The sequence below is a fragment of the Empidonax traillii genome, unplaced genomic scaffold (genome assembly GCF_003031625.1).
Source record: "Empidonax traillii isolate 1590-97213 ecotype Southwest subspecies unplaced genomic scaffold, ASM303162v1 scaffold338:size1951571, whole genome shotgun sequence".
NCBI classification, from domain to species: Eukaryota; Metazoa; Chordata; class Aves; order Passeriformes; family Tyrannidae; genus Empidonax; species Empidonax traillii.
In genome coordinates, this window is record NW_020955531.1 from 77660 (window position 1) to 215963 (window position 138304).

Consider the following 138304-nt stretch of genomic DNA (forward strand, 5'->3'; position numbering starts at 1 on the left):
CATTTAAGCAGTTTGCTCAAGCAGAACAGTGTCCCAGCGATGAAAATAGGGGGGAAATGAAGAAGGCAATGGGTCATGGCTAAAGGGTGATGGTGGGAAAGATTAACCTGTCAGTGGGGAGCTGTGAGAAGAATGGGGTTATGGCTGGACTGGGAGTTTCCAGCAGCAGTGAGAACTCTGACAGCATGGATGTCACATCAGTTACAGTTCAAAACTGATGGGGTGTAAAGTTGCCAGGGAGATTTAATAAAGGGAAGAAGTAACGTGAATGAATAGATAAAACACAGTAACCTTAATGTCTCCTCAGTCCTTGCTCTTTCATTTCTACTGAGGCTTCCTTGTTTATTCATCTTTCTGTATGTTTTCTTTTCTCTCTGGGGAAAAAGAAATTATCATCAAGCTCCTTGTGGTGGTTTCCTAAGGCAAAGCACAGACACCCTTCTTAGTGCCTGGCTTGCATTTGCCAGACCAGCACCCCCCGTTTGCCTTTCCCAGGTCCTCACCGCTCTGCTCTGCCCTCTGACTGCAGTGCCCTGTCTGAATTCAGTGCTGAGCTGCTACAAGGGCCAGAGACCTGCACTCAGAACCCCCCGTGGGGCTGAGCTGCTTTGTTCTGTTGTGTTTTGGGCTGGATGCAGAGAGGTGCTGGCTTGATTCATTACTGACTTAGGGGCTGCAGCTTGCCCTGCAAATGCCAGGGAACAGGCCACAGGGGAGGAAGCAGCAAACAGACAAACTGGCTGGTTTGTGTTTTCCTGTGCAGCACGAGCTCTTGGTGGGGGCTGTGCAAACCAGCCCCTGCAGTACAGTCTGTGAGGGGTTGAGCAGGTCTGTCCTGTTTGCACAGGGCAGGGAAACAACACAATGGTTCTGTTTCAGTGGAGATGGCACAGGTGCTTTTGTCACTCAAACCAAGCCCCCTTTGAAGGAGCTGTGTGGAGGGGCAGTAAATGTCACTGTCAGATGCAGAGGCAGCCGTTGCACAGGGCCTCCCCTGCCTGAGCTGGCACAGCTCTCGGAGCTGCCTCCCTTTGCCGTGCTGGCTGGGGATTGCATTCTTCTACTCCATGTTCTTTCTTCCAGGTCATTGATTTCCAAATCAGGCCAGAAGACAGCATGACCCTCTGTGCTGGAGCATCACTCCTGCTAGCTCTTTGTGCTCAGTGTGCTCTGTACCTCCTGCTCCAACTGCTCTGTTGCTCTTGCTGGCCCAGAAGGTCAGTCAGCAGTTGGGTCCAGGACTGAAGCTCAAAGTCTCAATGACGTTCTTGGTTTCCTGTTGACTGTTTCCTACTGTGACTTATCAGACTGTTAGACCTGATCTTCCTGTCTCGCTCAGTGTTGCTGAGACCTTATTCAAGCTTTGCTCTTTTAATAGCTTCCATCATTTTGTTTTGTTATTTAAAAAGCACCTTGGGGGGGATTTTTATTTTTTTTTCTTAATTACTGTTGTTATTGCCAGTGATTTATGCAGGGTTGGCTCGGGTCAGCCAGCCCTGGTGCCTGTTCTCCCTGGCTCCATTCAGTACCAGCTGTTCTCCAGCAGGAATCGAACAGCAGGTGGGGAGGGCAGGAGTCCTGCCAGCCCTGCAGCAAAGTTCAGGGAGGAGGGAGCAAGAGGCAGCAGCAGGGACACTCGGGTACCTCCACAGGCCTTGCTCAGCTCCAGCAGTTACCCAGCAGGGAGAAGTTTCTGTGAGCTCTCAGCTCCAGCACTTGGCTTCTGCTTGTCCTTTGCAGCCGTGAAAGTTACTCTTGAGACAGAGCAGGCTGGTGTTTGGCTCATATTTTTTAACAGCTATTCACTTGCTTTCATTTTGTGCAGTGGCAGGAGTTCCCTGGTCAGTACTGAGACATAACCAGTAATACCTGTTAGCTTAAACTGTAACTGGATTCTGCTGGACTCTTCCTTTAATGTTTTTGGCAAATATTCAAACCCCTTTTTCCTCTTCAGTCTTAAGCAGTCTCTCCCTGCTATAAATAATACACTTTCAGTGACTCTGTTCTAAAAAACATATGGAAAACTGCTTCCGAGCAGGATTGGCTGTGACCATGTCCATCAACAGGGCCATTTTGGCAACTTAACCAGATGACTCTTTAGGCAGATGGAGATAAAGCTTTCAGGAATACTGAGCATGGTTGTCCTCCATAGGAAACCAGACACTTCAGAAATGGTTTCCTCTTGATTCTGGGAAAGAATGCAGTTGTTGAAAGAAACCAAACTTCCAGCACGGAAGCTGAGGGCAGAACAGCCCAGCCTCTGGCCAGCTCGTGGGGACCTTGGCCAGGCACAGCGGCGGGGGCGGGTCTGTTCCGCCGGAGTTAAAAGCGAACCCCTCGGCAGGAGCTGCAGTTTGGGTTCGCTGAGCCACTGGAGCCAAGCACTGCTGCCATTGGCCTCCTGGACCTTTGCGCAGTCCCAGGATGTGGGAGCTACTGGTTACTGACTATTCCTTACAAGGGGTCTTCAGGAATTTCTGCCGGAGTTGCACCTACAGGAGCCGGTCCAATTCCACCGGGAAGCACGAGTGTGCAGGCAGCGTCCCGCTGTGGGCTCACATCTGGGACAGAGTGCGCAGGGACAAGGTTGGCCTTGCTTGCTTGTTCTGTTGCTGCTTGGGGTCTCTGCAGTGTGAAACTTTCCTCTGCTGGTTGTCTTTCTGTGGGGAAGGGTGTGGGGGCACTTGTCTCTGTAGCCGTCAGCAGCACTGGGCTGCTCTGCTGACGATCTGAAAGACTGTGACTATGAGTGTCTCAGATCTCCCAGAATTTCCTGCAGCTGCTGTTCCAGCATTTCTCTCACCTGCCAGAGCACTCTGTCCCTGCACAGGGATCTGTGAGAGGGGGGAGCTGTGCTGCAAAGGACCTCTGCTTGCCGAGGTTGTGTTTGCTGACAGCAGTAAACTCAAGGCAGAGGCTACTGCAGTTGCCTCCTCCTGGTCTTGCTGTGCCTCAGTGTTCCAAGCACTACAAAGCCGTCTCAGGAGGCACCAAATTCCCAGTTTGGCTGGTTCCGATTGCTTATCCAGTCCCAGTGCAGGCAGCTCTTTCCTCTCTTGCCAGTTTCCCTGGAGCTGGGTTCAGGTGTGTTTGGGCTCTCCCAGCCAGTGTTGGAATTGCTGGGTGATGTTTGAGCACTCGAGTCAGCCACTCCCTGGCCTCACAACTGTCCACTCGAGATCAAGCAAAGCTGAAAGTGAGAGATTGGAACTTGGTTCTGTTTGATGAATTCTTCCAGAGAATCAGGTGTTCTTCCTGCCTCCATTCTCGAGTAGAGATGAAAAGAAATAGGCAAGTTGAAGGAGGACAACTTTCCATGATTTCTGGGCTGATTTTCTCCATTTCTCCTCTGTCAGATCCTGACAGAAGTTTGGTTTGTTTGAAGTTACTTGCCTGTGTATGGATCACTTTGTATTTCTCTTCTTTGATCTCACTCCTAAGGTCATTATGTCTTTTGAATTCAGTCCTTCTTGGAAGCTGTTGGCTCTATTGGCTCCACAGCCAAGAGCTAGGAGGTTCTGCAGCCTGGGTTTTGGTTTCAGTGCAGTAATTTCACACTCACCCAACCTCACCTGTCTATAGAAAACTGCACTGGGAGACAATTTCTCTGTTTCAAATCAGAGTTATTTCAGAAATCTCTCCTCTCTTTCTCTGACTCCTGGCCCTGTGGGACAGGGTGATTTTGGCTGTCACTGTGCCTCTGTGTGTGCCACAGCCATGAGTGCAGTATCTCTGTGAAAATCAGGTTGTTGCCATTCAAACATTGACTGTGCTCACTGAGGTTGCCTTTGCTGTTGAGCAGACACTGCACACATGTTGCTGGATTTTCCATGTATGTGAGTCCTCCTCAGCCCTGCTTGGAGAACCACACAATATCTGAGCATCCCATTACCTGAAACAGGGAAAACCCTGCAGTGTGTTTTCCTATGGACAAGAAATAGCATGTTAAAAGGGATGGTGCTCTGCTCACTGGTTTCTCTGAAGTCTGTTCCCAGCTCACGGGTAACTTCTGTTTTTCAGCTGGACCCGCAGGCACTGCAGGACAAAGACTGGCAGCGCACGGTCATCTCAATGAACGGGGTAAGCGCAGCAAACAGAAATTAGCTCTGCTTCTGTACCTCCCATGGGCTTTATTTCTTTGCTCTTCATTGCAGCAAGGGAAAAAAAAAATTAAAAAATTTTAAAAATGCCATCTGATCTCTTTTGTTCAGGTTGAGGTGAAGCTGTCGGTGAAGTTCACCAGCCGGGAGTTCAGCCTCAAAAGGATGCCGTCCCGCAAACAGACCGGCGTGTTTGGGGTCAAGATCGCCATCGTCACCAAGTGAGCTCGGGGGTCACACCTCTCCCTGCTGCTTTTCAGAAAGGCAACTGGCCAGTGGGGTGCTCCTGCCTGTGCCCCCCGAGGGGTGTGGCAGTCCAGCCCCCTCCACTCGGGTAGCAGGCAGGGGAAAGAAGCAGTGTGCACACGGGCTGTGGAACCCAGGGTGTTTACTGACAGCTTGTTGCTCCTCTGAATTCCAGAAATCCCTCTTGCCCTCAACTCCTCTGTAGTTAGCTGACACGGTCACAAAGTTCCAGAGCCACTGAACAAGGATGTTTCCTTTCCATAATCAAAAATGTTCAAGGTCTTTGGATCCCGTTGTATTATTTTAACCCCTGATCTTTTGTTGTGAATCATTTGCCAGCAGAAACCTGTTTGTTCTGTTACAGGCTTTGGGAAGTGTGGTGTTTCCTCTCTATGGAATTGTATTAATTTGGAAGCAACAGAGTTGCTATGTATCTCAGGAATGTTTGGGAATCCTCTGATTACCTGGGCAGAGTCACAGGCTCTAGGGGCGCTGGGACTTGGCCAGAAGCTCAAGTGCTCAGGGAAGGCAGGCTGAGACAGTCAGAAAACTCTCTCCAGTTTCAAAGGCGTTTTTCAGCTCCGTCCTTGTTGCCTGCTCAGACTTCCCCCCACCCCATTTTCCAGAAGAGGTTTCACAGTGAAATGTTGGGGTGGTTTTAGCCAGCCTGGCTGGCTGGGGGAACAGGCACTGAGGGCCTGGGCTGTGCTGAACTCTTCTCTCTGGCTTTCTGAAGGAGAGAGAGGTCGAAGGTGCCTTACATAGTGCGGCAGTGCGTGGAGGAGATCGAGCGGCGCGGGATGGAGGAGGTGGGAATCTACCGAGTCTCCGGGGTTGCAACGGATATCCAGGCTCTGAAAGCTGCCTTTGATGTCAGTAAGTATTTGTGCCTGATGTTCTCCTTTGCTCTCTGAGAACCTGCCTGAGCTCTTTGTCAGGTGGCTCTGCTATTTTTAATCTTGTTCCCCAAGAAGCATTAAGAGGTAGAGATTCTCGCATGAGGAGAATAATTTTAACCCTGGCTGCATATTTTATTAATATTCTTCAGCTACTGATATAACTCCAGACATGCAACAGGATGGATCCTTGTTCCAAATCATGCTTTTGTTATTCTTCCCAGCAGACATGAACTGGTGGGTTTACCTGCTTTGCCAAATCTTTGGAAATGACAGGCACCTTTCTCAGGGGAAACGTCAGCAATCGGGAGTCATAATTTTCTCACTGTGATGAGGTCTCCAAATTAGTAGAAGTCCTTCAAATTAAGAATGTTTTGTGAAAGGAAGGCAGCAAAAAAAATATTCTAAGGCTGACTATGAGGGGTGTTTATGAAGCTGGGGTTGGGTAGTCACGGCTCCTGAGTTCTCTTCTTAACTCTGTCTAGACTGATGTGCACAGGCTGTAAAATGACATAATTTGACATTTGCAAAGCTTTCTTTGATCTTGAGCAGAAAAGGGCTCCCTACAGGTGCTGCATTTAAATCAATGGCCTATGTGTACCAAAAGGCACCCAAGATCAGGCAGGTGAAACAACTCTGAATTGCTGAGGTACAAAGAAAAAAGTGAAATTCTGCTTTACTTCCAGCCTCCACATGATGGTCCAAGAACTGCTCAAGCCACACTCCAGCTCCCTCTTTAGGCAAGCAGTTATGAGGCCTGTGCCAGTTGCCCAAATTCAACCTCCCTGAATTTTCCAGTCACTTCTTTAGTGAAATATTTTCCTTCTTGTATTTTCTTTTCAATCCCCCTAAGCTACCAAAACCTCTGATGAGTCTCCACGGGTGCAATAAGGGTCAAAGTCAGACCAAAAAACATCTTTTTTCATTTCTGTTAAATGCTGGTTTGCACTAAATTTCATGAAACCAGTGCTGGCTCTGCTGGTCGGTGTTTGTTTTAGGGAAAGGGGGTGGTTCTGTTGTTCCTGATTGTAACAAAAGTGAAATGTGAGCTCTGAATTGCTTTAGCTACGCTTGGTGGGGAGTTAGAGACCTCTGATTCCAGGCTGTTAGAGGCAGGGAATTGGAATAACAACTGTTGTCACTAACAAGAGTCGAAATGCATGTAAATACAGTCAAGCAGGGCTTGTTCAGACCAGGCACAGCCCAGCAACCTGAGAGGGTGAGGTTCTCTTGACTTGATGTAACGCCATTTGCAGTCATTTGTGCTGCACTTCTCAGTTGTCAGAAGGTGTCTCATTTAATCTGGGGAAACGTAAACAGGAAGACTCTCTCGGCTGTTTGGGCAAAGACAAAGCATAAACAGACCCAAAGCAAAGCAAAGAAGGGATGGAAGGCCAGCAGCTCCTTTACCCTGCCCCTGCTCTGCCCTCTTTCAGACAACAAGGACGTGTCAGTGATGATGAGCGAGATGGACGTCAATGCCATTGCGGGCACCCTCAAGCTGTACTTCCGCGAGCTGCCCGAGCCCCTGTTCACCGACGAGCTGTACCCCAACTTCGCCGAGGGCATCGGTGGGTAACAGCTGAGGGAACCCCTGAGGATGGAAACTCCTCAGGAGGAGGCTGCTCCTGAAGCAGCACAAACACGAATTGATAGTGTTGGACAGAAGCCTGAGCGAGCTGTGAGGGGAGCGGAACGGAGCTCAGAATGGAGCTCTGGAACGACATCCCATTCCCACGTGGCGGAGCGTGGGCGATGGCCCCGCTGGATTGCAGGCTGCAAAAACCCAGCTTTCTGAAGGATGGGTTCAGAACAGGATGCCCAGTAAGGCTTCCAGGGAAGCCCCCTCTGGAGGGGAAGGGGGGTGTACCCCATCTTACCTTGATGCAGGGGAAAGACATCCATGACTGAAGGTCTGAAAGCACTTGAACTGCTTGAGAGAAAAGGATTCTCTGTGCATCTGTGAAATAAAGGAAAGGGATGCTGTGGGATATTGATGTGCAACTCTGACCTTCCTTCCAGCCTATCCACAGTCCATCCAGGCCTATCCCTGTGGGCTGGTTTGGGAGCTGGCACAGTGGGACAGATCCTCACTCCCTGCCTGGGGTGATGTTTTGTTCTCTGTCTTGCAGCACTTTCAGATCCTATTGCAAAGGAAAGCTGTATGCTGAATTTGTTGCTGTCGCTTCCAGAACCCAACCTTGTGACATTCCTTTTCCTTTTGGACCATTTAAAAAGGTAATATGTGGTTCCTTGAGACTTGCATTTAATGTGTACAGCACTGTTATTTTGAAAAGAGGAGCCTTTTCCTTAAATTTGTGCTGAATCACACAAATGAAGAAGCATTTGCTGATCTGCTGTGAATGCTCATCAGATAACTATTGTCTCATACTCACTTAGTGAGGCAGTAAATCCTGAATTCCATTCCCGCTCATACTGAAAAAGGATTAGAACTGGAGGAAAGGGGTAACAAAAGAGTCAGGGCTTATCTTGTGCAAATGCAAATTCCTGCTGCAATGTCACTGCAAAACTGCACCTGCATCTGGGTCCAAAGGTCTGGAAAGGTTTTTGTCTAAGTCATGAAGCTTTGGCCATATTTCAGGTCTGGTGAGCCCTGTCTCAAAAGGTGTCTGAAATCCAATATGATCTGTTTTTAAAATAGATAGCACTTTGCCTAAATGCAGTTGTCAGTTCCTTGTTTAGTCAAGCCCTTCTGGCCTTGTTTGGGTCTTTGTAATATGGTTTCAACTGTGAAAAGGTATTTCCATGCATTTGATATTAATGCAGTAAGCTGGCTTAATACCTGCCTAATGTGTTGATGATTTGTGTTGATATGTTGAACATACCAGAGACTGTTCCTGGAGACATGAAAGATCATCTTGTGACTGAAGTTCTGGATTAAAATCCAGGAAATCTGGGTTTACTTGTGTTTCTGCTGCAGACTTTTGTGCCCTTGGGCAGATTTTTTAACCTTTGTGCCTCAGTTTCTCATTGGTAAAACTTGGGTATTTATGAAGCTCTACCTTTTGCTTTGTCTCCTCTCTCAGGGTTGCTGAGAGGGAAGGTGTTAACAAGATGTCCCTGCATAATCTTGCCACTGTCTTTGGACCAACACTGCTCAGACCTTCGGAGAAGGACAGTAAAATCCCTGCTAACCCAACCCAGCCCATCACAATGACTGACAGCTGGTCACTGGAAGTCATGTCCCAGGTAAGATCCTGAATGTGCCAGTGCCTCCTGTGAAGACACTTCCTGGGAAAGGCCTGGCCCAGCCACCCCACTGGGTTTTCATGGCAGTTTTTTTGAGAAACATAAAACAACTTCTGCCCTTACATGGGCATTTTAAACTGTTTGTAGAACTGTGTTTCTTCAGGCAGTTCAGTTTGCCTCTGTACAGACACAGCTTTTCATGAGGGAGTGTCTGTCTGTGCATCCTCTGTGTGCGTTTGTGCAAGGGAAGAGTTTTTGGGAAGGTGTCTCCCAGCACCGTCCTGGTGCCCTGGGATAAAAGGACCAACAGTGTTTCTGCAATGCTCCTCAGCACTTAAACCAACCAAATCCTCTGCTAAGTTCACATTTCTTTGGCCACTGCTGCCTGTGAAGGCGATGCAGAGGGCTGGAACACAAAGCCTGTGTTACTGGGTCAGGCTGGTTTGTGTGTTCTCCACTGAATACTGGCAGATTTTAGATCCAGTTTTTTCGGTGCACTGGAACACCAGCACCATTATTCCATCTTGAAAGCTGAAAAGGGTGTCTCTGAAGCACTGCAAGTTTTAGTATTTCTGCTGATGTTACACAGTGTATTAAAACAAATACACAACTGCTGCTTGCTCCCATGGGAGAGCCATAGGCGTGTCTGCCCGCCCTCCAACAGCGGGGATGAGAATGAGTGACCAGGGCTTTCTGACCTTGTTCTTTCTCTTTCCAGGTTCAAGTTCTTCTGTACTTCCTGCAGCTGGAGACCATCCCCACCCCGGACAGTAAGAGGCAAAGCATTCTCTTTTCCACAGAGGTGTAGGTGCCTGCGGTACCGACGGGACACAAAAAACTGCTCTTGGCAGGACTCTGCCACCCCTGAGAAAAAGCTGACTGGTGTTTCCTCAGACGTGACTGGCCTGTTCCTGTGCTGGGGAATTCGGGCCCTCAGTGCTTCTGCTGTTTGTGAACCAGACACAAGCTGGAGAAAAAGGAGAAAACCCTCTCCCCGTGCTGGTAGGACCAGAACTAAGCGGAGATGGAGCTGTGTGGAATCTCCACTAGAAGGAGCAATAGACACTCGAACAAATGTACCACGGAGTGTGGCCATTATTCTTGTTGGGAATGGGACAGAAGGTATTCCTCATTTTATGGATTTAATTTATCATAAAGAAACTTCAAGATTTCTACTGGACCACTTGATAGGACACCCCTTTTTGGGTGAGGGGGTGTTAAAGGATATATCACAACTGTGTCTTTAATAACTGCTGATTTTCAAGTACTGTTCTAGGCCACAAAAATAGCATTGCTTTGCAAGAGGAAGGAGAAGGGAAGGGTCTGGGATCTAAGATTCCCTCCTCAGAAATTCGAGTCTTGATTCAAATAGGGTTCTAAAGAAAACAGTTTTATGTACAACTAGAACTGTTTGGGGGCTGGGATTTTTTTGTGTTTGGGGTTTTTTTTTGTCTCACCCAGCCCTTCAGATGCAAATGCTTATACACCCCGGGGAAGGAGATGCCCTGCTCTTGCCTGTGTTGCACTTCTGATGGGTTTTTTGGGTTAAGGGAGACACATCCAATGAAGTTACACTATAAATAAATACAACAAATTAAAGAGAGGCAGGGAGGATAAGAGTCAGTGATTCCATTGGTTTTTTGCATGTAAAAGCAGGAGCAACGTTATCCAGGAAGGATTACTACATTCCTTAGACCCCACCAAACTCAATGAAAATTAATTGGGAAGACACTTAATTCCCAACACTCCAAAGAAAATATGTTATCACTGCAAAAGTAATTGAAGAATTTGTGGACAAAAAAAAAAAAAAAAAGAATGGCTCTCAGTTTGGCTGGCTGCTTACTCCAGACAGAACATCTTTTTTTTTTGATACTTGAATTTTTGGAGGCTTTGTAAGTTGCTTCTACAAGAGTCTTTTTCTGATAGATACAAACACTCTGAAAAATGTGTCAGAATGTACTTCATGGACAATCTAGCAAGTAGCATGCATTGTGGAGTCTCCAGAAATTCCAACCCTGTTTTAAATAAGAGCAGTGGAGAAATTTCTGTGGAACTCCATCCAGCAGTACAAAAGGTCTGGCCAAACACCAATTTTGTGTTTCCCTCCCTAAATCAGTTGAAGCCACAGGGGATCCAGAGGCAGAAAGGGCAGCAGTATTTGTGCAGGGAATTGAAACTGCAGAACCTGACTACTGGTATCCAGAGTGTTCTGGCTATGGAGCAGCTGTGCCAAACATCCCCAGGGGTGGGAGCGATGCTGCTTTCCGAAACTACTCCAGCCCCCACTTCCTACTCAGCTCTGCAGCATCTAGGTAGTGGCATCTGTCCATCACTGTCCTGGCAAGAAGAAAAGTACAGCTGGAAGACAAGGGAAGGACTCGGCACAAGAAGGAGAGGGAGGGACAGATTCGGAAAGATTGGTAGGGTCAGGTTGTGAACATCAATCGTGGGGAAACGCGACCCAGAAAGCAACCCCTTTGTGTGGAATTGCACATTTCCTGATGGGTGATCTGCAATCTCTCAGTTAAAAAAATAAATAGCAAAGGAGTGTTTCAAACAAATAGAAAGAAAAAAAATTAAAAGGGAACTGATTTTGTAGTCACTGTAATTCTGACTGCTGCATAATATTAGAAATTATTGTACTGTGAAGTTGCAAAATCAAAAAGGAACAAATATAAATTTCGATTTTGTGAGTATATCAATATTTTGCATGCTTTGTAAGGATTCTTATAGGAATTTAATATTGCTTAGTATCCCTCCCTCCTTAGGTCTGGGAGCAAACCTCTTTGTAATGTAATGTACAACTAGAAATTCCTTCTCTCTTGTGTGTTATTTCCACGACATTCCAACTTCTGAACCTGCAAAACAGAAAATGTGTCTGTAGTAGGAGGTGCTTTTTGGGGGAGGGAGGGAATGAAGGCAAGGAAACTTGAAGGCTTAAGATTTTGATTTTTTTTTAATTTTGATTTTCAGTTTTTGCCTGTTTGAAGGTAAAAATTAGTCACTATCCTGCCGAACATTGACTTGAGCCAAGTCGTGCAGAGCAGTAAAGCACACCCGAGTTTTGTTTCTCTGTTTTTGTTCTCCCTTTTCCCTGGTGCAATCCCACCACAGCAATCCTTGTACCACAGGCTGCACTCCTGCCAGCTCCCAGCTCGGGGGGGGATGGCCTTGAGGCAGAAGCACTGCTGATGACTTCATGGAAAAGGGGAAAAAAAAAACCCAAGCTACAGCTGGTGGCTGGGTGATAACCTTTTCCTTTGGTGTTTGGAATCTGTGGCTGCTCCTTGCAGTGTTGAAACTGGAAAGCAATACCATAATGACTGTGCCAATTTACTTTTGCCCAACTTTTTTATTTTTATTTATATAGGAAGTTAATTTTAATGTTGAATTACTGATCTATAGTATGTAACCACGAGAAAATGGCTTTTGCTTTGGTTACTGTGACAGGTTGTTGCTGTCAGTCTCTCATTACAATGCTCAGTTCTAATGTAACATTATCTAACATGCAGGCATGTGGATCAGGGAAAAATATGGTAATTTAACTTAACCCGTTAATTATTTCTGTTAAGTATGAATATGTTTTCCCCAAAGCTGGTAATTTTGGGCTGGAAGAGATAGTTCATCATATTGCTGATGATGCAATCAATGGACTGATTTGAAATACGAGAATTGATTTCTTGAATTTCCTTTAATTTTGCAATTAGGTTTTTTCAAATAGTCTTATGTTTTCAGAAATTTAAATATTTCCAAAAGGCTTTTATGTTCTTTTCCCTGGGGATGTTGGTTGGATTTTCTGGTTTGTTTGGGGGGAGTTTTATTGTGGGCTTTTTTTTTTTTTTTTACTTTATTTTTTAATAAGCCTTATCATACTTAAACAAAAAGGGAATTGCAAAACTTGGCTTTAGAGAAGGCCTTCTGATTTCTCCTCTTATATGTTCCCTTGTGAGTTGTGTCAGAAAACCAAACTCTTCCATTTTCTGTATCAAAAAAAGTACAATATAAACCACTCGAGCAAACTAGCAAAAAGTTACCCTTGAGGTGTGCACTGGGAGTTTCTGCTCTTTCAGTTTCTGGTGTATTGGAGAGACCTTTCTAGGAATGTCGCTTTCAGGAACAGGAATCTCAAACATTAAAATTTTCAGCTAAGGAAATCCAGGTGATCAGGAGAGTCTGTGTCTCTCCAAGTTTAAGGAGAGGAATAAGCATCAGCTTCCTGGCATTTAGAAAATGTTTTAAAATTTTCGTGGGGTTTTTTTAATACTGAGTAGGTTTTTAAATGAAATTTTAAAAAGTTAAGCGAAGGAAGGGGGAAAAGTTTTCCAAGGTGGACAAGAAATAACAGTTCCTAGCTCAGAGTCAGCTCCGTGTCTGTGTGTGCTTTGTATGGGAGGGGAGTGTTGGAAACCAAACTGCAACACGTGCATTCCAGTGCTGCTGGTGTTCCTTATTCTTGCACAATTTTAACAAGTTGAGGTAGTGGCTAAGCTATTTCAGGCTGTATTTTAATGCTGCTATTTTTCAGTGTCCCAGCTAAGGGCAGCCCCCAGCAGTGTGGTGCCTGTCCTTGCCGTGCCCACCGCCTGGAGCCGAACGGCCACTCGTGGAGTTGGCTGGAGGGGCAGGGTTTTTGCAGTTTATTCATTTTACTCGTTCAAAACTCTGTTTTGTGGTTGTTCATGGTGGTTTTCTAGGAGTTTATTTAAACAAATGTACTGTTCTTTAAAGCATAGGTGGATCTCCAGATTAGTTTGTCACCTGTGTAACACCAAAAGGCATCACAATGTGTTCATTTACCTTAACATGCCCTTCTGTCAAGTATTTATAAAATGTAAACTGACCAGTGTGGCTTTTAAAAATGTTTAAAATCTGATGGCAAAACCCCAGCTCTCTCCGATTCCTCACTGGGTAATCCTCTTGTTTCAGTGCTTGGTCACCTACTAGGATAACTTTATCAGACTGTCATTCTTCATATGGAAATTTTAGTATGAAATGGGAAATGTTTTTAAAAAAATCCTACCCTTTCTCTTTTTACTTTAATTCAAAATGACAGGGACTTGTAAAAGCAGAAGATCAGTACATTCATGCTGGATTTGGGGGGGGCCCTGCTTCTGTTCCTTGAAGAAGAAAAATCTGAAAGGGCAATTCCTAAGTAGATACGATCAAATTAATGAAATTCTTGTAGTCACTTGTTTATGCCCTCTTAAATTTGTAATCCAGGGTTTGTTTTTTTTCTTTTTAGACTAACATTGTCATTGTACTGTTAGTGAAAAATAAAGCTGGTACCATTCCCTTCCTTTAACACGGGGCCTGTGCAACTGAGGTACCAGAGCTTTGGGTTAATATTAGCAATGCTCCATTCTGAACTCTGAGTGAAATGTATGTTCATGTGTATTCTATGAATTTTGTAATTGAATAGAATTAAATACATGCATTGCCCTTAAAACCAACAGGAGATATAAAGGCAGCACTTACAGTTAATAGATTTTTCCGTAACAATCTTCAGGGAATAAAAGTAACACAAAGGAAAAGAGAAGCATAATTAGGAATCACTCAGGTCACATTGTCTGGGACTAGGAAGGAGTTCTCATTCTGAGCTACAGAAGGCAGCTCATGCCCCAGATAACTGAGCAAAGGCTGTGTGCCAGTAAATAAACATGAATATGGGAACGCCAGGAATTTAGCTACTGGAGCCTCCCAGTTCTGATGTGCTGCAGCCCCTCTTTCTTGGTACTGAACATTCACAGTTCAGTGCTAAGGAAGCCAAGGTTACCACTTGTTCTTTACGTTTTCCCCCCCCTGTGGCAAAGAGAAGTGAAAAGCTCATAGAACCACACAGGTGGACTACTGTTTGAGCTAAAAGTCCTGGGCTGCAAGGATAACATGCCACAACATGGTGCAATGATGAAATGGTTGGGGCAGTGGGACCAAAGCAAACCTGAGTATATATGTTGTCTTGATTCTCCTCCTTCCGTGACCATATCATTAGACTGCAGCCTTTCAGGTCAAGCAAATTCATAACTGCTCTTGCCAAGAATTAGAAAATTATAAAATGACCTAATTTCCCTCCACTGTTGATTCTCTTTGCGTTACTGCCTTATAGAGACATTGCTGGAGACCACTGGAAAACATGCAGGTGAACCATGTGATGGCTTTTCACATCATTTATTTGCTGCTGCCATGTTTCACCTTGCAGTAAAACAGACCCCTCCTTTTCCAAAAGAACCACTTCACATCATTCTGCACTGTAAGAACTACCACACAGGGAGGTTTAGTTCGTAGCAGAGCTACAGAGAAGAGCACTGGAGATAATTAAAGTATTTCCAGTCTTCTTGTGCAGAATGGACCAGGTACTGCTAAAGATCTGGGCTTACATAGGCCTGTGTTGTGAGCTAAGTAAGATTCTATTATTTACAGCTGTTCAAGCATATTTGGGAATTAATATGATTACAGAGTCCCCCCAAGCCTAGCAGGAGTGTTTGCTCTACTTCTTTGTCTTAATTGCAGTCATGTTCAAATTCTCACGTCAAAAATGGTTCATCAGAATAGAAAAAAATTGTATTTTCCGCTAGAGCTTTTGCCTGTGTAAGTGCTGCAGCCTTTTCCCCAGTGGAGGCACGTTCTGAGAGCCTGAGACATTCCACAGATGAACAGTTTCTCTAATCTGCAGAATGATTTATACCACACGGCATTTTATATCCCTATGGATGTACAAAAGGGCAGGATTGTGTACCAAACAGCTTCCTGCCTGGAAGGAGGATCCAGCAGCTTCCTGGAGATGACCCCATGGAGGGTCACAGCGGGTGGAGCGCAGCAGAGAGCAGTTGGCCTTGCTGCCGCTTGGATGCTTCCACCTCCCCTGGGGCACTTGGATGAGGCCCAGAAGGCAGTTTTGAGAGTTCCTTCTTGCTGCACCTAAATGAGTGATCAAATGCCCATCCAGAGCAGCTGAAACTTTCTCCGTTTTAGTCCCATTTCGGGAGAAATTTGCCAATTTGGGATTATGCAAATAGCTGAAAGCTGATCCATAACTAACACCTCTTTCATATATGGTAGGTGGTAATGTAAAAGCTGCCATAGCAGAAGGTCATTTCTCCACAGCAGCCTCTTCTACTCCCCTCCCTCCCACTCACAGCCCCAGAGAAATCTTGTCTTGGGTTTCACTCACACACAAAACTTGCAGAATCCTGGATAAAACTTAGCTATGCAGGGACTGATGTTTCAAGAGCTGGGATATCAGGACAAAAAAGTTATTACCAAGGTAGCAAAAAGAGGGTAATGAATTGTTGTGATGGATAAATTGGAGAAATATCGCAATGAAACAGTGAATTTAAAAATGATCTCACAGCAGGACACAAACGTTGTCCTTTCTGTGTCTGTCCAGCAAAAAAAATAAAACTCAGCCTTCTCTTACCTATGTAAGTTGTGTAGTTTGTTCTTATCTCTAGTATTATAAGTGTTTATAATCCGTGAAGAATTCCAAGGAAAGGAGTTAAGACTATTTATTTAAATATAAATACAATTAAATTATATAATTAGTGCTAAATTATCAAGTGTAGAAGACAAACAACTTGTTATTGTTTGGATAATTTGGGGTTTCATCAGAGGTAATACTGTTGGTATTGTTTCAAGCACTACCATGTTAGGGAGTCAGTTTTTGACATTTTATACTGCTGTTGCTAGTGCTTCAGTATCTCATAGTGCTCTGTTTAGGGAAAGAAAACCTAATCCAAATAGTTTAATACTGAAAGGTGTTGAAACTGTACTGCCAAACATCTCTCAGTTTAGGCCCAAAGAGAAGAGAAAAAGGAAAGGGAAAAAAAAGTGGGAAAAAATTGTCATTCTGGATTTTTTTTTTAAACTTTCTGAGAAAAGCAGTATGAAAAAGGGATCCAAAAACTGTATTTGGGGGAAAAAAAGTCTTAAGGCATTTGTAGCCTTTCTTTGTACACAATGTTAAATAAAATCTCCTGTATCTATGTTTGTCAGGTTCTTTTGGTCTTATTTAAATAAAAGTGGGCCTGTATTACACTGAATGTGTGAATTGCATTCAGCTGAGTTTGCTGGAGGTGGGGAATCTAACACTGCTGTGTCCAAGTGAAAGATTCTTGTTTTACAAGGTAAAAGCTGTATCACTTAAAATCTAGAGGTTGGTACAGGGTTATTGCTGAATTAAACTAAAACAACTATAATGTGTGGAAATAGTTTACATGTAAGGTAGAGAAGTAGCTGAGCAACCCAGTCCATGTTCAGATCTGTGTGAATCCTCTTGCAGGAGTTCTGCTTCAAAACCCAGCCCAGTCTCAGACCTTGCCAACTTTTCATTTGTGTGCAGAGCACTTGAACTGTAGTTATGTATTTGCTAAGAAATCAGCTCTGGCCTCCAGTTCTTCAAACACTGCATGAAAGTAGTGGGGTTTTGTAGGAATCAGTTTGGAAACTGAATCCGTTGTTTAAATCAAGTTTACTTGGTGCTTTATTTAAATATTGTTTAAATTATTAATGTAATTAATTAAAGTACATTTATGTTTTAATATAGTCCAAATTTAATACAGTATATAAACATTTCTATAATAAAAAGGTACCTGCTTGAAAGCTCTAGCCAGTTGCATTCAGTGTGGATCACAAGGATGACACAGCTCAGTGGCAATGCTGGAAGTGGATAAAATGCAGCTGAGTGCAGTGTCCAAAACTACACTGATTATCCTGCTTACCCCTGAACTGGGCAAAGGAGGGGAAACCCAATCACTGTTATCCATGCTTCCTACCAGTGGTGTATCTGTAAAATAGAAGATACTTTTCCAATAGCTTCAATGTGGAATTCTTCTGCTGAATGGTTCTCCCACCATCAGAAAGTGTACCCTTGTAGTGCATCCACATGGAACAGTCCCTGGGCGAGCCTGGAGGGGACCATGTGCTGTGCCAGGCACTCTGCTCATACAACCATGTTCCTACCGTGTCCAGCTCTCCTCTGACTGCCAGCCTGGTGCTTCTCAGCTGCTGCTTCTGGCTGCTTTTCCCTGCTTGAAGATCCAGGGCAAGCTATACTGCCACGGGCTCGAGGTGAACTGTGGTGTGCAGGCTTGTGCAAATCACCCAGGACACTCCTGCAGGATGTTCTGGCCCTGGAAGGAGAGAGAACGAACAAAACCCAAGGCTGGAGCAGGATGAGAAAGAACATGAGTGTATAGTACAGATGTTCTGTGCAAATTGCTCCACCTGAGCAGGTGTCTTTCCCTTTTCCAGGCAGTCCTGAGCCTGGACAGGCTGCCCTGGGGCAGGTGGTCCCCTGAGGCCCTGGGGGATACAGCTGTCAGTGGGAGGCAGCATCAGCACCAGCGGTACCTGCCCGACTCCAGAGACATTGTCTGCTCTTTGTTAGCAGCCTCCAGTTATGGAGATTCTGTAATCCTCTGGGGCAATCCAGAACATAACCACAACGAGAAAGTTTTCCTAGCAGACAGCTGAATCATTCTTGCACATGTTACAGCACAGAATGCTGAAATTTTATGCATTTTTTTCAGTGACCTTTAAGTTCCAGAACTAGGATCTGAGGCATATGCACTGTCAGTTAGCAGATTGTTCACTAATTCACTGAGCTGAACAACAACTGCTTCCTGCTGGAAAACAGAAAGCTGAATCCTTTGTGGGCTACCGTGAGAAATACATTGTACAAAACGAGTGCAGACGTTTTTCACGTCCCTAATACAGAAGTAATGCCACTGAAATGCTGTTTTTCAACTGATAAATATCTTGAAAAGTGATCTAAAGGTAAAAACACAGAACAACGTTTTGCTGAAGGTACCACGGATCAGAAAATCTAGTGGAATGACATTGGTGGCACTAAGAAAATAAACATCCGAAATATTAATTACGTATAAAGGAGCATTTTACTGTCAAACAAGTACCCTGTATCCGTGCAGCAGCCTTCCAGGGGAATCCCCACCAGGTAAGAACAGGTAGAATTGATAGAAATGGATGGGGAAGGACATCTCAATAAAATGACAGCCTTTGTAAGACATATAAACAGAAAAATTTTCCCACAGTGTAAATCAAACTCTGTTGTAACATCTGGCAGCATACATCCTCTCAGTTTTAAAAGGAATTCTGATTAAATATAGATGTCATTTACGTTGATTTACTTTGTTAATAATTAAACTTCACCAAAGATAACAAGGGGACTGTAAATCTTACTTGCCCTCGCCAATCTGTAGCCTATGAATTCCATATTCCTGTGAATTCTATTCCCATGAATTCTAGGAAGGAACATACCTCAAGGGAGAGGCTGCAACACAATCTTAGAGTGAAATGTTTCTTTTGCTAAAACAGCTGAGCTGCTGTTGGGAGAGAGGCTTTAACCCACAGTCTGGGCTAAACAGAGGGGAAACTTTCACAGGGGTATGTCAAATCAGCACATTTTCCTCATTACTGTGTTCATAGCTCTTCCCAGCCAATGCCTGTAAATACAAACTCTGCTGTACCTCCCACCACAGCGCCCACGCTGCAATTTGGGTTTATTAGCTGCAGTTGCTGGTTATTCATGACTAGTCAAACATCCTGCACACCGATGAGCCACAAAGCTCAGCTTGGTGTGTTTCAAAGGAGCTCAGGCTCTGAAAGCTTGTGTGCACACGCCGTTCTTGTAACCTAAGACAAAGCAATTCTCTACCGCGACGTTCTGCTTTTCTTCACAGTGGCTAGTGTGGGGCTATGTTTTGCATCTGTGCTGAACAAAGTGATGAAAATTAACGCTACCTCACTTAAACCATGACACACATTTAAACGTTTACTTCTCGCTTGGAGGAAAAGCTGCAATTATAAACCTGGACAGTAAGACACAGGTTTAGGAGACCCACCCGCCTTGAGAAGTCAGCGGAGCTGGGGAAGGGGCTGGAGCAGCAGGAGGGGCTGAGGGAGCTGGGGGGGGCTCAGCCTGGAGAAAAGGAGACTCAGGGGGGACCTTCTGGCTCTGCAGCTCCCTGACAGGAGCGGGGAGCCGGGTAAGCGTCGGGCTCTGCTCCCGGGTAACACCAGGACGAGGGGACATAGTCTTAAGCTGCGCCAGGGGAGGTTTAAGTTGGACATCAGGAGGAATTTCTTCACAGAAAGGGCCATTAGACATGGAACGGGCTGCCCGGGGAGGTGGTGGAGTCACCGTCCCTGGAGGCGTTTAAGGGAAGACTGGACACACTCAGTGCCATGGACTGGCTGACACGGCGGTGTGGGGCCACAGGTGGGCCCCGACGATCTCAGCGGTCATTTCGCCCCTCATCGACCCTCTAATTTCGTTATCCCGCCGTTCAGGTGCGAGGCGGCCCCGCCCGGCCCCACCCTGAGGGAGGGGCCGCCCCGCGCACGCGCCGCCCGTGGCCGCGCCCCCCCTCCCCTTTCCCCTCAGGGCCGCCGAGGGGAGGGGGGCGGTGCCGGCGCGTGCGCGGTGCGGGCAGGGGGCGGGGCCGAGGCGGAGGCGGGCGGAGGGGTCCCAGCCGCGCGCGCGCCCCTCCGCGCCCCCCCCTCCCCCGCCCGCCGGCCCGGCCCGCGCGGAGCCCCCGGAGCGGGGCCCGGAGCTGCGGGAAGGAGGCGGCGGCTGCCCCGGTAAGCGCCGAGCGCCGGCGGGCACAGCCCGACCCCTGCCCATCGGGGGGTCGCCCGCGGGCTCCGGCAGGGCCTGCGTGCCGCGCTCCGGCCGCAGCGCCCCTCACGGCCGCGGGGAGCCCCTCCGGGCCCCGGCTCCTCCTCCTCCTCATCGTCGCCCTTTCCCCCCCCGCCATCCTCCCCGAGGGGCCGCGCTGTCACCCCGCGGCGGTGACACCGCCCCACTCCCGCCTCGGGGGCCCCCCGCGCCTCGGGGGCCGCCCGCGGCATCCCCCGCCCGCCCCGCGCGTCCTCGCTGTCACCCATCTTGCGGCCGTGTCCCCGCGGGCGGGCACCGCTCCGCCGGCCCCGCTAGCCCTCCTTGCATCCCGCCTGAAATGTTTCTCTTTGCTGTGTCTGGGAGAGGGGTGGTGGGTGCGTGCGGGAGCTCCCCGAGGGGAAGGGCGTTCAGCACCTTTGTAGCGGGGTTTCGGTGCGGTTGGGAGCAGCACCTTTGTTTGGGTTCTGATCTCGTCTTGTCTGGAGCGCCGTTTTTTTTCTCTGCGTTTTTGTAGCTGGAAGGTCCTACAAGTTGAGTTTTGTGCCTGCTGTCTGCCTTTCTGTGCCTCGCGGTATTCCATCTTGCAAGGCTTTCGTGACCTCGTATTACCAGGGATGGGGAGGGAGGGCGGGTTCCTATAGCTGTGCCAAAATCAGTCACCAGCCTGCTCTGAGAGGTTCTGTGTCCTCAGAGACAAAACCAATGCAGTGCTGATGCTCAGCAAACTGCATCCTTCTCTCTACAGCAGCACCTCACCGTCTGTGATTGCAGAAAGTGTCTGTGCTAGGAGTTCTCTTGGAGCAGAAAATGTGTCATGTAAGTGGTTCCACTGGGTGAAAAGTGCTCTGAAGAGCCATAGGTTCTGTCGAAGGGCATAGTCTGTGCAAGCTCTGCTCCCCAAAAGCAAACATAAACCTTCTGGAGCTGCTTCCTGCTTCATTAACGGTATGGACTTTGGCTGCTGAAAGATAGGCAAACTAAAGCCAGTGGCTGCTTTTAACACTGTGGGTTACAGTATAGTGCTGCAGTAGCTCAGAATTACAGTTGCTGCTCTCTCTCCAGCCTGGTTGATTGTTGTTAGGTAGTTGCTAAGAAAAATGAAAAGAGAGGGTCATTGTAAACAGTCTGAGATTAAAACTGGGCAACTGAGACGGGTGTAGTCTCATGTTTCTTGTAACACTGCCACTTCAGTTTCAGTTAATGGAAAAATCAGGTTCTAGGCTGGTAAACTATGTGAAGTAAGAAAAGAAAACTTGATTTTTCAGATGTTTTTCTGTTGCTGAAGACACGTCTGTTTTATTTCTTTATTGAATACAGTACGTAATTGGGAACAAAATGTCTCTAACCTTTTTAACTTATTTTTCCACTTCTGTCAAATACAGGGGCATCTAGTTAAAATCTGCAGTCCACATTTTCCCAGTTACTTTATCTGCTGAATTTGAAGGGCTGTTTGTTGATGTGCATTTTAGTGTGATCGCTGGTAAAGATATGTCTTCTCTCTTTGGTTGTATGAGGGACTGTTGTATTAAAATCTGATGATGGTGGAACATCACAGTGGGAAAACCTCTGTGCAGGGATTTCCAGTTGTCATGGACTGTACTTTCTGTTGTGTTTTGCAGCTTGCCAGCTCTAGGATTTTCCTAGAGCAGTCTGTGGCCTCCCAGGCATCTGCCAAAGGTGTTTTCTGCATCGGGCTTGAGGAGAGGCTTGAGTTCAGGTTTCCCTTAATGGAGAGCGTGTCCATGGCAGCAAATCAAGGAAAACCTGGGGGTTAGGCTGAGGTCTGGCATGTGATCAGTCACATAGTTTTCATCATGGGCACTATTTAATCCACCTGGCATTTTCCTGAGCCATACCTGGGCATCATTTAAAGGTGGCAAATGAGAAGACATGGGACATGGCAAACCCTCTTTGGGTTGGGGAGAGGGGAAAGCGATTTTGGCTGTATAGTCACAACCCAAGCAGTGCAGGTTTGCCTCTGGGCTGGAGAACAATCTCTGACCTGTGCTGGTTACTAGTGCAGGAGGCAGCCAGGGAGTTACAGAAGTTCCTGTCTCAGCACGTGTTGGAATAGATATTTTTACGCTGCAAAGATTTCATTGTACAGGACAGATGAGGTGATGTACAGTGACCACTTTAGGTATGAATAAATATATACTTACAAGTAACATGTTGAGCGCAAACAAACTTGTGCCATTTTTGCTTTACTGTTAGTAGGGAAAATAAATTCTCAGAAGGTGAAGGCATGTGATGGAACCTCCTTAAGAGATCTTTCACTGACGAAATTCAGAAGTTCTTTTTTTCTTGCCTTGACCTTGTGACGTTGGAGCCTGTCTTGCCAACTAGGATGTAGTTCTAGAAGTGTCTGATGCTGCTAATGGGACTGAATCACTGTTGCTCATTGGGAAAAACAGCACAAGAAATGTTATGCTTGTACTTCCTGTCATAAAAAAATCACTCCATTTAGTCTTATTTTTAGTCTTTACTCTGAAAAAGGGAGGAGAAGCGGGTGTTAGGAGCTGTTTTATGCACTAATGGTCACCTTACGTGACTAGTCACAAGGAACGTATTACTTGTTTCTTTTGAGCTGATTCCAACTGAAGTGATCAGAGAAGCCACCATTTGGAGCCCTTAGCAGTAGTGCAGCCTGCAAGTAATCATAGGGTACTATCTTTTAACATATAAATAATTCATCAGTAGAGTTTTCACACATACATGCATGATTTTCTTTGGGAAAGAGGACTTGACTGTGAAGGCACTACGACTTTTGATCTTCATCCTTGTACGTGAATGTCTTGGGATACTTCAGTTTTGCTTTGTTGCAAAGCAGTGGCAGAATTAGTAGCTTCCCAAATTGCAGAAAAGAGGTGTACAAGAAGAAATTTTGAAGTTAGCTGAAAGGTGACTTTTTGAAGGGGTTCAATCTGCAGGGTTTCAGTGCCAAAAGACCAAAAAAAATTAGAACTAGCGATTTGTTGCATATTAAAGGGTTGTAAAGGCACTAAAGCAAAATTTCAGCAGATTTCCAACAAATTTTTACTGACCATTTAACATTTAGTATTTAAATAGTATGGAAAAAAAAAGGTAGCATTGAAGTACTGGAGTGATGTGCTTGATGACATCAGCCTAAAAGTATTTGTATTTTTCTGATGCTAAAAAGATTTGCCTGACTTTGGTGACTTGGCTGATGCAGGACTCATGTTCCACACAGGTACATGCAGTGAGTAATGATTTCCTGTGGGATACACTTTTGGGGAGGTGGGTGGAAAGCGTGACCAAGAGGCTGTCGTTCTTGCCACTCCATCTGAGTTCTTCTTAAGACATTTCTGTATATGTTCTTAATTAAAAGCACACGGTGGTTTTGGCAGATGGAGGCTTCTTGGAACTTTGGCTACAGAGTTCCCTTGCTGTGTGAGAGTTCACTGTTCATCACTAAAATGTTGGCTATCCTTGTATTAACAAGTCTTAACTGACATGGACACGTTTATAAGAATGATCTGTTAGAGTTTAATTTTCTCTCTTTAGCCATAGGATTTAAAAAAAAAAAATTTATGATTTTTTACTGAGTTGCCAAGTAGTACTGAGCCTAAAGTTTCTTTTATTTAGCAAGGTAAATGACACTGAGATTTGCTAATGGGTGCGCCTTTTAAGTAGCATCTGTTATGCAGTGAACTATCTTTCTGTCTTTGTAAACAACAATCCTGACTGTTTGAATTTGCTCCTCCCTAAAAAGTAACCAGCACTGTAAATCTTTCTGATTATATACCTGTAAAAAATAAATAGTATCTGTCTAGGGAAGAAAATTCCAGTAAGTCTATAAGTAATTGACGTGAGTGTTGTGAGTAAAGGATACCTGAAGGGAAAAAAGTACTTCAGTATGGACTTTTTTAATAGGAAGACTACCTTTTAGTGGAGGGAAAACTATTCCAAGACTTCAGCCAAACATCAAAGGCTCACCAGGAAACCTGGAGATGTAAGAGCTCCTCAAAGAAATACTTTAAAAGTGTTTCACAATGGATGGTGCTAAAGAGTTAGTTAGGCACTTGGTATTCCGTGGGGATATCAGCACATCAGCAGCCACATCAGTTAGGGATGCCTTACTGGGCTTTAGTGCTTTCCCAGGCTCCATCCTATGCTGAGTCCAGCATTGCTCCAACAGCCCAACTGTCCAGGGAAACAGCAGCTCCATGAACTGGTTAGTTATTCACCCTTTTCTGGAAGGCTTGGAATAAAATTGTAGAAGACAGACAGTGTCTTACCCTTTGTCCTGGGGGAGAAAAAAAAAATTGTCAGCAGATGGGAATCTCTCCAGCCTGTCCCAAGGACTATTCTCCTGTATGACTCAAATGTCTGTCCTTGGGCTTCCACACTGGGGCAGGTAAAAGCTCCTCCCTTGGTGATACCAGGGTATTTAGGAATGATTTGCATGTGGCTCTGTCTCTTCTCTGTCTGCCAAGGCTGGTGGATTTTAAACTAAGTAATAAGCGTGCTGTTGACAGGTCTTGGAGTTGAGGAAAGGTGGGTCAGAGCACGGAATTCATACCCATAGATATCCAGTTTTCAGACCCCTCAGCACCCTGGGGTATCATGTGTTGGTTGCTTAAAAATAACAGAGTTCATCTGTGTCTCATGCCAGGGGATAGTGTGGCTCAGGAAGGAGTGGTGGGTGGTGGGTAAGAGGTTCATTCAAAGCGGGGCTGTTGCTGAGTGTCCAATAGCCTGAAACCGAATTCAAACGAATTTGGGGCTTCACTGTCTCTGAAAGGATGAGACTTCCTTCTTGTTCCCAGTTCCCAGTCCCGCTGCTTCCTTTGCATAGTATCTAGCAATTAGAAGTGAGTCAGATCAGTCCTGATCTGACTGAAAGACCAACTCATCAGAAATGAGCTGTGATCTCTAGAATGGGAAGAAGGGAGAGGACCGAGGAAGGGCTGGGACTGCCTCTTTTGGTGGCAGGGTACAATTAAATTATTTTCATGACTGGCTTAAGCAATCCCCAGCAGGCACTTCCCTTCCCCAGCCTTAGCAAGACTGACTTGTGGATGGGCCATTCCCATTCATGCTGTTCTCTTGGTGCAGCTGAGCCCAGGGTGGTCCATCCTGGGGCTGGGAATCCCAGAGCTATAAGCACCTGAGGCCTGGGAAGGTCCTCAGGGGATGCATCTCTTTATGCTTCTCCTGTCCTTTGTTTTTTTTTGTTTCAATGCCTTCAAGAATGTTGCCAGACCAGGTTGGTGGTGGAGTGGACATAGTGAGCACCCAGTCACCCCCCTGGCTCCAGAAATCCAGGCAGTAGAAAGTCCTCCAATTGACATATGTTGGTCAACTGCTGGTAAGATTTGTCACTGTAACCATCCTGGTATCAGGATCTGGGGTGTTTGGATTTTGCACGAGCTGAAGATCTGATGCAGTGTTTTGGATGAACATGAGACCCAGTCAGAGTTCTTCACTAATCTTACAGGTTTTACCTGTAATACCCATGTGCTGGGAGCCGCTGGCCTGGCTCCTGAAACACCACATTGCACGTCCTTTCTCTGTCCCCCTCTCCACCATGGCAGCCACCTGCCTTTCTGCTCCCTGGGAACTTGTTGCAGCAGAAGCCTTTGCTGCAGTTGTTGATACCAGAGTTCAGCTGACCGCATTTTCAATGGACCAAAGGGAAAAGGCCACCACTGGTGACGTCCTCTAGGCAGCACTTCTGGGAACAGCTGTGCTCCAGAGAATGCATTGCAATGAAGTGTTACGTGCTGAGCAGGTCCCTTTGGGATGGAGGGAAGGGAAGCTGCTGTGTTAGTCCTACACCTTTGCTTGTGCTCTTCTGCCAAGTCCCCTGGTCTTAAAATTGACATGGCTGGTTTTGAAAGTACTTCCCTGCCAGTGCAAGGAGGATTGCCATGTGTGCAGTGGACTTTGGTTGAGGAATACTTAAGGTTATAGGACACTAAATACACCTTTGTAACTGGAGAGCTATTGATTTTTGTAACGACACTTGCTTGGAACATGCTTGGAATTACAGTTAACAGCACTTCCTGTTAACGTGGTTAACTGACCAACTATCACCTTTTTAGACTGCTGGGTTTTGTAGTTAAAGCTGGCCAGTCCTTTGGCTGGGAAGTTTGGTGTGTCAAGATGTCTTTTTTTCCCCAGAAAACCTACAGTGTCAGTGTAAGAGTTGGTTGTGTTTTAATGGAATATTAACCTAAGGGTTTTACAGACAAGGCTGATGTTTCTGCTACGTTTGTTTAAGCACGTAAAATCTGACATAGAGGTGCAATTGCTCTCCAGGAAATAGGTGTATATTGCCTCATCTGATAGTGCATGGCTTAAAATTTGGATGCAGATGTGAAATTTAACAAAAGGAGTGAAAAATGATGGTGTTATCAACACTGATGAAACAGGCCTATTTAATAGTGATGTGGATGGTATTCTGGTCTGTAGTGTGAGCAGCCAGAGTTAATGGGCATTCTACAGGTACTGATGCTATGTAGAATATTTTTTAATCACATTTATGATGAATACCAGGAAGGTAGAGTTTCACCTGGTCTATTCCTCCATTGTTCAAAACTGTGATTAAAAAGAACAGTCTTCTGAAGGTGCAGTCATTGTAGAAGCTTGTGCTGAGACTGAGTTATGGACAGGGCTCCCCTTGCTTATGGAACAGTCTCCCTGTGCTGGTTGATGAACAGTTGTTTTTTCTTTCCTTGGCAGTGGTTTGAAAAAGCAGTTGTTTGAAGTAGGAGCTCGAAAACAAGACTTCATAATTTAATTTTGTTATGAAAAGGCTTTTAGAGCACAGTTTGTGAATTTGGGGGTTCTTCTGTAAGCGTTCCTGTCACTTGTCTGGAATGTTAAGTATTGCAACGGCCACACATTGCTCGCAGCAGTTGCAGCTCTGAAGTTTTCTCCAAAGAAGGAGTAGAGAAATTTAGGTGTATAACGGCCAGTTCTTGCCCAAAGCTCTGGTCTCTCCAGTTTAAAAAAGGCCTGGTCTCTCTCCTGTTTAAAAGAGAAGTAACAGTAGCAAATGTGGCTTGAAAACAGTGGGTAGATAACATGATTTCAGCGCAGAATTCCTATTTTTGTAATTCCACAACTTGTGATGGGAAACTGTACAAGCTCTTTTGAATTTTTAAGACAGAGAGTAAAAGGCAGGCCTTTCCTCTCTAAATAACAACCTGCAGCTGTTCCAGAGGTGCAGCCCCCGTGTGCTGCACGTAAGTTGTGCTGCAGCTCACAGTTGTGTGGAGATGTGTTTTGTGGCAGACACTGCCCACGCTGGCACAGAGATCCAGCCCACCTGGTGCTCTGGGTCTGGCTGCAGCTGTGGGCAGATGCCTTAGGGAAAAAACCCCAAACCAAAGTCTTCCCACCCACCCTGACTGCTTTCCCACCCTGCAATTAGTTTTGGCTCAGAGGGGTTTCTGAGCCCTTTGTGCTCAGCTATTTGGCATCCATTAGGGAATTTCTCTACCTCGTTCATGTCCAGCCTCTCCCTCCCCTCGCACTTCATGCAGCCACAGCATTTTCTCAGTCTGCATTAAAAATACAGCTCACTTTTTTTATTTTGAACCTGGCTCTTGAGTTCATTTGTTGGTCCTTAGCTTTAGTACTGGAAGGGATGATTAACAGCCACTCCCAGTCTGCCTTCTCGATGCCATTGCAGATTTGATAAGCTTCTGTCATATTCCCTGGGAGATGTCTCATGGGAGCCATCACACATACCTTTGGTCCAGCAAGGGGCAATAATATCATTTTCAGATCTATAAGAAAACTTTTTTTTTTTTTTTTTTGAGGTTGAGAGACCAAAACTGCACATGGCAATTAAAGTGTGGGTCGATGGGCAAAAAAATTGATTTGTTGAGTGTGATATTTCTGGTTTATGGTTCATTGTCAGTTCGTTTCTGCAATAATTCCTGTACTGATAGTTTAATGAAGCTGTGAATCAAAACACTGAAGTCTTGCTGAGCAATACTGAGAATGTTGAGAGCACATTTATGTTTGAGCTGAGGTTGCTTTTCCCCAGGAGATAGATTGCACTGTGTTTACCTATATTTAGTTTTATTTGCTGTTTATATTGCCCAGTTGGTCTCATAAGGGTCTTCTGTGATTCCGTGCTCTTTCCTGTTGTTCTTGGTATCTTAAATGACCCGCTACCATCAGTACCCTTTTAAGTCTGTAAAACTGATGTCTTGATCTTCAGCACTAAAAGAAATGCACTGTTTGCTCTGGGCTTCTGCAATCCAGTGGTTAATATGTTATGTTTTTGGAATTATTGAGCAAGAGATATCATAGTAGAGTGTTGTGCTCTACTATGCTTCAGCTTGCAGGCTGAAAGTTTTATAACTGTAGAGAACTCTGTCTCTTACCATGTGGCTCATTTCATATCCCAGATATTAAGTTTTTGGTGGCCATTCTGTCTTGTCTGCAGAGACTCGAGGAACTTCTGAATTTGTGTTTTCCAGGGGGTTGAAGAGGCTGTATTTTGTAATCTTTTCTTCACTTTTCTGCCTTTTGGGACTGTATTAGTGACCTAAAAACGTCATTCCCTAATTATTTGGGGAAAGTTGTCAGCCTGAATATATCAAACCCGAAGAATTTGTACAAACAGGGAGTGAAAGTGTAACGACTCCATTGTTCTGTATGTGAGTATTTCTGTTTTTCTCTGTAATTCGGGTATTTGATTTTTCAGAAGTGCTCAGTATCATCAGATTTAAGGGATCACTTGTTTCTATTTTTCTGGGCCTCTTAAAGAGATAATTCCAAGGTGATAATTTTCTTAACAATTCATAATTTTTGGTAGGTAAAACTGCCTAATGCCTCTTGATATCTTGTATTTTCAACCAAAGGCAAAAAATGCTTTTGGTGTTTAACCCCCTCTCTTGCCTTCCAGGGCATGGGAAACTGTTCTTTGTACTCTTGTAACTGAGCCTTACTTTTGTGACAGCAATATTAGCATAAACAAGTCTAGTAAATAATGGATGAGATTAAAATAATCACAGTAAGAAATCATCCCCTCCCTGCCCTACTTCAGTGCCCAGGGTTGTAAAGAGCAACGCCGAAAGCTCTGCGTGCTGGCTGGGTGGATGTATCATATCAGTTTACAGTCACAAGCAGAGCTGTGCTATTGGGCAAAACACTTTTAAATTACTATTTATGCAGTTGTTTTTTGCAGCTGGTATAAAATGCAGGGCTGGTTTCGCATCCTGCTCAGAGCAGGGAGAGCACCCTCCGGAGCGAGGTCCTGCCGGCCCCTGGACTATGTGTGCTGTGGAAAGAGAAACGGCTGGGAAAGGATACAGGTTAGAGGGAGCAGTTACATTTGAGCTCAGGAATGCAGTCTTTCTATCTGATGTTTGGGGATTGTTTTGGCTTTTTCCCATTCTGATTAATTTTGTAGTTGATGCCGTTGTGCTGGCATTAGTCAAATGTTTCCCAGTAATGTCTTGTGGCTGTTGATAGATGAGTATTTTGTTTAGCAGTGTGATATGAGGGACCCGCAAAAGTCACTCGACTGTCTAATGCAGTTACAACTCTGACACTGCAACCTTTTAGTTAAGCTTCTTTTACTCTTCTACTTCTTTTACTTTGCTCATTTTCTTCTGATTTTTTTGTAAATTTTTGTTTTGTTTTGGATTTATTTTCCTTCTTTTTCTTCTTTTTGAGGTGAGAGGAAGTGTGTGTAAAGGGAAAGGAAGTCTTCAGTAATTCCTTCTTTCTCCCTGGGGCAAAACATAAACTACAGTTTTATATGCACTACTTTCTTTTTACAACAATAGTGAAATAAAGTTTTAGTTCTCATTGGAATTGTTAGTGCTCTGTGTTATTCTTCAGAAAACTTCCTTTGGCTAGAAAGCATTTTATTTCTTGTTTTAAGATTTATTGTTAGGCAGAGACAAGATTATTGCTGATTCCTAATACTGGGTCTTCCTAAGCACAACAGTAGTCTTTATCTGCCATACCTGCCTTTTGAGGAACTGGGTGAAATAGGGCTCTTTCCACTTCCAATCTAACAATATGGATGTTTTCTCTTTTTTTTCCTTTCTGCAGAAGGCAGGAGGGGAAAAGTTGGCACAGAGAGGTCATAAATTCACTTTAGGAGTCTTAGTGAACAGCTGCTTTTAAAACCTGTAATGCTAATTAATGTCTTGTCATTATTTTAAGTTGTGTGACCCATTTGTATGGTTTCTAAACTATAATTGCACATCTTGTTTCAGTAGGAAAGTAGCTACTAGAGCTTATTTTCTCTGGAAAAAAAACCAGGAATAGTGGTAGCTAACCCTGCTTGTCCTCTATGTATCCTTAAAATTTCGGGAAAGGGTTTTCTACCTTTGAGTTTCAGTAAATCAAGCCCAGTGTTTTTCAGTGTTGAATGTGTGGATATTTTAAAGTCATGCTGTGATGAAACATGAGGATTATCCTTGGCTTACATTATTGAGTTTCAGTTGTTTACATCACTGTGCTCTGCAGTTGCTGTTGAACCAAAACTGGGGCACGTTTTCAGGAAAGCTTCTGAAAAAGCGTTTTTAAGAGATTCATTATGGATGAGAAACTTTTCAGTTCCCACAGTCTTGTCCCTGCTGACCCCTGTGATAGTTTGATAAGAGCATAAATGGTTTGTGCTGTAAAAGCCATCGTTAGCCTGCACTTCTTTTGGGCTGGACATCCCGTGGGTTCTGTTACTGTCTCACTGGCTGTAACCAGCACATCCCAAATGTGTTTACTGTGCATGCAGAGATCCTCTGTGCTGTGTCTGGCGTGCTTTGAGGTGCGTCAGCCTCAATGGATGTGCTCTGCAGGCTTGATAAATGGCTCTTGCAAGTGGCCACAGCTGGATGTCTCCATGCCAGCTGCAGTCACTCCTCTGTGCAGATTACCGGGCTCTTCCCAACTGTCTCATATCACTGCTAGTCCCCTGCCCTTCCTTGGAGCACTGATCTGCTCACTCTGAGAGCTGCCACAAAGCTATGGGTCTGATTTACTGGGTTTATTGGAAGTGTGTAGTTTTGATTTGGGGTAATTTCTCCAATGCACTCACTTCACTGCAAAGGCATTTGATTATTTCTCAGGCATGCTGTGGGCAACTTTAGCTGTGCCTGTAGAACATCAAAATTCCATTCAGTGGTAATGGGGCCAGTTTTACTAAACTTTATCCTCTTTGGTCTCCTCAGTTTTAGTTTTCAATTGAATAAGATCAAAAGCACAACAAAGTGGTTTGACTTGTAAACATGAAAAGGGCAAGAAATGTAAGTGGGGCAACAGTCCTACCTGTAAACATGAACATCTGCTTCTGGAATCAAGTAGGCAGTACCTTGTACCACTTCATATTATGTGTGTATAGCAAACATATTGCCTTCATGGGGCTTTTCTGGTTTGGGTTTTGGTTTTCTTAGGAGTGTATCATTTCAAATTATCTCCCTGTTATTTAATGTGCTGTGAAGGCATTCTGATTACTATGAGCCATATGGCAGGACTGGTGCATTTTTGACATTCTGATGATGAAACTGCAACAGCAAACAGAGTTTTCTCTATCTGTTCACACAGGCTTTCAGGGCTAAAGGGAAGCTGGAAGCTATAAACAAATATTTTCAGCGTCTTAAAATGAAACTTCCTGTTGCTTCTGTTTATCAGCACTTGGGGATCTGAGGAGGCAAAACTCCTGGAGCTTTCCTGACTTTTGTCAAAGCCAGAATTGAAATATGCTTGTGTGCAGCTGAGGTGATGGGGAGGGAGGAGTGTGTGTGAGGGTATGTGTTAATTTTTTTGGCTGAATTAGTACTTCTGATCGCTGTGGTGCTGTGTCGGGTGTCTCGTGCGTGCAGTCATCAGTCTGCTTCTCATGCCTTTGAAATGCTTCTGTTTTTAGGAGATGGAAACAACTAGATGTGTTTCATGCTTCTAATCAGCTGCAGGATGTTGGGCTCAGATAAACCTGATCACTTATTTCCACCTGGATTCTGTAAGGCTGAAAGGGGAGGGGAAGTTTCATCTCTTAATCTTCCATGCTGTGTCTTCTGACTCAGGGGAGGTGAAGAAAACAGCTGCCAATTGCAAAGAGGGAAGAAGATCCTGGAGTGTCAGGTCTTTCTGGTAGTCAGGGCTTCAAATTATGGCAGTTCTTCTGCCAGTCCACTCTTTCTTAGGTCGTCTTCCAGAATTAGCAGTAATGGTGATAACTGCAGTGTTTGGGTCTGCTGTGGCTAATCCTGGTTTGGGTAAAGTCAGCTTTGTTTTCTGGACTCTTCTCTGTGTGCTCCTGGGTGGAATGACAGTACTGGCAGTTTCCCGCTGTTGGATAAAACATGAAAGGAAGGCAAAGCTGCAGGAGTGTCCTGCCTGCCGGCTGTGGAACCCAGTAGGGCTACTTCTGGTTTCTTCTCAGGGATAACACTTGTAATCACATGACTCCTGTTAAGTTTTGTAACATTCCATGTGTTTATTAATGTGATTTTTAATAAGAAATTGTTTCATGGAATCTGAATTTTTCAACTTTTTTGATTATTTTTTTTTTTTTTTTACAGAAAACTTTTTAATATTTTTATAGCCTCTGAGGCTGCTGTTACTCTCTCAGCACCGTGGTTATCAGAGCTGGTGGTAATCTTTTCTCAGACCCAGTGTTGTTGGTAGTCAGGCTGTTGTCTGAATCCTCCCACGGTGTTTTCCTCCCCGCAGTCAGAAATACAGATCGTTGCTCCCTAATAAGCCTCTGTCTCTGGCTAACGAGTGAACTCGGCAACATGGGTCACTTAGAAAATATCCTCGGTTCAGTGCCATCTGTGGAACAAGAACTAAAAAAAAAATAATTATAATTTGGAGTGGAGCTGTAGGAAGTGCTTAGTCCTTGGTAAAAATTCCTTTTAAAAAAAGGCAGAAACCATTGGTCAGTCACATGCGTTCTGTTTGGCTCTAATTTGTAGGCTTTGCTACTCTTCTGGACTTCTGGTCTTAAATAGAGCATTATAGAGCAATAAAAGAAAAAAAAAAGGACATGGCTTTTCATCTGTATTTTGTATTTAAAATGTCTTTCTTTCTGCTTGTAGATTTGTTTGTAAATGCATCATAAACAGACAGCCCAGAATGAAGAAAGCAAGCAGGAGTATTGGCTCAGTGCCCAAAGTGCCTGGAGTAAATAAAACTCAAACAACTGAAAAAGCCAAACCAGAAAACGGCTCCTCAGTGTCTGCAGTAACAAAACTCTCCAAAACTGGGACATCGGCATCTCTTTTGAAGGTAATAACCGGTAGAACATTCTGATTATTTATATTTTTTTGCAATAGAACTTCAAAAAGGGTAGAATTTCCAGGCACGTCTTTTAGTGCAGTTTAGGCTCGAGGCTTGTTGGGGGGGTAGCTGAAGGGAATCTGGATAGTTACACAGCACTGGGCAGGGTGATAGGATCTGGTGTGTCATTTGTGCTCTATTTTGGAGCAATATTCTGTGCAGAACTTGGCTGTTCTGCAGAAGGGGCAGAGTGGAAGTTGGGTTCTGATGGATGTTTATTAATAGTGTCGTGTTCTGCCTGAATGGTGTGTCAGTGACTAATGGGATTTGATAAGAGTTATTTACTAATTCTGAAAAAAGAACTAAGGGGATATCTAACATGAGAACCTTTTGGTATCAGTGAGCCGTGTCAGGGCAGCGCAGCTGAATTCTTCTGGCTGTTTTGGCCTTTGCTTTGTGTGAAGGACTCAGCTTGAGCTGAATTTTCACAAGTTGGTTCTTGCCCCCAGAACAAGTTCAAAGGTAGAGGTTTTCTCATGTATTAGCAAAACAGGGCAGTGGATGTCAGAGCATCTGGTTTTCAACAAACAAGGAGAATCAGACGTACTGAGGTGTGCTGGTGTGGAGCGTTCACCTGGGAGCAGCCACAGCTGGGCTGGCTGGATGGCGTGAGCCTGCCTGCTCTGCCTCCTTTTCCTGGCATGGACACAGGGCTGCATCCAGCTCCTTTTCCTCTCTGCAGCCCGGTGTGCAGTGCTGTGCTGGGCTGCTGCTCTCCTGGAGCAAAAGAGCAGGACAAGGAGCTGGGACCTGACCCACCGTCACTGGCACACAGGAAAGCAGGGAGGCCATTTAAATACCTGGCAAATAAAGACCTAAAATTAATGAAATGGTGTCTCTCTAACAGCTCTGCAGGATCACTGAAGTCAGAAAGTGTGCTCCCTTTCTCTTCTTTATTTTCTTTTATGGAAGAATGGTTAATACTCTTGCTGATGAACTGGCAAACCAGGTTTCGGTGAGGTTTCCTCCCAGTGCCCCTCCTTTCTTCCATCACTCAACGTATCTTGCAGTTTTCTTAACTTTAAATAATCTTTTGATGCTTGTTGACACTACTTACTTTATATTTTTGGAAACTTCTCATAGAATATGGAAACAAAAGTCCTTTGTAGTTTACTTATCAAGTTTCTTATGTCATACCTCTCAGGGAGATAAAGGAGGAGGATGATCTAACACTAAACATATTTGACCCAGTATGCTTTCACAATTTTACTTATATTAGTAACACTTCTGGCTATGTTTGGGTGTGGGATTAGAATTTGACAACTGTATGGTCGAGGCACAATGAAAATTTTTCTCTTAATTACTAAGACTTATCTCAGGTTTATGTTTCAGCCAGACTTACTCATACAGTTGGATGCCTTTTACTTGTTAAGCTGCTGTTGTGCCAACTGTGTGACTTCATACTAATGATGAATCTTATCTTTTTTGAGTGTTCCATACTTGTATAACTGAGTTAATTGTTTCTGGTGGGTTGTTTTTTTTTTTTAGATTACTGGTACTGACAAATCACATTTATAATTACTGACTTGAAAGAAGTCTCAATAAAAGTCATATTATTTTTCAAATAATTTTTTGTATAGTTTTATATTTGATATTGTTGATGAAACATTTTGCGCATTGTTTTCCTCATTGTGGTTGTAGGATATTCTCTTAGAGCTGGTGAATTGGCGTGTGTTCTGAATTTCACTTCATATTACATGCCCCCCAAAAAAGCTGGCATTAAATAACTTAAATTGCAACAGCTTACTGATTAATTCAGTCCTTTGAGTTGGATATTGAATGACAGGCCACTGTTAAGGAGTAGAAGTACTCACTTGTAGTACTGTAACAACCTTAGTTCGGTCAGCAATAATGTTGCAAAATTGAAAATTATTGTGTAGTTATAGTATCCCCTTTGTGACACAACTGCGGTCAAACCTTCAGCTTTGGGTGGGCTTCTTTCACTGCACGTTGTTCCACAGATTTGTCCCTTTTTGTGGAGCTGTCACCGCGTGTGGACAATGGAAGCACAGGAAGAAACTGAGACCCACCCCTGTGTGCGCTGGGCCTGCACCAGGCTCTGTTGTCCGGCTCCTTCCGAGTGCCCTTGCTCAGTTCCTTCGCTGGAGTTTTTTGTCCCCACTCTGCCCGGGACTTGTGCAAATGTCCAACCCCCCCCCCCACACACACATTATTTCAGTGCAGTGTTAACTGCCAACCGCTTCTGGTTTTTAATCTGTCAAAAAGTACCCTACAAATAACGCGTTCTTATTTTTAAGTTCATTATTTTTCGACTTCTTCGGCTAATGAGCTTGTGATCCTGCCCACACTCCCAGCTGTAATTAGAAAGCAGCTGTACTTCAGAAGAATTGCAAAATCCAGTGTCCCTGAAAAGCCAGGACTTGGAGACCAGTATTTGAATATTAAAAATGAGAATGGGTTTCCAGTATTCATGTGTCTAGGCTTCTATTCTGTTTGCAAAATGCAGTGGCTTAATTACAGATTGTTGTGAAGTTTGATGTTTGAAAAACTCAAATGCAGCAACAGAAATCATCAAAGAAAATCCTAGGTTGGAATAATTATATCTATAAAGGGATTTGAATGAGGCACAGTAAATAGGATATACATACTGAGAAACAAAGATGAAGTGAATTGTAGAGGCAATTATTCAAGTTTCGTTGCACTGCAAGTTGTGAGGGGGAAAACAGAATATGAATTGTATAATTGTAAAGTGGTTTTTTATGTGGAAAATCAAAATAGGTCTGGACGAGCATTTCTAATTATGATGTTTTCTAATTTTTCATATTTTATTGTAGGAGTTTTAATGCTAAACAGGATGGCACAGTTTTCAGTAAATGGGAAAAAGCTGTTTAATAAACATACAGCATTAATTTTGTTTCAACTGAAAAGATAGGCTGCAAAAATACTTTGATTTTAAAAGTCAAGAACAGTTACTATTGTGGAGCATTAAGGAGAGAGCTGCTGGTTTGTAATTTTTCCAAAGCTTTGCTAAATAGTTTCCTTTGCCAAGAGTATAGTGTTACGGCTTTGAGAAAGTGTTTACTAATTGGCTGCAGAGGAGACAGTGCCTTCCAACCTACACCAGAAATAGTTTATGGGTAAGTCAGAAAAAGAATGGCTGTCTTAAATTCCTTTGTTCAGCAAGGACTGGAGATGACTAATGTCTGAAAGTGTGTATTTTACGTAGGTTTTTTTTTGTTTTTTTTTTTTATTTCAAGCTGAGTCACATCTTGACCTATTTGGCTTGATAACATGTACTTGTACTATAAGTGTCTAAAAGCTTAATCTAATTTCCCCCCCCTTTCAACAGGGTAGAAATGCTGACAGTTAATAGTCCATTTGAACTATCACGTTGGCAGATTCAGCAGCGAAACAGAAAATGACTGTTCTGTGCCTTTTTGTAATGCCTCCGTTTAGGTGACAGCTGCAACACAAGGTTGTTTGCCCCCTCCCTGCCCCGTGCCCCCAAAATTAGCTTAGATTAGGTACAAAATCTGATTAGGTCCCAGGCTGACAGGGGATTGCTGTACCCGAGTAGTTTGTGCTCAGCCCACCCTCCCCACAGGGACAGGGTGGGCTCTGTGGGTTTTGCAGCCCTCCAACATTTTTCTTTCTTGTTGGTGCTTCCGCTGCCTCTGCTGTTCGCGTGGCTGTGACAGGGCAGCCCAAGGAGCTGATGTGGCTCCTGGGAGGAAGGAGCCCTTTGGAAAGCCTTGTTTGCACAGCACAGTGTGGATGGAGCACATGGAGAGCAGCAGGACAGAACAACAGTGGCTTTTTCATAGCAGAAAACAAGCTTAGATGTACACCAGACCAGATCGTCAGAGAAATGTGTTTTCTCCCAGCCTTTTATAAAACTTTTTTGAAGGTTATACCATTTCAGGATTCAATAAAAGCGTTCTTATCCTAGAAGATTTTTACCCCTACAAATATATGTTTCTGTCTGTAAATTTTCTGTGTTTCTGTCAACTGCATGCAGAGCAAATGTGTTCTCTTCCTGAGCTCCCTTTTGTTTTGCAGCTGCTCTTCTTTGTAAATGGCACAGATCCCATCCATGCCCTTTCCACAGTGTTGTGATGAATGTTCCTAAATGTTCTGAAATTTGCACTTGCAAAAAGAGACTAGAACAGAGTGACATGCAACTACTTTTTTTAATTAAGCAAGTGTACCTTCATTCTTAATGTAGAGATTTGTAATGTCTGGCATATAGTTTTTATCTGTGGGAGCTGGAAGTTATAAACCTGCAGAATTGGAAAGTCATGATGTAAAACAACTGGTTAATTCCTAAGCACCAGCTTTTAGCTTGGATGGTGGATGAGAGTTATGGATGTGTTATGCAGCTGCATAATACAGCTACTCAAGGAATGCTACTAACACAGCTGTTTTCTTTTAATTTTCTTGCCCATATAACGGGAAAAATGTTGAGCATATTTTGATTGTTTCACCATGTGAAAAACTGCATTTTAAAGAGCATAACGTCTGCCAATTAATGCTCAAGAGCTTAGTATTTTTAGAGTTTGCTTTATTGTGAAAGATGTATGCTCTGTTTGGGAGTCTGGTTGTTGAGAATCCTGGGCTTACTGCTCTGTCACATTCCGGGCAGCTCTGGTGGCTCAGTATTTCAGTAACGATCATATGAGGTGAGACAAAAAGTCCATTAACCAAATATGCCTTCTCTGAGAGTGTCTAGCAAAGAGCATGAGAACAAGGCAGGATATATGGTGAGGAGTGGCTTTTCTGAATACTGTTCTTATTTCTAGCAATTTGTAGCGTAGTATTTTGAGCTAAAAAAGGTATTTTGCTAATGTTGGATTGATTTTTGTTGTTCTTTGATTTGAGCTTTTTGTTGCGAACTTATCCACCAGAAAACATTTCACCATATTCTATGGACATTATACTAACTTCCTAATATTTGATGGTTTAATTATCTGCGAATTGCCTTCATTTTTATGCATAAGCAAACTTTCAGTCAAAATTGAGAAGCTTTACACTATGTTGTGTTACTGTGCTTTAATTCTCTTTTTACCTCCTTGTTATTAAGAATTAAGAATTTTGCCTGAGAGAGAGAAGTCTCCGTTTCTATGGTCACTCATATGTGCAGTTATACTTTTCAACATTCTTGCCCAGACACATGACTAGTCAAATATGTACTTTTTAAACTGATGGAATCTTTAACAGAAGAACTGTTGGCTGGGCAGACTCCTCAGTCAGCTCCCTTAAAGCTGCTTCTTCCCTTTCTTTCAGACTAAGAGTAACGATGACCTCTTAGCGGGGATGGCTGGCGGTGGTGGAGTGACAATGACCAATGGTGTCAAGGCCAAGAAGAACACTTGTGTATCAACAGCATCTTCAGCTCCAGGGACAGCCATGAACAGTCTGGAAAATAAACCCAAAACTATTGCAGGTAAATGGATATATGGATCCTTAAAGATAGTAGTTGGAGTGGCTTTTTAATATCATATAATGTATCGAGGGTGCAGGCTGCCTAATGAAGTGGTCAGGAATGCCATGGTCAAATCACACAACTTCTGTGTTCTTTTCCTGTTTTTAAGGATGTAATTGCTTTTCTGGACAGTGTTTCTTTTAATTTTTTGAGAACTGATTATGCAACTACTATGTAAAACTAGAGAATATAATTCATTTAGAGAATCAGATTTGTCTGAAAAAAATCCATGACACAAGCACTAAATCTTCAAGATCATTTGTTACAGTAAACATTTTGGACACTTGGTATTGCTTTGTAGAAATAAAGTAAGAGAGCTTTCAGAAAATGTTCAGAAAAGTGAAATTATTTGGTGTGTTATCAGTGTAGATGGAAATGTGACTTGCCTTTTATTGCTGTGTTTTGGATTCAGAAACGCTGAATTCAGTAGAGCTGTAAAGCATCTGGACATAAAGTAGTAATAATCTGTCCTCATCTTTATGCAATGAGGAAGTACAGAAAACGTTAACTTTCATTTTGGGAAATCATAACATTCATCACTTCAAAGCTTTCATTCAGATCTAGTGAAAAGAGAGACAATTTTGAACTCGTAGGATAGCACTGCTGCAGTTTTTGCACAGTTTATCAGAAGCTGTTGAAGACAGAAAACAAGAAACTTGAAGATATTAAACTTCAAGGTCTAACTCATTTTCAGTTAAAATCTAACTGCCCTGGTTCATGCTTAATGTTATGTGAATGTTTACTGTAAATGTGTTCTGTGAAATGTGTTTACTACTGAGATTCAGAAAACGAACCACTGTATTGCTGGTAGAAAACACCCAGTGTTCTATGACAGGCACTGAATGTTGAATTCATTTTCCTCACTTTCAAAACACGTACAGGTTCCAGTTCCACAGCTAAGCGTAGCACTTCATCTGGAAATAAAGAGTCAAGCTCTTCCCGAGAGAGAATCCGCGATCGTTCCCGTTTGAGCCAGAGCAAAAAGCTGCCTCTGGCGGGACAGGGTGCCAGCGACGCCGTCCTGGCCAAGCGCTCGCGCAGCCGCACCAACCCCGAGTCGGACATTCGCATGAGCAAGTCCAAATCAGACAATCAAATCAGCGACAAAGCTGCGTTGGAAGCGAAGGTGAACGATCTCCTGACGTTGGCGAAAACTAAAGATGTGGAAATCTTGCACCTGAGAAATGAACTAAGGGATATGAGGGCTCAGCTGGGACTCCACGAAGATCCGCTTGAAGGTGATGAAAAATCTGAAGAAAAAGAGGCCATTGTTGTCCATCAGCCGACTGATGTGGAGTCTACACTGCTGCAGTTACAGGAACAAAACACTGCCATCCGAGAAGAGCTCAACCAGCTGAAGAATGAGAATCGAATGTTAAAAGACAGACTGAATGCACTGGGCTTTTCTTTGGAGCAAAGGCTGGATAACTCTGAAAAACTCTTTGGCTACCAGTCTTTGAGTCCAGAGATGACAGCTGGCAACCACAGCGATGGTGGTGGCACTCTGACGTCTTCAGTGGAAGGTTCTGCTCCTGGGTCAATGGAAGACTTGTTAAGTCAGGATGAAAACACTCTGATGGACAACCAACACAGTAATTCCATGGATAATTTAGACAGCGAGTGCAGTGAAGTTTATCAGCCACTGACATCAAGTGATGATGCTTTGGATGCTCCGTCATCTTCAGAGTCTGAAGGAGTACCAAGTATAGAAAGATCTAGGAAGGGAAGCAGTGGCAATGCAAGTGAAGTGTCCGTAGCTTGTCTGACAGAACGGATACATCAGATGGAAGAGAACCAACACAGTACAGCCGAAGAGCTCCAAGCCACGCTTCAAGAGCTTGCAGATTTGCAACAAATAACACAAGAGCTGAACAGCGAGAACGAAAGGCTTGGAGAGGAAAAAGTAATCCTTATGGAATCTTTGTGCCAGCAGAGTGACAAGTTAGAACACTTCAGCCGTCAGATCGAGTATTTCCGCTCCCTTTTAGACGAGCACCACATTTCGTACGTGATCGATGAGGACATGAAAAGCGGTCGCTACATGGAGCTGGAGCAGCGTTACATGGACCTGGCAGAGAACGCCCGCTTCGAGCGAGAGCAGCTGCTGGGTGTCCAGCAGCACTTGAGCAACACTTTGAAGATGGCAGAACAAGACAACAAGGAGGCCCAAGAGATGATAGGGGCGTTAAAGGAACGGAATCACCACATGGAACGGATTATTGAGTCGGAGCAGAAAAGCAAGACAGCGCTGGCGTCTACCCTGGAGGAGTACAAAGCCACGGTGGCCAGCGACCAGATCGAGGTGAACAGGCTGAAGGCTCAGTTAGAGCACGAAAAGCAGAAAGTGGCTGAGTTGTATTCAATACACAACTCTGGAGATAAATCAGACATACAGGATCTGCTGGAGAGCGTCAGGCTGGACAAAGAGAAAGCAGAGGCCTTGGCCAGCGGTCTGCAGGAGGAGCTGGCACACACCCGCAACGACGCCAATCGACTGCAGGATGCCATTGCTAAGGTAGGTGGTGTTGGAAACGCTGTTGTGTTCCAACATCCCATGTACAACTTGGCCCATTATTGGCCACTGTAGTTCTTTGAGAAGTAAAGGATTCATTACGAGGGTAATTGGATTGCGGTAGCGTTAGGACTGATTACTTTCAACTTCTGTGATGAAAATGATGGCGGGCTTTTAAAAAATTTTACATGGATACCTTGAGCTACAGGGTAACTATTGTGTTACTTTTTAAAAATACATAGCCAAACTGAAACAGTATTTAAGATACTGTGCTAACTTATGCTTAAATTGCTGCCTTCTGTAAGAGTTTCGAGGAATTAGTGCCAAACTGGTGGGAGAGGGATGCCCCTGAGAAAGTACTGGGAATCAGTTTGAAGGGATAACCCAACTGTTGATGATTTGAAGGACCTTTCACAGGTATTGAGAGAATATTTTGAAGCTTCAGTATGCTCAAGTTGGTTCAGTTAACTGAGAATAAACTAGTGATAAATAAAGAAAAGTGTCTTCTTTCTCCAGTCAAGGAATTGCTAATTTTGAGGTAGACTGAGATTTTACTGCATTTAATTTTATTTCCTGAATACATATTTTAGTTTTAATTAAAAAAAGAAATCAAAACATATTGATATGCTTTTAAGCTATTATTGTTAGATATGGCAAATGCATGTAGTTTTTTTACTAATGATCCATCCAGGAGCAGCTTATGTGCTGAATGGGTTTTGGATTGAAATGCATATTTCTAGTTCTAGACCAGCTGTTTTGCCTCAAATATAACTAGTTTATGCAGTAGGCATGTCTAGTAAAAACTGTAATTTAATATAAAAACTAGAATCATAACATTTATTTAATAACTTTAAGTATGCATTAAAGGTGTATCTTCCTGATGAGACAATTTATGCCAATTAATGTCTGGACTTTGCTGTATTAGCAGCAAAACAACATGCTAGTCATGATCATGAGCCCGTCAGAATCAACCTTAATTTGGGATGAAAAAATAATAAAATAATTTTCATAATTAAAGCTGGAGAGTGCTATTAAAATAAAAACCACTGAAACAGGTGATTTAAAAGCAGGGAATTTTTTCTATTAAACTTGGTGCCTGCCTGTGCTGACCCACCCTAAGCCACGACCTAATTTCTCTTTGTTTTTCTGACACCCTGTTTTTGCTGTTGGGTTCATATTCCTGTGCCTCTGATCCCAGCTTGTTACTTAGGTTACAGTTTTATGAGGCAGGATAAAAAAGCCTCTCCCCCTGCTCCTGAAAGAGAGAAGGCAACCACCTCTTCCCTTCCTTATTCTGTTTGGTTTTTTTGTTTCAATTCACATAGTTTGTAGGACTCCTCTGAGAACTGCTTCACCTCACTGACACACCTCACATACAGATGTGAAACCTGCTGCTTGGTCAAGGGAATCCATCATCACACAGGCCCAGCCAGCACTAAACCTGATGCCCAGAAGAGAGCAGGCTCTTTCTTTTTTGGCAAGAGAGAGAAAGGGTGAAGAGTTCCCCCCCCTACCCCATCCCTTTTCCATGGCAGCCCCGTGTTAAACCGGATCAGCTGCTGTGAAACCGCAGCCTGGGGACGATGGTGGTGGTGCCTCACCTGGGTGCAGGGCACTGCTGTTGGAGCAGCTGGGGAATAAAAAACTTCGGCTCAGGAAAATAGTTGCACTAGAACAATACACAGGTAAAGGCTTGCACTTCTCCCCTACCTTTCTGTTTTCAGGAATACACTATAAGCATGGCAGCTACGAAAACTAAAAGTGTGGTTTATATGGAACTGTTTTAGTTATGGTAAGATGATACATTCTTCTTCAGGTTGAAGATGAATACAGAGTGTTCCAAGAAGAAGCCAAGAAACAAATTGAAGATCTTAATGTGACTCTAGAAAAGCTTCGGACAGAACTGGACGAGAAAGAGACCGAGAGAAGTGACATGAAAGAAACTATCTTTGAGTTGGAGGATGAAGTAGAGCAGCATCGGGCTGTGAAGCTTCATGACAATCTCATCATATCTGATTTGGAGAGTAAGTATGGGGAGTTTCTCTTGAGAGAAATGATAATTTAAGAAAAGCTGAAGTGGAACACTGTAATATTGAAAATATTTTCACTTGTCTTTTTTATGTCTGAATTCAAGTCAGACCAGGTTTTGCAAGAATTCTTACACACTAGGGGAAAAAATCAAGTTGGCTTTGCTTTTCCAGTCCCAGTTGGTGTGGGAATGAAAACCTGTGAATTGAGAACAAATACGAAATCTGCTAATACTGTTTTCAAGTTGTTTTTCAAAGTAGAAAAACATGTAATTACAGACTTAATGATAGAGTGCTCCTGGGTTTTGGAGACTGCATGATTGATTTAGGGTTTTGGAGTTGTTTTTCAAGCGGGTTTTCCCTTTCAAGTTCCCAAGTATTAGGAGTTACCAGGTAGCTTGAGAATGTGTATAATAATGATTTTTCCCAGTTAAGAAAGGCATTTTTAGTGGAGAAATGAGGGGATGGAGGCTCTGGAAGTGTCAAATGTGGGCTGCCTTGGCAGTATGGGTGTTCTGGAGATATGTGTATCTCTTTCTGTGTATTCTTGCTCAAGTTCTAAAACTGATCCGTGACCCTAAAAATTAATATGACGACCTTCAAGCAAGTTAGAGTAAAATTTCCTCTCTTGACTCTTGCCACTGTACAAGAAATACTTGGGACTTATAATGAAATCCATGTTTACTCTCTACTTGTCTAGCTCTCTGTGCCTTAGTTCCCTCTCTGATCTCGAAGACCTGCTCAGACATTCCTACCCCAGGCTGGAATTCTGCAATTAGTCCCCATCTAAATAAGAACTTGTGCAACTGTACCCTGGCAAGCTGTATTTGCACAGTAATAATTTGTAATTTGCCACTTACCGAATTCAAATATCTGCTCACCTTCCATGTTATTCAAAGATGAAACAAGATAGCAAAAAACCCAAAGCATGATTCCTTTTAACAACAAGGGAAACATTCATAGAAGGGGTTTTAAATTGGTCCGCTATCAAGTAAAATTAAGCAAGCTAAATTGTTCATTCAACTAAAGCTGGTATCTTCAGACTTGTGGCTGTGAGCATTGTTTCCCTTAGCAACCCTTCTTTTATCTTGAAAGGCAATCACTGTTTCTCTTTACAAAATTGTTTTTTTGTTATGCATTTTTTCCTCTCTCTGTGCTAAAATACAGACATCTACTTGGGAGCAGAAGCTCAGGCACCTGGTCAGCAGCTCTTTCTTGGTTCCTGAAGTTGTTTTGTAGCAAACGCTCAAAAAGGTTGAACACTTTTCTACTGGTATTTTTTTATCCCTTAGCTGAAATGCATTCATAAGGGAGCAGCACTGTAGTCAAGTAAATATTTAGGTATGTGCATATTAATACCCACTTACAAGGCAGCTTTTAAGTTTGAGAGACTTTTGCTTTGGGGCTGTAAGACAGCTATAAGTCAGTTATTTCACTTAAAATGGCAAAAATTCAGGCAGACAAACCTCTGCCAGGGCAGAGATTTTCAACAACGACAACAAAAAAATCTCAACAATATTTGTTATTCGTTGCTCTTGAAATAGTTTGGAAAATTCGACTGTACCAGCCGAATTTTGTGATCCTGTAGGGGGAAGCAGGCGGTGTCTTGTTCTATGCAGGAAGGAGAGTGGCATCTAGTGGTGGTACGAGGGGATGGCACCCGAGGAATTGAAAAAGTATTTGAAAATGCATTTGAAAAAATATCTGTTTTCTGACCACTTGAAAACTCTGTTCATGGGTTCACAATTAAACACAGTGTGAGCGTTTTTTCACTGCAGCCTCTGAGCAGTGGCAGCAGAAAACAGCAGTATGGAAAACCCGGGACTTGGAGGTAGTACCTTTAAAACACAGAAAAACATTGAAAACATTTAAAAGATGGAATTCTAATGATTAAAGTGACAGAGAAGCATATCTTGGTAGTAGTAAGTTCTCTTACACTGCTCAGACTTTTGACCAGTTCTGGTATTCTGTCAGCCAAATTTATAATGCCTCTGCTTTTAAATGTGGAGTTTCTTGTAGTTTTAGGTATTATAAAACAGTAGCTAGAAGAATGATGTTTTTTTTCAGCCTAAATAACCAAGTGTAATAATAAAAACATCAAGGTTTTCTTTAGTGAGCTTTTACTTTAGATTTTAAAATGTGAAGAATTATAACCCACCCTTTAAGGAGGCAGTTTGCCTAATGGCAGAGTTACCGGGTGAATCAAAGTGACAGCAAGACAACTGAAAAATGACAAGTGGTAAGTGATGGAAAATTATCACTTAAAGAATTCAAAAAAGACAGACTTTACACTTAGGAAAAAGATGCTTCACAGATGAGGTGGTGAGTGTTCATTCAGTTAATGGTTAACCAACACAAATAGTAATGTAGGAACAGGAGATTCTCCAGCACTGGCACTTAGGGAATGCTTCACTGTGGGCTTCTCAAACACCAGCAAGAGGCACAATGGACCTGGAATGGAACATTTTTCACAGTAATCTGAGGATTGGTCTGTCACGTTTTAGCTGTCGATATGTCTACCTGCAGAAAATGCAATCTCTTGGATTTGGACAGGAGGATGCAAATTGCACTGATTAAAACCAGTGTGTTCCTGACACCCATCCAGACGTAGGAACTGCAGGACGTGGCAGCCGAGCTCGTTACTGTTGGGAATCAGGAGTTTTAAGCACAGTGTTTCTGTATTGTATCTAAAAAGCCCAAGAAATATTAAAATAACCTGTGTGTTTTATACCCTCCCCAGTGCACTGAGCTGAAAGAAGCTGTGGTGGTGTGGAGGTGGGCACTGGGAGGCACTGGGCAGGCAGTGGGGCGGGCAGACCCTGCACTAGATGGCGCGGTGCCTCTGGCTTTCCTTCTGCCTTCCCCAAAACTTCTGTGTAGTCAGGTAGCCCAGCTGTCACATTAGTCATCCTCAGTGACTAAGGGGGAAAAAGAAACCTATTATTCTTCCAAGAAGTTAATAAGAGTTTGTGGGGGAATTTTTTTGTTTTGGAGAACTTTGCCTCCTGATGTGCAGAAAATGGGTATTTGTAGGTTTGCTTACCAGTTGTCAGATGCTTCTTCTGAGGCCTGAAAATAATTGTTGCCTGTTCTCTTGGCACAAGGTACATCTGCTAAGCGTGTAGGTTCTCCTAGTCTAACTATTTAAGTCAGTAAATTTTTAGGACAAGGGTAGGTGAGCAAGAGGGTTGATGTATCTAAAGTTCAGTGAATAAGTAGTTCTTTTTTGGAGCTGACAGCATTAGTTTTTAATTCTGCTCATTTGAAAAGGATCTTGACAGCAGTTATGAAATGAAATGTTTGGATTACCATATTTAGGCCTTTTCTAACATAGTGTTGGAAAAGTCATTTGGTCATTCATTTTTTAATTGTTAGTTGGTGGGGGTTTTTTGGCTAGTGGTGGACCCTTAAAAAATTCAACTTTCTTGTTGCATGGATCTGTTGTCGGACATGATGAGCTCAGAAGCAAGATTGGTCTACAAATCTTTGCCATTTGTAGTTTGCATGTCTCTTAATTTTATTTCTCTGCCTTCTAGGTAGAGGCAAGGCCTTCTCCAACTGTGGTTTAAATCAATATTGTTTTGTAAAATGTAGATGTAATTGGCTCCTGCAGTAAACACAACAGTTTGCTGATTTGCCAGTTTGGATTATCCTATTCATTCATCAGAACAGTCTCCTTGTTTCTTCATTTACCCCAACCTGCAGTTACTTTTCCTTTTATCTCTATCCTCTTGTCTGTGATCCTTAAAAGGAGGAGAATGGATAATGGGAGAAGTGCTGGTCCTACCATGCTGAAAATATGGGTTTGTGGAGCTGGGAAAGGTTTTTGTGTATTAAAGAAGAATTATAGAGGTTGTGGGGATGCAGAAAGGAAAGATTCCACAAACCAGCTTCTACTTATTTTGACTACTTGAATTTTCTGGCTGTAATTGGTGGAAGAGGTGAAACCACTTGTATTAATCCTAATTTCTCACTGCATTTCAAATTCAGTTGCAATTTGGTGTGTTTTTCTTTTTTAAAAATCTCTTTGGTTGATCAAGGTAGAAGACTGTTTCCAACAACTGCTGTGGAGTGCTCTGTATTGTTTATGGTACCTGCAGAATATTCTGACCATTGTGTTTTACTTCAAAGCATAAATGCACTAAAACTTAATGGTGCGTTTCATATCTCACAAAGGCTCGAAACAATGGCACTACATTGGCTTAAACTCTGGGTGCATTTATAGTTTCTGAGTCGTGGTTATTTTTAGACAGCTTGCTTTTAGTAGTAGAACAAATTTTATTTTGAAGAAAAACACTTTTTCTTTGAACTTTCTTTAAAAGCAAAAACTAACGTCGACTTGATTTTGTTTCAGAATGTGTTTAAAGGAAAAGGCAGGGGGAGCAACCTTTATAACTTTGACCTAAACCTGGCCTCTCAGTGCTGACTTTAGCTCAAACAAGTTGTGTATACAGAGACAAGCTAAAAATTGTAGAGCTTTACTTAAATATCATGGTAGCATGAGATTTGGGTGGCCCACCCTGTCAGGCTTATCTTCAAAGCTTAAAGATCAGTTGGGTGCATCTTAAAATGTTCAGTCTTATAAGGAGGAGATAAATACAGAAATATCTTGTCTAATTTTAGCATTTCAACTTTTCCAAGCCTGAAAGGTTATCGTGTTTTCAGGCCAACTGAGGTTTATATCATTCTTGTAAAGAAATTAACTGTGACATTCAAAGCCTCTGTACTTGGGGCTCTCGGGGAAGGATTTTGTTTTGAGCAGCCTAAATGTATTAGGCATCTTCAGTCACGTTGTGGAAAGAGTATTGCTAATGTACAGGAAAAATATTTGTTTCCAGCAGGTCTTGGAATAATGAACCTGAAGAGAAATTGCATTTATTCAGATGCTCCATCATTTTTGCAGTTTGGAAACAGCTACACGATGCAATAGAAATAAACCACCCTAGAATCCTGGGATCAGTGAAGTGACAGGCTAATTAGAAATCTATGCTGTGTTCTTCCTCATTAGTTGCTTAGTTATAAGAATGGAGTAATCAATCACACTGTCCTTGTGTATTGAATAAAGTAGCAAATGAATAATAATTGCAGTAGCCAGTCTGTCAGACGCCAAGGGGAGCTGGTGCTGAGCGGGCTGTGAACCCTTTTGTGTGGCTGCTGACAGATTTAGGGGACCATCTCTTTCAGAACAGATCTCACAGCCTGTTAGGCCTTGTGCTGTAAATATAGCTTGCTTCACCCTCAAATAGTAGCTTGGTAGACAAGAATGTCAGAGTCTTGGGGTCATAAGTAGAATTTTATCCCCATGGAAGGCAGGGCTGCGGGTGTTATGTCAGCTGCTTTGGGCAGGGAGTAAACTGTGAATCAACAGGCTTTGTGTAGCTGCAGCTTGTTTGAGGAGGGAAAATCCCCAGACATCCATGTTTTCAGGATCCTTTCATGTCAAATTGCTTTCCTGGTTTATTTGTTCTTTGTTACTGCTGTGTCATTTCAATATTGTGAATTGGGATTTGTATAAGAACTGAGTTTGCTAATGCTGTTCCCCTCACCAAACAGAGAATTATGTATCTATCAGCACTCTGGCAAATTATTTCTTCTCCTACTGTGTTTCTCCAGATGGCTCTGGTTATAAAAATGTGTTCTCTGAGTAAGTTTTCAAATGCATTTGCAGGTTTGTCAGTTACTTTTTTTGAAGTAAATAGATCCCTGTCTTACAGAGAATTTGACCTTCTTTCCAGATACAGTTAAAAAACTTCAGGACCAAAAGCATGACATGGAAAGAGAGATAAAGAATCTTCACAGGAGACTCCGGGTAGGTTAAAACCTCTAAACTCACTAAATTGTAAACACAGAATGTCACAAGACCTGCATGTGAAATCGTGAAAAGATAATATGATTAGATGTAATACCATTAAAATAATTATTTCTGAGATACAGGTATCATATTTACTAACCTACAGACACTAAACAATTGAAAAATCCTGAAAAATTCTCATTGTCACAAAGATATGGCATTGGGCTTAGGAGAAAATGTTGGTGTCTTCTGATGCATAGTTTAATATTAATTTTTTGCCCCCCTCCACTTTGAACATATTGTTCGCTTTTGGAAAAGAAATCCATGACCTCAAATCTAGTTATTTCCAGCAAAACTTCTTGAATTTAAGTTGCAGTTTCGGTTATGCCAGGTGAGCACCTTTGTCATTCCTGTAAACTGTTTCCTGTAACAGCGTAGGAAAACTGTGAATATGAAGGGATAACTTTTATTTTTTAACTTCAAAATTCTTACTGCCAGGAGGAGTCAGCGGAGTGGCGCCAGTTCCAGGCGGACCTGCAGACTGCGGTGGTTATTGCCAACGATATCAAGTCCGAGGCGCAGGAGGAGATCGGGGACCTGAAGCGCAGGTTACACGAAGCGCAGGAGAAGAACGAGAAGCTCACGAAGGAGCTGGAGGAAATCAAGTCACGCAAGTATGCAAGGGACAGCAGGGATGTGGTCTCCTCAGTCGGGGGGGACAGGTTTGGAAATCCAGTGTTTTAACTCCAGGAGTTCATAAATCCTCTCATGAGGATCCATATTTCAAGAGGCTACTTTATCCAGGCTTTCAGCGGTCAAAATGGGTACACTTTGATAAGAGCAGTATTTATTTCTTTATACTGTATACTTAATCCACCCCAGAATATTCAGTTTGGCACTTTCACAAAACCAGATACAAGTGGAGGATTTGTCCAGTTTAACAGCTAAACATGATTTCACTTCCCTCAGTGTGAACAGCAAGCAGTGTTGGTTTTCTGTACCATCATTAATATTTCTCATTACTAGCCAAGGCTTTTGGAAATTAGTTAAAAATACAGCTGGATTTTTACCTGAGGAGAAACCTTTATCTAATTCTGCCTATATCTTGCACTCTTTTCTTTCCACTGATAATTAGAGGTGGTATGTATATAAAAACATTTTAAAAAGAAATAACTCCAACCATGATGTACTGTGGCTTGGATTAGGTGCTCCAGTTATTTAGAAACTGGTATATGTCTTTCTGAAGCGTTCAAGTCCTCACATAGGAACATCTTGGACAGCACCATTTGAAGCCCAACTACACTGTCTCTAGGGTTCAAATGCACGTATAGCTTACAATTATAGTACTGATGTGTGTGTAGTAAGCAATCTTTTTCCATGTGGATGGGAATTTTATAGGATACATTGCATTTAACTCAGCATCCAGTAGGATATGAGATAGCACAGGTTATGGTACTTGGTAGGAACTGATGGGAGGAAGAGCAGACTGGTTACACTGAAAGTGGAAAATGAGTGGTGGGCATGAGGCATCTCATCTGAAGCTCACCAAGCTGAGTAATATGAACAGTTCTTACTGTGACACATTCCAGCAGAGCTGTAGTTGTTCAGTTACTGCTTGCAAGTGACCCTTTGAGGTTGCAGTTGCACTTCTGCAGGTAGAACTGGCTTACTGGTTCCAATCAATATATAATTTTTTATTTATACACAAGCATCTTTTGACATTTGATTCACTGCAGGCAACTGAATCAGCTTCCTTGGAAGTGATATAGGTACTGTGTTGGAGGGAAGGTATTAGGAAAGTCTATTACAGTATCTGAAGGAAAAATCAGTCAATGTGTAATTATTGCAGACTGTAGAAAATAGATTGTTTCAAACAGTTCTTGTCTTGTGAGTGACACTGAAGACAATAGCCATAAATATTCTGTACTAAAAATCTAATTTTTTTTATGAAACAGATTCATATGCTGCCTAAAGGTGTATGCCAGAAATGTATTCTTACCTCCTTAGTATTAATTTAAATTGTTTTCCATATATGCAGGTGGAAAAAAAAAATTCTCCCCTCAGATGATTATTTTCAGCTGAAATGGTGAAACCCTTAAGGCTCAATTTTTTCCATCTGTGTGTGTGTGAGATATAGGAGCAGGAATTAGGCCTTAAATCGAGTATTGATTTGACAGACCTTTCAGCAGATGCTAAGCTCTGTGGCTGACAAATAGTAAGAATTTACAGTGATAATTTAGGTTGATAATCTATTTCTAAATTACAGTGGAAAGACAACTAGGTTAATGTAAATACCAATTTGGAGCATAGATTTTAATTCAGCTTCAAATTTGTCTTTTTTTTTTTTTTTTGAGACTCGTTCAAATGCTTCTTAAACAGCTGAAATGAGCTGTGTATTGATTTCAGGCAGGAAGAGGAGCGTGGCCGAGTGTACAATTACATGAACGCTGTGGAGAGAGACTTGGCAGCTCTGAGGCAAGGAATGGGGCTGAGCCGCAGATCCTCCACCTCCTCCGAGCCCACTCCGACGGTGAAAACGCTCATCAAGTCGTTCGACAGCGCCTCCCAAGGTGGGTTGGAGCAGCCGGAGCAGTGGCTGAACCAGGGTACCCTTTTGCAGGTGTTGACACGGTCACTTCCGCTGGTTTAGCTGAACCAAAGGTAAGTTATTTCACGCTGTCACGGCCTGTAGGTGATGGCTGATACAAAGCAGCCCAAACTGGGTGGCAGAGCAGATTCTTCCCTGCAGTTAAGTGCAAGCATCCCTTTTTGTCTTGTCTTTATTTTTCTCTTTACTGTCGCGTTGCCAGTGACTCATATGCTGGATGCTTTGATTCAATGCTCCTGTATATGAGAAATACATAAACACATATGACACACATAATTATAGCTGGGAGCACAGCTGATTTCAGCCTGATTATTAAAATGTGAACTTAATGTACCAAATTAAGCATTCTAAAAGCCATGTAAAAGCTAGAGCTGAGTTTATTTCTTTTAATAACTTGTATTCTTAAGCTCAAAGCACTGATTAAAGTTAAAAGTAAGACCCAGCCAGTAGCACCTATTAAAAGATAAAGGGAACATTTTCTAATATGAAAGGAGTCTCACTGTTGAGACAACAGACTTTACTGTAATTCTGATTGTGTACTCTTTAGATGAGCAGAATAAGGAATCCAAATAATTATCGTGAAATTAGAAACACTGGGTTTTTACCTTTGAATGCATATAAGACCTTGAATGGATTAAAATATTTCCCTTGCCAGGTCTTTGGGTTTTGAATTTCATGTACAATAATGTCTCTCTAAGTCTCTGATGTAAAAAAGCTTGGTCTGAGGTAGACTGAGTTGCCAGAGAGACTCACAGACTGCACTATGCACAGCAAAGCTACTTTTTATAGCTTATAACCTGGAAGTTTTAAGATATAAAAACATCTCCATGTTTTTGGAGGTTCTGTAAATGGTTCTGTTTCCATGCTTGTTCTCCTTGTTCGTAGGTATTTACAGTTTTTTGCTTTTCTGTTGTTAATTTAGAAGGCTTTTTAATGTGTTATTGGAAGAAGGTGCTTTCTTGCCAGTTAGTTTGCTAAAATGATAAATCCCCTCTTCCTTCTTTTGAATCTTTTATTTCAAGCTAATATCTGCCTTCTTCCTCAGCATTCACGTCTACTCAGGCTGGTAAATAGTTAGATGACTTCAATTAAGAATTTGCCTGGTTTTGTACATTTCTAAACTTGTTAACTCATTTAACCCCAAAATTTAAGCTCTATAATATCAAGTACTTTTGGACTTGGATTAGAAACTAGAAAGGGGAAGCAGATGATATAGGTTATTATTCTTGTCTTACTGGCAGAACCAGGAGCCTGCTGCTATCTCTTTAATTATCTGGAGATCAGAGAACTAGTAATGTCAGCATTTACATCTGCCAAGGTAATAGTATCCTGCACCTTAGCCTTGTCCACCCCCAGTAAACTTATGCTTTTACTGTGGATGATAGACAGAAAATGAATGTGATTGCAGAGGAGTAAATGTGTAGGCATACTTTCAAATGACTTTTCAGTCAGTTACTAATTGAAATTCTGAAAGATGGGATCTGGTAAAACTTGTAATGTAAAGTACAAGGTGAGGGTTGGCTGTAACAATCTCCTGCCTCGCTGCAAAACAGTGCCATGCTCACGATGGCTTCCTTTCTGTGTTCCCATTAGTTCCAAGCCCTGCTGCTGCCACAATTCCTCGCACTCCCCTGAGCCCAAGCCCCATGAAAACTCCCCCAGCTGCTGCTGTATCCCCTATGCAGGTAGGTGTTTTATGACAGCATTTAATCCCTCTCTGTGAAGAAGAGTATGTGAAACTACAGGTGGTAACATACAAATATTGGCTGACTTTGTGGGGAGATAACGACAAAATGTTGCCTTAAGCAGGTAATTACTTAAATGTTCAGTCTAACAAAAGAGTCACTGAGAACCACGTTGAAATATAAGATTTGTCATAATTTGGAAGATCTTGTTAAATATTCCCAACCATTGCTATTCCTGTGCTACTGAAAAGCATGAGAGGAAAACTGTATCTGCATTCCTTAGATCTAGAGTTGCTGTTTGTCAGTTGTAAGTCCCGTGCCTGGCATGGAAACAGCAATAATTCCCTTGGGGCACTGGGGTGAGATCTGTGCAGAATCTGTCAGCAGTCATCAGTATAAATGCATCCCATATTGCTTGGGCTTTCTGTATAGGCCTGACTGGGGAGGAATGAAATAACTGTGAATTTGTTATTTTGGTGTATTTTGTACTGACAGAGTTTGGCCAGTGGGTGGTTGTGCTGTGTGTTTTGTCCTGTCCCTCTGAAGCTTTGTGCACTTGCTCAGCTGCTGTAGGAGCCTGGGTGCACTGGGGTGGCATCATCAGGACTCTGATGCTCAGCTTCGTAGATCATTGCTGGTTTTATTATCTCACTTGCTGTGTGAAGTAAGATCTTGGCAAAAGCCAAAAAATTTAAGGACAAAGTGGATGGGACCAGATTTATAAAGAAAACCGAAGAATGCACTATGTGTTTTACTCCTTTAGTATCAGTAATTCTCCTGTTGCCTTCAAGATATTGCTAACCAGAAGTTCTAAAACTTGATTTTTACTATAGGTCAGTGCAATGTTTTGGTAATAAATTCTCTCTGTGTGAACTGAGGGCTCTGTATCCATAATAGCTCTTAATCTTTAAGGAACTGTACCTGGAAGAGATTAACTGTTCTCCTGTGCTCAGACTAGTGCAGCTTGTATTCATTTAGGAGTGAATTTCATGAAGCAAATAGGTAGCCTCAAAGCAAAGAGAAAGAATTAAATGGTTTTTTTGGGAGAGCTTCTGCTACTTCTTGTGGTTCAGTCACTCCTGACAGCAATTTTCTAAATTAGTTAAATGTGAAATGTTCTCTGACAGATGCTTTGTTCCGATTGATCTGTCTTTATATTTCTGTTTATTTCTGTGCTCCTGTAGGAGGAGGCAGACTTAATCTCATGTTCTAAAGGGCTAAACCAGAGCTTTGGCAGACAGAAGACTTTTCGATGAAGCCTAAGGCTTGGCTTCACTTTATTTACCTGTAAATTAACCGTGAACCGGAGTAATCTCTCAGAGTGCTGCAAACCTGCACAGGTTTGCAGCTCTTCTTTGATGATCTTGATCTGCCAGGATTACTCAAATTTTGAATTCAACTTCTGCTATAGAACCAAGTCATTAACAGCTGGATACTCATTAGTGGGAAGCATTGCCTGAAAAACAAAAGGGAGAGTGTGTGAATGAAAACAGTTCCTATTGTCTTTTTGAAGATAAGTGGTGTTCTTGAAAGTGTTTGTAATTACTGAGGAGGCAACTGGGTTTTGTGACCTCAGTTAAGTAAATTGCATTTAAAGAATATTTTCTGCTCAAGAGAGAAGGGGTTTGGGTTCAAACTGATGTTCACTGTCTCTTTCTTTCCTTTGTTTTCATGTTACTACCTTGTTTTCTACTGTTGTGTTCTATGCATTTTTTTTAACACTTTTTTGTCCGTATTTCTACTCTCTTGCAATCGTAAAGCAAGGTCATGATAAGTAATCACTATCAGCTCCCACCTTACAGAAGTCATCCATGGTTTAAGGTCTTGAGGAAAGGTGGAAGGGCTGATCTCTGTATGGGTGTTGAATTGCTTATTATAATTTATTGCAATTGTTTTTAAGTGCTCTCATAGGGGAAATATTTACGTGGGCACCTACTGAGAAAGTGGCACAGTTTTGATACTATGATGAGGTGGATTGATTGCAAAAAAGATTCTTCAAGTGCAGGTGCATCAACATGTGCTTTCTCTTTGTGCTGGACTGTCATGAATTTCCTCAGTCTTGAAGAGTTTTTGTTTGCTTGGTTTGTTTTTCTTTACAGTAATATGTGTGTGTATGAGGAGGTACATTCTTGGATATATTTTGCAACTGAAAACAAACAAACAGAACCCCTTCTGGCTTCAGGTCCCAGCCTGCAGTGGAACATAGCTGCGTTTTACTGTGGCTCTTAGCAGTACTGCAAAACAATTTAGGGAGAGAGGTATGAAGAGAATGCTCTTCAGAATGTGCAAACAGCCCTGCTGGGTTAGCTCAGAGCTTAGCTGGTCTGAAATGCCACAGAGTGACCAGGGCAGATGCCTAGGGAGGAATATAAGGACAAGGGATTATATCTCCTGCTTCCCCTGGGTATGTTTTTTTATGTTTCATAGCTGGAGGGCTCTTGAAGCAGAGGTGGTTTCAGATTTACTGGGCACCAATCCTGGTTTGCTTCGAGTGTATAAACTTCCAGCTCCAAGCAATTTATTGTCAAAGAATTCCATATCTTAACTACTTAATATGTGGAAACCTGTTTGTTCTGAAACGTGTAGGTGCGCTGACATGAGGGTCGCTCTGAAGCTCAAAGTGATTGGGAATAGGTTCCTGGATAGTGGTTGAAGGTCATATTTCCTTCCACAGCTGACAGCAGACAGGGATGAAGAGTCAGAAGCAAAATACTTGAAGGGATTGGTTCATCCTGCCACAGTTCTTTCTCAAACTGGTCTCCCAGAGACCTGTGCTCTGCTGCTGACACAGCTGATGGGAGGTGGAACTGGATGAGCGTTAGCGGGTTCGTTTTCCTCCAGTGTGCAGTGTGTTAGTCACTGCCTTGTGGGAGCTCTAAGATCTGTAATAAGGAACTAACAACAGTGCAAGTGAGCCCTGTCTGCAGTGTCAGCAGGAGCAAAGAGACAAACAGTGGGTTTTGTAATAAAAAGACAAGATCAGTATGCAGCGAGTTACCAGCTGAGTAGTACAACCACTTTCTGACAATACCCATAAAGGATGTTTGCTTTTAAGTGATATCCAGAAGCTGAGAAAGTGATAAAGGTTTGTGTTTATCCAGCTCTGGATATACCTTTGTTTCCTGGCTGAAGCTCTGTACTCCCCTGTCGCTGTATTGACAGTCCCAACGCTGACCAAAATGAGATCCTTTTCTTTTAACCTCATGATTTAACTGTTGTCGCTGTTTGCTGGGGGGGGGGGGGGGGGGATGCAGCCAAATGGCCTCAATTTGAGATCTTGTCCTATACTTAGGAAATGTCCTTTTCTTTAAGAAGGTGCTGTGCAACAGGATACTGCAAAGTATATACTGTTAACTTAACAAGTTCGGATTTCTCTGTCTTGCCTACAAAATTTGGCATGAGAAACATCTGACCTTTAGTATTTTATGAAGATAAGACTCATTTAACCTTCTCATCTAATCTTGGGCCAGATGGAGAGCTGAAGGAGTTTTCAGGATAAACACATTAGTGGACTGATTATGATTAAATATTGGAATCTAATAGAACAGGGTGTATAAAGAGTGAACTGTAATGTTCAATAGGCTCTTTACAATGATTAATTTAAAATAATTGTGGGTAATCCTCCCAGAGTCTTCAGCAACTGAACCTGAGTTTCAGTAGCTGTAAGGGTAATTATTGTGTTGTACAGTTTACTTGTGTGAGACTAAAATGTTTATTTGAGTCCTGTTCAGTTCTTACTAAATTGTATGTGCGAGTCTTAACACAGCTGTGAGCATGTACCTGCTCTGTAAGGTGCTACAAGCTGTGGATTGCTAAATATTTTACATAAAGCTTGAAAAGAAAATACTCAATTCGTTGCTAGTTTAGAGCAGAAGAGAAATTAAAGTGACCTGAGAAGAAAAAAAATTTACTTGAATTTTATGACATATCTGACAGATACTAAGCAAGTTCTCTCCCTCCTGTTGTTCCCAGAGCATGTCAGTTAGGTAGGTGGGGAACAAAAGCTCTTGACATTCTGAATAAAATCCATTTTTTTCAGTAGGGTTTTTCTTAACAAAGGGTACTTTGTGTCACTATACCCAATACACCGTTATCCCAGCTTTCCAGGAAAAAGCACAAAGCTGTAAAGGTTTGTATTAATAACACAAATCAAGCACTAAAACCTTGGCTATATATAGGGGGTTGTATTAGTTTAAATAAACACATCTAGTTTAACCAGAAAAGGTTTGTTCAAACGAAATACAATAGAAGGGAAAAATTATTACAAAAACTGCAAGAGAATTCATAACCTTAATTTTCAGTGTTGGTCTGAGGAACAGGTTTCAATTTAAAGTAATAAATGTTACAATATCAAGGCATAATGTGTGTGTATATGTATATATATTCATATTGGCAAAAGCATTGTTAAAGGTTCTTTTATTTTTTCCAGTTCTTTTGAATTAATACCTAATGTAATATCTGAGTTTCTAAAACTGATTCTGATATTCCACATTTGGGTTTTACCTTTAAATTATGTTTGACACAAGTATTTTTCCATTTCAGAGGCATTCTATAAGTGGGCCAATCTCATCTTCAAAGCCCCTTGCTACCCTGACAGACAAACGACCAAGCTATGCAGAAATTCCTGTTCAAGGTATTGATTCAAGTTCATCCCAGCTTTGTTTTTAGCAATGCTATTAATACTTGTTTGTGTTTTTTTCATGTAGTATCCAAAGGCATTATCTTGTTATATCCTTTTTGTTATCAAAATATCTTTACAGAATCATAGAATATCTTGTGTTCAAGTTCTTATTACTTGTGTTTCATCACATGTGGTGATGTAACATAAAGATGCTTTATTTTTTTGATTTTCTACAGAACCATATTTGCATGCTGATAACTTGGCATTATTCTGACAGCTTTTAATGTGTGCATAAACTAAGATCACTTATAAAACCAAGATAAGATAATCTCAAGGACATGTGTGCAGCTGTCTCCCAGATATTAAAAATACCCACCTGGGCTTACATTATTTATTGTGTGGTTGAGGGTTTTCTTACCCCCCAAAATGAAACAAGGATGATGGCTGGCATGGGAATCGTAAAATATAAACCTGTTATTGAATCTCCAGGAGCCAGATGAAAAATTGAATTGAATTGAGTGTTGATTTATCTATTTCCCAATATTTCCCTGTTCTGTGAACTTTGTTTTGTCTCTCAAAACGCTGCTCACAATGTGCTCTTCCTGTGAGAATGAATGGCTATCATGTGTTGGGTGTAGCTCTCTGATTTATGCCTGCTTTAGGGGTTTTTTGTGTGTAGATGTTTCTCAAGATAATCCCCATATGACTCCAGGCTGAATATTTCCTCTCAATTTGGTATTCCTGAGGTCTGATGTTTTGTAAAGGGTCGGGTTGGTCGTTTGTTTTTTTTTTTTTTTTTTTTTGGTAGCACTTCATAATAGTCTGTGTGTGCCAGATTTCCTTCTTGCTTTTGTTGAATCCATATTGAGGTTATTTGTACAATGCAGCTGCAGTTTTAATTTTAGAAACTTCGGTATTTTTAGGAATATTGAAATGCCTTTCCAAGAAGATAATTCAGGATTCTTTAATTGTTACAGAGTTCATGGGTAGACATGAGCTCGAACACAGAGTGAGTGGGATGTTTTCCATGGCTCTTGTGTTTCCCCTAGAGCCAGTGAATGCAGGAGCAGTTCTGGGTTCCAGCAGTGACTGTGCCAGACAGAATTCCTGTTTACAGCCAGAGAGATGTATTTTTAATCTATTTCTGTAGCAATGTATGTTTCTTATGTCACATTCTCAATTAATAAATGGGGTTTCACTTTTTTTTAAGCCTTGTTCTTAATTCCCATGGGGTTTAATATCCAAATTACTGCCTTCTAAGCGCTTCTGCTTAGGAATATGTAAACCTTTTGTTTGCAGTTTAAAGGTTTAATTGAAAGGATATTTCATAATAGGAAATAGTTTTGATTTGTTGCTACAGAAAATGAATTTTGTGGTAGATTTTTTTTATTCATTGGCAGGAGGCAGAGCTAATCTTCCTGTACAGTTTGTGAAGGCATCTTTTGGGCTCCACTGCCTGGAGGAGGCAAGGAAAAAACATGTGGCTTAATTTAATAATAAAATAATAAAAAACCCCCACAAAAACCCAACCCAACAAACCAGAGGGGAAAACAAAAATCACCTGAGGGACAAAACAATCTGCTTTCCCAGTACACATGGTTGAATAATGAATATTTTTGGCCACTTGCTAAATGGGGGTTCCTTTCTTAGCCTTTTGGTCTAACAGTTCATTTTTTATAGACCAGGGGAGGTGAATTAGCAAGAAGCCTTAGGGAACAAGGATTAGGAAGGTCATGCTGTCTTCAGAGTGCACTTCACTGGTAATGAGCAATTTTAGACCTTTCCTTTCTTACAGATAAAATCAACTGCTCTCACTAAAACAGCCGAACTCGGGCACTGGTGGACAGTGTTCCTGACTCAGAGCTAAATGTCTGAGGTTGGACTGGAATTCTCAGCAATGAGATTCTCTTTTCTTTTGCTTTGTCCAGAACATTTGTTGAGAACATCCTCTACCAGCCGACCGGCGTCCCTGCCAAGAGTACCTGCTATGGAAAGTGCCAAATCTATTTCTGGTAAATGCCACGTTTTTTAGATGATTAGTAAAATAAGGGACTCTCATTTCAACACACTACTTACAGATCTACTTTATTTTGCCAAGAGAGAAAACGTTGATCAAGCACTTGTCAAAAAACCCCTCTATTTGGATTTTTGGAGTAATTTATTTTTCAGTGTTCACGTTTTCTATGGAAGTGGTTTTGGGGAAATTGAAGTCTGGTGGTAAAATAACTTTCTATTTTATTACTTGAAGAGATTTTTTTTTTTCTAATTCTTTATCAAGTGTCCTTAGTGTTGCTATGCAGACTTTTACCAACATGTCAGATGGACGAGTGTGAACCATGCATGTAACAGGTGACTTCCATGTCATCTTTCCTTGTGTTACAAATAATTTTGGTGTGTAAGATATGTGTGAAAAAAGAAACTCTTTCTGACTGTTGCTTTTTACTGCTTGGATGTGGGATTTTTTTGTTTGTTTTTTTGATATGATATTTTGTATAAACGAGGCAGAATTAATTTGAGGGAAATGTTCTTTAAAGAACACCTACGTTTGAGTAAATGTTTACAAAAAGATGTGTTTTAGATAATTTTTATTTGTCCTAAAATCACAAACTTCTTGTGTCTGGTGCTTATAAATTAAAGTACTTGCCCCCAGGTCATTAGAAAATGATTTATGTGGAGAGTTGCATCTTTGATTTGCACAAACATAAACAACGGTGATTAGTTAGGTACAAAGGCAAACCTTGTACTTTTAACTGGAAACTTTTCCATGTAGAGAACATGTCACCATTCCAGATTTGGTTTTACAGAGTACAATGCTTGTGCTTTCATTTGAAAGAAAAATCGTTTCCTTTGATAAAATGAAGCAAACTCTGTGGAATGTGGCTGAATGGACTCAGGTCAATGCTTGATATACTTGATGATATTTAATAATGTCCAGAAATCACATGCATGGCAATTTTTCATTAAAATTAAAGGGAAATAAACCAGCTGCCGTCTCTAAACTGCTTTTTCATTTTTCTAAACTACTTGAAGCTTCACAGTGTAACTACATGGACTAGAGAAAAAGAAGTGTTTTGGTGTTAAAATTCCTTCTCATTCATTAAATCCTTCAAATAGAAGTGATGATACTCCATTAAGATACATTCATCAAATTTTCTTGGCTTCAAGATACAGGCCTGATCATAAATGTTGAAAGGGCAGCCTAAATCCTTGGTATTTCTGAAGTACAAAGTATCAAGAAGGATGCTGAAACCTGGTACTGCATATAGGTTTTTGTGCTTGGATTCTGAACTAATGCTTGTTTGAGAGCAAGAATAAGTTTGAAAGTTTGTGTGCAAATGATAAATGTGATAAATAGAAAGAGGTAAATATATGGGCCTTTCTCCCCTTAGTCTCTCGAAGAAGTAGTGAAGAAATCAAGCGAGATATCAGTGCACCCGATGGAGCATCTCCAGCATCTCTCATGGCAATGGGTACCACCTCACCACAGCTGTCCCTCTCATCTTCTCCTACAGCATCAGTCACCCCCACAACCAGAAGTCGAATAAGGTAAAAATCCCTTACTGGGATTAATTCCAAATCTGTCTGTGTGCATCCAGTGTTCAGTGTTGGTGCTGAGACTGCAGACCTTGCTGCTCCACACATAGTAACGATCTTCACTAATCTCCAAGAGCTTCAGAAAGATTTTACTGCAGCTCAATATTTGTTTTAACAGTTAGACTAAAAGTTAGGCTTTTTAGAATGTATGAGTGAATACCAAAACTTTATGCTCCACTAGAAGACCAAGATAAGTCGTGTCACTGAATAATAATAGCAGTTCAAAATACCATGAAGACAAACTCAAGAAGTGAGCTTACAGCATGTAGAGCAGATCATCAGAGTGGCTTGGGCCCAGGGAGACCATGTGATAAACCTTCTGTAATCCCAGCTGAAGACAAAAAGCAGCAGCATGCTGGTCTTCATCCCAGACACTGGCAACTCTTCTAAATAGCCATGAGTAAATGGGCCTGGGTTATTTGTCCCACAGATGGAATCATAGTGCAAGTCTGAATAACAAATGGCCAGACAACCTCCTTTGGTTAGTAAGACAAAAAGCTAAGTCTGTGATAAATTTAAAACTTTTCATATCTGTTGTGCTATCAGTCAGAGAACTTCAAAGTGTTTAATCCCCGTGGTATCCGAGTGAGGTAAGTCCTTAGCCCTGCTTCAGAGATTGGGAGTCTGGCAGACAAAGGCTAAATAACTTTCTCCAGACCCTCTCTCACAGAGCTTCCTGACAAAGCTTTTGTACAGCAGAAATGTGAAACCCTTAATGTTCAGAGACACTTGCAATATCTACTAACTAGAGTATGAAATTCTGAAGCTATTTACAGCTGCGGGTGCTGCTGAAAGGGATTTCCCTGAAATCAGCTGAGCCAGGTCTCAGTGCCGCCTTCCTTTCACTGTGCAGAAATTTAATTGAGTTTGGATCTGTGGGTTCTTTACTAACAGCAATTAATGTTGTGTGTGCTAGCACCTAAATTTAACCTGAATACCTCCAGAAATAACTTAAAAAAACAAGGCTAATACATCTGTGTCTGGACTTTGAACTGGTAGTGTATCGAGTTGCATTGATGGCAACCTGCAGATTGTGGTAAATCTGTGACATTTCAGTATGCAATTGTACAGTTACAGTTATGAAATCATTACTGTGCAGTCCAACCACTGTCTGCAATGCTCAGGACTACAGAAGACTTCTCTGCAGCAGTGGGGGTGTGGTGATGAGCGTGGTCTTTAAAGCCACCCTCAGAATGTCACTGCTGGACTTCATTTATGTGACCAATTTTCTCTGTTTTCCACTACCTTTTCCTAGAAGTTGCTGTAAAATGCACAGTTATTGCTGTACTTCACTAAAACAAATACTTGCAGTTTACTCTTCCCTGTTCTGGTTAAAACTTTGTTGGCTCTTTGATTTGGATTATAGTTGAGCTAAAATACTAACATGGAAGATTTATATGTCAAGCCATTTCTCATTGTCTCCATACAACTTAATGCTAATTTATTTTCTTCAGCAGTGTTTTCATAACTGTAAGAACCCGATATAAACCATGTGCTCTTACTGGAATTTGAGAACAGGCTGTGCAGCTCCCTCATGGCTAAACAGAATGTTTAGCGTAAAGAGAGAGGGAGCTTTTCATTTGAGTTCTTGTGTTGTCCCAAATCTCTGTCCTTAAATTTTCATAGTGTTGCATAATCCTCATTATAGATGGAATATGAAATCCCATTGTTATTTGTTTCAATCAGCAGTGGAGAAAATACACCAGTTATTGAAATCTGTACTGATTTAAGAACTGAAGTGCAGACTTTTGTGAAGCATCGTTCTGGCTATGTGTTGCATTCAGAGTTTAGAAACAGTGACCTATTCAGATAATGTATTTATTTCATATTTAAAGTACACATTTAGTGACTTCCTCGTTCTGTTAAATCTCTGAGATGAGTATGTAGGTTCAAAGGCTCATAGTGCCTTTCTGCATCAAAGGTAGGAGTTACTGTTTCCTGTTTATTGTTCTGCTCTGCATGTATTTTCACAGATCCTTCAGCTGTTACCTAAGCAACTTCGAGATCTTGCCATCTGTATGTCAGTGAAGACTGGCCAAGCAAATTGCAATACATGTACTTAAGATTAGTGCCTGAGAACATTTCCTTGTCTGTTGGGACATGTTGTCTTCTTTTATGCTTTGAGCAACAGATGCTGATACATGGAACAGTCTCTGGTGATCTGTTTGAAGCACACATGCAGGAAGGAATCCACATTCTCTGGATGCTTTCTTTTCCCTTAGCAGGACCTGGAGAATTACTACCTGTAAATCTGCAGCAGAGTGCACTGGTGATATTCTGTATTTCCACATTCCACTCCTTTTTCCAGTCACCAGATGGGTTGTAAAGAATGAAGAGTTGAAGATATGAGAGTGAATGTATACAATGCCTGTCTTTTTGGAAATATGCAGAAAGAGTAACTAAGGGTATCATCTCTGTGGTTGTTGTGACAATCTTGTTTACATCTGCATAGAATTCTTTAAAAATGTCAGATGGGGAAGTCTTTGCAGTTTGGGTTTGCTGATAACTATCTTATTTTAATTTTCCAAATGGATATTATTAAAAATAAAAACTGCTGGCACACTTTACATTCAGTAACTGAAGCCCATAAGTGGTGTAACATCTGCTCAGTAAAAGACTGTTCATTAGAGTATCTAAAGAAGTACTGAATCTTGTAACTAGGCCACTGGAGAAGTATTCACCCCTATAATATATATTTTTTAATCTTAAAAACTCATTTCTAAACCCTGGTAAACAGATGTTTGCAATGTAAAACTCATGAAAACATGGCCAGCTTAGTTATGATTGTTATTTTGTTCCCCAGTCTTTTCTTAAAAAAACAAATTACTTAAGATAGCTTGACATACTGGAAGTGAATTTAATTGATAGCTTTTATTGTGCTAATACATCAAATGGCAGATCAGCCTACATAGATCTCCCCCTTCTTTTTTGAGAACTCCAGATTTCAGGCAAATGTTCTGTTAATAACACTGTGCTGCTCACATGCAAACTTCTTGTTTCAAGGTGACATTTGTAATCAGCCGTGAGATGCAAAGGAGATAGCATCAGTTCATTCTCTTTCTAAATACAAAATAAAGTCACTTGAGTTACCTTAATGGTTCAGGCTGGAACTTACAATGTTGTGAGTTTAATTTTCTGAACTCTTAGAAAGAAATAATTGTTGAGGTTGAAAGACCTGGTTAAAAAAAAGCTTAAAGGAAAGAGAAGGATGATTTGCTAATGAAAGAATCACTCTAACTCTGAGGTCTCTTTTGCAGGTATTTCTGTGTGTTCTGTTTTTCAGTCAGTAGTGCTGTATCCTCCTACTTCCACTGTGACAGTGATTTGTCCTTCTGTTTCAGCCTTTACAAATACGTATTTCTGTTGCTTACACTGTAAGCTCTTAAAGTTGCACTTCTGCCTCATTCCTAGGGAAGAGAGGAAAGATCCCTTGTCTGCCCTAGCAAGAGAATATGGAGGATCCAAGAGGAACGCCCTGCTGAAGTGGTGCCAGAAGAAAACAGAGGGGTACCAGGTAACTGCAGAGTGGGTTAACGTGACGTACCTGGAGCTGCAGCTCATTGGAGCCTGCCCGTGGCACACAGCTTGCTGCTCCACACTCGGCTGCACAGATTGCAGTGGCCCTGGCATGTCCTGTACTCTCCTCTTGGAACACACGCTCCCAGTCCTGCCCTAACCCACACTAATGACTCCTCAGTCCCTTTGCTCCACGCAGTAACTGGTTTTTCTGAAGGGGGCAGCTGTCCTCTCATTGGGGCACTTGAGGTCAGCCTTTCACAGGTTGCACTTCTGAAACTGCACTGAAACTTGAGCAACTTAAGGTTTAAATTAATGTTTCCCAAAAGGAGCTGGAGTACCATTTCTTGATAGGTAATTAGCATAGGGTTTGGTTTTTTTTTTTGATCTCTGAATGTGCTCCCATTTAGCCTCTATTTAGGGACAGTTTGTTTTGTGAAGGTGCATTGTCTTGCATTTTGAACTTGGCTTTCTGCTGCAGTTGCAGACTTTTTTTTTTCACTTAGTCAAACGTTATCAGAAGCCAAAAGAACCAGCGAGATAGCTGTCCAGAGTTCTCCTGATTACATTATTTTTTTCAGAAGAATAGTGGCTTCAGCAAACTAAACCAGGATGTTAATAGTCTGACCATGATGTATTTGTTTGGTTAACTTGTATTGAAAGTGTCTGGGTTCCCAACACAATCCTGAGTTTAAGAACTTTACTCTTTCCATGACTTGAGCCTCACAATGCAGGAGGAAGTTGAGAGCTGCATAACAGGATGGTCACCCATCCATAGGAAAAGTCGTGTTCAGTACAATGGACAGGCTGGGATATAAAGCCCTCCCCTTCTTCCTGTGGCACGTCTAGTACTAAACTGGGCTATTCCTGAGGATAAGCAGCTTTGTGGAAAGAGCCTTTCTCCTTCCCCACATTTTGTAAAAAGGCAGGATGTTATATTTCTTTATAAATCCTCTAACTAAGTGCAAAAATATTTTCCCCTATTGTCTTGAAATGAAAGATGAATTTGACAGCTTCGTTAATCTGCTTAGGAAGAGTGATAGATATTATTCCAAACTTTTCATTCCACAGTTGTGTTCATATGCAGGAGCATGCTTCTGGTCCTATAGATTGCTGCTTGTAATTCCTGGAGTTCTAGAAAGGTTTTATGTAGGTTTTGGGACTTGTACTTGCTTCAAAACCTGCAGTGTGGTACTGAGAAAGCACAGCATAGAGCATCTGCAGAGCCAGTGGATGCCTTCCTTGAAACTGTAAGATAGTATCAGGAGGTTATGTTAAGTCACTTCTTGGAGAGAATGTATTTTAGTTTATGCACACTCATTTTTCATTTCTTTTGTTGTACAGAATTTGATTATTTTCAGTATCCCCTGAAATTCAGTTCTGGTTGAACATCATGTTAGTGGTGTTCTGATGTTTTAAACATATCCAACACTGTGAACATTGCTTCTCCAGCTTTCAGGCATCTCAACAATGTTATCATTACCAGATAAGGCTCCTTTTATTTACAGCTATGTGGATTCAAAACTGACAAGCAGTAAACAAGCATCAGAATAATGAACATCTCCCTTCCTCATTCATTCCTACTTAAGGTACTCAGCTCTCTTCTTCCTTTCCTGTCGGCCAAATACTGACAGGACACCATCTTACATCCAGCTCCTCCTGTGTCTTACACAATGCCACAGTTCTATCCTGTTACCAGTTTAAATCGATGCTTATTACCAATATTGTTCATTTAGCTACAAGTATTACAGGTTAAAGGAAAGGTACTTGCACTTTGAGTCTGTTAGAAGTTCTAAAATGACCTGGAAGAGTTTCTGTGATTTGGGAGCAAGGAAAAGAGCAACAAAATCTTTTGTTTCAGAATAATTCTTTCGTTAGTTTTGTCATATTCATATTAAACTACCAATGTTTAAGTAAAACTCAGCCCTGTAAGACAGTATTATTAAGTATGTCTTTGCCAGCATGGAGAGATGTGTTTACTTCTTCATCAGTTGTCAACAGTAATCACTTTTTTGGTCTTGTTTTCTCCCTCTCACCTGGAGGTGATGTCTCACAGCTGTAGGTTTTTATGCATAAATGCATGTAAGATATTTATAGAAAATGATTTCAGCAGTTGGTGTTTACAGAGAAGCTGGAACCATGCACATTGAGTTAAAGCCCCGTTTCTGACAAAGCTATGTTTGCTCCTGGCATTGTTTTACCTTTCATTCCTGGGTTTATATTTTGCACTGGATAACGGAAAATAGCTGATTTATGGTTTACACATGGGCTAATAAATGGTAATCACAAAGATAGCCAGACACAAATCTTAATTTTTAAAACTTTACTGAAAGTGTACAGAGTTATAGGTGAGTGGCTTAGAATGTTAAACACCAGGTACAGTGTAATTGGCTTATACTAATTAATGACAACAGCCTATGATTGAGTGGTACTGCCTTCATAAGCAGCTGTAGTTCTTGAGCTGCTTTTTATTCCATGTGTTGAAAATACTAAAGAAGCCAAAAAACAAGTGAAAAAACACACCAAAGTCTGTCCTGTTTCAAAGGGAAAAGGTTTTCTTTATCCACGGGGTACTTGTGGAGAATGCAGCACTACATAATTGCCTGGTACAACTGGTATGGCTTTTGACTGCTCGAGTAAAATACAAGAAGAATAACTCCTGCTCTCCTGTCCCCTCTAGGAAATTGCTTTCAAGCTTTTGGTTAAAAGTCTTAGGTATCTCTGCTTGAGAAGATTGACACTTTGTGAATGCTAAATAAGTCAAAGATGATAGTGAGATGAAGCTCTAATTTCAGTTTGTTACAGTGGAATAAACAGTGAAATAAAGCAGAATTTCTCCTTGAAGCTTGGGTTTGGAGGCTGGTGATGTGCAGAAGGTCAGAGCAGAACAGACAGCTGGCGAGTTCTGGATTAACCCCCATCTAGAGCTTGTTCAGTCTAGACAGTGTTGCACTCACTGAGTTACTGAGCTTCACTTTATTCCAGGCTGAACAGACCTCTGAGCCATGAAAGAGGAGAGCTGCTCTCTTAGGATAAGCATTTAGATAAAAGAGGGGCAAATCACCTTTAGATTTCAGCTGAACAGGCACAAAATACTTGACATTTCATGGTGTGTTAGCTTTGCTCGGGACCCAGCACAGCTTCAGAGCACGGGGCCAAGGGCTGCATTTTCCAGAGAAGAGAATCCTCATGGCTCCTCTAAAATATGTGCAGTGTCATAAAACTGTCATAAATTCCAGATATCTTCAAAGCAGAAAGTAATCCCAGCCAGCTGTTCTGGAGCATTTACCCTGGCTGGAGCACAGCTACTTTCATTTTGAGTACACAGCTAATAAAAGTCCCCAAAAGGATGTGAGCATGCATGTTTCATGTTGAAAGAGGACCAAAAAACAGGATACACACATCCCTACCCATTCTTATCTCCAGCAGTATTTCAATTTGTTTTCCATTTTTGTCAGCGTTCTGAGAGATAATTCACTTCCAGAAGTCTGACACCAAAAAAAGAAATTGTCACAAGACAGCAACAAGAATAGACTGATTTTTTTTTAAACTTTCTTTAGGCTTTCCACAGTTCCTAAGTACAGATACACTTGGTGTGGCCTTGTAGTACCTGTTCTCTATTTCATGCAGTGCTACTTTCTGCTGGAAAGACCCCCTGATTTTTGCCTCCTATACAAATCAAACCTACATATCCTACAAAAAATTAAAGTCTGTGCTCAATGCACCTTGAAATCGAGCAATGCTTTCATTAGTGCTTGAGCAATAAGTGTAGAATAACAAAACTAAAGGTAAAAGATGCTTCAGGTTGCTTTATTTTTAAACCTGTTTGTATCTACACGTCTTTATCACCAGGCTGGGTCAGATTCTACTCAAAGCATTACATTAATTTTTTAAAAACACACAAAAAGGACAAGGCTGTGCTTATGTAAACCTGTGCTCAGATACTGACTCCAGGGTGTGCTTTCCCTGTGCTGTCTGGTTGATTCATCAAAGTAGTCAGGCTGCCAAAACACTTCACTCCTTGGTTTAAGCTCTGATGCTTTAGCCAAAAATTGCTGAGTTAAGGAAGGACATGCTTCCTTTCTCTGTTTGGATTGGATTCTGATACAAGAGAAATGTCAACTCGTTAGACTTAATTATGACAAAATTTAGAATAAATTATGAAGCTGTCTGTAGCTCTTAAGTGCTTCAGACATTAATGTCTGAAGCTATTATTGGATTTTTGTGAGAATGACTCCTGCTTTTATGGTTTCTTTTCGTGCTCAAACTGAAAAATAACGTGCCTTTGGTATGGAAAGAAACATTAATGGTCAATGTTGATGGGTTTGGTGGTCTGTATGTGCCTTTTACTGCCTTCTCAGGAGCTGAGAGTGAAGGGGCAGTAGTTGGGACTGCTACTAAATCTATTCCAGAAATACTTTCGTGTTCTCACCAGCTGCCAGAAGTACTGATAGCCAACAGCTTTATTCCATGATTTGGGAATCAGGGAATCCTGATTCAATGGAGCATGGATAGCAGTTATTTTGTAGTTTACCTTTGTCTTTTTTAAAATGGTTATTCTTTTGTGTTTACGTGTCCTTAAAAACTTTTAAAAGCTTTGTAGTGGTAATTTTCTGCCATGGGAAGAAGCCTGCCAAGGTCTGTACACTTGAACTTCAAACCTTGTTTAAGGGTTTAATATATTATAGCACAGAATCATATTAATGCTTTTGCTTTCTCAGCCCTCTTTATTTCATTAACTAATACCACAGAGACACAGACACATGTTTTTATTTTCTTCATGCCCTAACTCTTTTTGAGAGCCAGACCAAGTTAGGATGTGGGAACCTTTCCTCTTCATGCAGATCAAGGGATGGAGAAATAGCTGAGGATGCTCCTCTGCTCGAGTTCTAATGTCCATAGTTCAGGGAGATTGAAGACAGCTGTGGATATGTGCTGAAGAGGTGGTAAAATAACTTTGTTCTTAGTTTGTAACTGTAAGTTAAAAAACAAGTTTTTTATAGTTGGTTTTTTTGATGTTCGTGGGGTGTTTTTGCTGTGGTGTTTTCTGAGGAGATTAAAAAAAAATAAGAAATTACTGGTTTCTAATAAACTATATATCTGTTTCTTGCTTTTTTAAAACAAAGTATTTTCACTGACTGGGGAAGATCCTCTGTTAATTTAGGATTATTGCAAAAAGCAATAGGAGACAATTTTAAAATTAGCAGTACACTGGTTAAAAACCACTTTAAAATTGTGAGTTCTAGAGAAGTCATAGGCTTGGAGAGATCTTAGATTGATGTTATGCAGAGCCCTTTTAAGCAGAATGTTTCATAATGGATACCTTTTGCCTGTATTCTGCCAGAATTGTTCCTGTTGCATCTTGTCCTTGTGGAGAGAGCAGCCCATCTTCTCTAAACCTGCCTCTTAGTTATGGGGCACTCAGATTGCATCTTTCCAGAGTCTTCTTTAGGCTGAATTAACTAAATTCCTTCAACCTGTCTTCAGCTGTCAGGTTCTCTGACTAATTGTCTTGCTGGACCTTTGTAGTGTTTTGAGCTGGAGGGACCAGAGCTGTCTGCAGTTCTCCAGGTTCAGACTGGCAAGGGCCCGGTAGGGTGTGAGAATCCTATCCTGGCTGTGCTGGAACCCAGGGCACAGTTGGCCTCCTTTAGTGCAAGGATGCACTTCTGATTCATGTTGAAATCCAGCTCATTTACTGTTTAACCACTCTTGTATTTCAGCCTAAGCTGATTGATCGTTTGTTCCTATTGCATTTCAGCCTTGTTTCAGGAACAGCCTTCTTATTCTTTGTTTCTGTGGGTGCAAGGGGATCCTCATTTTGTGGTGACTGCTCTTACTCTGCAGTTTCCAGTTAAATAGAGGCTTGAAATGTTTCTTGGTTGTGGATCTACCAGGATGCTCTGCTGTTTCCCCCTTATATTCTTGTGCTCTGTCTCTAGAAAGGTCTTACAAAGAACTCTGTTCTTTGTTGCTGGTTGGAAAATGTCTTGCACAGATCTTTCTAGGACAGTTGCCTGTTGCATTAGTTTTGATAGAATTGCCTTTTTAAAAGGCATCTATCCCAAATACTAGAGGTGACTTCACTCCCATTCTAAGCATTAAACATTAATAGACAAGAGTGGATAAATGTTCTAGTTCACTTGTCTCTAGAAAAACTTATTCCTCATTTGACAATTTATCTGAAAGAATGTCCTTCAGTTGCTTTAATACTTTGTGGTCTGAAATGGCCTGAAGAATAATTCTGGATTAGATTCCAGCAGAATTCCCTTAATAGGGCCAATTACTTAATAAAAGCAGTAACAAAGAAGAAATTATGTCAGAGATTTTAGGCTGATGTTCTGTTTACCATCAATTTTTCGAGAAATAGGAGCTTAATGCAAGATTGATTTCATTATACTGACCGAGATTTTTCAAAAAACCACAAGCAGTTAAAAGCATTTAGGAAATAAAATTTGCTGTATTTAAATGTGCCAGTTATGTGCTCAAAGCCCTCAAAGCAAAATTAAATTTTCAGTTTAAATGACGATCTGTCCCGTTTCTAGATTTGTTTTTTTTACTGTCTGACCAGTATTATACTTCTTTTAGTCTGAGAGGTAATAATAATTCATAATACTCAGAGCAATTGGAAACAGAAACCAGTCCCTTTTAATTGTTTCCTTCCGTTGTATTTAATTCAGCTTCTCTGGATACATTAAAATTCTTGGATGATGAGTTTGTTTTCTGCTTGTTGTCTTAATAATAAAAGCTGGACCCTACAGGATGATTTAGAAAAATAGGGTATCCTGAGGGGTTTTTTTCTGAGAACCAAGCAACTTGTAGATGCACTTCTTTAATGGCCCTTTTTTCCCAATGTTTATATTCAAAATTCAACATTCTATGGATAATTACTGTCATGTAAAGTGAAATTTTTAGTTTATACAACTGTAATATTTCAGGAAAGATGACTTTCTCTTGTTGTAGTTTCAGTTTCCATTTTCAGCACAACTTTTTCTTTCTCCCCTGTTGATGTGAAGGAATATACTTACAAAACTGTGAAAAATGCCTCTAGATTTTGGAGGTGAGTGTTCCTGCCAACAAAAGTGAAGGCTTTTGTTTTGAGCCCCTGTTGTTCTATAGGTCTGTTTTCTAGGGCACCCAGACTCTTTTGATACGAGCTGCTGTTCTCCTTTTGAAGGCTCTGTACCCTCCCATCCTCTTTCAGTATCAAGATCTCAGCTGTGCTTCAGGGATGATGTTTAGGTTCAAAACTCTTCAGTTTTCAAATAAATATTGCTGGGCTTCCTCTGAAGTGTGTGGACCAATCCGGGAGAGGAAAAAAAAAAAAAACATTACAAACTCTGTGAGGCAAGGTATTATTAAACTTGATTTTATTTGTACAGTGTCTGGGGACTGACTTTAAGGGACTCCTGGTCAGTGGTAAAGAGAGTCTCTTCTGCAACAATACCAATTCAACAGGTACTTGTTGAACCCATATTCAGTATTAAGTCACTGGATTGGAAACCAGTGTGTTTAAAACTGTTAGTCAAATTTAGCAACGCTTCAGCCTTCGTCCTTACTTTATTAAGGAATATCATATCTATCCTTGTAGTACTGAGACTTAAAACTTTGCCAATATTCTTCAGGAGCTTTAATGAATATTTTTTTTTTCAGTAGTTTGGATGCGTGCAAGAGTGTCCAAGCAGATCTGTGTTGAGCTTGACTGTGCCAGTGTAGATCCTTCTCCTCCCCTTCCCAGATCGTTTGGCCATTCCACAGACAGAGAGAGAATATTTCAGCCAAAGGGTGAAAACCAGGATCGAGGGGTTTTTTCCCTCAATGGATTCTGTAGCAGAGCAAATAAGATCATTCACACTTGGTTTTCTAGCCAGCTTGGCACACGTGACTGTGACAAGAAAAAGCCTCTCTCCTCACCTTTATCTATATTACTGACACAAATGTGAGCCGAGGCCTTACTGGTTACAGCGTAGGGGGAAGAAACTTTTCAAAAAGTAACTTTTGTGAACAGACACAAATAGGAATTTATTGGCTTTAGCAATCTGATATTTTTCCTTTTTTTTTTCCCTTAAACCCTGGTCCTGTATGTTCCATATGTTTCCCTAATTTAGGTATCATTAGAAAGTTTTAACCAAGCATTACTTTAAATCCAATTTCCTGTCTCTCGAAGAAGAAGAAGAAAGGAGAGAGAGCTTTTTTTTTTTTTTCTTTTCTCTTTTGCTTTTAAATTTTCCCACCCCTGTGGCTGGAGGAAGCTTTGTGAAGAGCATGTTCCCACAGCCTGGGGGTCTCCAACAATGCCGTTTCCGTCGGCAGGGAGGGAGCGGCATGACCGGAGAGGCTCCGACCACTGCACTGGGCACTGTGAGCCCCAGCACGTACACTGACATCACCCAGCCTGGACCTGCACTGGGGGGACTCTATATGAGAAGTGCTAAAGCTGAGCAGGAAACTGAGATTTCCCTCACATTCTTCTGGTTTTTTGTTTTTTTGGGTTTTTTAAACTCTGTTGGGGGAACTGTGGTTGTTGTCCGTTTGAAGTCCTGATCATTGGTTTGACAAGAAATACAAGTGCTTTTGTTCTCACCCTGTGATGGTGCAGGAACACGGATTCTGGGGGCATTTTTCTGCGTTAGGAATGACAGGTTTTAGTGTCTTGTCAAAGATGAGTGATGACTTCAGTTGCTGTCAGGTGAAAGGTTGGCTTGTGTGATTGTGCCATCGCAGTTCTGGGACTGGAGGTTTTATTTCCTGCTATGTTAAAACTTTGAAAACTAAGTCGTGGAGCTGGTCAGCCTCTGCTGGAGCCCAGTTAAGGGAGTTAGATATTAAAGCATATTTATATTTCTCCATAAAGGCCTGAAAGATACATGAGTTGTTGTTACTGGTTGTTCCTAATTAAAGTTTAAACTGACTGCTCTCCACTTAGCCTCTCTAGCGTTGTTTGACTGCCAACAGCCAAATATACAGTAATTTAAAAGGTCAGTGAGGCATCTTGTTCATAACTCTTTTGGACTGGGCTGACTCTGTAATAATTTATAGAGTCTCAGGAGATGCATTTACCAGTGCCACTGAGTTTCCTACGGGAACTCCAAGATCAAGAGTGCAAGACAGCAGTTTCAATCACAGATTCCCTGTTACTGTCAGTGGTAAATCTGTTGGAACGTCTTTATTTCCAGATGAAAGTTAACTTTTGTTTGTGATCTTGTTCACATGAGTCTCTGTAGAGAAATGGTTTGTTTAGAAAATACTTGTCCTCATCAGTTAGCAGTTTTGCAGTTTTGTCTGGGTATGAATGCAGAAAAGGAAAATGAGCATTAACAGAGATATGAGCACATTGTCTGATCAGGGGTTTGGGGTGTATGTATTTAACTCATTTGTTTTTCTATCTTGGGGTGTACAGTTGCACCAAGTTTCTTCTCTTACTCTCTCTAGCACAACATTTTACACCTTTTAACACACACATTTTTCACTTTTTTTTTTTTTGAAAGAGAGCCTAATGTTAGCTGACATTAATATATAAAATAACTGACTTTGTTATCAATACATTTTTTGTTGTTCTCTGTAGTAGTGCCTTTTACTTTCTTACTGCAGAATTTCAGTATTGGACTGTTTACATTCTGTGCCAGTTTCTTCTAAAGGGTATTCAAAAAAAAAGTATTGATGGATTGGTAGAATCTCATATCTTGTTAGATCATGATTTTAATACTGCTTATATTTTTTTTTTCCTTCAAGAATATTGACATAACAAACTTCAGCAGCAGCTGGAATGATGGCTTGGCTTTCTGTGCAGTGCTCCACACTTACCTCCCAGCCCATATTCCCTATCAGGAACTGAACAGCCAGGACAAGGTAAGACGTTAAAAATCCCATTCCTGGGACTGAACAAAAAAACCCAGTGTTACTAGGATTTCCAAACTGAAACACCTCAAACTACTGAGTTGCTATTCTTTTTAAAGAATGAACAGTCTACTCTACTATTTTATAATTCAGTTGTTCTTCACTGACAACGATTTTTCAACGTTATCTTCTACAAAGGAAAAAAAATAAAAATTTTTCCATAATTTTTTTGATAATATTAGAACATGTTCATTCCCTTGACTCTTTTTAAATTACTGTAATCAAATTACAGACTCCATTTGAACTAAAAGTAACAGCATTACTATGAACATTCTTAACACCACTTTGTTATGTTTGAAATAGTGTTTCCTCGTTTTCTAACATGTTATTATATCTTGTGCAGAGAAGAAATTTCACTTTGGCTTTTCAGGCAGCTGAAAGTGTTGGCATCAAATCTACTCTGGTAAGATTTAAATGCATATTGAATTAATTATGATCCATTTATAAAAAGCAAACTTACTCTGTTTGGGTGCTTCATACTTAAAAATAGCAACAGATGAGCTCAGTAGAGGTTATTGCCCCTGTATCGTACTCGACTGAACAGCGCAAAAGATAATCCCTATCTCAGTGACTTTGGTAAATAAACCCACTGTCATCAATATCTTGAGCTGACATGTTGTTTTTGCATTAAATAATGACTGAGATACAGACCTGTGGACCAGCAGGTGCAGCAAAGGCAGCAGCAATAGCCAGAGCAGATAAACTAAGAAATATTAATAAGGGCAGTGGATTTGTTTGAAAATAATTTGAGAAGTAGTTATGTGATACAGCTTTCAAGAATCCATTAATTCTGTCGTGCCTTTGTCCTGCTTTCAAATTATTTGGGATTTTTGGAACTCTGGAGCTACCAATCAAGCAATGTAATTTTTTCTTTCGCTCACTGCAGTATGAGAGTCAAGATTTGCCTCCTAAGCTAAGACTTTTTAATTTGTCATCCTTGCAAACAATTGCAAGGTTTTTTCAACTGTTACTTATAATGAGCTGTCTTATACAAATTTTAGAGTAAAACAAATAGTTTTCAATAGCGCAGTATTTAATAGAAAAGGAAGATTTCTGAAGGTGTGGAATCAGCAGTATCCCAAACCCCTTGTGAACAGTCACAAAAACTCAGCTGACATTGCCAGTATCACAAATGATACTTAAATGATTCCTTTGCAGCCTAAATCCTAACAAAGCTGCTGTAGTTTGCAACTAATAATACAACAGAGCTTTTTAAAAATAACACTTTCCTTGATCCTTATCAGTGCCTTTACCCCCCCCAGCATTGTGTTTGCTGACAATGGCAGTGCAGCTCTGGGGCTTTCGTACTTGGACTTTGGCAGTGATTTGAAATGTGGAAGTTTCTTACCAAGTGCTGATGTAAGAATGAGATCGTGGAAAATAACTGCAGTAATTCTCACATAATTCAGCCTCAGTCTAAATGGTTGCTGTCTGTCCTTCCTTTTTGCAGTGTACTTAATCACAGAGACTCTAAAAAGGCAAATTGAATGGAATTAAATCTTCTAAGTGCAAATTGGATCCAGCTTAAGAATTTATATCTATTTACATACCTACATACACACTATCTATGATACATGTGTTTGTGGATTTTTTTCCTCGTCCATATTACTTGGGTGGAGGGAGAAGAAGGGTGGGAAAACTCCTGCATGTAAATAGTAGTGTCATGCAAGGGGAAGAAAGTGTTCAGCTACTTTGATGTGAAAATTCAAAAAAAATTACAGCTTTCTCTTTTTTTGAATTCTGGAGCTTCCCTCACCCAAAGCTTGTAAATAGACCCTTACAGTAAAAAAAAAATTATTAGAAACCACATCTATCTCTTTTCCTTTCTACATGTGCTGAAGAGGGTAGATCAGGCTTTGCTTGCCCTGCTTATTCACTGTCAGTCTGGGGCACTGTCACTATGACACAGAGATTAATTGCCCTGTCAGCTTGCCTCTTGCAAATACTCAAATGAGGAGCAAACTTCCCTCTTCCTTGTCTCTTTATTTAAAAATGCATATAAAGTAATCTAAAGTGCAGTAGTCTTACTCTAAAATGGATTCAATTACTTATTGATGCTTATCTTGATAGGAATTTTGAATTTTAGCTTTATTTAATATCTGGGCCTTGATTCCAGGCTAACAGTTAGTACGTTGTGTTGATCTGCAAGGCTGGTGTAGGGGTATGTAAACATTCAAGTCTGACTATTACACCAACTGTACTAAGTGGGGGAAAGCTCAAGCATGCACAGTGTGACACATTTTGATCTTAAGCCAACAAAATATCCATCTACAGATAGGCTATTAATTACATTTTGTAAGTAATGCAAAGATATATGGAGCAAAACAGAGCTTTCTTCATCAGTGCTTTACAGGGTGGAAACTTGACAGATTTCCCATCCCCAGGAATGTGTGAAAACACAACCACTTTGCTCTCAAGGTTATCATCCCTGATTCTGACCAATCTGTTTTCCGTGACAGGACATCAATGAAATGGTGCGAACGGAGCGTCCAGACTGGCAGAATGTCATGCTGTATGTTACAGCCATTTACAAGTACTTTGAAACCTGAACCCTGATCATTCCACAGATCCATGGGATAGAACCAACGCGAGCTACCAGATGGAAACCTCACTGAAATGCTAATCCCCATTTCACTGAAAACTGGCAACATTTGAGTCCCCTCAAACTTCAGTGACACTACCCTGGTTTGCCTCAGAATGCTTCAGCTACTAAGCCTGGAAACAACTGTTTAAAGCAAGAACTTGCTGCCACAGTGCTTGGAATAACCCAAGTTATTAAGCTATTCAGATTAATTATGTAGCCTAAAGAGCCTGGACTACTTATGTGCTGCCTTTCCAGTCAGACTTCCTGAAGCTTTCTTTCCTGGGAGAGTGAGATGAATGCACAGAGGAGACTGAATGTACAGATAAGGCTTTGAGAAGGAAAAGGATAACATGGCATCATATTACTGAATTTTCTGTAGCATCCTGATACCGCAGAGTCTGAATATTCTACCCACAGCATATGGCAGCCCAATACAGTAGAGTTCTTAATGGTAACTTAGTTACTGCCTATACAGCTATTTTCCATCCTTTAAAATGTGCACAATATTCTAGGAAAACAAGCTTTTGCTCCATAATGACAAATTGATAACTCTTGATACCTCGAAAAATTTGGCACAGAAGAAGTCTTCATTCTAAAGCTTCATTATAGGCCTACCTCTGTCACAGTGATGTGGCTTTCATCTTTATCTTACGGATTGTAAGGACTAGCACATGCAGCTCCTGGCTTTCAGGGTACACTCTACTTCAAGGAATCTGTGCAAACTCCCTGTGCTTCCATTATGACAGAAATGAATCAATAACCAACCCTTGTATGGCTTGTTCTTCCCTCTCCTCCTCCTCCTTTGCCTGTACAGCACCCTCAGCTACCCTGGGCTTTATTCGACAGCAATACGAGCACACATCACGGAGATCTGTGGGACAGCTCTGGAACTGGGATAGCATTTCCTCTGCACACAAGAGATTTTCAATAAGATGTAACAGTGAAGTAGTTGGTCTCAAAATCCAGCTTTGCCATGTTTCCTGTGTGTTTTTCATTGATCTTGTACGTCCTCATCTTACTGACAGGAGGTGAGATGTTCTGTGACCAGAACTATGGAGGAACTGATGTAATGTGTGTACACCCAGTAGTCTCAGATATTGCGTGGAAATGACTCACTGTCACAAGGAAGGAATTGAGAAACTTAAGTCTGCTCAACTTCTTTTTTCTTTTTTTCCTAAAATGTACCTGAATTCATTTAGCAGCTCTCGGGCAAAAGAGTTTAAGTGCCTTAGAGATCATTGAATTGATGTGTCCTGGCACTTCAGGGCCTTGTGTGGAATGTTAATGGCTCAGAATTCACGTATCCATTTGTCACAGGCTGTTTGTTGTCATCTTGTTTGTCAAACCACGGGAAGACTTCACTCTGTCATTGCTTCTGCCTCTTAATTTTCTGAACACTCATCAGCAGTTAAGCCACATCTCTCATTAATATTAAGTGGAAGCCGAGTTGAGCAGTGAGTTCTGTAACAGCTGCAGTTGATAAGCACAGGCTCTTCCAGCGCAGTAACCCCATTGTAAGGAAAATGAATCTGCCCTTCCTATGGTGCTCTTACGACTGTTAAGGACAGTTTGAATGTCATAGATGTTAACCCAGTGAATGCAACTGTGCTTGGCATCTGTGAAACTTCTTCATGGTATAAAAGCACAGATTTAACTCAAAGGTATTGCCAAATAGAAATACTATCATCTGAAGAACATAGCCCGTGTGAAGAGTAATAATTCAGCACGTCTAGCATTGTATAAGAATATACACTTACACTGATATGTGCCTGTGAGAATTATGAAACTTTGTAAAACAACTACTTAAGACACACTGAGGGCCTTGGCAGAAGTTTTGAGAGCAGCAGTGGCTCCAAGTTCTTACAGCTCTTTAGCACTAGAAGTAGCCTAGGTACCCTCAGATTATTAACTGGTGCATTTGAATAGCCAACACAATCTAAAGACTCTTGTTGAAAGAGAGATTTCAAGTCAAAAATCTTAATTAACAGATTTTAATAAAAGTCTGAAATCCAATTTCCTCTTCTGTATATATCTTCACAAAATTTGTTTGCTTCGTTTCTTAAATTTCAGTAAGAATAGTCTTATTGAAAACACACATTACTGCTGTCTTGTATTCTGCTACTACTAAATTCCAGATTTTGCCAGTTAGTGTTTAAAGCCCCCTTCTATTTATCCTCTGAACAGATACCCTTATCTATGATTGTCTTGTTCATTGCCTTAGATTTAAAAAAATATTTTTCTAATGAAAAGGGATAGCATTTCTTGGTCTAAATTCACTCCTGACCTGTTTTGGTGAGGTAATTTGAGCTCTGAGCTGACTTTCTCTCTGTCCAATGGTCAACTTCATTTACCTGGAATGTTGTTTGAGTCCTTAGCTGCAATAACACTAATAGTTGTAAAAGGAGAAATCACGTTTGCCTGATGCTGGTCTCCAGAAAGAGAGAGAAAAACTAGCAGTGATTATAAAAATGATCGTGTTTGGAACTTCAGAGCTCTGTAAACTTCTTCTTGGTGTGATCTGTCTGATAAACCTCTGTGAATTCAGCCCAGGAACACTGGGCTTCATGAAGAGTTTTTTGTAAAATGATGTATCTGAGCCTTTACATTTGAGGTGCTGCACAGCTGGGTGGGAGTAATGAAGCAATGGAAGATCTAAAACAAACCCAATGCCCTGCTGCACTCTGCAGCAGGTTTTTTTCTGAAGGTTCAAAACACATTCAGTTTTTCAAGAGGAAAAATAGCTGTATCCCTTCTGGATATCTGGAAGATACTGCTGTGTTTGGTTCCTACTCATAGTTAATCCTGAAACAGCCTGGTTTTTTCACCATCACGTGAAGTGCAAGTTTATGCTGATTTACTTTCCTTTTAATCCAGAAAGTAGTTCTGAATGTACTAAAAAAAAGGACAAATATTTTCTCATCCATTTATATTATTGCATTTTACTGTATGTGCCTTGCAAATGCCTGTGCTGTAGAATATCAGGGTTACTCGTGGCCAGCCATAGGACTGGGGTGGGCAACGAAAGGAGCTGTTGGACATCCTGATGCAGGTACAGCTGGACCATCCTCTGGATCTGTAGATGTTACACTTTGGTTATCAGTTGCTTTTGTTTGATTTGGTTGTCTGCTTAAATAGAAACACTAATTTAGTTTCTCTCTGGTGTGAATCTCTGGCCCTCACAAAAGCCCTCTCATTTCCTCGTGCCTCTGAAAAACTGTGAGTGAAATTTTCCCTTTTAAAATTGTGTTTGTGGATAGACTATCCAGAATGTAGTATGTATTTAAATTGGATTCTGATTTAAGGGTAGGCTTTTTTTCCTTTTGCATAAAATATATTCTTTGAGTTATATGTAGCATTTCTGATAATTTTGCCGTCTCCAATTTTATAAAATATCTCCACTCTGTGTTTTCCTGTAATGTCCATTGTCATGGTTTAGGAGGCCCTTAATTTGCCAGAACTAAATGAACTTGCCTTTAATTTATTGGTTTAAACTCACATTAATATCTCTGGCAGCAGTTGTGCTCTGGTTTTACACTCTAAAGGAGAAATAAATTGGGCCCTTGCTATAATGATGCAGTACAGTGGTTTAAACTGCTGAGGATCTGCCTTATAAATTGTGTAGCTGTGACAGAAAAAATTCTCATTGGAGACTCATTTCTGTCACTGATCTCAGTGTTAAGTTCTTACCTGTTTTTTCAGTTCCATGATTCAGCACTTCAGGCATTTGGATTCTTTTGCATCACCACAAAATGACTTTCGCTCCATTCTCTCTGTTTCTCTACCAGGTTGGCCCAGGGCACAATTTTTATGACACCCTAATTTTAAGTAAGATTGTCGGGGAAGTTGGAGATTTGGAGAACTTCTGGGTGTTTTTCTTATTTTCTGTGTCCTTGTGCCCTGGTGTGGGAAGGCTGTCTGGTGTTCAGGTGGTGTGTGACAGCATCCCCCAGCGCTGCCCCCTGGGATGGCTGCTGTGAAGCTATGCATTGGCTAAAGTGAAGCCTTTAAAACTGTGTTCATGTGATTTGTGGGGACTTTTTACTTCTCGTTTGCCTCTCGTTACTAACACAGCCACAGCTGAACTGCAGGTGCAGCAAGCAGGGGCTGTTAAGGGGCTAAATTCTTCTGGGAAGGAATGCAGTTGTACACCTTTATGCTATTTTTTACCTATTGTGAGTAATGGTCTTGCTGAGGTAACCTAGAAAGAGGATTTTAAGATAAGTAATGTTCATGTACAGACTGAGTTAACTGTATAGTTTGTTTGTGGTCCTTCCCTTGAGTTAGTAAATATTTATTTCTGTTTTATTTTTACGTTCTGCCAAGCTCTATTTCTGCAGTTCCTTTCTTTAAGCTACATTAGTGTGTGAGTGCTCAGTATTATTAACCAGTTTGAGAAATTATTTGGTGAGAAGTGCTGTTAAAGTGTCTTCCTCATCTGTGAGTTCTGGACATGCTTTCCTGAGTTAGTGTGTATTGACTGGCAAAAACATAGACATCTTTTAATACATTTAATTGTCCCTGTTTGGAAAAGTATCTCTAATAGTGTTTCTGCTTTCACAGGAGAGTGGCTGGATGGGTTTTAAATGACAGTGTCACTTGCTGGGCATTCCCAGTCCTTCCTTAATCTAAGTTTCTTTTGTTGTACTCCCTGATTTCAGCATCAGTGTTGTAGGACACCCTATAATTATCAAAGCCAAGATGTGAAGCATCTGGAATACGTAGCAAGTATGCTTTTTGATAAATAATGCTAAATAACTGAAAAGATGGAGGTTTGTACAGTTCTGATTTCTGTTAATTGATGCGAGTGTCTTTTCTGTCCTTGTGTTTTTGCTATGCTTACCGGTTGTTGGGATGCAACACCCTTGAACCCAGTTTGACAAAGTCACTGTCCTCCCCTCCTGGAGTTAATTCATTCTGTGATATTAGAATTATTTCCTCACTCTGAAACTTCAGTAAAACCTATGAATGAATACCAGATGACTTTTTTCCAACTGACATTAGCTTTTACTTGGAATATTCCTTACCCTTAGGCCACTGTCTGCCACAGAGTTGCACATGAAGTTCCCATCAGTTCCAGCAGGACTTGGGGATGCAGAACAGTAGGGTAAACTTCTGGCAGAGTATTCCAGCAGCCTCATGCAGTTAAGCTGTTTTCATTTTAATCCCCTATTTTCAGGGGGTTTCAGTTTAGGCAAAATCATTTACTGAGGGCTGAAATGTGGCACGTTAGTTCTCCACTGGGAAGTATGCTTCTGTTTAATAATATTTTTATGAGATTGTATTTATGGAAATGGAAAGGAAAATGTCATGAAGCTAGTTTTGTTGCACTTTTCTAAGGCTTTTGTATTTTGCATAGTTCTAGAATATAAGCAAGTTGTTTGGGGAAGCCAAGGCTTAAAACCAGCTCTGCCCCAGCATAGCAATGTATTCAGTGCATTTTCACCCTCGTGATCTATGTATTATTTTAATTGCATGTAACTGGTGTATTTATATGGTAGTGAGGGAGCCCAGTGGACATTTCCTGCTGCAGAGGAGCCATTGGCAGTCCTGATTCCATGGATCACGAACTGACCTGTTCTCACTGTAGACTGCACTTGCAATAATGGAATAGTCCAGCTGTGATTTAAACTCTGTTTCAACAAACAGGGAGAAAGAGGCTCTTTTTTTTCTCTTTTCTTTTTTTTTTTTTCTTTTTTTTTTTTTTTGTTCCATTGTTGAAATTTCTCTGGAGGCTTTCAATGGTTTCCAGTTTTTGCATATGTTCACTTAGGATGGTTACTTGGGACTCAGTTCAGCTAAGAGGGCACAAGTACGTGTAACATACTCAAGTAATTAATCCTTGTAACTTACAACATTTCAGTTTGTTAGAAACTTTTGGTTTTATGTGTATTGTAAGGTTAATTTTTATGTCTTTAAGTAGCACTTTTATATATATCTGAAGGGTTTTTTTGAACAGAAGTGTTTTTTTCTGTGTTATCTGATGGGAAGAAAGAGTAACACTACTAAACAAGGCATAGACTAGTTTGCCTCCAGACTGTAAGTTCACTTTAGGTCAGTAATGATCAAGAGTTGTTCAATGTGTCTGAAATAAGGCAGTGATCCCATTTAATGTTGGGCAACTCTCCCGATCAGAATCAGAAGGGCATTAATTGGTACCTCCACCCCTGGGTGAGGGTGCTTTCAGTTCAGGTGTGAGGCAGAACTGACAGAGCAGTGGGATCAACTTTGGGCTTTGTGAAAGAACAGAATTGTATTGATGTCTCAGTCTGACTTCACAGCACTATATTGGATAAGGACTAACCTTGTTTGAGATGACACTGCAGCCAGTAACAATATCTCCTAAACAGCTAATTTAAAGCTCATTTTCCATGGCCTTTAAAGATGATGTGAAAATCAGTGATTCTTAAAAGCTCTTCTCATCCATCCAGCTTTTCTGATTTGTTTTGGTTTTACTCTTCCTTGAAACACAACTGTTTTATGTCAGTTTACGTGTGGGTTTAGTAATTCTTGTTCTAGACAACGAGTACTTTGCTTTTTTTCCCCAGAACCCTTTTGAATAGTTTACACACACACACATTGACATGTATGGACATTTTACATAGAGAGGGTTTGCATAAATGTATAATGGTACATATATAAACACACACACATGTATTAATGTGTGTGTACATATATGTACTTTGGGTCCTGAATCAAATGGAACATGTTTCAAGAAGTGCTTGTCTTGAGTACTTAGGGTGGTGTATTGGTGTATTTATTTAAATGGTAAAGAGGAAAAAAAAACATTTTGTTTGCTTCTGGTTAGAGCTGAGAAATACAGGTTTGAGGGGAACTTGGACAGATGTTCCAATTGTATTTCACCCTGGTTTCATTTCAGGTTTGAAAGGCACAAGCTGTTAATCATTGGAACTTAAGAAGTCAGCAAGCCTGTGTTAAGCTAAACCTTTTGGAGGACCCAATAGGCTTTTAGTTTGCAAGGACCACTAAAGATCTGGGCATTTACTTTCTCCATAATGTATTCTGTATGAGTATTTAGTATGTATGCCTTCAATTTGCCGATGTTGCCATGTTTTCTTCTTAATTATTCCTGAAATAAAGATTGCAAGTAGCAGAACATGTGTTTGTTTTCTTGAGCGAAGCCGCTACAAAAGGAACTATTTCAACGCTATTTCTGGCACTGTGGTTTTTCAGGAGTGTTACAGGAAGTATCTGGGGAGGTCCATCTGCTGTGGATGAGGAGTGTGTGCGAGTGGCTTGTGTGCACATAACCTCAGGATTTTTTTGGAAGCCATATCTCTTGCTACCCCAGCACACTTCCCAGTATCTCCCCCCAGAGGGCTTTGAGTGATAAGACAGTGAGTATTTGAGATAACAGGGACGTGTTGGAGGCATCTGCTTAGCCTGTATTGTCCTGGAGAAGGGAACTGCAGAGAATATGTTCCATTTAGGCAACTTCCTTCCTACATTGCAGGAGCAGAATTATTCTGAGTAAGGTAATTGTGTGCTCGCTCCCTCTCTGTCTCTGAAGGAGTTGGGCTGGAGAGGGATTGGGCACTTAATCCATAGAATAGTTCAGACTATTTAAAGCAGATGCCTAAAAATAAAAGTTCCAAGAGAAAACAAAGATTAGAACACCTTAAATCTGGTTTGGTCTCAGTCATCCTGGATGGTAACTGTTTTCAACTGTTCCTTTAGAGCTTTGATTTCAAGTGCTCTGGAATAAATTAGATCCAGAGGTTTGGATTGAGCCCCTAATTATTGTTCTGAAATACACTGGCTAGTACAGATATTTTAATCCTGCTTATTTTTTAGTCTTTTTTCTTGAGGTTTTGTGTGTCCAGAAATGTCTTTGTCTCATGATGTTATTCTGCAAGACAATGTCTTGCTTCTCCTTTCTTGAGGTGAAATATTGTCCCTGAATTACAGATTTGAGAAAACGCTTTCCAGTTCTCAAAAAAGATTTATAACTGTTTTAGAAATGTAGTGTAGTAAACTCATGTCAGAAAAGAGAAGTCTTTCTTTCCTGTAGCAAGTGTGGCAGCATTAGTGTCTCTGTGCCTGGCACCTCAAGATTAGAACATTTCTAATGTCATAATTAAGTGTTTTCTATTACCTTTGTTTCTATTAGAAGAGTTGCTTTCAAACTTCTCCCCTGCAAGTCTTTGTTTAGAAAAAAAAAAAAAAATCCATGAATTTTAAAAAAGTAGATGAGGGATTGATGCCATCAATCCTAACCCAAGTTAAAGTTTTTATAAGTCTTTGCCTGCTATTGTCCTCTGCATCACCATGGTTTAACTGAACCCTGTTTGTAGAACTGAATTTCTCTATATGAAATGCCCTGTTTGAAAAACACAATGTCGATTTTTAAATCTTCTTTGCCCTTCGGGATTTTCAGTTCTTTGGCACCTTCTTACCCTCATTACGAAAACAGGGTTGAACACAATAGTGTCTTATCACAGTATTTTTTCTCCTAGATACTTGCATTGATTATATAGCGTGAGGAAATATTTGTGCTTCTCTCCAGTGCTGTGCATACTCATTCCCTTGTTTATGTCCTTTTCTTAAACCATTTTAGGCTCTTTCCTCACGCCAGAAGCCTAAAAGTTAAGCTCTTAAAAATGAAGGAAACTTGAGAAGGAGACATAACAGTCTGGAGACAACTTCAGGGAGCTGTTGACAATATCATATTTTTCAAAAATAAATATCTCACAGAGCACCGAAATGCCACTGTGTTGAGTTAAGGCTGAGTGTCTCGGTGGGGCCACGCTCGGAGTCCGTGGGCTGCACTGGGGTACAGCCCTGGGTAGAGCCTGCACTGCACAAAGCCAGGGCTGTCTCTGCAAAATCACAACATTGGAGGATCAGTTTTGCAGTTCAGGAGCTGCAAAACATCCCTCTGGTCCAACGAATTGATGCAGCTGGGTTGTCGTCCTTGCAGAGAAGAAAGGTGTAAAAGGAAGGGTTTGTGCTGCCGTTTCCCTCTTGGCCACGGGTACAGCTCTTACACAGGCGCTGGAACAGGGTGCTAAAACACTAACTTGACTTTATAGACCTCTGAAGTTCTGTCATTTGGCACCAACATTTCCATCACACGCTATTCCCTCGCAAGGAGTGGTGGGGAGCAGCGTCAGTGGCTACTTTTTGTCTCCAATTTGTGTTGTGACAAAGCTTGGTTATACACAATGTGTATTTTGTCAAGTTAAACAAAGGTTGCCCTCTCATTGCTCCTCAGAATAAAATGAGAATAGTGCAAGTGAAGAAGAATCAACTGACTTCTGCTGGGCCTTGCGACTCCAACAGTTCATTTATTGTGTAAAGGTAAGTTCTATATATTTTAGCTGTTGCTCTGCAGCTCCCACATGATGATTCATGCTACCAGTTTTTCTTCTATTAATAGTTTATAGAGAGTGCTTAAATTTAGATTGAATTCCATCTCCTAGTCTGTCATACTGAATAGCATTGAGAGAAATGTAGCCACAGTCTGTTTGGGCAGTGCCTTTTACGGACAGTGTTCAACTCCTGACATGAAATTACTGCAAATCCTTCCTTTGTTCCTGACCCGAGTGCAAATGGCAGTGCTGGGGACATGGTTTGCATTTCCCTGGGAGGACAAATCTTACCTTGACTTTAGCTTCTTTTCCTTGAGCCTGGGTAAAAGCTGAACTCCCCCTGTGCTGGAATTGAACAGTTTGTGTGAAGGCTTTGGTCTCTGACACAGGGGAGTGTCCTTCATTATGGTGTTGGCCATGGGCATTTCCAGCAAGATTTTGCATGTGTAACTTTGGTAAAGGAGACACCCTTCAGAAAATCTAGCTTCTTTTCCCAGTGTTGATTTTAAAAATGCTGTCAGGTATTTTATGTTGGACAATGGGAGAGAAGTAATTGTGTATATATATACACACATATGTATTTTTATTTCTATATATACATATGTCTTTAATGTTGAAGGATTTGCTGATGTTTCCAAAGGACTCAAGTAACCTTGCCCTCATCCCTTCCCTTAGACTTGCACAGTTTTGCATTGCTTTTAAGAAGATTCAGACAATATTTGTGAGAATGAGACTACACACGAGTCAGAGCACACCATTTTAAGTGTCTTATTTAACAACATTGAACATATGTGCTAATGCAATACTCAGTTTGATGCTTTTTTGCAACATGTGCACCCCTTAAATGCAATTTTGCACATACCAGCTAAATCAGTATGGTTAGAAGTAAAAGTTTCACAACAAAGGACAGGTCCAAAACTGATAATGTGTTAATCACTTTCTTAAGACAGAAATAATTTTTTTCTATTTAAAAAACCACATTAATTCCTCCAGATTTTGTTCTAGGCAAACTGATAATTTTTAGCCCTTCACATGGAAGCCTCAGTACTTAGGTATGATTTTCTGCTCTTTCTGGTAAGCAGGGTGGCAGGGTGATTTTGCTCACTGTTATGAGTGTGTCCTGTGTTTGCAGTGGCATCACTGACATGCCCAGGCTGTTGCTCATGCAGAATCATCAAAGAGAGGGGTGAGTTTCACAGTAGGTCTCGAGAGTGAGTTTTTTATTTACTTTGCTCTCACCTTTTTGAGGGAAGCATTTCAAGGGTTATTCTAGATGGGCTTTCCAGAGTTTAATCCTTGAGCTCAGTTACTAAGTCTGAGAAGTGCAAATAGACTCGTTATCATTACTTTTCAGCTGCCCAAAATGCAGGAGTTTGGTTTGTTAGGTTAGATAGTGAACAGTGTGTTACTGCAGCTCTGCTTTTCAGGAATGAGAAAGCCCTTCCTGGCTCTACAGGGGAAGATTTCTTTCCTTGCAGTGCTGGACTTCTTTCAGTTCCCAGCCAGCTCTGAGTGTGTGGCAGTACCTCCCCATGGCTATGGAGGCTGCTGGAAGCTTCTCACTTTCCAGGTGGTTTCAGTCTTTCTCTTCATGTAGCCCCTTCTCAGAGTGTGCCTGGCCACAGCAGTCACAGAAATGCCAATTTACTCCTCATGAGTGACTAAGGGAAGGGAAGTTAAAGCTGTCTTGTGCTGCCACCCCTGCATATATTATAAAAACACATAAAAAAATATAAAAGATGATTGTGTTCCCTACTGTTAGTTTACTGTCATTGTTGGCCAGTGGTAAAGGGAGAGCACAAGGTAAGAACAATACGCACTGAATATGCACAAGTAGAAATATGATCTGATACTTGACAGGGATAATGGCATAAAGCCAACGGAAAGCCAGTTAGGTTCTTAGTTCAAAGGAAAGGCAATGGATCTATTCAGATCTTACTACAGTAATGGAAGTTATCCTACCCAACTGCTGAATAGGACATAAAACAGCAGCTGCTCATTGTAAACATATTTACTTGTGCAGAAGTGAGAAATGAGCATGCAAAAGTCACAGAAGATCTGGCTCAGTTGCTCTGGGAGATGTCAGTAGGGATTTTTAACATCTTGAAATGTTGCAGAATTCCCAACTGCAGAGAGAAAATCAGTAGGTGACAGTGGGGATCTGATATGCCATCCAAACTGGAATGGCTGGTGGGGGAAGGAACCAGTGGTTTGGTGTTTCTGGTAGTGGTATTAGAATGCTCTTATGGAACAAAAAGCAATTTCTAAGAAACATTAGAAGCTGTTCAGGGGGCCATTATCAGCCAGTCCTGTGAAAGTACTTAGACATTTGCTTTGAATCTTCTATGACTTGCTGATTTGAAAAAAAAAAAACCAAGTGTACATTAATCTTAAAACTGGTCAGCTGCAAAAATCAGAGAGTTACAACTGGGAAAAGAAACATCCAGTGAAGCATTTCTGGGGTCCTTCAAAGATACAGTGATCAACATCTGTGATCTGGGAAACTTGCAAGATGATGTGTTGAGAATGGGACCTGACAGCTTAATAAAGGGGATTGACTGAAACAGCTTTGGGTTTAATGTGTTCAGGAACAAAATCATATTTAGAAACTGTATCCCTGCTCCTTAAGAGTATTTGGAGTCAGAGCTTTCATTGATTTCAGTGGGAGAGAGTCATTTGGCCCAGATCCTCAAAGATAAGAGGCAACCTTTACAATACAGGAAACACTGCCCTGGAGAGGAGCAACACTGAGCAGACCCAGCAGAGCCTGGCAGGCAGCTGATTGTGAGCTGCCCCTCTAGTCCAAAAACAATTGCACGGCATAAAATTTCATGGAGTATCAACTAGGAGTGGGAAAACACCATGTCTTGTACTACAGGGCACAGGTGAGACCATGACACCAACAGTGCCCGACTCCTACTGCCAGTATTTTTCAAAAAGCTCTGGTAAACTTCACGTGGGCAGGTGGCATTTCTAAAGCTGTCATTTATGCAGCGTGTTTTGATGAGGCTCCTAAACTTCTCACAATCTCCTGCTTTTGCTTTTTTCTCTTGGCTAGTCAATGTATGTGTTCCTTAAAACCATTACATGTCACTGTGTGGTAAATTACTCCAGCTTTTTCTGTAACTTCCTGGGAAAAATGATTTTTTTTTTTCTCCCGGGAGGATTCCCATTGTGTTTGGAGCGGCGCTCTGGCCTCCACTCCGCTCTGTAGTTCCCAGCTGCGTGGCTGAGGCAGCCCATGTACCATCCTGCCTCCTTTCCGGCTGGGTGAGAGTGCAGGGGAGGACAGCTCAGGTGCCATGTGCTGCTGCCAGGGCTAAATTTTTAATGCTTAGATGCTCACTGGTTTTGATCTTGGTGCTGAAGGGGCTGGTGCCAGTTCTGCTATTTCTTTCCTGCTGTCTCGTTGCAGTGCAATAAGGTAAAGCATCGTCCGTGCTCTTGCTGCTGGGAAAGGCTGGGTGAGCTGGTGCTGGGGGTCAGCAATGCGGGAATGCTTCTGGCCAAGGTGGTGTGAGCAAACCGCCTCTGGGAATAAACCCTATCTTGGAATAAAAACTTGTTGCGTGGCACAAGAATCCAAGCTGTGGCAGAGGGGCCTGTGCTGGCTGTCACTGAGATGGATCTGTTTGTCAGAGGCTGGGACCTGCCATGGAGTTGGTGGGAATTGTGGAGTCACGCTGGTGGGTTTTCCTGTTTGCAATGCCCACCCAGTAGGAGTGTGTAGATAAATGGCTTGCTAAGATGTGAAGCTGAAAAGTAGAAATTAGAAAACTTAGAAGATATCCAGAAAGAGCAGCAGGATCAAATTCTTGGGAGGTTCTCTCCCTGCTTCAGGATTGCTGTGAGATGAGTCACGGCTGTCCCCAGGTCTGCTCCTTGGAGGAGCAGGAGCTGGCCAGGGACACCATGGGCAGGAAATGTGTGTGTGTGCTGGTGGCATCCACAACCACCTCCCCGGTGGGAATGTGAAACTTCTGTCAAGTATTTAATACCTCTACAGAGGACTCCCAAACACTTCCCGAGCAGTATTGCACAGGGGCTCCTTTCCGGAGGTAGTAATGGCAGTTAGGCAGAGAAGAAAGTGAAGTTTGTGTGTGTGACCAGATCTGTCCCCCGTAGCACTGCACTGTGCCACCACAGCCCTCTGTGGTACAGCTGCACGCTTCCCCTCGCTGGGTGGGTTTTCCAGCCTGGAAAGAAGTAGATGCTTAAAACAATGTAGAGAGAAAGCCCTCCTCTCTTTTCCTTTCTTCTCCTCTCCTCTTTTTCCTCCTTTCATTGTATGCAGATCAAGCCCAGTCAAAGCCCGCTTCGGTCACTCGCAGGTCTCTCACGGGCGAGCGAGGACTCTCTAGTGAGCGTCCGCCTCTCCTCCAGCCGCGATGCTGCTCCGGGCTGGCCGTGCAGGCGCCGAGCCCCGCGGTGCCCGCTCTGCGCCGGCCGCCAGGTAAAGCTGCGGGGCTGCCGGGAGCGGGGGAGCAGTGCCGGGAGCGGGGGGAGCCGTCCCTGTCCCCGTCCCCGCCGCGCCCGCCCCGCGCCGCCGGTGCCGCCCTGCAGGGGGAGCCGCGGGCCCCGCGTCCTGCGGGGGAGGGAGCGGAGCGGAGCGGGGCGGCCGCGGGGCAGCGCCGGCCCCGACACACGGCTGGGCTCCCGCGGCGGCGGAGCGGAGCGGCGCCCCGAGCGCAGGTGGGTGATGCCGGCGGGGCCGCGGGGAGGGGCGGCGGGTTCCCCGTGTGCGGCTCCCGGGGCGGAGCGGGACCCCCCGGCCGGGGCGGGCTGCGGGGCTCGTCCCGCTGGAGCATCCCGAGCGCGGCGCTCCCCGGTCCCGGAGCCGCGGTGGGCGGCTCGGCTTCCCCCGCGGCGTTCGCGGCAGCCCCGGTCCCTGTCCTGCCTCTCCCGCGAATTTCAAAAGTGGCCGCCGGCTGCCCTCTCGGTGCTGCCGAGCCCCCAGCCCCAAGATGGGGCGATTTTTGCCTTGCCACCGCTTTCTCCTGCCCCGGCTCGGGTGTTTTTTTCCCCCGTGGGGCCGGTGCTTTACATGCCGTGCTGATTCCCAATTGTCAGTCCCTCGACACACCCCCGCGCTCCAAGATGTTTGCTCCACGGATCTTCCCTCAAACATCAGGTGCTGGACTTTGCCTCCCTGCACCCAGTCCTCCTCCAACCTTCGACTGATATTTGTGCTTAATCATAAAATAGTGATTCCACAGGAGCACCCTGCATCCTGTAAACTTCTCTGAAGTGTTTCCGAAGGAGGTTTCTATTCATTTCACAGTCTTGTTAAGGGTAAAAGGGCACTGAAAAGGTGGCGTTAAACCTGTGCGCAGTCTTATCCCATTCCTTACCCCCGAAAGCCCCGATCCTGCCTTATCGCTGCCAAGCGGCTGAAAGTTTCTGAGCGGAGTCCCTTCGGCTGTGCCCGGGAGCTCTCAGCACTGGTACCCAGTGAGCTGCCCGTCACAGGGGGGCCCGGGATCCCTGTGCTGGGCGGAGAGGGCAGGTGAAGGGCAGCGGAACAGGCTGCAAGGTGCCGGTTGTGTCCAGAGCCGTTGGGAGGATGTGCGGAGAAGGCTTTCTGCCCTGGCACGCAGGCTCTGGAGCCCTGCAGGGTGAGCTGCCCCCATGGAGGTGCCGGCAGCCCATCCCGGGCGGGAGCAGGAGGCAGCAGGTGCGTTCCCGCTGTGTCAGTGCTGGCGTGCGGTGCCCTCACCGGGGATGCTCCTGGGCGGAGATTTTTCTGCACGGCCGTTTGTGTAGTCCAACAGTCGCCCAGAGGCACCGCGGCTGCTTTAATGCTCTTTTCTGCCCTGGTGCAGTACGAGTTTGGGGTGTCTCGAGTGCAGCGGTACTGCAGGCTTTGCTATAGCTTGAAACTAGTAAAGGTGGTTGAGCACCCTCTTCCAAAACTGCCTGGGGCAGTGAGCCCGCAGAGAGACGGGAAGGGTTAACTTGAAGAGAACAACATGACTCACTTGGTAAATAGAGTTAATAGAATTGCTGTAACTACTTAAAATTATTTTCCTAAGCAGATGGCCAACTATTAGATAACTCGATCTTTGGATGTATTTGTTTTCAGGCTCCTTATCAGGCTGGTAAGTCTTAGACACGTGTAACTCAAGAACTGGAGTAATTGATAAATTCGTTCTTCTGCAGAAGCGAAACTAACAGAGAGAAAGGCCGGTGTTAGAGACCTCCTGCTGTTAGAGAGACACCCCCACAGCGTATTGCCCAAGTGAAGGAGAAAAAGATTGGATAAAGTGACCATCAGGGATGTGAGAAATATTTCAATCGAATTAGATCTGTGGAGGAAATACCTTATTTCGAATCTCAATAAAAAAGGTTAATGTAAATGTAATCACATATCTCAAAAACCTATGGAAATGAAATCCTGTCTAATATGGCAAATGGATTAAGTTCTGAATTAACCAGGAGACCTGTGAACCTCTGAATTTGTAGAGAAAACATGTGGGTACAAACTGCAAACACGTATGTGTGTATATAAAATAGAAATGACCTGTTCTAGGGTGTGAAAATAAGAGGCAGCAGGTCTTTTTAATGCCTTTCACGTGGGACGTTTGTCATTTTCACACGCACGTAATCTATCCCTTTCCATATGTATTTTTATACGTAAGAAATAGAATGGGCATCACCCTGTACCAGGTCAGGGGATGTTGGCCCAGTAATGATATTTTTAGCCTCAGTCCTTCTATCAGTGAGTTCAAAAGGCACTGGAGCTCTGAGCTCTAAAGCCTCCTGCCAGATCTCCCATGTTTGCATTTCTGTTTTTGCTGATATTTTAATAGGATGTTTCCATCAGGGCTGCTGGTGCTACTGCATTTGGATGTAATCAACTTTGGAAAGCCATTCATCTTTCTTGTTTAATCTTCAATAATGGATTTCATGTACAGCCATGTGGCTAAGCCCTCTTGAGAACTACTGGGGAAGGCTCAGCCCAGCAGAAGGTTTGGAGGTACTGCTTTGAATCTTCACTCTTCCTTTCAGTCCTATCTCTCTGTAGGGTCCTGTCCCCCTTCAGTCTTGGGCCTGGATGCTTTTCCATCTTGTGTGGAGGGAAAACCTCCCCCTTTACCACTTCCTTTCTGCCTGTCTGACTGACTGATGGCTGCATGATCTCGTCTATACAGGATGTTTAAGGTTTCACAGATTTTCCACCATTTTCACTATGCTTCAGCTCCTTGCTTTGGTTTGACATTTCCACCCACATGAGAGGGGACAAGGTAAAATGTGGCAAAGCTCTCTGAGTTCTGAAGTTTTTTCCACAGTTTGTTCTTGTCTTCAGTTTGAACAGTTTTCAGGTCTTCTTGTTCGCTGTCTCATTTGATCTGCATAGGACTAACTCTCAAAGCTGTTCTTTATTGTGTGATTTCCATCTGCAAATGGAGATGGGCTATTAAACCTTTATTTTTTGTTGGACTTTAAAGTAAAAGCCAGGAAAGAGATCTTGAGTTGTGTGTCAAGGAATCAGGGAGGATTCTCACAAGTCAGTGGAGGATTACTCCCTTTCTCTGGGTATTTAAGACCAGAAGGCTTGGTTGCTTCGTGGACCACCTTCAGGTTTTGCATCAGTGCACCTGAACAGCCTCGGTGAAGCTACTTGAACACAGCAGCACCAGTTCCTTGCCTCTCTGCTGATTTGAAAGATGCAGAGAAAGCTGCCTACTTAATGAGGTGCTTTTGTAGCTGAATATTGAGGGTTGGTCTGTTAGGAGGTAAAGAACTGGCAGCATTCTGCTTTGGGAGGGTAGGAGGTTCTGGGCAGATACACAGGTGATTTAACTTCTGAAGGCTTCAGTTCCCTCAGAGTCAGAAGATGCCTCTCCCATCCCAAAGGTTTCATCTGTATCAGGAATAATTACTGGTTGTATTGCACTTTTTTTTTCCCTGCAGTAAATCTCTGTAGATCAGAATGGACAGATGGCACATACAATTCTAAATTATGAAAAATATCCTTAGGAGGCACTTTGAGGTCATCTGATCCAGGCTTCTGCCCAGAGGCAGCATCAGCTCTGCTCTTGCCATTCCTGACATCTCTTTCTCCATGCTGCTCCTAAAGACCTGCTGTGGAGACACCCCCTGCTTTCCAGGCGAGCAGGAAACACCCTGATGTCCAGCTGAAACCTCCTTTGCTCTCGCTCATTCCTCATCTTGACCACAGATGATCTGCAAAGAGCATTTGCAAGTGCTTCAGCCAGTGCAGCTGTTTGGTATGTGTGAGTGAGCGAAGGTAGGATCTCTTTTACTCCTCAGTCTGTGTTCTGCAAGGAGCAAATCACCCCAAACCTGGCTACCCCGTGCCTGGTGTGGCTGGAGAGCTGCAGTGGCACGGGAGGGATGGGGTAGGGAGGTTGTGCCACAGCAGTCCTGGAGCTTCCTTGCCCACAAAGCAGCAATAAATCTAGTGTCAGGAAGGCCATGCTTGACATTTTACTTATATTTTGGGGCTCTTGCTGATGTGGTTTTGATTTTTATTTTTTGAAAATCTACACATTTCAAGCCCAAATAAAGTAAGTAATTTGTTACCACTCCAAATGCAGCTGTGCAAGGCAGGATTTGAAAAGAAATGGCAGCTACAAGACAAATGGTATTTATCTTGGATGATAAGTCAGGGGTTGCATGCAGTAGGTTTATCACTATCTGACAGGTAACGAGATAAACTCCAGGTGTTACATAGGGATGTGGAAAAACCTGAAACAGGAATATAGATACTTTACAAAGCATTTTTAGGGAGCATTTGCAAACAATGCATCCAAGACAATGGAGAAGTTCGTGGGGAGGGAAACTTCTTGCAGGGATGGTTTGAGCTGGGGACAGGGGGAGGGAAAGGCACACAGAGAGGATGAGGGAATCTTCCTGTCCCTCTCTGATACAGGCAGAGGAAAGGGGGGTTTCCTTGAGCTTTGGAGACGTGACAGATGACATGCTGGGCTCCTGTCTGTGTGTTGATTAGAATTTGTGATTGCAGTCGGTTCCAGGGGGAAGGTACTCAGGCATTCTCGTCCTTGTAGATTGGGGCTTTATCTGCCGGCAGCTGAGATACGGCATTCCCTGTCCCCTGGCATTCCCTGGCTCCCTGTCCCCTGGCATTCCCTGGCTCCCTGTCCCCTGGCATTCCCTGGCTCCCTGTCCCCTGTGTTTGTCCCAGGTGACACTCACAGCCACAGTCATAGCCCCTTGTTCTGCAGCTCTCCAAGACCTCAGAGTCGCCTCCATTTTTCTCCTGGTTTTGCTTTGTTGGAGATACCTTGTTTTGAGTTTATTGTGTTCTCCTTTTGCTTCTCATCTCCCCTTTTTTCCCCACCTTTTTTTCCTTTTTTCTTACTAGGGCAGAGAATTGTCCCTGCTCTCCTTGCCTGTCCCCCTTCTTGTACTGGGAAAGTCCTCTGCAAGCTGACCTGTCATTTTGGTTGTTGAGTTTTCCCCAGAATAGGATTGTCAGATCCTGATATGAATAAGTTGTTGAGGTTAAGGAGTTAAGGGAAGTGGGCTGTTAAATACCATGTTCTGTGGTGATAACAGCTTTGGCTTCAGTATGAGATCCGTATACCTGGGCACAGACTGGGATTTTCCATGGGAAACATTCCCCAGGATAAAAGACAGCTAAGTGGTATGTGGCTTTTTAATACAATCTTCAGAAGAGAGGCACGTGGTTGAAACTGATTTGAATAATTACAGTTTCCACAGACGTCCGATCCACAGATCAGTGCCCAGGTTCAATGGGACCGTGGAAAATCACATCACACTGACCTGGGCTGGCACCAGCACCATCACACCTCCTGGAGCATCTCTGGGGAAGCATGCTGCCTTTTAAAAATGTTCTGCAGCCTGGATCTTGGCAAAAAATGACATGTGCTGATAGTTACCTTGTCAGGGATAGTCTGGAACGATTTCTGATAGTCCCAAAAATCAGGCCTCAGTAACTGAACCTGTTAGAAGTGAGGCACCTAGCTGTGTCAAACACCAAAAAAACATTAATGTTTTCATTTACGTCATCGTGTATCATGTGAAATGTTGGTCCAGACTCTGCTAGACCATTTTGATTCATTTAGGGATATAATATGGGTAGGCATAGAGGATTCTGGGGGTTTGATGGAGTTATGTGTTTCTTTTTCTCTGGTGCCAGCTCTTGCAGGATATAGAAAGGTAAGAAGGTGTATTCATGGGCTGAAGACTGAAAAGAGGATTAATTGACAGGTTTTTTTTAACTTTCCTATGTCATTCCTAAAGGGGAATCTTCCCCCACATAGCCACAGTACAGCCCAGCTGTATGATTACAGCTGAAAGGAGGTGGACACAGTCCACGTGGGAGAAACTGTCCTGGGCATCTCCCTGGGATCCATCTCTGCGTGACTAACATCTTTTGAGTTTGGAGTCAGAGTCCCTAAGGAATTTGCCTTGGGAGTCTCTTTTGGCTTACCCTTGTTTGGCAAGGTGTGAGGATCGTGGTTGTCGTGCATTTGAGAAATGATTGAGAAAAGGTTTCTTTACAGCTGGAGCTTTCTTATGATGTCTCGTTGTGCAGAAACTGTAAAACATCTGAAGCTTTTGTAGGACAGAAGGGCCACTTCCCAAGGGTGGTGGAGGTGTCTCTGCTGGCAAGTCCAGTCAAATGTTTTCTGAAGTGATTTATGAATGGGTACTGGTTCTCCAGTGTGGTGGTTTGATGTAGGAGACACCAGTGACGAGGAATGTCATCCCCCAGCAGTTGCAGCTGTTGGAGCAGGAAGCAGGGAGAGGTACCAGGCTGTCACTGTGGCGGATGTGCTCTTACCACAGCACAAGGACTTAGGAAATGAGGAAGGACTTGGAGTCCTCAGAGCACCAGCTAAACACTGAGGCTCTGGGATCACCAAACCACACCCACAAGCAGTGACACTGGAGAGTTCTTAATAAATAGGATCTTAATAAATATAATCAAAGACTTGGGGGAAAAAAAGAAGTCCCTTTGAGTACCTCTAGAAAGGCTCGTGTTGGTGTGGCTGGCTGTGATAGTGAAAGTGCAAGTCACCTCCCAAGAGTGACAGCAATGTGGTGCAAGCCACAGCAAGGAGAAGAGGGAGTGAGAAAGGAAGGGCATGTGGCCTCAAGGCATCCTCAGAGCATCAACTCCTCCTTATCCACTGAGAGTGGCAGAGTCCAGAAAATGTCTTACGTAGTTTTGAGACTGAGACAGAAACACCAACAGAATGATGAGGCGTGACACTGAGCAAATAAACGTGAGCAAGTCGAGATAAATACCTGAAAAAATAGAAACAAACTAAGGAGGCAGAAAATTTGTTATCGTGGCTTTTGCCTGCTTTTGGGATGAGCACACGCCCTGCCAGCATTGTCACTGTCTAAATCCTTTTTCACTGGCAGCTGGTTGACAAACATGTGAAGTGAGTTGTGTAAAAGGTGCTGGTGCCCAGCCTGGGGGTGCAGAAGGGGCCAGGGCACCCCCTGGGACATGAGAGGAAAGGGGGCTCTTTGCTGGCTGAAGATCAGCCTGTTCTACAAGGCCCAGGGAGCACAGGGCCGATCTCTGTGGCTGAGCCAGCAGGGAACAGCCCCGCAGAGCAATCAGCAGTCACTGGGCTGAGAGGTGCAGAGGGTGGGGGAGCGCTGGGGTGTTTGGGTGGGCTCTGCTCCGTGTCAGCGGGACGGGCTCTGTGGAGCTCGGGCTGAGCTGTGTCACTGCTTAAACTGATCAAAGGAGGCAGCAAGTCGGGGAGCAAGGATGAGATGAGCTGTGTTAGCAACCCAGTGGAGGCCTGACTGGTGCCCGTGGGTGGGTATGAGTCAAACTGCTTGGGTGGTAATGGGAGCTTCACGGTGGGTCCCCAGGAACAACCCCTGCTCAGACGGGTCAGTGGGTGAGCCCTGGGTGAGCTAATGCAGTGAGACAGCTTTGCTTTGGCTCAGAGGCAGGTAGAATTCACTCATTGTCTGTTCAAGCTGTACTGTGCCTTCATCAGGATAGGGAAGGACAGCTGGGGAATCGTTTTAAGCTGCACGGAGGGAGATGGAAAGAGTTACGTTCCTTCCCTTGCAGAAGGCAGGATGTTGGTTGGCCTGGTACAGCAGCTCTGCCTGCTCTGGGGAGAGTTTTTGTTCCCCCATCAGAGCTCATGCAAACACTACTGGCAGCCTGCAGAAGGACAGTGCTCCAGAGAGGAGCAGGGATCCCAGGGCCTGGTGGAGACAAACCTGTAATTAGAGAAGGCAAGTAGGGTTTGGGAACAACTGGATAGAAGTGCAGGAAAACGAACAGATGTACCCAGTTCTCAACTATCTTCCTGGAAACTTCACGCAGAAATGAGAGGCAAAGTCACATCTGGAGAGAAGTCCACTCAATTATTTTAAAACAGACCAGAATGGATGCATTAGCAATACAATAAATATTTTCAGAGTAAACTCTTCCCTTGCCTGTAATTCCTCAGTCACCTCTTCTTGATATTGTGTTTTCTCACTTCTCTTGTTTTGTCCTTGAAGGAAATGCTCCTTATGTATGAACACAGCTGGCTTTAGTAGGGCTATGGGGAGGCAAAGTTTGCTTTGAGTTCTTCCCTCACACAGGAAAGGAAAACTGACTCCTCAGAGACATTGTGGATGATATTGGCAGTAATAACTTGTTGCTGGCCATGGTACATGGTTTTAATTATGCCTTTTTTACTTGTCTTCCTTATGAAAGCTTATCTAAATGCTTGATTTTTTTCTTTTTACAAATGCCACCATAGACAAATCAACATCAGCAATCCTGAATAAAAATAGTTTGTTCAAAAATCCAACATGTTTTGGTGCCTTTTGGCAATATATCCTGTTGCCTGCTGCCCAGTGAGACTTTAGTGAGCACAGGGGAGTGTTTTCCCTTCTGTTTGTTGGTTTGATCTGGCTTATTTAACTGCTGGCCATTCAGCCTGACTTAGTTTTGCCCTCCCTGGCTTTTTGTGACCATTAGAATGGGAATAATTACTGTGAGGTTTTTTGTTGCTTTTAAACATTTATAACATCCACTTAGGAAAAAAAATGGTCAAATGCATTCTGTTCTAGTCTTCCGCTGCTGCAATAAAAATTAATCTGCTTCTAGCACTTGGAGGGCAGGAGGCAAAGCTGCAATAGTGGTTTTAGATTAGCCATCCCTATCAGCCAGCCCACCTATGTTATGGCCTTTGCTTGTTGTCCAGTGGGGTTTCACTTTTGGGGCATTTTTGTTTGGTTGGTTGTTTTTTTTATGGGGCATAAGCAGAAGGAGGAGAGAGACACAGGACAGGCCTGCAGGGTGTGATTTTATTACTGTTTTTGTTGCTGTCACGGGTGCAGCAGTGAGAGTGTCTCTGGTAATCCCCCAGTCAGTGAAGACTTTACCCCCAGATTCCCAATGAATGTTCCTGCTGGGAGTGGAGCCTCCTTTTCTAGCCTGGACTGCAGCAGGGATGGAAATGGAAAGCAGAATTGTTGCCTCTCTTCCCCATTTCTGAGCTGAGAGACGAAGATCAGGGACAGCCCAGATCTCTGAGGAGCCATTCCTTCTGCCTTTCACAAGAAAGTGGAGGGGAGGTTGCCAGTCTTGCAGAGCTGTTACTCTCCTGTAAGAGGAGATGGCACCAAGTTCAGCAGAGCTGAGGCCCTTGTTGTAGTCAGTTTTTCAGGAGAATTTGCAAAGCCAATCCAGAAAGCTTGTTACCCCACTGTAGGGTTCACACTGGAGGAAGACTTCACTTCCCAAGTGGAGACAAGCTCTGTGCTTCCCAAAATCCTTGGCCCTGCCCTTCTGCAGTCAGAGCATCAGCGGCTCAGGTGATATTTTACATGAAGTCTGGCACAGTCCTCTGGAAGGGTCAGACTGCCATGCAGAACCCCGGGATAGAACAGGGATTTCCACACATCCCTGTGTTCTGCACTTGGATGGGTGTCCTCACAGGCAGGCGTGGAAGGGCATTGGGCATCTGTAACTCCAGGGAAGGCTGAGGGAAAGTGCAAGTGCTCCAAGTACCTGAGAACCAAGACCATGGTGTGCTGATAATTTTGCCTGCTTTGTTTCACTTGTATCCTTTGTTAACAAAGAGCAGTCTAGAGGGAAATAGTCTATTATTAATATTTAATTTCCTCCTATTACTGTAAGCAGATGACCTAAAAGATCATTTAGCCAGCAGCCAATAATAAAGCAAATAGGGGGATCAGAAAATGTATGTCTTGGTTAGATGGGTGATGCCTCCTCCCTCCTCTTTCCTGCCCCACCCAGCCACAACTCCCCCGGAAGGGAGGCAGGGCTGTGAGGGTGCTCTCTGACAGCTCCAAGCACTCTGGTTGTGTGTGAGAGTCAGGGCCACAGAGAAACTGCTCTACCTGAAACGTTCATAAAAATACCAAACTTCAGAAAGGAAACCCTTGAGCACCACAGAGAAGTGCTCCTGCTGCCTTCCCCGTGGGTCTCCCCTAAAGGACACCTGTTTTCATTGTTTTACAGCCCCAGTTGTTTTGCAAATCTGTGTACTGCCTGTGAGCACGTGGGCTCATTTATTGTGGCTTGATCCTCTGGGGTGATGGGGAGAGACAAGGTTTCTTGGAGTCTTTGATTTAAAAGATAGGGAGATTCTCTTTGAGCTGAAAGGGTTTCAAAGGGAGGATAAAAAACTGACAAGCATCTCCCCCTCCAGGCTTTGGAAAGTAGGAAACAAATGATTTAGCAGCACCAATTTCTCTGCTTACAGCCATGTGTGAATTCAAGGATTTTCCCTGAGGGAATTAGGTCATCTGCATGTGGCTGGTACCTGGGAAGGGTCATGTTGTCAGAAGGAGATGCTAGATTGTGATCTGTGGAATGAGCCTTGATGAACACACCCCATGGCCCCCGTGAGCTGCCTCTTACCCCATCCTAGAGCAGACAAAGAAACCAACTCCCTCTGGAGCCCAGGGAAGCTGCAGCCTGTCACCTACGTGCCCACAGGCAGCCTTGGGTGCCCTGAGGGCTGCTGATGGTCTGGAGATTTTGCTAATATGAGAGTAGCTGTCAAACTGAAGTGTCACAGACATTGTCAGCCTGGCACGGGTGCAGAGGGTGAGTCTGCTCCGCACCAGTGTGACAGAGTGTGAGTGTCCAAAAGCAGGACAAACTCAGCCTAGAGGGGCCAAGAGCTTGTTTGAGGTGGGTGATTTGAACCGGGCAGTGGGGCTCAGCTTGATGATTTTGGCGCTCAGGAGAGAAAAGGGGCAACACCTTAGTCCAAAGCCAACTGGAGATGCCAAACAAAAGCTTGCTTAGGCTCTGGTGGTGAATTGCTTCATGGGGACGTGCTGCTCAGATGCTTTATTGAATTTTCAAGGAGCAGTTTTTCATGGGGGGGGTGAAATATGAGAGAGAACAGAGTGTTCCAAGTCACTAAAAATGAACAGAGCACCAGCTTTACAGGTTTGTGAATGACAAAAAACCGTTTATTTAATAATGGGGAAAAGGCCGGAACATAGCCCGGGGTATCAAGAAGGAATTAACAGAATAAGACACAGGCTGAGGAAGAAATACGAATTGTAGCTGTCCAGCCTGTTGGGTGATACAGGTTATTTTGCCTAAGTTTCAAGAAGCTTGCCATGCTGTTCCCTTAAGGGCCTGAGATGTTAAATATACACTTCCCCGGTGAGTAAAGCAGATTGTTAATTAATTTTGTCTTGTTAAACCTGGTTGCTGAGCCTTGGGGTCCTGCATGAGATAGACAATCCTACAATAAATTCTGTATTCCCTCTGGATATGTGTCGCCTTCTCTAGGTGGTCTGGATTTCATTTAGTCCCGGTACAGTGAATTTCTAGCTGTATAAGCAGAGAGGCTGGGCCTGTTGTTGTTTTAAAGCAGGTTGCAAATCCTTCTAGAACTGAGCTCTGTTCTCATGTCAGGTGAACGCTGCAGCCGCTGACACTGGGAGAGGGGAATGAGGTGGGGAGGGCGAGTTCAGGCTGAACGTGAAACCTCCCGTGCTGTGGCACGTTCTGGCAGCAGCAGCAGCAGGTGAGGCCCCTCGTGCTGGGGCTGTGTGGCCAGTAATTGGTTTCTCTAATGGCAGTGGCTACTCAGAAGCAGCGGAGCTGAGGCAGACACAAAATGTTGTTTTGTTGTGGCTGGGACACCTGCTCAGCCCTGCTCGTTTCTCTGCTGAGATGTGCTGGCTCTGCAGAACTCCGTGTTTTCCGGCCCATCTGAGAGCGAAGGGTGGAGGGACACGTTGTCCTCTTCTGGACATAACATTCCGATCGCTTCGGAATAAATGACCAGCGCTTGGGATGAAGAGTCAGGCCACTGCTTGTGGAGGGGGATGGGGAAGCAAGGGACTAAGCCAATTCAGAGACAGAAAATTCAAATTTAACATCAGACCATGAAACAAACAGTTGAAGCAGAGGGTTAAAAGCTCCATTGTGTCAGAAAAAGTGTGTGATGTGGTCATTAAACTTCAGATTCCAGCATCGAGCTTTTTCAGGGGGCATGCAGAGCTGCAGGCACTTCCAGCTGTCTTTGTGCTGAGCAGTCAGTATGTGTGAGACCTCCACAGTGTAGGTTTGTAACTTCCCTCCGTGTCCTGTTGGAAAATGAGTTTGAGATGAGCCATCGAAAGAGTCAGGTTAAACAAAATCCATCTGGGATTAATACGGATTCATAATCCTACTAAAGGAAGCTCTCAAATGGGGAAGAATATCCCAGTAATTTTGCTTGGATCCTCTTCACTGAGGTGTATGTGCTGTGAACACGAGGGGCAAGGGCAACATAGCAGGACTTCAGTTAAATCCCCTCAGCATCAGGATTAACGTGCCCAGTTCTCAGGCTGCCTCCTCTCAAACAGCAGCTCCTTCAGCTCTGACTCCATTTCAGAGGAGCTTGTGGGGGCAGCTGTAGTGGCTTCATTTTCCATAGCAGCAGTTTTGCCCCCCACATGTCACAGGAATTTGTTAATTTTTCTAAACTTGTCCTGACACTGGAGTTTAGTCGTGAGCTTGACCTGCATGGAAACGTGTGAGCGCCCTGGGAAGTGGAGAGGCTGGAGTGTTACCCTGTCCCCATCCCTGCTGCTGTGATGCTGAGGGACACGGGAGCTTTCCCCCAATTCAGGGCCTTCAGGCCCAGCCTCTGACTGAGGGACACACCCCCCTTCCTCTCAGGGCCATGTTTCGCCCACTGCTTCCCTTGTCTGGTTGGGTTTTTTTCTCACACCAGCTTTTTCCCCGTCTCTCTTCCCCCCTTTCTGCTCCCACACATGCATAAAGCATTGTTTATTTCTCATCCTGCCCTTTCTGGTTTTTTTTCTCCCTCCAGACTTTATTTCTATCTTACATTAATTCCAATCCCCTTCCCTGGAAGTTGGGCTGAGGGGAGAGGTTTCAATATCGCTGCTTTGAAACAAACCTGTTGGGATTTGTAATGGACAGCCAGATGCTTGCAGAGTGATGTAAGGGCATATCACTGACATCCCTGAAATTCAAGGAAGGAGAAGCAAATCTTCAGGAAGTCAGTGGAAAATGGGAGTTTTTGCTGTAGAAAGATGGACAATAGAGAGGCTTCTGTGGGTTTTTCTTCTTTAAGAAAGATTAAATGGATGATCTTTATCTTCCTCTTAACAGCTAAATCACACAATAATCTCTTCTGTTGATTTCTTCCACTGAAACCAAACAAAACACAGAAACAAGATTGCTGAAGGTGGAGAAAAGCGAGGGTTTTTGAAGCACGTCCAAACCACCAAGAATCATTCACTTTCCTTTCAAATGCAGCATTAGCAATAGAGCTTTAAATCAATGAAAGGTCTAAAATTAGATTATATTCCTGAGATCAGATGTGAATCACAAGTTAATCATATTTTCTTTTATTATCACTGTCTTTACCCTTTTATTTTATCCTGAGAAATTAGGTTTCTGACTTGAAAACAGAGTGAACTGTGAAGGCATCAAGCCCTGCCGGGTGAAACCACACCAGATCACCTGTGGATGGGTCCCAAAAATCTGGTGTTTTGGAGGCTCAGGTTGCATCCAAAACTGAGCTTGGGTGATTTATCAGTTAGTGCTGTGAATCTCTCTCTCCAAGCCGTCTGATGTTTCAAGTAGCTGTTTCTTAAGTTAATGAGAAAATATCACTGCTTAAGCTTGCTAAATAAGGTTTACAGCCCACTCTGCAAGTGACAGGCGAGGACAGCAAGCAATTATCTCTTGACTGTGGCACAAAGCTCAGGGAACTGTATTCTCCACTGCTGTATTTTTAGCTGGGACTGTGGTGAAATGCACCCATGTCTGAAGCAGAGAGGTACGAGGTGACCTGTGAGATCAGCGCCGGGGGGTGAGCATGCGGGCCGTGCGTGTCTGCTGGGGTGAAACGCTGCTGCAGTTTCCTTGCGGGCAGCACCAGCTTTAGCCCCAGGTTTGTGTGCATGACACTGCAGGAACTGGAATGTATGCCTCAGAGGTGGCATTGGCACGGTGCCTGTGCGTGTGTGTGTTTCTGGGAGAGGTGTATTTTGGTGGATGTGTTTCTGGCGGGCTGTGGGTGAAGAGCGATGGTGACCTGCACTGTTGTGTGGGTGCAACAAACGCTGTGGACAGTGCAGGTGTAATGAATGAGTGGTTTGCCTGTAGGATACAGATTCACATGAACAAAAATGCTGGTGTGGCAGGATGGGAGCCTGCAGAGCCCCTTGCAAAGAGTGTTCATGGTCAGTGGGAATGTCCTCAAAGATGTCACCGTCTGACAAACCTCCAGCTTTTCTCCCTGCCATGGATCACGTTCCAGTGTCTGTGCACGGGAAGGCAAGGCTGGGTCTGGCCACAAAGGGGTGACCACACGTGCCAGCAGCACAACCCCCCTCTAATGAGGGTTCCTGTCACTGCAGAGCAGCGTTTTGGTGCAGCTCAGTCTTGGGACAAAGCACGTGATGGCTCCAGTCTGGTGTTTGTGATCAGAGGGAGACAGGTGTGTGTGAAAGGGCTCCTCCACCTTTCCTCTGTGCTGCCTCAGCACTTGCCAAGGCATAATTAGTGGGGCTCTCGTGTTTCAGGGCAGGCTATTGAGCAGCTGCTGAAGTGCCAGCTCAGTTGGTAGCCTCAAAAACAAAACGTCCCTTGTTTCTCATCACCACTGTGAAATGCTGCCTTCCTGAACTTGGGCTTGGCCCTGCAGCTTTCAGGGTAGACAAAATGTGAGAATTTTGCCAATGATGTATTCTTCTAGGTCTGTTTAATATCCGTTATCAATTTACTGTGCCACTTTAATGAGATTTTGCTTTCTCCATCTCCTCCATAGAGCTGATTACTTAGTGTGTGTGGCTGGTGTTGATTTTTTTTTTTTTTTTTTTTTTTTTTAAAGGAAACTACAAGTGAAGAAGTTCAATGTTTGCTTCAGCTGAAGAGAATATTTCTCAAGTCCTAGTGGGAAAAGGTGAAAAAGAGAAGCAGAGGATGTTGCTAGTGAAGCCATGACCAGCAGTGTGATTGTCAACAGGAAGCAAAGCGTTGCAGTTGATGTGACGCTGCAGTACAGCACTCTCGTTGTGTTGCGTTCCCTGCTGGACTCTGTGGCCTGGGGAGCAGTGTCTGCCCACGAGAGAGACTCTCCTGTCCGTTTGCCTTCTGGAGTTTGAATTGTTCTGCCTCTGGTTAATCCACTTTGCTGGAGCTGGCAAGCCCTGGGCTCTCTCTCTTGACCCCTGGTACCGTGAAGCGGTGGGACAGCCATGGAGAGGGCAGGGTGGGTGTGAGCAGCCTGCAGGGCTGGCAGGGAGGGCTCCGCAGACCCCCGGCAGCTTCGCGGTGTCTCGGCTGCTCAGAGCTCTGCAGATATGAACGCTGAGCTGGCCCGGCCCCCTCTCACACCGGCCCCGCTGTCCTCACCATGCTAGTACATGGGCAGGACGACTTCCTCTCAGACATCGCTTACATCATCCTGGAGCTCATCATCGCCGTGCTGGCCATCCTGGGCAACATCCTGGTCTGCTGGGCCGTCTACCTGAACAGCAACTTGCAGAACGTCACCAACTACTTCGTGGTGTCCCTGGCTGCTGCTGACATTGCCGTGGGCGTGCTGGCGATCCCCTTCGCCATCACCATCAGCACTGGCTTCTGTGCCTTCTTCTATGGCTGCCTTTTCATCGCCTGCTTCGTCCTGGTCTTGACTCAGAGTTCCATCTTCAGCCTCCTTGCTATCGCCATCGACAGAATCATTGCCATCCGGATACCCCTCAGGTAAGAATGGGCTGGGCTGGGGGGTCAGGAGGTGGGAGTGATGAGGGCTGAACACCCCTAGGAGCGACAGACCTGGAGATGAATCAAGGAAGGAAAAGTTAAATGAGGATCAGAGCTTTTCCTCTTGTATCATGGAAAAAAACCCTTTTCTAGGTCTTAAAGGCTGCCTTCGCTGCTGGATTTTCTGGTCACTTCATTTTCCAGTTCTGCTCTGTCCTCGTATGATGCGTGTCCATGGCATTGCAGCGCTGCTGCCTGGGAGCTGCCATTCCATACCTAGACAGGATCCTGCATCAATAACCTGTGCCCTGAGCTGCAGAAGGATCACTGTGGGAAGGGGGAGCCAAAGCAATAGATGGTGTAGGGCAGAAAGGGGGTGAGGTCAGGGCTTGTCTCCTTCCCTGTGGGGAGAATGGGGAGCTCTGCCTGCAGCTGTAGCAGCAGGGCTGGGGGAGTGTGGATGGGGCTTCTCACAGGGGTCCTGTAAATGTGAAGGGAGAGGAAGCAGCAGGCCGTGAAGAAATGCGCCTTAGGAAGATCTGGAGCAGCTTAGGCACTGCCTCTGGATGCAAAGCATGTATCAGGTCAAGGCAGAGGCTTGTCCCAGCCCAGACCTGTAGGTAGTTATTCTATGGAGTTTAAAGGAAGAAAAGGATGTTACAATATCAGAGCATGAAAGCTGATTATGACTGGCTGGTGTTGGTGTGCAACCAGGGAGGCTGACCTGGGACAAGGGGAAGTTTGGCACACACACACAGGGGCTGCTCCTCAGCTCAGTTTTCTAGGAGCAGGTTGTTGTGGTGGGCTGTGTCTGGCCGTGGGTGTGAAGCAGCTTTGCATTTCTGTGACAATGATTTCGAGTCATTCACTGAGCTCAGGAGATGGAAAGGAAGCCCCTGGAGAGGCTGGTGCAGGAGAAGTGTAGGAGTCTCCTTCCTTCCTGTCTTGTCTTAGGAGGATGCAGCACGCTCCCAGGAATGGAGAGACTGCCTTCCTCTCCGAGTAACAAATGTGGCTGCAAAAATGGAACAAATCTCTGATTTTTCTGCTCTTGAGGTGGAGTTTTTTTGCACATCCTCACTCCTCTTGAGCTTAAATCACTTGCGTTATCTGTGCAATTTAGTTTTGTCTCTTCTGAACCCTTTGGTCACGCAGCACTTATGTCAATTAACACAAACCTCCCAATCAAAACCAGACTGGGAGCCCTGGAGCTGTGGAATTGCCTTTCCAGGTAGGCCAGTGCAGCAAAGTCTTTCCTGAAGCCTTTTCTCAGCAAGTTTGTGCTGCTGTTGTGTTACCTTTAATTGCTGGTCTCCAAACCCCATTAGTCACACCTGTTACAGCCTCTAGTTTTGATGTGGTTAAAAGGAATATCTATTGCATTCCACTGTGAAGGAAACTCTATCAATATTATTTACCTGTAAATTGGATTGTGTCCGCTTTCCTACAATTCTGCTATAGATATTCAGTGTATAAACCAAAATAATGGTAAATGGTACAAGGAAACACATAGAATAGCCCTCGGGAGCTGCCTCTGAAATGATTTTGGGAAGGGCTGATGTCTTGAATTCATCTCTCACGAGCTGACTCCGAAGACTTTTGCTGATGGTTTAAGCACTCTTATTGCTAGAGGGTGACTTACCAGGAAAAGGATTTTAAAAATCTGGATTTCTGCCCATTTTTTTGGGCTATCACTGTAACTATATTGTCTTGAAAATGTAATTTCCTGGAACAGCCAAGGTAAAGAGTCTTTTAGAAAAAACAGACTTCATCAGTGCTGGGCACGATACTGGTTTCACTATCTTGTTTTTGAAAAAACAGAGCACACCCTCTTCTGCCCAGGGAACAGAGGGGTTGATTGGATGCAGAAACCCACAGGTAAATCTGTGAGTTCCTCCTCCTCTGTGTCCTCTGCTGGTTTGTCCTTTCACAGTAGGAGTAATGAACTTGTCAATTCTGTTTCCCCTTCAAGAATTTATGGATGAATAAACATTAGATTTATAACCTCAGACATGCTGAGAAAGTGAAAGCTGATTTGTGAAGAGGGAAATGTGATATGATTGAGGCTGCTCACATCCTCTTTTTTTTTTTTTTTTTTTCCTTTTTCCTTTTTCTAATATCTGTTTGCCTCAAAAATGTGTCAAACAATTGGAAGGAAAATTCTGCCACTAAAGATCTGTTGTTTTCACCCCATTCTTTGATACCTGGTAAAGCCCCTTCTCCTTCTCAGAGGACATGAAAGATAAAACCAGGTATTCCCAATATTCATTAGATGAACGGTCTTCAGTAACTCAGACTTCCTTCACTCTTGTGAAACCAAAAAGGGCCAAACCTATATTTTCTTCTTCTGTTTCTTTTTAACTATTTCATGTCTGATTTGCCCTAATGAAGGTAATCAGATATGTGGATGTGTTCCCAAACAAATAAACTGCCAGTATTAAGGAGACAGCAAAGTGGGATTTCTGACGCTGCTTGGGTTTGTATCCCTCCGTACATAATTAGTTACCTTTGAAATGATTTTTCTGTGGAGAAAAGACCCTCTTTCAAAAGATTGTGATGAGGAAAGACATCTACAGGTGAAATTTAAAGATAGAGAAAAGCTGACTTGTGAACGTCATATGGGTTCTGCCTTTCAGGTGATTAAAACACGGTGTAGAATTTGGTAAACTTTCCAGAAGTTCTCAAGCACTTCGCTGAATTCTGCCAGGTTTTATACAAATGTAACGCTCTGCAAGTGGCAGCAAAGCCCTCCCCTGGCAGGGAGTCCGAGCCATTGTTCGCCCTGGGATAAAATCCCAACCTCGTCTCTCACGCAGCAGGCACCTGAAAACCTGCGCTGGCGGAGGTCGAACCCCCGGGGGCTCCAAATAAAACTGGCCGCGAGTCTGAGCCCGGGGTGCAGCCACGGGCCAAGAACAATCGCTGCTTTCCAGGCTCGGCGGTGCCAGCAAACGCTCCGCTGGCGCCGTGCCCAGCCCGTGCTCCCGTGCGGGCATCGGTGTCGAGATACTCCCGGGGGAAGGGCAGGGACCTCGGATGCACTGGAAGGACAGGGGGAAACTTTCCTTCCTGCAGCCGAACGGAAAAGTTTTCTCAGGTTACTGAGGTTTCTGCTTGCTCTGTGTGCTGGATTCAGGCGTGAAACACGCAGGTCATCCAGTGCCAGCTGCAGTAACGTGCTGCAGCACAGGCCTTTTCCTCTGCTGAAAGCTGCTTTTCCTACCGGGATGCGGAACGGGACCTTTGTGCTCGCTGAGAACAGCCTGTCTCAGCCTGAATTCTCTAGGGCTGCCTTCTGAAATGCTCATACATGAGCATCTGAACCGGTGAATCAGAGATTTAGTGTTTTATTGTCACTTTGAGCCATATGTGGACTTGTTTCTCTCCCTGTTCACCATAAACCTTTTATGGCAGGCATTTCCTACGTGTGCTCATGTTAAATAGATTATGGGCAGATTCAGCCTAATATGAGAGAAGAGTAATTTCCCTTCTCTTTTGAGCATGGGCACAGCTTTGAAAGCAGTGCCTGTTGTCTGTGGCTTCATGGGCTGCAGCAGAACTCGCTGTTACCAAGGTTTTAGTCTGGAAGCTCATCGTGTTGCGAGCAGAACAACTGCCCAGTGTTTGCCCAGCACTCCTGCTTCTGCTGTTTAGAGCAGAAGAAATAATGGTGGGCACCTGTGCCCAGCTGTGGGATCCCACCCCACCCTGTCTCCACAGCATGGATGAGCACTGGTATCAGCTGGTACCTGGCAATAGGGGAGGAGGGTTTGTGACTGAGAGTTTTGGGAAAGGGCTGTTTAGGTGGTGCATGAGAAGGTCTCAGTTTGGTTTCTTGCCCTGCCACAGATTTCCTGCATGATCTGGGATTGCCAGTGTCTCTCATTTCCAGATATTTGTAATAGGGACAGAATATCCTCCTTGGTCCTGTTCCTGAGGGCCTCAGCTCCCTGGGTTGTGGGATGCTGGGTGGGTGTGTTCAGTGAGCAGTGTTGTGTAGTGGTTTGTTAAACACCATTGAGCACTGCTGGAATTCACATCAAAGCCCTCAGCACTGAGCACAGGCTTTCTGGGGTGATGCTGTAAAGGTGTCTGAAACCTGCTCCATGCATGGCAGAGCCATCTGGCCAGGATGGCAGTGCTGTCCACCAAAGGAAAGTTTAGAAGATAGGCAGCAGGATGGTTGGATGCTGTGATGGTGAGTTAGGCCACCTATGATCCTACCTCAGCCAAGTCAGCCAGAGGTGTCTCTTGTGGATCCTAGAAATTAAGATCTCCTAAACCAGTGAACACTTCTCAGTGGGTACCTGGCCAACACTGGGCCACAGACTCTGTCACCAGATGCTGAGAGCTTTCTCTCTTAACCCTTGGAGATACTGAGCAAGGCACGATGGACATGCACTCCAGCACAACACACTGCAGCTGGAAACTGCTTGGGTTGAGTGCTGTTCTGAAGCCTTGTAAAGTTTCTTGCATGGGAATCCCCAGAGGGTAAGAGGGAGGGAGAAGTGAGGGGGGTGTTTGTCTGGAGCAGTAGTGATATATATTTTTAGTGGAAGGGAAGGGACATCTCTAGTCGTGGGATAACAGCTGCACAGTTTCAAAATTCCTCTGACAAGATGTAGCTAATTCCAGGGCTGCAGGGTTTTGAGGTTTTTTTTGTTTTGTTTTTTGTTTTTCCAAGCTTCAAGTGCCTTCAGCCACTCTCTTGCTTTCTGAGTGTACATTTCAAAGCACAGATGCTGTTTTGCTCTTTTAATGAGGCCTGAATGTGAGCAGCTCCCTGCCACCATCCATGCTGTGCCCTTAGCAGCCCCTCAGCACAGAACAGGATCCACTAATTGCTGGAAAAAAACCTTTTTCTCTCTCGGAATCAGCTGAGTTCCTCCCTCATTTCTGGAAGGAGGATTTTGGTGTATTTTGTATACTGGGAATTGTGTGGTTGGCTCCCTCACCCGCTCCCTCTTTTCTGATTTTGAAATGCAACTGAGGAAGGTCTCATGTGGAGCCAGTTTTTCCCAAGGCCCATCAGCAGGGATTTAAAGCACGTGCAGGATCTCTGCTCTGTGCTGTGCCCAGCAAAAGCAGCCCCTCTCCTTGCCTGTCTTGAACTTGTGTTGGGATAGGAGCGTGAACCTGTGGGAGCAACTATTTCATTGGGAGATGGAAAGATTTCTGTGGCTTGTTGTATTATTTCTTTTAATGTTTGTTTTCTGAGAGAATCCTGGGGGCAGAGGGAGCACTGGGTAAACACTGGGAGCCCAGCGCTACCGTTGTCCGATCGCAGACACACGGGGTCAAGTACAGTGTGGGACCCACGCTGGACAATGTGGGAATCTGGCCATCTACTTTCCATGCTGAGCATTACCAAGGGAAGGAAATTGCATTGAAATGTTAAACTGCTGCCCTAATTTACATTTTCAGAGGGAAGAACTGGTGGAGTCAGCTCAGGACTCGCAGTAACCTGTGAGGCCTTGGGAACTGGCTGATATTTCAAACAAACTGATGTCCCGCTGCACTGTCAGATTCTTACCACGCTGCTTTTTGTTCCTTTCAACAGATCTTGGAGGATTTACTGTTAGGAGCACTGGCTTCAGCCAGGCATATCAATATGTGCACTGCTGAGGTCCCTTTGGTGTGTGCAGTGCAGCCACAGCACACCTGTAGTCAGAGCTCTGTCCTCAGCTTAAATTCCCCCTTTCTGAGAAAGACCTGGGGTCAGCTTAGCTGGGCTGGGGAGGAAAACTGCTGTCTGAATTGTCTTGGTTATTTTGGGAAGGTTGGTGGTACTGGTCTTCCCAAAAGTGCCGTTGTGGAGCAGAGTGAGGTGCTGTGCAAGGCAATGCCAGCCCGGCTGCTGCAGCTGAGCCAGCAGGATTTCCCTGGAGCACACCAGAACCTGGACATGTGGCACTGTGCCTCTGAGTTCTTTTGTGCTGTTTGGTTCACAGATCTCCTGCAAGGCAGAGCTGGCAATTCCATGCTAGAAGGCTGTTCTTTTGCCAGAAAGAGGACATTTGCCTCAGCCTTCAGCAAGAGACCCACGGTGGTCTTCATCACCCAGGGTCAGAGCAGTGCTATTGATCATCCAGGATTCAAGATCTATGTACATGACTAAGTAGATTGATGGAGTGAAGGAGCACAGATAAAAGCTGCATCAGCTTCCCCACTTTTCTGTCAACTATTCACTGCCTAAAGGAAAGGGGAGGGAAATAGGCAGTGTCACCATGGAGTCCTTGCTGCACTGTGCTGTGTGGGTTCTGCACAGCAGGTGCCTTTCTCGCTGTCTTCTGGAACACTGGGTGACTGGGGGGGGGGGCTGTGTGGGTGCCAGGGGCTTGTGGAGTGACACTGATGTAACTCCCATTTGCTCTGCTTTACAGGTACAATGGCCTGGTGACTGGCTCTCGAGCCAAAGGGATCATTGCCATCTGCTGGGTGTTGTCCTTCATCATCGGCCTGACCCCCATGCTGGGGTGGCACAACCGCGCCCAGATCGAAGAGTTGGGTTCCAACAGGTCCTCTCCCATCAACTGCAGCAACAGCATGGTGGCCTGTCTCTTTGAGGCTGTGGTCACCATGGAGTACATGGTCTACTACAACTTCTTTGCCTGTGTGCTCTTGCCCCTCCTCCTCATGTTTGGCATCTACTTGAAGATCTTCATGGCAGCCCGGCGACAGCTCAAGCAGATGGAGAACAAGATGGTACACGGGGAACGTTCTCGCTCCACGTTGCAGAAGGAAGTCCACGCAGCCAAATCCTTAGCCATCATTGTTGGGCTGTTTGCAGTCTGCTGGCTCCCACTACATATTATTAACTGCTTTACCCTTTTTTGCCCAGATTGTGCCCACGCTCCCCTCTGGCTGATGTATCTGGCTATCATCCTGTCTCACGCTAACTCGGTTGTAAACCCCCTAATTTATGCCTACCGAATCAGGGAGTTCCGATACACCTTCCGAAAAATCATCAGCCAGCACATCCTGGGCCGCAAGGAGCCCTTCAAGGCAGGGACAGCCAGCTCCAGGACTTCCACCCATGGCGGGGACGCAGAGAACGCCAGCATACGGATCGGTGAGTATGCGTTAGAGGTGTACACCAACGGAGAGATCCACAGGGATCCTGAAAAGCAGGACTTGAACAAATGCAAAGCTGGCTTGGAATGGCACCAGAACGGAAATGCTCTGGACCTGGAGACAAATGGGCATCTCCCACATTCCTGCAAAAATGGGATTCTCTCTGATGCATGCCTGAACAGGGAGCTTCACAGTGAAGAGCTACTTGATGCCCAGATGTCTTACTCAGATCTGGAAAGAGCAGCCTTGGCTGCAGCTGACGTTTCCTGATGGGACTTTTGAAGTCTTCCTGGTAGAATAATTTTTTTTCCATTGGTGACCTCTGCCATGGCAGAAAGGGAGGTTGGGGGGCGGGGGGAGAGGTGTGTATTCAGATTGCTGTGGAGAGAGGGGTCCCTATCCAGGACTGCTGAGGATGATCCTAAATACTAGACTGGAGAAAAGCCAAGAGGCCGTTGGACTAAGGAAGGAGGGACACGTTACCCGTCAATGACCTGTCACCGAGAGCAGTGCCAAGGTCGAGGATGGCATTCCAAGTTCAGCACTGGGAGACCCTGCTGCTGCAGGGATATTTGGACTTTATGCTGTGCTGTGTGCCTGTGGTTGTGTGTCAGTTTTGCTGTCTTTACCAACAGAAACTGAAGCATGGCTGGAAGCATTCCCTGAATGCAAAGAGCAACAGGGAAGGGGCTTTTTAGTACTGTGGCCCTGCAACAAGCAGAAGGGGGGATAGCAACATCTGTTGGTGAGGAAGGATGCCAGGAGCTGCTTGCAGATTTTACCAGATGGGAATTCTGGATACCTTCAACCATGGCATTTTGTCATTCAGTTCATGTTTTTAAAGCTTATACTGCAACAGGTTGCTTGAATGGGGTTTTTTCCATGTCTTGATAAGCTTACTTTAAGTTATAAAAGATGGGCAAGAGCTCATATCCATTCCCTGGGAGCTCAGTGTTCCGGACACACAAGGCAAATGCAACCTCTTCGCTCCCCCACTTTGTCCAGCAAATCATGAAAGCAGAGTCTGTAATACAGATTCCCCTTGGCAAAAGGGCTGTCAGCAAGACTTGGTGCTGCAGTGCCAGAGCAGCAGGCCAGGTTGGGGGATGTGTCCCCAGGCTGGGGCTGTGAAGAGTTGTTGGGTGTCTGACCTGTCTATAGGCTGGTGGCACTGTCTGCTTTTCCCCTGTCTCTGTGCTTGTCCTCCTGAGCTCCTAGAATGCAAATTCTTTCCATGGCCCCAGATGTGTGTGAAGGGAGCTAATATTCCATATTTTGGTCATTGTCATCCTCACTCAAAAGGCTGTGGGATTTTTTTCTTCTTTCTTGGGATAGGGAGGAACCCACCCACATACCTCCTACTTTTTTTTGGAATTCCAGTGAGCTCTGTTTAAACCCCTTCTCTCCTGTGATTCAGTTTTTTCCTGATGTGCTTTACTGTGAAGCCTGATGTGTCCCTGTGGTACAAAGGGCAACAGAGTGACGTGTGTGGTTAGAAGATGCTCCTACTCCGGGAAGCTGAAAGGTGTCAGTAGTATTGGAACTCAGCTTAGAAACTGCAGTTCTCTGTAAAAGAGAGCAGGCAAATCTCTGCTGCAGCAAGTGTATGCACTGATGTGGTTTGTTTTAGAGGTGTTTCACAGTAGTTTGATAGTTTTCTGTGTCACAGGAAGCCTGGCAGCTCAAGGACAGCAGAAACCCACATCAGCTTGAATTCTACCTGAGAACTGCCTGGTTTTTGTTATTCGGACAAATAATCTGTGTCTAGTACCACCAGCCTTCTGGAGACACAGGCAATACTGGTACTACTGGAAAACTAAAAGTCTGGTAATTCCAGGGATCTTATTCCCTAGCTGAAAACATCAGAAATACCCCCCAAAAGTGGCTCCTCCTCGTGTCTGTCTTCTGACATTTCAGAATCCAAGCGAAACTGGATTTTCATACTTGAGGAAGAGCAGGTTATGTTTGTATGCTTTTATTCCATGTTTATTTTATGTATCATGGACAACTAAAATGAAAAACCAGTTTTATTTGAGGAGAACTTTCCTTTTGCCAGCCTCCCTGCATGAAGGTGGGGAGCAGTTTACGATGCTGAACGTGTCTGAGTGTGTAGCTGCTCTGGGCTAGCACAAAGCTTAGTGTGAGGTGGAGAAAAAGATGTGGCTGCCACCACAACCCTGAGCAGAAAGACAGACCAGTTTGTAAAACAAATAGACTTCATAGTTTAATTGAATTGCTGCTTTCTTGGCACAGCTCTTCCCCCGTGGTCTGACGTCAGAGGAGTGGTTTATCACTCCAGCACCATTTACGAGCACCGAGCCATTTCCCTGGCGCTGACGTCACAGGTAGCTCCTCGGCAGGGTGGCTCGGGATCTCGTTATTCTTGATCTTTCTTGACGGAATATTTCTGTAGGTTGTTTGTGTGGTGGCTGCTCTGACCTCCTGTAACTGTGGCAGAGGAACTCAGGAAAATGGGGAGCTGTTCTCCTCGGGCCTCAGTTGGGAGCAGAAGTGTTTCTAAGAATAACACAAGATTACATCCGGCATTCATGTCAATAACAATTAGGTCCACAAAGAAGCAGAGCAGGGAAGGAAGTGTGGGAAAATACCAGCATGGCTCATGCTGGAACACACACGAGTGCAGAAGTGTCTCCTATTGAGCTCTGTAAAGGAGTGGTTTGTACCACACTGGATCAGACTTTCAGCTGATGTGGGTTGGTTGCTTTCTATTGTTTCCTGAGCATCTTCACACTCGATTAGGGCAGCTTCTTGCTTGGCTGCCACAAGAATCAAGTTGATCTCTGTTGATGGACAAACTTAGGATTGTCACTTTGGAAAACGTTCCTGCCCGACTGGATCACCAAGAGAGTTTATTGAGTTTCCAGATGTCCTGAAATTAGTTTTTGTGGTGCTGCTTGAGCTGCCCCCCGAGTGTGTCCAGTCCCTCTCAATATTAGTGATGCAGACATGGAATGAAAAGGGTGTGTGAAGGGGCTGGGGGATGTGTGCAGGAGGAAGAGCAGGGGGGTACGGAGGCAGTGTGGTTTGTATAGAAGTCTGTAGCCACAGGAAGGAAGGGATGGCAATTCACCACATGCTGTGAGCCTTCTGGCAAACATATGGCTGGGATGGACCTTCAGAAGATGTTTCTGAAGCGGTTGTTGGGAAGAGCATGAGTATTTTGAACAGAATTTTGGAATTCTTACTTCTTGTTTCCTAGGGATTCTGATTTTAAGGCCTCCTGCTTTTAGGGTTTGGAATCTCTTTTTTTTTTTTAAGGAAATAGTAGTTCCCATCAGTGAAGTGTGGTCTTTGCTTCTAGCAGCTCCCCACTCTTGAGAGAAGTACCTGCCTTCCAAGCTGCATAGGACCATATGCCCACTTTTCTTGCAGCTGAAGAATGTTTAGCTGATGAAATGCAGCTGTCCTGGATAAACAAATGTGGTGCCAAGACAAAGAATGGGGTGACTGTCAGGAGAGGCTGCAGAAGACCTCCTTGGGAATCCAAGGTGCAATGGACCCAGAGAGTATAGCTGGGGTAAGAAGAGACTAATTTCAGTCAACTGGAACTTCTTACTAAAAAAAAGTCTGAAGACACATGGAGAAATATGGTGCCTCGTTTGGTGTGATGGCATTCCATGAATTTCACCATTCCCTGAAGACCCTTAGGCTCCAGGGTTTATTTACTTTATAGGGTTTTAGAGAAAGCAAAGTTTGATCAGTTGCCAGGAGTAATTTTATCAAGACTTCTCGGGGCCCTCTCCTCAATAGGGCACTGCTTTTTTGTATGTGCAAATAAATGCACTTACAGCTGTGTCCTGCAGGTTTCCCTTGGGATCAGTGATAGTTCAAAGCTCTGTGCAAGCTTGAACTGCAGCTCTTGAACTAAGAAGCAACTGGGCACGGTGAGACAGCTGAGGTTACTGCAGACAGAAAGGGCTTCCCACTGATCCCAGCTGGTGCCAGGAAGCTTGTTGTGCAGGTGGACTTGCAGTGACATGGAATAGTCTGAGCCTTTGATCATTCTTTGGAAACAGACTCCAGGGGATGCTGGTGGATATAAAGAAGTCCCTAAGGTGTGGGAAATTGGAGGGTCAGGATGGATGGGAAATCTTGGTGGTGAAGGAGTATTTGTAGGGTAGGTGTTTGGGATTTCAGGGGAGCAGGGATGTGCTGGGAGATGCTGGGGAGTGCACAGATGGTGCTGGCTTGAGACCAAGGTGTGACTTGCTGAGGAAGGATTCTGGAAGGGATGTAGAGCCTTACAGCTTTCCTGGGGTCACTGCAGAGGACAAACCTTGCTTGGTGTGTGCAGAGGGTTGACTTTGTATGGTCCATATTGACTGAGGCAAGGATGGTTCTTATGGATTGTCCTTCCCAGATACTTTGTCCCATTTCATGAGCATGTCCAAGTGTAACAAAAACCCTTCTGCTTCATGAGCATGGGCCCTACCTAAAACCAAATCCATCCAGCCACACTCTGTGGAAGGACAAACGTGTTACAAAGGTGCTGCAATGCATCAAAACTGCGTAGAATTCTCTCCAGTGGTGTCTGCTAAGTTCAGCTGCCTAAAGGCCAGTTCTCTCCCAATCTGTTTTGAGTATCAAACTGCACTGAGTTGTATTGGAGTTTTCTTTCTTTCTGGCCCTGAGCTTTTGGCCTTCTTTATGGTAAAACACGTCAAGAGTAACTAAAATCACACCAGTTCCTCATTTGCATGAGAGGTGAATAACCCTCACAGACTGAGAATCCCCAGACTGGGGCAATGTTGTGTGTAACTCCCCATCTTACTTGCCTGCTGGGACTGTTCACACAAGGCTGTGTTAAAATCAAGACTGGAACCTGTTGATCTGAGAACATCCTTTGCTTCCCCCCCTGTCTCAGGAGCTAGTGTTCCTATGGGGCGGTTCTCTGTGGTCTGACAACCAAGACACTATGAACACCCTGCTGCACATGCTGTCACTATGAAACAATTACTCTTTTAATTTAAATGTTTTATGATATAGGTGTTGTTTTCCCTCTGTTTGTCAGTTACCGGGGGGGGGGGGGGGGGGGGGGGGGGGGGGGGGGGGGGGGGGGGGGGGAGGGAAGGGAGGGGGAGAATCTGTGCATGCAAATGTATTTAAAGTGCATTGACCAAAGGTTTTTTTGAATCTGTGAAGTTTTCATATCTGTGAAGTCATCAGACTGCTGGGCAGTGAGGAGCCGCTGGTGCTGCGGAGTCTGTCTTGGTTACATTTCTTAATAAGCATTAAAATAATAAAAATATATTTGTAAAAGAGAGTGTGAGTGCCTTTGTCCAAGGCAGATCCAGCTAGATGGCCCTTTTATGTGCAAGTATTTTCTTATTATTTTATCAGCTTTTTCCACAGCCTGGTCCTTCCACAGAGCTCTCTCCCTGGTGCTGCCTCTGCTTTTGCAGAAGAGATTAGCATGGACTAAGGTGCCAGACTCTAATGGACTAGAAGACCCTTCCCATCTCCAAGATCCTGGGATCTGTCATCGTGGCAGTAAGGGAAATCATGCACAGCTGCTTATGGAACACGAGGTAGAGCTGTATCCACCCAGACCGCTGCCCTGACAGGAACAGTGTGTTCCACAGCGGGACCTGGGGTGGGTCCTTAACTGGACCATGAAACAGCTTTGCCAGCTGTGGCTGGGCCATCCCACCTCCTCCATGGGCACCTCAGACCATCACCATGTCAGACCTCTGCCCTGTTCTGCCAGTGCTGCTCAGGCTGAGGTTGTCCCAGCCTGGCACCAGCCAAATTAGTCTGGAAATGGTGGCAGGGAATCTGGATGTTACTGTGGTGTCTCTCCATTCAAATCTGAGCAATGCTGACAGGCTGAAGCAGGAATACCTCCCAGCTTTTTGCAGCTGGCATCTGAGGAGGTTAGTGAAAGTCTGTACAATCCAGGAGCACTTGGAATGGGGAGGTTATGAAATGAAAGTTCACCAGATAACCATCAACTACTTGTCACTCCCTCTTTTGGGTCACTTTGCAGCTGAGCTCGAGGCCTCCTCACTGGAGTCCCAGTCTGTGGAGAGGTGCTGGCTGCCTGGTGCTCTGCAGCCAGCTGTGCCCAGGAGCTGCTCAACCAACTGTGTAATTGAAAAGCTTTTTGATTTTTCCTTCCTTTCACAAACACTGTGCGTTTTGTTCCGCAGCATCAAAGGCCGGGAGCTGGGGGAACAATGGGCGCCTGCCGGAGCCCAGTGAGAACAATGCTCGTACCTGGGAGAGAGAACTTGGAAGAACAGAGAGAGCTCCCAGCTTAGCAACACAATTGGCCTGATCTGGAAATCTCTGCTCCGAGATCCACACCTTGGCTCAGTCACCCGCAGCAACTGGACTTCGCAGGGTTTTTGCTGCAGAGAAGAGCTGACTGCAGCATTGGGGAACTGCTGCCCGTCCCAAATGGAGGAGTCGGATGGGGCTGTGGAGGGTGGGCTTTCCCCACCAATGGGAGATCATGGTTTTGGCTAAAAAGCTTTTCACAAAAGCAGCAGGATCTTCCTTGTCACTTCTGCCCCCAAACAGGAAGCCTTTGCTGCTAAGCATAGTATACACAAGTGTCTGCATGTGTTTCAAGGAGAATTTCAGGAAGTTAAAGAGCTTTGAGCACCTTTTCTGAGGCCCTGTGGACCTCACAATTTACTTTCACAGGAAAGAGTCCCCCAGTCTTGCATTCAACTAAAAAGACCAAGCATGTTCATTCAGAGGAAGGAGACAGACTTGTACCATCTTGGAATGATCCTGGAAGGAATCAATCTCTCTGATCCCACAAGTAAGCCCCTCAAGTTAGATGATGTGACTCACTGCAGGCTGGAGTCTCACTAAATAGTAAGTGGAGCTGTATTTCTCACTGACTTCCCAATCTTTTCTTCAGTGAGAAGAAAGGGGGGCACTTCTGGATGTTGCAGATGTTTTCTCAGAAATGACCCAGTGGATGTGATTGTTGGAGGGGTCTTGCTGTAAGATACACCAAAATTTCTCTGCCTCTGCAGAGGCACTGCTGAGATACTGCAGAGTGGCAAGAAAGTACTGTCCAGACCTCAGAAAATCAGAATTTCAGTTCAGGAACTGGAGTCCTTGCAACATGTCAAAGAAAGTAATCTCAGCCAAGTTTGGGTGCAAGAGTAGCATGGTGATTCAGTCTGCAAGTTCAGAGTAAACTGTGTAAAGATAAGGTTATGTGCAGTGCAGATGCATACTGTGTGGTCTGAGACTGTGACACTGAACTCCAAACCCAGGACTCTGGTTTTTGGGAGTGTCCTGCTGCAATCCAGAGAGGTGACTGCAACTTCTACGGAGCCCAGGGGAGCCTTTAAACCTGCTAGCTCGGACACCGACAGCACCGGAGCTGCAATCGCTCCAGCTTTGTTTGCCAAGGATTTACCCTGAGCCCTGGGCAGCTCTGATCTTTTGCCTTACCTAAGACAAGGAGATCAGATAACAGCTCATAATGACAATGAAGAAAATCCATGTGCGTGGGGTATCTTGCTGCCTCAGCTGTTGATGAGGTCGCAGGGATGTCTTTTGGGCTGGTGTTAGTCCAAGGTATTACTTCTAAATGGGAGTTCAGCATATCTCAGTTGGGTGCTTCATGTTGCTGGAGAACTTGCAGCTGCATCTTTTGGGTATTTGGCATCATCTGGGCTGTGAAAGCTTCTGCCTGTGCTTGGGGTTCCCATGGATGCAGGGTTCTTGTGATGACTGCATCCAGGAAAAAAATCACCTCCTAATAAAGAGAATTGAGGAGCCGGGATCAGTTCTATGAAGAATGCAAAACAAGCCTGGGCCATCTCAGGGTAAGCTGCACTCCTGGTGCCTCTTGAACCCATGTCCTGTTATTGTTGGTGTGGAACGTGAGGGTCTGGGCCAATGAAAATAAGGAAGGTGGCTTGACAGACACAGATTTTATCTTTTGAGATTCGTCATAACCTTTCTAGTGTATAATAAATAAAGTTGACTCAGGAATTGGCAAGTGCCCTATAACATGCAGTCCTGGTGTTGGGACTCGGCAGAATGTTCTGCTTAGCAATGCACTCTGTCAGCTCTGTTTGCCAAGTTCCTATTTTGGAGGTGTGCTGAACAGTGGCAGATGCTGGAGCCCTCAGCAGGGCAGGTGTGCTGGACCCAGCCTCTCTGACCGTGCTGATCCAGGGGGGATGAAGGTCGTTTTGAGTCCTTGCTGATACAACCTTTTACCACCGGGCCATAGAAAGAAAAGAAGTGTCTTGCCGAGGAATGCTGTTTGCAGGAGTGTGAGTCCTGGGGCCAAGAGGACTCCCATCCTTTCATGTTACTGTTTAACCTGTCAGGCAGTCAAGGCAGCATTGAACAGTATTGCTTCCTGTGTTAGTGCCTTGAGCAGCCCTGCCACGCTCTCTGGATCCTGTGATATTAAACCATTCCATCATCCGGAGAATGGGACTGATGTTGCAGCTAACAGGAATGGTAGCTCTGAGACTTGCCTGCTGCTGAGTGACTCCCTGCCATCCTGTGAGCAATCACAGGCTTCCTGAGCCAGGCAACTGGGGGTTGTGCTGCTGATTTGAAGCTGTTCTGTGCTGGCAATATCCAATTGTGAAGTTATTCTGCAGAGCCAAAAGACATGGGGAGAAGAGGGCTAATGTTTGCATTCCCAGTCCCAGAGAGGCAACTGGGGCAGGGCTGTAGTTAATTCACAAGGATTGCGGCTGATTCAAAGGCAAAGTTTCGAGAGGAGAGCACCCAGCACACCAGCACAAGGGCTGGACTACATGAACAACCAGCACCTTAAAGAAAAGGACAACTGGCTCCTACGTTTCTGAGGTGCCTGCCATCTGGGAGCAGTCCAGTATTCCAAGTGTTTCCTGCCTTTCTTTATATTCATGCCAAAAGCACTAACAGAATAGGGTGGAGACAAAAAAATCTCAGACCCTCCTCAAGATCCTCCTCTAATTCCAGAAGGAGCAAAATGCTAAAGGTTGCACTGGAAAAACAGAAATAGTCTTTTCTCCCACCATCGGTAACTCAATGCCACAAGTAAAGCTGAGAATCAGCTGCTTTTTCTACAGCTGCGTCCTTTCTGAAGTCATGAGAAACAGCATTTTGATTTCCTTCCAGAGGAAATACACAGTAATATCCCTAACTCGCACTGAGGCCTTCCAGTCTGCAGAACTAACCCCTCTAACATTCATCTGCAGCTAAATTAAACCCAAGTTCCCCTATTCCTTATGGATTGAGCCAACACTTGGGAATCAAGGCTTTTAATCAGGAGCACTTATAGCTTGCTTTCTCTGAGCACTTGCTTTCCATGCAAGTTCCCTCCTATCCTGAGTTCTGCATTTGCTGACGATCCCTCCTTTCCTGCCTGGAGCACACGAAGTTTATCCAAGGTGCAGGGGCTGTCTTTGCCTTCCCATGGCTCAGCACCACCTGGACTTTCAGAAGCACTGTAGCAACCATGTCGCTGTAGATTTTCCCTGTGTGGCTGGAGGGAGGGATGGATGTGCTCTCTATGCTAACAGCAGTCTCTGATTCCCTTGCAGGAGGATCTTTCCATCCCCGTTGGATTTGGAAGCACAGTGTGGGGCACACAATCCTCCCAGGGACAGTTTAATGCCTTCCTCCCATCAAAGCATGAGGCTGCGTCCTGGGGTCGGGGTGTCGGTGACATGTGGAGGACACTGAAGGCTGAAGCCTGTGTGTCAGTCAGGCCCTGGAAGAGGCTGAGCTCTGTGTGCTGCACAGACACGTTCGCGCTCTCCGAAGGGAGGCCCTTGAGGACGTAGCCATGAATCAGTGTTTTCCAGGTGGCTGTGTTCTCTCTCTGCTGGATGAACCCCAGTGTTGTGAAACACATGTCCCTGTTCTTTTTCCTGAGGAGATGCATCTGCTGCTGTCAACTCCCAGGTAAGACGCACAGGAACCTGTTTTCCCTCAGCACCTGTGGCCTTTGGCCTCTGCTGATAGTCAGGCATCCTAAGGAAACTAGAAGTGACCTAAAACTCTTTTTTTTTTTTTTTTTTTTGCTAACCCTTGGTCAGTATTGCAGATGGAGAAGTAATGGCAGTTTTCCAGCAGGTGAGACCCTCCAGGCCAGCTTGGCAGACAAGCAAAATAAACACAGGAAACAGCACCATGCAGTAAGATAGCAGAGAAAGGAGAGGCTGGGAGAGTTTTCTGCTGCCTGTGTGTCAGGGGGAAGCCCAGAGCCTGGAGCTTTCTCCAAGCAGGTGTTGAACCTCAGCACAAAGGAAGGGGTTACTGCCTGGGCAGAAAGGAAAGGAGAGAAAAGGAGGTTTCTGCTTTGCCCAGATGGAGCAGGAGTTGCTCTGTAGGGCACAGGGTCTGTGGAATGAAGATGGGTCTAGGTATGGGGTGAGTTAGTGCTTTGCTCAAGGCAGAGACTCTGAGTAGGTCTGCTCTGGTTTTGGGTCTCACAAGCAGTTCTGATTCTCTGTGTTGATGGAAATTCTGCTCTGTCTCACCTGGGGAACCCGTTCCCTGAGCTGGTCCCTTTGTGTCCCTTCCCCCCCCAGGTCCCATGGGCTTATCAGAGCCTCCACTCTGCTCAGTTTATCCCTGGTGGTATGGCTGAGTGCTGTTGTGGTGAGGCATCTGTTGGCTCCATCCCCATGCTCAGTGAGATGGAGAAGCCACCTGTGGTGCCCAAAATAGCCTTGGCCTGGGCAATCTAATCCAAATGGTGTTGATAGTGCTGGGGGATTCCCATGCCTCATAAAGAGGCTTTTGTTGGGAGGATCTAAACTGAGCTCCAGGCCTTGCCAGCTGTGGAGAGCAGCAGATGGATCTGCAGTATAAAAATAGATGGAAGCAAACTCTTTTCTTCACCAGCTCAAAGTACAGTCCCAGAGGTGCCTGGTCAGCAGAACCAGAGCACGGAACTGGGTGCTTTGCAGCTGCCAGTCTGCCTGGAGCCCATTAGCTCTTGTCAGAGACAGAAATTTATCTCTCCTCAGTCCCATTCCCCTTACAGCTGCCGTGTGGGCAATCTAGTTTGCTCACAGCTGTTGGCAGCATGTTACATCCCGTTTCCCTGGGGCAACACAAGCAAGAGAATGGGGCATTTCTGTGAGACACCATGTTCCTAAAAGAGGTATTAGTCTGTGGCTGTGTCCTCTGAGATCTCTGTGCAGCACTTTAGGAAATGTGTTGACGACTTGTGCCAGTGTGTCAGGGGCTGTTTCAATAGCTGACTGATAGATTTTACAGCATCCAAGACCTCTGTGTATTGCACATGGAAATCTCACCTATTCCCAACCCCAGCTACAGGGGGAACATTTTGGAGTGCTACAATCTTTGTTGTTGCTTCAAGTGATTTGGCTGCTTTCAATGCCATAAGTTCATACCAAAACTCCAAGGTTTAAACACTCCCCCAAAGGTATCTAAGGCTCATCGTCCTTGGTCTCTCGAGTAAATTAAAAGAGGATGTCCCCTGTGGATACCTCCAGGCCCAACTGTTCATCCCAGCACTTTCCATCTAGGATTAGAAGTTTCTCAACTCTAAAAAATGATGGGCTTGGTGCACAAAAGCAACTGTGAGGCTGCAGCAATATTCAGAGCAGGCAGGATGTGGTCGCTCTGCATTGTGCCTGCACAGCCATCTCATCCTGTGTTTGCATAAAAGCCCCTTCTCAGCTGGCATCCCCACTCCATCCCCTCCTGCTAACTGAATAAGGATCATGGAGATGTTTCCTGAATGGGCTTTCTTAAGGCACTAATTTGATACACACAGAGCATCTTCCTGCAGTGGATGTTCCTTAGGTAAGGTAATTGAAAGCAAATTTGCATGGGTGGGTGGAGGCAACAGGGCAGGACTGCTGGCAGAAATCAGGGAAGGAATGGGAGAAAACCCTTCTGTTCCATACAGTCAAGCGTGTTGTGTCTGTTTATGCTCCCCAGCTTCTACCTGAGCTGTGCTTTGAAGGTGGCTGCACTCTTCCTCTCCTCCTCACTTTTTTGGGGTGTTTTTTTCCATTTCATCTTGTGAATCTGTTCTGCATTTTTTTAAATGTTTTGCTTTTTGTGTCTTTGCTTTTTGTGTCTCCTCTGCCCCGTGCTCTCCTGCTTCCTGAAAAGCTGTGGAGTGTGAGGCAGAGGTCCTGAGGCTGGCCCTCCCTACACTGCATCCAAAGACATTCTAGCTGAGTCCCTGCTATGTCTCTGAGAGAGCCATATAGGAGAAAGAGGGGAAGAGGGAGAAAGAGTAGCATCACTGGGAGAAACCAGGGCCCTTGTGATAAGAAATCTCCAAGGTGCTGCAGAGAGTTTCTCTTCAGGAATATTCCCCTTGATCACAGCCCACTGTGCTCTCATTTGGTGCTGGGAGTCAGGAAACAGTGGCAGCACAGGGCCTTTCCACTTATTTACAGCATTTCCTTTTGCTTGCTGGGGGAGCAGAAAGGGTCGTCTAAAGGGCTTGGGGTTTTTTTCTGAGCAAGTTTGATTTGCGGAGTAGAGGCAATTGCTGTTCCTATAACTTGGGAAGCACATGGTGGGGAAAAGGTAACTTCTTTTTCCTCACAGATCTAGAAAGCCTGGGTTGACAGAATGGCAGACAACAACCCACTGGTAATGTGCCAGTAAACAGACTAGGAAGCATCTGCCCTGCCTTTCAACAGTGTAAACCTGACATTTCACCCCTGACGGTTTCTGGTTTTAGCTCCTTCACCTTTGCTACTCACAGAAACGTTTCAGCCTCTACCTTGATGGGATTCAGCTCACAGAATTGCTGTCTCATCCCTAGTGACTGTCACGAGAGGTCTCCACACTTCATGGGGGAGCTCAGTGTTGCCCCCACCTTCAACAATCAAAGGCTGTCAAGGTGCAGTGGTGGGATGGAGCCTTCATGGGAATTTCCAGCAGCACTGCAGAAAAGGTGGGACCAAAACTGGTGGCTCCAACAATCCAGTTCAGCCCTCACTTCCATCTCCCTGTCTCCACTGAAACTCCAGATACAAACCATAATCTGGGCTGAACGTGCGCTGTGACTGCTTTGTTTTGTGCCTGACGTGCTTGGTGCAGTACAGCAGTGGAAATAACCTCCCAAACACAGCCCTTTTTAGGCACCAAATTTGGGCATTAACTTGGTGTGATAATTCAGCAGCATTTGAAACACAGGGCAGCATGTGTATAGTTGTATCTCCATTTTCCCAGGTGACCACCGGGGGTCACTTTTACTTTTATTTTTGGCAGTTGAACTAGGACAGGATGCTCGAGCAGGAGGACGGGAGCAGTGAGTGCTCCCTCTGCTGTCTGTGGGCTTTCAGGTTCCCGGCTAATTTGGTCCCCACTCAGATTAAATGTTTTGCCAGGCTGGAGATGACTCTGGAACCTGTTTGGCTTCCAGTAGAGGACCCATATCAAATGTGTTTATTGCTGTTAATATGCAAGGCTCAAGGCTCACAGCCCCCTGTGAGTGGCTCTGCTGGCTTCTGTGGCACTGCAGTCACAGCCTGTGTGTGAATGTGAATTCAGGTTTGGACTCAGCATGATATACCAATGAGGAGGGGTGGATGTTGCAGTTTTGTATTCAGCAGAGGGTGGACTGGACTGGGGGGACACTTATGCAAGTCATCTTTCCTGATGAGGTAACACCTGTGATGTGTCATCCTGTGGGAGGCCAGGGGAAATTAAATCTTGTTCAATTCTGGGTAGAAATCTCAGATCTGTAAAGCAGCTTGTTCTGTGGGCTTCTCTGGTTGTTTACTTCAGGCAGGTTTCCCCACTCTTAAAGGAAACAACTCAGTTGCCTTCACCAGGATACAACACTTGATTCAGCATCAAGACAAAGGCCCTCAGGGAGATGCCAAGAAGTCAAGTGGGAATGGGGCAACCACAAAGGATTTTTAAAAGCCATTGAGCAACTTAAGAGGAAAAGTGCCTCTAAATTACTCTGAATGCTGAGTTTATTACGCTTTTTACCCCAGGTCCTTATTTGTTCTGGTGCAGCCTGAAAACATTCTGGCCATTGAACTGGACAGTGCCTTGCCAGAGTGCTGTGACCAGCAGTTGCTGGGTGGCAACTCCTCCCTTTGCCTTGGACTTGTGTGGCCTCTCACTTCATGTTTATGAGGCCTCTTTTTTTATTTTGGAGGGTCTTCCCCTTTGCTTGCTTTCTTTGTGTTTTGTTTCTTGTTTTCCCCCCGTGCTGTCTCTATGCAGACCACATTCTGGAATTGTGTCAGGAAGACATTCCTGCGTTTCTCTGCTGTAACATAATTGATCCTTTGTTACAGTATTTCAGTTAGTTCAGGTGCCCCTGAAGGATGAGCAGCTGTGGTCAGGAGCAACAGGGTTTCCTGGCTGTGATTGTTCACTGGTCTGGCAACTCATAAAAGTGCTATTTTTCTTCACCTCCGTTAAAGTGCTAAACATGTCCCTGCATGCACAAGACACGGAGGCTCAACAAACCCAAAGGGCTCATTGTTAAACAAGGTAAGTCACCCTGAGAGGCTGGGCATTAGAGGGTTTTCAATGCTTCCCTCTGTTTGAGAAGGACCAGACAGTGAGGTGGTGTGGCAGCACAGTCTGTAGCATGAAGGGAAAACACTGAGTTCCAGTTCTCTGCAAAGGCCCAAGAATAGCTGCCCTGGTGCTTCCTGTGTCTGCTTGATGCTGAACCATCAAAGAGACTTTCTGAGGGTTAAATTGAGCTTTCTACATTTAAGAAGGGAAATGATCTTAAAGTTGTTGTTGTTGTTGTTGTTGTTGAGTTTGGCCCTTGCTTTGCTAGCAGCTGTATACATTAAAGATGCTAAAAAAGAATACAGTGTAAAAAAAAAATACTAGACAAAGGAATAAGAGAAGCAAGCACCAATTTGATAAAGTCCTTGAGTTCATCCAGACCATATGGAAGCTGTGAATTTTATGCAGGTAGCTGAGAGTCAAAATGGTAGTAATTTTAGAAGTTTTCTTTCAGTTTATGAAACTGAGAACATACTTATAGACCAAGCAGATGTGGATGAGGGAAGAGGAATCACTGGCAAACCAGAGGCAGGAGGAAAGAGGGGGATGCAGAGGTCTAAACAGGGAAGGGTTATTGCCTGGGACATGAATATTTTGTCTAATGCATATGGAGATGGAAAGGTGAAGAAAGGCCACAGGCATATTAGTTATTTGCAAATTGCACTATGTCATTACTCCCTCTGCCCAATTTTAGCCATTGTGTGGAGCAGGCAGCAATACATGTGCATGCTGCATCCATCCATCTTCATAATAGCTGGGTTAAATTGCACAATCTTTAGGAATATAATTTGCAGGCAGCTCTTATTGCTGTTCCCAGCCTCTCTCCAGTAATCTGTGGCTCCAGGGGCTGGGCACATTTTGAAACTGTGGTCAGTCAGAAGGTATTTTTACGCTACTGCCTCTCTCACCTTTTTATTCTATTATTCTGCTAAATCACTGTGTTATAAGTAAGCATTCTTCTAGGACTGGTAATTCAGGATCTTGTGATTCAACATTACTAGAGAAAGGTTCTTTGTACCTGTAAGAAGTGAGGAATCTTTCCAATAAGATCTTGCTTCTAGCCTTGGGGAGAACTTCCACTCCAAAAACTACAGCTCTGTGTACACAAAGCTTCCCAGGCAGTTTGGTAGTGGCTTGGTTTCTAAAGAGATCTACCTTGCTTACAGTGGAAAATTACACTGTGCTAGAGGGAAGCTTTGAAGACCTGCAATATATGAAATTAAGCCCATATCGTGAGCAGAGAAGCATGAGCCAGCAGATGGGATAGTCAGGGTATCATTTTTTTGTACACTGCATGCAAAGTCCAAGTGAATCTCTGAAGTGTTGCAATTCCTCGGCCTAACTGGATGTTGTTTTGCAATGCTGAGCAGCCCTTCGGTGTAATCGCTTCTTCCCTCCCAAAGCCTGAACATCTGGATTTATGGTGACAAGAGCAATCCAGCGAGGAAGGGCATGAGAAATGGTACCCCTGTGGATTAGAGGGGAGACTGGATCTGGTCTGAGTCACAGCACATGTAAGAGACTCTCTGACTTCCCCCAGCTGTCCCATCCCACAGTAACAGTACCACTGCTGCTCTCCTCTGATGGGAACTGCTGCTCACAGCGACGGCTCCTCAGCAAAAACATCTCTCAAAGCCCCTTTGCCATCATCTGTAAGTGGTGATCCATCAGCCACTCTCAGTGGGAACTACTGATATTAACCTCTACCATTTTCCCCTAATATCAGTTTATTATTAACTTTCTGTGTTTTAGGTGCATCTCTGTTAATTTTCACCCACCACTGCCCACCTCTCTGATGATGTACAACCTGTGTGTTACAGGATCATAAAAACTTTATACCTGGAGGGGATGCAGCAGGAGTAGAGGTGAACACTGCCTCTTCCTGGGACAAATACGAATTTTGGTGCCTCTTAAAGGAGCTATATGGATCCTGCTCACACAGCTTCATCTCTTCTTGAAGTGCCTGGTAACGCTCTGCAGAGTGAGGGTGAGGAAGGGAAGGTGGAGGGGTAGGGAAGAAAGTATGTGCTCTTGACTGATTTTTCTGATTAACACAGGAGGAGGCTGTGCTAGAGAGCCTTCCCAGGGCACAGCCTGGCTTGATGGAGGCTTTTGAAAAAGACTTTATTTCATTCAGTTCCTGGAACTGAGCTGATGCTGGTGATTGTCGTTATGCCGGGACCAGGAGGAACTGAACTGAGCGTCAACATGTTTGTGGGTGACACGCTTGTGACTGCTTCCCACTGTGGAACAAAAGATGCAAAACGTGAGCAAGCAGACAGTAAAACATGGATATGAAACTTTTGCAGTCTCTCTTTTGCCCTGGAGACACACTCAAGCAGAGTGTGTGTTGGGGGAAGATGTGTTGCACCATCGCCTTTTGCCAAGTAGTGCCTTTTCTTCTGCTACCACTTCTTCTGCTACAATAATTCCTTTTTTGTCCCTGGGTGCTGTGAATAGCCCATCTGATCAGTCAGAGATTGGATTTGGTAAGGATTTGATCTGGGCTAGCTGTTTCTGGCACAAGTGCTATCCCAGCTCTTTATCCCTGCCACACTCTCTCATTCCTGTGCTCCTCTCACATCTGTAGGTGACCCACATCTTGCAGATGATCAGTCCAGGGACCGTATGCTGTGTTTTCCTCCTGTTCATGTGACTCTGGGGATGTTTGTTCTCCCACAAATCCTGTGGAAATGTAGGATGTGAGGTAAGTGGTAATCTCCAGACATGCAGATGAAGGGGGCTACGTATTGTTTACAAAAACATTTTTTTTTTCTGGTGTGTAAAAAGAAGGGTCCTTTGTCCAGGGTCTTTCCCACCCTGACTTGCTTCTTGGAGAAAAGCAAGAGCTAGTGCTCATATTGTTGCTAGTGGTTAAGTATTCCCCCAGGAGATACTACAAATGGAGACTCACTCATCTGTGTGCTGGCTTCCTCCCTCTCTGTCAGTGGTGCTTCCTCTGCTTCCCTCTCTCTCTTCTCCCATCTCCTTCCACCCCTACCAACTTGAAACAGCATCTTTTGAATAATCTTTGTTGACACAAGCTGCCTTAGTTGTCTTTGCTGCAGGGGTTGGGAAGGCTCCTCAAGCAAAGAATGTTCAGTCCTTGGGGTCATGGAAACCAGCCAGGAATTTCTGTTCTCCCATTCCCAGGGGCATGAGGAGCCTTCAGAGAAAAACCAAAGGTGGCCATTTCCTCAGTTTAAATGTCGTTGACCTGAATTGCAGATGTTTACCATGACTTTTTAAGATCAAGAGGGCAGTTTTGGAAATATGACTGGTATCTCGATGGAGGATCATTTCATATTACAGAGCCCTACAAAACAATATAGGAAATTGTTATTTGAACAGAAGAAAGCATCATCATTGTCTGTTTTCAAACCTTTGGAGTTATTTTATCGCACTTGATCCATGTGTGCAGCTTGTTCAGTGAGAGAGTGGATATTAAATGGTCAGATCTCATTCCTTGCAGGTATGTACACAGAATATCAAGGTAGGCTAGAATGTTAGCTATGTGCTAACTGAGGACAGTGTGTTACTCAGAAGGAGAAAGGAGGTGGCAGTGGGACTAAAGCTGCCTCTTTTCTGTAAGGGTGATATCTTAACAGCTCTCATGGGAGGAAGGACATGTTCAACCTAATAGGATAATGGAATAATATGTTGAACATATCAGCTTTGACACAGACCATCTGGTGGCTGTAGACACAAATAACCTAAGGAAAACAAATTTGAAATGTTTCAGGAAATGGCTATATGCATGCAGTGCACTGGGGTGCAGGAGGGTGCCTGTGTGTAAAAGGAAAAAGATAAAAGCCCCTCTCTTCGGCTGCGGAAAGAGTGTCTCACTCATTCCTGGAAAGGACTGCATTCCATCCTTAATGATATTTGGCCTATAAATTTAGTACTGTCATCTCCTCTGGACCCACAGAACTCTTCACTGTGAGGTTGGACCAAAGGTCCAGTATGGAGTCTAGTTGGTAAACAGAAAAATCCCCCAAACCAAACAAAAAACCCCCCTTCCTACAGATACTGTTAGAAATTTGCTCAGAAATTGTCGGTATGGAAACTATTGCTCAGCAGGAAAATTATCTCCACCAGTAGGTCATTCACAATTTCTTCCCTTCCTTCTTTCTGCTGACTTTGTGTTTCTAACCCATTTCTTCTCATTTCTGTCAACTGGTTTAAATTCCAGTCTCCATAGACTGCTGGCCAGCAGTGAAATGGTTAACGTGGACTTTTTATTTCTCTCCTTTTTTTTTTTTTCCTTCATAAAGCCAGTTTTCCTGTTTTGGAGCCAGAGAGATACTTGGGTGGAAGGTGATTATTCTTCTCAGGGCTTTGATGTCAGGCTCTCCGTGGACATCAGCAGATGCTATTTCAGCTGCTCCACTCTATTCACATGTGAAATATTTCCTTGAAAACGGGAAAAAATAGGAATATACTTTTCTTTCTTGATGAAAGCTCAGATCCTGAACTGGAGCACGTGAAGCCATCCACAGCCCATTGGTGGATGATTGTATAACCATATAGGCAATATGATCCTTTCAGTATGTCACACAAGCCAAGAGTTATATCTTATGTCTTCAGGCAACATGTGAGTCTGTTCTGTGTGTACAGCCTGACTGGCCAGATTTCAGTGCAGTGTGATGGCCCTGAACCCTCACTCTGGGTGCCTTCTGCTGTGGCTAAGAACAATATAACACAATAGATGGTATCAGTGATGGTCAGCTGCTCACTAGTCTTTGAAAGATGCTGAAGATACCAAAGATCTTGAAGAGGCCAATCAATCCTCCCTTTCTCCCCTTAGTCACTGCAGATCCCTCTTGCCCTGTGCTCTCTCTCTCTCTTTTGTAAGTCTGCTCATGCCATTACCGGTCCACAGACATTGGTATGGGCTCAGGAGGGATAGCAGAATGCGTTACACTCTTCATAAATGCAGCTTCCTTCTTCCTCCTTTGCCAGCAGCACGTCAGCAGCGAGTATCACTTTCCTGTGCAGGAATGGCTTTGATAAAAGGTACACTAGTGAGATATACTCCATTGACGAGTTATTTCTGGCACAGACAGAGCTGGAAGGAAGTCAGCGTTACACACAGACACTCTTTGGCCTGGGAAGGTCTGAGAACCCTTTAAATACTTGGCTCAGAAATGGCTCTTTTCCTTTTATCTAGGAGATTTTTCCTTTCCTGTTAAGTTAATTAAACTTCTGTTTTGTCTTCCTCATGCCCTTTTGCCAGCATCTAGCCTGTTCATGAAGACACTAGTTCAATAACCATCATTTATAGTGTCAAGTTTAGGTTACTACTGTTTGTTTGCCAAGTGCAGCTGCAACCGTCTGCCCAAATTCACATGTTTCTGTGAGCCAGAGATATTGGCCTCCACAACACAAACGTGCCATTGAGGCCTCACAGCATCCCCTCCATGAGCTGTCCTTAAAAGATGGCAAGTTTTGTTGTCTTCTCACTTCTCTGAAGAAAGAGCTTGTTTACACTGGACAACTGATTTGGGTTGCAGTGGAGTCTGCAGTTCAAGTGAGATATTACTTCTGGTTAACATCCTCTAAGGATATTCTCACTGTGGAATAAGAGTATGTTACTCAAAAATAAATTCTAAAGCAGATCAGGTTATTCTGAAGCAGAAGTTTCCAGGCTGGGTATCAACCTAAGTCCCTGTGTCTAAAAACCCTGAGTGCCTGACATCCTGAGAGACCGTGTTCCCGAGTGTCTGGGGGTATGGATCAACCCACTGGGCAAATTCAGCTGAAGAACTGAAGCCCCTTTCCCATTTCTTAGCATAACACTATGCTCCCATATCATATTGCAGCAGAGGGCTGCCACAGATGCTCCCTTTTTTCCTTCCCTTCCCTACCACCCATATCACTGTGCAGCCTTAGTTCCCACAAGTCAGTGGGAGCTGCGAGTTGAATGGCTTCAGTGAGAGACTAAAGTATTTTAATACGGAGAATGTCCTGTGAGGACCTTTTATACAGTGCCTGTAAGAGAGATCTAGCAGGTTTTCAATAATAATTCCAGTAGTAGGAAGAGTCTCATCCTTTGTGAGAGACAAGCCTTATTATAATTTCCTTATTCTCTGCTTGAATGCCTTCCCAGAAAAGCAAGGTGTTGATTGTTAATGGTTGTTGCTGTTCCTTTTGTGCTGTCAAGTGTAAAACTAAAGATTAATGTATCCCTTTATTGACTGTTGGGTGCAGGTTTTAACCTGCCTGAAGAATATTCAGTGTCTATCCTAAAAGCTACCTACCAGGCATTCAGTGGGCAAGCTAGGGAAAAAAACCTTTTCAAAGTTTCTTTGAACACCATCAAACCCCAACCCATACAACTGAGTGCCAGAGTGGTAAACTGAATCCTTTAATACTACCTTGCCACTGGCCAGGCTATTAGCCAAAGCTTTCACCTAGAAAATAATGGGTTTGGGGCCATCTAATGAGCTCAGCAGGAATAATTTGCAGTTTTTTGGTTGAAATAATCTTTCAGTGACTTTTTTCCCCTCTTATAGGGGGGAAAATATATATAGGGCTCTTATAATCTGCATTTGTTTTTAACTTGGACATTTCTGAAATAGCTGTTTGGGATTAGCTTACAGTCAGGTCTTTTATAGAGGGTTAAATGATTGAAAATTGTCCTTTTTAGAATTTCAAATAAGCTCCCATTACTTCCCATATGATATCCCTATCAAACTTATCAAGTGCTTTTCCAAAGTTCACAGAATTCTCATACAGCTTCCGCTCAGAGGGGAAATCCTTGAGGATTTTGAAGTTAGCCCTGTGATAAATTCAAGTCTGCCTTTCTCAAAATCAGACTATTCAGTTCCAACTTAGACGTTTGCTAATTCCATTCCCCAACTCTTTTCTTGCCAGGAATTTGGCAGTGTAGAAACATGTTCCACACTGTGCCTCATCTCTCCAGCTCTTACACTTTGAAATATCTGAATTCTGTAAGGACTGAAACAAAAGATCTTTCTTCTACTATGAGGGGAGGGACATCTTCCTCTTCCCAGACTATACCTAAAATTCATTCACTTTGGTATAGACTACTACCCCCTTTGATGAGGGATTAGAACACTATTTATAGTAGGTGCTTAAAGACCAGGCTTCCTGAACCCGTGGAAAACAAATGCGCCAGATTTTATTCTTTTGTTCTTTTAATAAACTGTCCATGAGATTCTTCCCCTCCCCTCCTTTCCTGCTGGTTTACTTGCATTCTTATATGTTCAGTGTTTTTCTCTTCTGTCTTTGTTCCAGTTTATCAGCAATTTACACACAGTTGTTTCCCAGACTCCACGATTTCAACAGCAAAAATAACACTGACCTTTTGAGCCCATGAGCAATCTCTCTGGTGGTAATTTAGCAGAAAGTTACAGTAATGAACAAGAACTCTGCTCTTAAATGTTAGATCACTAAATGTGTTTTATGAGTGTTTATTACTTCTTTAATGCACTTCCTGTGCACCAGGGAGATAGCCATATTCCAGGGAAGGATGAAGTTTTTAATTGGCGAAAGTGGCCAATTTGTGAATCTCTTCTGCTTTAAAGACACATTTTCAGGTGTGGTTTAGTCAGAGCAACCAAGGAGAATGTTTCTAGCTAGAAAGACAACAGTGCAAACAACAGACAAGCTCTTACAAGGATACCTTAACTCTTTGAAAACTGTGAGCTGGGCTTTTCCTATGGGAGAGAGGGGAAGGTGACTGAACACTTACATTTCACTCCCCAGATTTGGGGCTGCTCAGGGACTGCTTCGGTCCCAGGCATGCCTGAGAGCAGATAAAATGTACTGTCAACAATAAACTTCCTCAGTTTTCAGCCACTTCCCCTCACCCAGCCTTTAGAACAGCAGGAAGACAAAAGCAGATGACACGAAGCCAACAGAAGAGGTTTGTAATTTGGCTCTCCTACTCTATAGGTGATTGTACCTGTGGCTTTTGCAGAGTCCGTGAGAAAGGTGAGGAATCGAAATGCAGACCAGAATTTTCCATCTGTATCAAAATCTTCAACTGCTTTTTGTCTTAAGTTACATACAGACCCATTTCTAAAACTGGTAGGAGTGACTGTAAGGATTTAAGCAAAATTAGGAAGAGAGCTTCGTCTGTAACCAGTGTAAAGGCAAAAAACCACTCAAAACTCCCACTGAAGTTAGTTGTTATTAGCAAGAGGTCAGGGTTCAAAGGAGAGACTTTAAAGCAAGGAGTGTTGGTTTCCCTACATCACAGCACCCTTAAACCAAAGCAGGACAGACAGGAAGGTTACCAGTTGTCTTCCTTTTTTTAGCTGCGTATTAAGGAGCATGAAGCCAGTGCTTTATCTTCTCCCTCTATTTTAGACCTGTCTCCTCTCTCTGCACTTTTATTATGCTAATTCCCCTTCACTGCCTGTCTCTTACACTTGAAATGTTTTGAATCAGGTGTGTTCCAAGCTAATTGTTTTACATTTCCAAATGAAGCAAGGGAATTTGTATTTGAGGTGAAGCAATGTAAAGATCTATTTCAGTGATCTCTTTTGCAGTACAATTCAGCACTTCATTTTGTGGCCACTGGAAAATGACATTGTAGGAGGTCATTTTAGAGGCTGTTGCAGCATCTAGAAAGCAAGTTTAGACAGAGCACCAATATGATGTGGCCTTGCAAGACACATCTGGGTCCACATCCACCCAAACCCCTTGATAGGTGTTAACAACCAGCAGCGTGACCCTGTGGGTGATCTGAGACAGTTTCTGGACTGGGGACACGAGTTATTAATTTATTTATCCGCTCTGGGGAACTCTGTGTGACCCATTTCAAGGACTGACAGGAGCAGAAAGCATCTGGAGACATGACAGTAACAGGGTTTGCAAGAAGCTGGATGTTTCAGAGGGAGTTTATATACATACTACTAACTTAGGAAGGACAGACAGAAATGCTGCCACTAATCCTGCCTACTAGCTCTGGTACGTGATGCTGTTCAGCCTTTGCTCCTATCTTGGGCTACAGTGGAAAGACTTTGTTTGTTTGTTTAAATCTTTTCTTGGGTCTTTCCCAATTTTAGCCTGAACTCTAGATATTTGGCTTTAAATTCAATCTCCAGGGTGCTTCTGACTAATGCCAGGGTGCTATTGTGGGGTTTTAGAGGAACTCTTGGGAACAGTCTTGCAGCACAGAGTGTGTGGACCAGGATTACCAGAGCCCAGTTTTAGCTCTGCAATGGTATCTGTGCAACACAGAGTTTCAGCACACGAGAACTGCTTACAGTTCTCTGTACAGATTACACTGTGTGGTCCTGACTTCTGCATCCGACTTTCTGGACCACCCTGACTGAGGGCAATAGAGATGAAAAGCATGTGCACTTCAGAACTGTTTTGTAGGAATTTTCCCTTGTTTTAGAGAACTTTTGTTCCATAAAATACTCATTTTCCTCTAAACCAGTTATTATAGCTTGGGTTCATACCAAAAGGTTCAGCTATTTCCCAAAACAATTGCTTGGTCCAGGTGCAGAACTGGGAAGAAGTTTAAATGCAGAGGTTTGAAGAAGTCAAAACCAGAACTGGGATCTGGATTCAAGCATCCTACTTAAACAGATAA

At 43.7% G+C, this 138304-nt stretch overlaps 3 protein-coding genes across 6 annotated transcripts in view; all 3 read left to right on the top strand.

Annotated features, from left to right (window-relative positions):
- LOC114061526 (breakpoint cluster region protein) overlaps positions 1–12738 on the top strand; it is an 80737-nt gene extending 67999 nt beyond the window's left edge. For both annotated transcript variants that reach the window (XM_027892079.1, XM_027892080.1), the window contains exons 17-23: positions 4021–4080; positions 4212–4321; positions 5083–5222; positions 6679–6813; positions 7375–7480; positions 8290–8452; positions 9171–12738. In XM_027892079.1, coding sequence (XP_027747880.1) covers positions 4021–4080; positions 4212–4321; positions 5083–5222; positions 6679–6813; positions 7375–7480; positions 8290–8452; positions 9171–9260 — 804 coding nt within the window. In that variant the 3' untranslated portion in view covers positions 9261–12738. The remainder of the gene's footprint in view (positions 1–4020; positions 4081–4211; positions 4322–5082; positions 5223–6678; positions 6814–7374; positions 7481–8289; positions 8453–9170) is intronic.
- A 7242-nt stretch (positions 12739–19980) lies between these two features.
- Positions 19981–79892, top strand: SPECC1L (sperm antigen with calponin homology and coiled-coil domains 1 like). Of its 2 annotated transcripts, none has more exons than XM_027892076.1 (16): positions 19981–20047; positions 33125–33314; positions 38610–38769; positions 39690–41323; positions 43137–43344; positions 49083–49156; positions 49637–49812; positions 51545–51708; positions 53340–53431; positions 57974–58064; positions 59981–60064; positions 61442–61598; positions 65058–65160; positions 74895–75011; positions 75403–75462; positions 77519–79892. In XM_027892076.1, the coding sequence occupies exons 2-16, from the start codon at positions 33162–33164 to the stop codon at positions 77606–77608; spliced, it is 3363 nt and encodes a 1120-aa protein (XP_027747877.1). In that variant the 5' UTR covers positions 19981–20047; positions 33125–33161; the 3' UTR covers positions 77609–79892. The 2 variants fall into 2 exon arrangements, with proteins under 2 accessions (XP_027747877.1, XP_027747878.1); XM_027892077.1 differs by lacking the exon at positions 19981–20047 and adding an exon at positions 20885–20903.
- Positions 79893–86901: 7009 nt separating this feature from the next.
- On the top strand, positions 86902–117511 carry ADORA2A (adenosine A2a receptor). Of its 2 annotated transcripts, none has more exons than XM_027892071.1 (3): positions 86902–86961; positions 106304–107178; positions 113562–117511. In XM_027892071.1, the coding sequence occupies exons 2-3, from the start codon at positions 106829–106831 to the stop codon at positions 114520–114522; spliced, it is 1311 nt and encodes a 436-aa protein (XP_027747872.1). In that variant the 5' UTR covers positions 86902–86961; positions 106304–106828; the 3' UTR covers positions 114523–117511. The 2 variants fall into 2 exon arrangements, with proteins under 2 accessions (XP_027747872.1, XP_027747873.1); XM_027892072.1 differs by lacking the exon at positions 86902–86961 and adding an exon at positions 91624–91664.
- Positions 117512–138304: the final 20793 nt, after the last annotated feature.

Excerpts from the sequence above, each read along its gene's own strand:
- SPECC1L (XM_027892076.1), top strand. The coding sequence starts at position 33,162 with ATGAAGAAAGCAAGCAGGAGTATTGGCTCAGTGCCCAAAGTGCCTGGA. Across the intron at positions 51,709-53,339 it reads GTTCGACAGCGCCTCCCAAG|TTCCAAGCCCTGCTGCTGCC; the intron begins GTGGGTTGGAGC and ends TGTTCCCATTAG. Across the intron at positions 53,432-57,973 it reads CTGCTGTATCCCCTATGCAG|AGGCATTCTATAAGTGGGCC; the intron begins GTAGGTGTTTTA and ends TTTCCATTTCAG.
- ADORA2A (XM_027892071.1), top strand. The coding sequence starts at position 106,829 with ATGCTAGTACATGGGCAGGACGACTTCCTCTCAGACATCGCTTACATC. Across the intron at positions 107,179-113,561 it reads GCCATCCGGATACCCCTCAG|GTACAATGGCCTGGTGACTG; the intron begins GTAAGAATGGGC and ends TCTGCTTTACAG.